This window comes from Cimex lectularius, unplaced genomic scaffold (assembly GCF_000648675.2).
Source record: "Cimex lectularius strain Harlan isolate CLEC.00 unplaced genomic scaffold, Clec_2.1 scaffold193, whole genome shotgun sequence".
NCBI lineage: Eukaryota > Metazoa > Arthropoda > Insecta > Hemiptera > Cimicidae > Cimex > Cimex lectularius.
This window is the reverse complement of record NW_019392759.1, coordinates 333,894-478,072: the sequence shown is the minus strand read 5'-3', so window position 1 is coordinate 478,072 and position 144,179 is coordinate 333,894. Positions and strand designations below refer to the sequence as shown.

At 33.2% G+C, this 144,179-nt stretch overlaps 5 protein-coding genes across 7 annotated transcripts; 2 read left to right on the top strand and 3 right to left on the bottom strand.

Moving 5' to 3' along the window:
* The first annotated feature begins 31,584 nt into the window (after positions 1 to 31,584).
* LOC106662662 lies at positions 31,585 to 37,839 on the top strand. The gene is made up of 9 exons (XM_024227369.1): positions 31,585 to 31,683; positions 31,761 to 31,908; positions 31,979 to 32,056; positions 36,322 to 36,458; positions 36,533 to 36,663; positions 36,788 to 36,932; positions 36,998 to 37,165; positions 37,242 to 37,358; positions 37,566 to 37,839. Exons 1-9 carry the CDS (start codon positions 31,585 to 31,587, stop codon positions 37,731 to 37,733), a joined length of 1,191 nt encoding a protein of 396 aa, XP_024083137.1. The 3' UTR covers positions 37,734 to 37,839.
* A 5,744-nt stretch (positions 37,840 to 43,583) lies between these two features.
* On the bottom strand, positions 43,584 to 86,386 carry LOC106662511 (hydrocephalus-inducing protein homolog). Its single transcript, XM_014386663.1, has 82 exons — positions 86,352 to 86,386; positions 86,065 to 86,291; positions 85,748 to 85,987; positions 85,563 to 85,690; positions 82,733 to 82,919; positions 82,419 to 82,675; positions 82,241 to 82,363; positions 82,059 to 82,142; positions 81,806 to 81,993; positions 81,515 to 81,747; positions 81,278 to 81,454; positions 81,071 to 81,212; positions 76,581 to 76,676; positions 76,276 to 76,508; positions 76,164 to 76,217; positions 75,954 to 76,100; positions 75,679 to 75,888; positions 75,386 to 75,616; positions 74,973 to 75,085; positions 74,751 to 74,916; positions 74,532 to 74,691; positions 74,334 to 74,472; positions 74,153 to 74,273; positions 73,956 to 74,092; positions 73,709 to 73,892; positions 73,430 to 73,650; positions 73,056 to 73,273; positions 72,875 to 72,988; positions 72,696 to 72,815; positions 72,373 to 72,573; positions 72,203 to 72,314; positions 71,809 to 72,141; positions 71,543 to 71,736; positions 71,313 to 71,464; positions 70,984 to 71,254; positions 70,796 to 70,917; positions 69,514 to 69,591; positions 65,751 to 65,856; positions 65,379 to 65,683; positions 65,223 to 65,303; positions 65,042 to 65,135; positions 64,765 to 64,985; positions 64,601 to 64,707; positions 62,062 to 62,191; positions 61,883 to 61,996; positions 61,542 to 61,820; positions 61,380 to 61,474; positions 61,198 to 61,323; positions 60,953 to 61,061; positions 60,686 to 60,843; positions 60,440 to 60,602; positions 57,863 to 58,347; positions 57,692 to 57,809; positions 57,475 to 57,636; positions 57,127 to 57,399; positions 56,817 to 57,059; positions 56,674 to 56,752; positions 56,338 to 56,556; positions 56,025 to 56,272; positions 55,603 to 55,896; positions 55,401 to 55,511; positions 54,925 to 55,342; positions 51,876 to 52,113; positions 51,629 to 51,817; positions 50,845 to 51,176; positions 50,252 to 50,411; positions 49,818 to 50,010; positions 49,525 to 49,752; positions 47,569 to 47,741; positions 47,298 to 47,502; positions 46,976 to 47,233; positions 46,358 to 46,527; positions 46,165 to 46,300; positions 45,970 to 46,112; positions 45,753 to 45,903; positions 45,522 to 45,685; positions 45,301 to 45,451; positions 45,000 to 45,227; positions 44,710 to 44,937; positions 44,504 to 44,655; positions 44,016 to 44,196; positions 43,584 to 43,932 (listed from the first exon to the last, which is right to left on the bottom strand). The coding sequence occupies exons 2-82, from the start codon at positions 86,266 to 86,268 to the stop codon at positions 43,774 to 43,776; spliced, it is 14,667 nt and encodes a 4,888-aa protein (XP_014242149.1). The 5' UTR covers positions 86,269 to 86,291; positions 86,352 to 86,386; the 3' UTR covers positions 43,584 to 43,773.
* Positions 86,387 to 86,480: 94 nt separating this feature from the next.
* Positions 86,481 to 95,916, bottom strand: LOC106662405. Its single transcript, XM_024227368.1, has 9 exons — positions 95,902 to 95,916; positions 93,431 to 93,604; positions 93,182 to 93,369; positions 92,923 to 93,065; positions 92,725 to 92,863; positions 92,329 to 92,453; positions 88,040 to 88,241; positions 87,787 to 87,967; positions 86,481 to 86,708 (listed from the first exon to the last, which is right to left on the bottom strand). The coding sequence occupies exons 1-9, from the start codon at positions 95,914 to 95,916 to the stop codon at positions 86,481 to 86,483; spliced, it is 1,395 nt and encodes a 464-aa protein (XP_024083136.1).
* A 3,992-nt stretch (positions 95,917 to 99,908) lies between these two features.
* LOC106662492 (trifunctional purine biosynthetic protein adenosine-3) lies at positions 99,909 to 109,987 on the top strand. Of its 3 annotated transcripts, XM_014386631.2 has the most exons (17): positions 99,983 to 100,011; positions 100,782 to 100,818; positions 105,833 to 105,913; positions 105,981 to 106,070; positions 106,139 to 106,386; positions 106,448 to 106,628; positions 106,683 to 106,896; positions 107,000 to 107,130; positions 107,192 to 107,315; positions 107,379 to 107,598; positions 107,660 to 107,882; positions 108,008 to 108,452; positions 108,520 to 108,723; positions 108,780 to 108,923; positions 108,989 to 109,128; positions 109,188 to 109,304; positions 109,370 to 109,987. In XM_014386631.2, exons 3-17 carry the CDS (start codon positions 105,839 to 105,841, stop codon positions 109,811 to 109,813), a joined length of 3,000 nt encoding a protein of 999 aa, XP_014242117.1. In that variant the 5' UTR covers positions 99,983 to 100,011; positions 100,782 to 100,818; positions 105,833 to 105,838; the 3' UTR covers positions 109,814 to 109,987. The 3 variants fall into 3 exon arrangements, with proteins under 3 accessions (XP_014242115.1, XP_014242117.1, XP_014242116.1); XM_014386629.2 differs by lacking the exon at positions 100,782 to 100,818 and having other exon boundaries at positions 99,909 to 100,011; XM_014386630.2 differs by lacking the exons at positions 99,983 to 100,011; positions 100,782 to 100,818 and adding an exon at positions 105,646 to 105,777.
* A 57-nt stretch (positions 109,988 to 110,044) lies between these two features.
* On the bottom strand, positions 110,045 to 133,341 carry LOC106662493 (arf-GAP with coiled-coil, ANK repeat and PH domain-containing protein 2). Its single transcript, XM_014386632.2, has 17 exons — positions 133,109 to 133,341; positions 125,225 to 125,282; positions 124,933 to 125,165; positions 121,434 to 121,589; positions 119,111 to 119,183; positions 118,879 to 118,974; positions 115,828 to 116,029; positions 115,664 to 115,769; positions 115,426 to 115,608; positions 115,247 to 115,353; positions 115,088 to 115,176; positions 114,924 to 115,015; positions 114,585 to 114,868; positions 114,364 to 114,530; positions 114,191 to 114,290; positions 111,014 to 111,134; positions 110,045 to 110,958 (listed from the first exon to the last, which is right to left on the bottom strand). Exons 1-17 carry the CDS (start codon positions 133,159 to 133,161, stop codon positions 110,790 to 110,792), a joined length of 2,289 nt encoding a protein of 762 aa, XP_014242118.1. The 5' UTR covers positions 133,162 to 133,341; the 3' UTR covers positions 110,045 to 110,789.
* Positions 133,342 to 144,179: the final 10,838 nt, after the last annotated feature.

The following is a 144,179-nucleotide window of genomic DNA, read 5'->3' as shown; positions in this document are numbered from 1 at the left end:
TATTAAGAAAGACCAATTACCGCTGCTTTAATAAAGGAGGTATTTTTTAATATTAACTCTTTTTCGGTAGGAAAAAAGTCGTAATTTTCCCTCGGCTTAATCTTCTTATTTCTCGTCACTACTGAAACCTATTTTATTCTCCTGACGCTTATAAAAATTTACAAAAAAAAAAAGATTAAAAGTATAAAACCCCTTCTTATGAACGATACAGGTTATAACCTAAGTTGAGATGTTGAATTTATATTATGATCATGGTTTAAAGTCGCTTTATGCCAAGTTTCACTTCCAGACGCAAAAGTTTCTTCAGTTTTGAAGTAGTGTAAAAACACTATGTTCAATTATCTAATTGAAATTTCAATAATAATAATCTCCATAATATTGCTAAAGTACCCACAGAACTACAACTAAATATCCAACTAGTAAGCAACAAAAACCTATTAAAATAAACAACTATTTCTTTCCGTCAAATTACCTAAATTACCTTTTTATCATCAAATAAATAGTTTTCATTTCATGTTAACTGTTTTTCTTTTCAAATTAACCGTTTTAATTTCAAAATAACATTTTTGCATTTCCAATTAACCGTTTCTCTAAAACACCAAAAAACCGAGGAGAGTAAGCACATAAAGTAAAATTCGTGCATTTGAAAAAAATATTTTGCCTTTTACAAAATCTCATGGAAACTAATTACAATTTAAATGAAATATTATATAAAATTAAATATGAACACAAAATATTTTCCTTTTAAGTTTTTTTACTATAGCGTAATTAGGCTCTTAAAAGCCACATTTTCTCACATTTCTTAAATTAAAAGAAGTATCCTTTAATTTCATATATTATTTCATATAATGTTACATTTTAATTTTGATTGATTTTCATTATGGCCTTCTAAAAGCGAAGTTATTTTAATTATTTTTAAATTAATTTAAAATCGAAAGGCTTAATTTGGTGCAAAAAAGGATTGATTAACTGTTTCTAACGGCAAATTAACAGTTTCTTCAAAGCAACAAATACCCTAAGACAAGGAATAAAACGTAAGCACGTAAATTAAAATTCCTGCATTTGAAAAAAAATATTTGGGCTCTTAGGCCACATGAAAATAATGTACCGTTAAAATTGAAAATTACATAAATTTAAATATAAACACAAATCATGGGTTTAATGTGATTTTAATTAATTTATTAATTAATTTAATTAATGTGTTTTTAATACAAAATAATTTGGCTCTTAAAAATCAAAATTTCTTACATTTCTTAAATGGAATGAAAAATCCTTTATTTTTAAATTTTATAAGATATAATTTTAAATTTTACTTGTAATTATTTTCATTTGGTATTCTACAGAGCCCAATGTTTTTATGTAAATTTTTTTTAAAATATAAGTTATTTTACTTATTGTCTTAAGTAAGTGTTTATCACCCAAACTTAAGTGCATTTTATTTTACATGCTTATGTTATATACTAGCCTTTTAATTTTATTAATGCTTCAAAAAAGGGGTAGTTTGAAATAAAAAGGTATAAAAGTATTTAATTAAAGGATTTATTTGAAATTTTATTTGAAAAGGGAATGGTTTATTTAAAATTAAAAATGGTTACTTTGACGGAAAATGATATGTTTTTATATTTTTTAACTAATGTCCGCATAGGTACACAAAATGTAATATTTTGTCTGCGGCTTGTAGTATATGTAAAAAAAAACGTCGGCGTGCGTGTTTTCACAATATTTATATTTGGATTTATTATAATCGATGTACATATAAATTAAATTGAAATATATTATATGAAGCCTCATAAATTTTGTAACAGGTGCGCACCGCACCGTTAGCGTAGATTGATAATGAATCGGTTCGTTCTATAAGGCAAATGAGATTTATTTATTCCACAGTATAAATATAATTAATAAAAGCATTGCTCGAACTAGAAAGTAATGTCATCTAATTTTTTCTCATATCCAAATCCAAAGACTTTTTTATAATGTTTCAAATCCAAAATCATTATTCTTACCAACCCGGCTTTAGTCCCTACTGTTTAACGAAACAGGAAGGTTTTACAATTTGTGACACAAGCTCATTCTAAAGTAGCTTTTTTTCTTACAGTGACAACAGAACAAAATGAAGAAGTGTGACTGGACAACATCCCGATCACAGTTCATTCAATATCAATTGTGAACAACTGTTTCCCCATGAGGAGATTAAATGAAAGCCTAAAGTAAGGGACAGCAGAGAATTTGTATTGAAAGGGCTCTTCCTTTCAGAGCGAGGTGACCGAGAAAACCACACCAAACTAAGGAAAAAGCTCCCTCTATACCCCCCCCCCAACAAGCACCTAGGAACATATTGTACTCACCTTGTTTTGAATTTCAATCAGGCCGTTTTAATCTGCTGCAACGTGTTTTTGCTTTTAATTACAAAAAAGTCGTCAGATAGCGAAATGAGTATCTAGAACATGTTCTTACCCAGAAGGGTGAAAACCTATCTCCATGAGATGAAAAATTGCTTGAAGCTTAAATTTTTTACAAACGAAAGCAAGAAAATTATAAGAAACAGTGCGTAATTCCCGAGAAAAAAACACTTAAGCCTGAAGTCATGTATTGATAATTTCAGCCAGCACAACAGGTATAAATGTATTTTTAGTAATAATGAAAAATAGTAAATTGATGATGTTTTGTTGCTGTTGTTGTTGAAATTCCAATTATCTGAGGGTTTACTATTACATGGAGTTTTTCCAGGCGAAGGTGAGAAAATATGACGGCTTATTTGACATATATTTTTATTTAATTACAGATATTTCCTAGTAACACTTGCTAGCAAAAATATAAAATGTTACTTCCCGACACATGTAAAATTAAATAAAAATATATGCAGTATCAAATGTATTATTTTTCAAAAAATGTATTGATTTTTAAATCTTTGCCTGGAAACTATGGCAGTGTAACGATATGATTGAAAATATTATATTACTTTCTACTTTAAAAATACGTTGCAATTGGTTTGTAGGATTTTATGATCGAATAGCCGATTATTAAATACAACCTAGTAATCTCTGAAAAATTGGCAATTATATTATGATCTTTATTATTTAAAACACCCCCTGAGAAGAAATCATTCTTGTCAAACTTCAATAGAAAATGTTCAACTGAGGAATCTGGTCATTCTTTTTCGATAATCGAGTCGCAAGGGAAGGTGAGAAAGAAAGGGGTTGTTCTCGTAGAATGGTCTCCAGAGGACGATTATCCGGCGAAGACTAAGGTGAACAACGATCGATTAGATAAAGCCATCGTTTCCTTGACAGGCCGGTGATACTGTCAACATCCTTCTACCCGGCCTGTCATACTTGCCCAACAACTCCAGTCTCCCATTAATGAACCCGTAATCGAAAATTAGCGGTTAAATGCTTTTCGCTAAAAACTTTCCGTTGAACTTACTCCGACTTTATTTAAGCTGAGAAAAGCAGCAAAGATTGAAATATGATTTCAGGAACAGTTGAAAACTATTTTGTCAGTATCAGAATCCGAGTTTTATCTTCGGTTATCTTCTAATGATTCATGTGTGAGTTTGGCGTGTGCTCTCCCTACGTTTTCCCTGGGTTGTTGATCCACCGAAATTTGGGCTCATTAAGGATCAATCGTTTCTCATTGTTTTATGGCGAACTGTTAAGCCACAGTAGGGTTCAGGGGAGAGCTTCTGGAGGAACTTGAGGCTGAGATGGTCCAGGGGAGGCTTGTTACGCCGTGATGCCAATATTCAGATTTTATAAGAAATTGCAAATTAAAATACCCGATAGACCAGATTCCAGTTAATGGTCAATTATGACTGCTAAACATATATGGATTAATATTTCAGTTAATCGTTTATCTAGTATGTTATGGCTCTAAGACGAGTATGAGTCAGGACCTGATATCGATGGAAAGAAACCAAGGATTAGAACCATATATGCCAATATGCTACTGTGTTTCGAGCTAAGAATGTCGCTATTGAACACTGTGCCAGGAGATTAAAAGGTTGGGAATTACAACATAAAACTAACCTGCTCGGATAGCCAGGCGGCACTAGCAGTGCTACTTTAGTAGCAGCTAAAGGCAACTAGTTCACCCAAACTTTACTACCGATGAACTGGTAGTAAAGTTTGGGATTGCACCAAGGCCTTGTCAGACAATGGCAACAGCAAATACTTGTTTGTTTACCAGGGCAACTGGGAAGAGGTAGCGAGGAGGGAAGATGATAAATTGGCCAAGGCAAGTCCGATGAGGATACCTATTGGCGCAGAACCCTCTTGCGTCATACCGAATCGCCAAAAACGTAGATCCATGAGACAATGATTTAAAAATAAGTACTTCGTTCAATGGGAACGTAGCCTAAAACTGAATGCTCTCCCATCAATGCACCATCGCAGAAACTAACGGCGGAACTAGTAAATCTAGGACTTGTTGGGACTAGAATAATAGTTAGTCTGCTGACTGGACACTGCAGACTCGGGAAGCATATGTATAGGCACGGAGCGGCAGAACCAAGCCTATGCAGATATTGCCAGGAAGAAGGACAGACAGCTCTTTGTTAATGCCCGGGCCTGAAGGATATACGCGGGAGTCCTTGAAAGGGTTTTGGGATCTGGTTAAAAGCTTTAGACTTAACTACTAGCTCTAGGTAATACTGGAGATGGCACAATAGATCTCTATTGGTCGCAGTGCGCAAGTTTGTAAAGAGGCTTAATTCTTTTAATCTTAACCTTAAGATTCAGGATAGATGTATTTACATGTGCTCTTCTCCTGGCAAGTCAGCCTGCTCATTACCTATATGTGGTGAGTGCCTGGGAACCAGGTGGTCAAGACACAATTGTTACCAATATTGATCCATCCAATTTCAGAAACATTTAGACTTCACCTCACATGTGGCTAAAACTTTGAGTTCGTATCAATGTTTTTTTTATTTCTCAGGCGTAGAGTTTAACTTTACAATTGTTTTATCTGTGTGACATCAGTCGGCAAACCTAGTCAGCTTGTAATTCTTCCCTCAGCTTAGCTATTCATTAACACGAGTCAGCCTTGCATACTTTTCTTTGTGGGTTAAATAGGTTAAATAACACGCAGTTTGCGTTGTGCTCACGGATCCAGGCGACAGTAGATTTTACCATTTTCTCACTAAAATGTAGTTATTATCGTTTGGTCTCCGGATAACTTTGGTGGCCCTCCAGGATGTAAAGGCGGCGACCAACCCCACCAGAGAGCCAGTGGATAAAATGCACCCAAGTCCTGAGGGTTAGGGGAATTTAAAAATTGATCCTTATATTTATAATGAATATAGGTGACCGCTATCATGGGTTTGAACCAGATCCCACTTCTGGAATATCTTAATAAATATCAATAATGGTAGACAAGACGGTAGTTAAAACATAATATCGTTGATGGTCGTAATATTCCGATATAATCAATTTGGTAGGAGTGAGAACATTGGTGAGCAGGAAGATTTGGGCCGCCCTGATGCTCTCGTAGAAAGTTTTAAATAATGTAATTAATTCCCAAGAGATATTATCTGAAAACGGTCTTAAAGTCCTTCAAGCTTTGCTCTCATAAATTAATCCATTGCCGCCCTCTGGACTAAATATGGTTCCGAATCTCGTTCATATGGATCAATTTTTAAATTTAAAGCTGACCCATCTTGTTTTCTTTCTGTTTTTAATAAGAAAGTCTAATCATTCTGAGAGCTAATTGCAGTGTGTAACATCTTTATAGTTAGTGGCGTTGGTCGTTCATACTGCTGAATTGATCGCCACCTTATTTGGTCCGTCTCCTCTCGCTGGTTTACGTTTCACACATATGCGCTTCGGCTTTACGCAGTCAATTATAATAATAGACATACCCATCACTATTGATCTGTTCAAGTTATCTAAATAATTGTGGATATAAAGAATCACCGATTATTATCGTCGATGTAAATTTTTTCAACTCATAAAATGAATGAAAACATAAATAAGTTCTGTCTTTTGTTTCCCATTGTTAGTTTATTTTATGAATAAAGTGAAATACTTACGAATAAATCAATAATTCGGATTCATCCCGTTCGGGAAATATTCACCGATCCGTAAATATGCGATGCCTACAGGGTAAACCACTCAACCGGGATGTTTTAGGAATAAAAGGACACCCAGTGCCAATGCTGTAAGAGGAAAGGAAGTGGGTCAAATTTCAACATTTGGCATGAGAGAATGACAACCGGTCCAACACGTTTCAGACGTTACTAAATGGAACTTAATTTTTAGAGTTAACCTGAACATAATTGACAGTACATGCTGGACGATCGTGTTTTAACGTGATCGAGAATTGACAGGAAAAAGGTGTAATGCGTTTACAAATTGAATAATAATGAAACATTTTAACTGAACCAAATTAAAATATTGCTGAAAACCTACAGGTGTCACACTTTCAATTGAATCTGTACAGTCCTTACATATTTTTTTCTAGTTTGAGCTTTTAAGCACCATTTACGCTCTACGTAATCTAACACGCCTTCACTGCGCCATTTCTTCTAACTCGTAGTACATTTTTTATACTTACCCAATAATGGAAAAATAAGCGTTGACAAAAATATATCTTTGGTGTATATATCGAGACCCCCACAATGAATGTAATTAATGTTTCAATACGTTTTATGTGTCCGAATGTTAATTGTATAGTCGAAATACCATTGGAAACACATAGTGCCCCTACAAGTGATTTTCTTTCAGTTACCTCATGCACAGTGCATACCTTTTTTCTAGTTTGGATCTACACAGCATTACCTGCAAAATCTAACACGCCAGTTTTTTGCTTTTAGCGAATACTAGGAGCTTTTGTTTATTATTAGGGACAATCGGCATAAGGCTCTTTCTTCCAATTCGTGGACTCTTTGCCTTATTTTACTAAAAATAGATAAAAATATGTTGGTCAAAATTATATTTGTTGTATGTTCGTATGATGAATATAAATAGTGTTTCATTACGTTTTATGTGTCCACATGTTAATAACATAGCCAAAATACTAATGGAAACACATGGTGCCACTTGTAAGGTCGGTAAGTATATATTTTTTAAGTGTAAAGCTAATCAGCTTTACGAAATCTATCTATCAAGCCTATTTCTTAAATAAAACTACCTCTACGCGTCTTTATTTATTATAAGTGACATTCGGCGTAAGGCTTATCCCACCATCTCTTCCAACTTATTATTTTCACACAAATAACAAAAAAGCTTTAGTAAAAATTATTTTTGTAAGTATTCATGTATAATTAATGTAATTGGTGTTTAAACGTATTTTTAAGTGTTTACGTATTAATTAAGTAGGCAAAATACTAATGGAAACACATGCTGTCACGTTCAGTTGCGTGTGTACACTACTATTGTTTTAGCTTGGAGCTGTCTGGTCTTTGGAATTTAATAAGAATATTCGTTACATTTTCTACAAGGAAGAGAGTTAATTTATTATTAGTGACATTTGACATTATTTTACCAAAAATGGATAGAAAAGAATTGGTAAAATTTATACTTTTCGTACTTATCGATGAGGAATGAATTTCACTAGAGTTTCCAATCGTAACTATGTAACTATCTAAAATAATAATGAAAACACCACATGACAACTACTGCCTACAGTAACTTTTGTGAAATTGTTATCACGATTTTAACATAAGCAAGGATATTATTTTCATAAAGTGAAATGATTAATATTACAATTAGATATACCAAATCAGGGATTAGATCTCAATCAGGGAGGGATCTCTCTTGTAAAAGAAAGAAAACTCACAGTTCGTAACAATTATACATCAGAATGGACAGGCTGTAAATCTCATCCCCCCTTCTAAACTCATAAATTATGGTTGAAGCTATAATTGCAAATATCGTAAGTAGACGTTTATATTTTGATAAACATTTAAACGATTAGAAATACGTAATTCCCAAGTCCTTGTGAAAAGGACGTGTCTTCGAAAAACAGACAATGGAACTGAATCTTTATCTTTCTTTCAAATTCGCTTTATTCCTGCGCTTTATTTCTTGATTTTTTATATTTGAAAAGAATGTAATTTATATACTTGTAATTGTTCTTCCAAGGTTCCACACCAGGAAGTGTTAGTTCTTTTAGACGATATAGAGAGAAAATTTTATTTCTGGAAAGAACGCGTAGACCAATATATTATATATATAGTATATTTATGTATATTTAGTATTATATCGTATATAGTATATTTATGATAGCTTTACATAATAATTTAATACAAATTTAATCAATACATTCTCTGAATGTCCATGAAAGGAAGACAGTAGTAATAATAGTATTGATCATGATTGTCGAAATGCGTGGGTGTTGAGAACGTAAACTGAAAGTACCTGTAAAAGTGTAGTTGTTCATACGAGTATGGTATAATTTTTTTTCTTTAAAATTGCACATTTTCTAAAAATAAGTTGAAATGAAGAATTAATTTTAATAAAAAATACCTAGTTCAGAAAATTTATCTCTGTTCATTCTTTTTCCCGATATCAAAATACCGAGGTACGATTTAAATGGCAGAGTTTTGCTTATAGCTAGATTACTTGGCGATTTTTTAAAATTACTTTCTTTAAAGTCTTGCGTGCAATTACAATGTTTTCACACCAATAGTTTTGTTTAACCATTGTACCTCAGAAGATTATATCTCGCGGGCTTGAAAATCACGTTATTGTCCGACAATATTTTATCAAAAATTAGGGATGCGACGTGAACAAATGGGTTGATTAACTGGGAAAATTACTGACACCAGCTTGGGGAAAAATAACCCTTCATTTTATCTCACAATACATCAGCCGTTCTGTATACCACCATTGTTAACAACCGATTCGTCAAGTTCTCCAGATCGTGACGTTGGTGACCGCAACAGTTTAAGCGTTTATACAGAGCTCATCACTAGAAGGTTACGATACGGGGTTTGAATCCAGCGGCCCTTCATTCGAATACTCAAAAGTGGGCTTTTTTTTTTAAAACACCAGCACCTCGAGGGTTGACATAACCTTGTAGTTGAAATACCTTTAAAAAAATATTCAGGCCAAATTGAAAATGTTTATAAAATTTAATGTTTTGTTTTTGCAAAGTTTGAAAACAGTTTTAACGTACGTAGCATCTCTTAAGTGCTTGCAGTTGGTGCTTTCTAGAAATCAGGTTCCATGGATTTCCTGTTGGACGGCATCGTAAATCCTAACACTTCCTAATTTACCATAGAGAAAAAAGATAGATCGTTCAGCTCTAACCCTGCTAAACAAAGAAATAAAGCACTTCAAAGAAGTTAAGTACGTAGGAGTATTTCTTGACCGAATGTTAATATGGGATTATTCCTACAACAAAGCATTAATGGCACATGGCTATACCAAAGACCCGCTGGTTGGACTTAGTGGGTTAAATCCTAAAAATGACCTTATGGTCATATGTCCCATGATGATATATGCAAGCTGCATATGGTGTCCAAAATTAGAACAAAGAAATACAACATACACTATTCCCTAGTAGTCTAGAGCATAATTGTGCAAAAACTAAAAAAAAAAAAACTGTTCCCATTATCGCCCCTGGAATATGGGACCCTGATCCCCCCAAAAATATTCCCATCATTGTTCATGTTCTCGCTTATATGGAAAATCACATAGACTTTAAAAAAACTACTTTTTTAATCTTGGTTTTTCAAAATTTATTAATGATAGTTTTATGGGGGAGGTTTTTAATTGTTTTCTTTTTAAAAATAATTGTATTTTATTGAAACCCTTAAAGTTGTCTTAATAAGGCGAGTAAAGTTCCTCTTTTGAGCTAGCACTTTTATTATTTAATTAGCAAACATTTACCTTTTAATAATGACTTTTACTCGCCCGGAATATTCTCGGTGTTGATGACTCTGCGTTCAAACCGGTAAAATTGACCTTAACCTTTGTTGATAAATTTTCCGCCAGTTCTTATCAACAATGGTAAAACAGTCATGTTCACAACAATTGACCTGATCAGACGTCTTTCGCAATTTGAAAATTTTCATGATAGATGTACGGTATATCAAGAATGTATATTAACGTCCAAATTGTCATTTGTTGTCTCGGTGAGGGATTAGAACAGTTAACTCTACAATGTCTTTTTTTCATACTAGTCTTCATTAAAATTCCATGGTCTGTGCCGGGATTCGAACCCAGAACCGCAAGCTTAGGAAATACAAGTCGGACACCGCGGTCCCCATACAATTCAAATAATAAATTATGCCTACATTAATCGGTTAATGATGATAGGAGATGGAATAAAGCGGGCAGAAATGGCCAATCAAGGTGGGGTCGTTTTCACCAAGATATATCTTCATTTCTAATTACTCAACACACATTATGTAAATTCGGCTGGGGTTTCCTTCCTAATCTAGCCTATTCATCTAACGTTGAACTATCAGATTCTTCCCTGTTTATGATTGTAAACCCTTCCTTAGTGGGACGTCCTTTTATTCTAGGTAAACCTCCCCGTTAAGATAAAAACAGTTTTGTTTTTGTTTTTTACAGGCGGTTATCATGAAATTGTAAATTTTGTTTTGATGAAGGAAACTTTTAAATTGTTAAAGGTTGTTAGGGTATTGAAAATTCTAAAGGTGAACATAAAACAGAGGTACAATTTGGTAATAAATGAAGCGTATTACATAAAATGTGGTCCGGTCTCTCATCAATTGAATACGAATGGGACCAGAAAATATTTACATATGAAACCAACTTTATGCTGCCTTCTATATGAAATGTATGCTAACATTTACAAAATCAAATGAGTCACTTGTGATGTCACTGTTCACAGAAACGTTTGTGGGAACGGATATCTCTAACAACAATCAGCATTGCAATTAAACTTACAGATGGCCAGACATTGACACATGCAATAAAATTATAATAACCAATAAATATTTGACATATTTTTCATTTACTATCAATTCTTGGATGTTATTAAACATAAACAAAACTAGTTTATTTGATAAATGTAATTTAATTTTTTTTCTAAAAACATATTTTATTAAGAGTTTGTTCGTTTGTAGGCAATTTGGATAAAACGTTTCAGGTGTAAATTTGAAACGAAGTTTAAAATCCCTTAATTACTTCTTGCCGGTGGCAATGTCAATACCATTGGGGGGGGACAGTTAATTATGCAAGTTCAATTAATTAGTTTCCGAAAAGTGTCAGTGAAAATTTCGCATTTGTTCTTATCCGGCTGCCTGTTTTTCTGGGCCATTTATTTAAACCGACGGAGACGGCCGGCCGTGTGTTTTGTTAACTTTTGAATAACCATGAAACTGGGAGGGTAGGTGCAATAAAAGAAATCGTCGGAAATGGATTAGAGCTATCCGTTTATTTGCCGTCGTCAGCTTATTGTGGGAAAATCCAATATTGATTCTGTTTTCCATTTTTTATTCTCACTCTGTTCTTCGCACCGAATCCGGCAAATTGTCACCGGTGCCACGTACCCGAAGGGGATATTCAACACAAAAGTCGAAACAATATGAAAAAAATATCGGTTTGGAAGTCCCTCGGAAAGATTCTGTTTGTTCGCAAACACTTCAGAATATTCTGCCACATTACTTTTTGCAATATTACGCATTACTAATAAATAAGGTGGTGATTTGGCATGCATATTTTCTGTTAAAAGATTTCTTCAATTTTTTGCGAGGTGATGAACCTTGGCCCTTTCTTATCTTTTAAACATCGATCAATTTCGCTACGTACACATTTTTGTGATCATTTTCGCTTCATCGATTTTGCGTTAGCGTGTATGCCTTTTGTTAGGCTAGATTAGAAATAGTTGTTAGGTTACGTTAGGTTGGGTTAGAGTCATTTTAAGTTGGCAGAATTAGGGTTAGTAAAGGTTTAGATAGGTTATACTTTGGATAAATTAACTTAGGTAGGGTTAGGACTAGGGCTTGGATTAGTGGCCGTTTATGTTAAGTTACGTTATGTTGAGTTTGGGACCGGTTAATTTAGGAACGGTAGTACTAGAGTTATGGTTAGTGGCGGTTTAGGTTAAGTTAGGTAGGGTAAGGACCTTCGGTATGTGTGTTAAATATATATATATATATACAGAGAGAGAGAGAGAGAGAGAGAGAGAGAGAGAGAGAGAGAGAGAGAGATTAGATTACATATGTATGTATGTATACGTATATGTATGCAATATGTTTCAAAGAGGAATAATAGTTCAATATTTTGAACTATTATTGTACAGGGATAATACAAAAGTCTGAAGGGCTTTCAAGACTTAATGACCAACATTTAATAGTTCTATAGTTACTTAATGGTTCCATCGGCTATTCATCCATGCAATATTTTTTACATGGTGTTGTTTCAGAGGATAAGCATGGGAAAGGTTTATTTTATCCTGCATGTCATTTTCGCTGCTTATAGCCTTCAAGCTCATTTTAGCCAGTATATTTTTTTCCACGACAATGAAAACGGGAAAATATATTCAAACCGACTTTGATTGCTTGCACTGCGGTTGAAAAGCCTTTAAGAACGCTCGACTGTCCAAAAATAAAACAAAATGTGTACAGTTTAATTTTTAGCGTTTCTTAAAGGATGAAAATGAACAGACCTTTTCACCCGAACTTCGCATTGAAAGAAAGACATAGATGTTGGTAAGAGATCTTTTGTCCGAGATGCTTGGGGTGTGCGTTTCTTGAGGCATGGGCAACGTTTGTAGTGAAAGTCTGCTTTGTCGTACTGCCACTTCCTGTTCATGCAGACGGTTAACCATTGTTCTTTATTTCAGTAATTTTATTTTACGGATTTCTAAATGTACATCGTCTCTTTTAAGGCATATTCTAGTGATTTTAATACCAAGAAGCAATAGTAAATATTTTTTCCTACTTTACCAGTTAGGTATTAGCCATAGAGAGTGCTCCCAGAGGGGATGACGATTTTCGGGAACCATAGACCCAGCCGCAACGGACTAGCAGAGGAGACAACAGGGTTTATCTTCTGTAAAACAACTATTTTTTATTTACCAAAACGTTTACGAAGGTCATAACGGAGACGCAGATAAAAACTATTCACATCGCAATAACTATGGAATAGTCTGCTTCCCACGACCTCCGGAGGTATACATGCTCAGAGAGAACTCCGTTCCCCCTGCCGCGCCAGGAGCAACCGCTAATAAATACTATGTTAAATTTGTAAAAGAATAAAGGTGATATTTTTTCGTCCTGATGAATGATTCTTTTTGTACTCTTCTTTTTTGATCATAGCAGGAATTTCTGACAACAGATTGACCTGACGCAATACTCATCAATCAATTTACTTTCAGCTGGCCACACAATGTAAAGCATTTTCGGAAACATGGTGGCTCTCAGAATGGAAACTCGTTTGTTCTAAATTAAAATTTTAAAAAGTACTCCTTTTTTCGGTAGAAATATTAGGTACATTTCATATTCAAAGGTGAAAAATATAAATTTATAATTCAAGAAATACTAGGTTGCTACAAAACAAAAAAGATTGACTTTGTTTTTACGATGAGATACAACGTTCTTTAGCTAATATGCAAAGTACACAAGGCTATTAAAAAAATGATATGCGAGATTTTTGGGTTTTGAAAGTGAAACTGTGGAGTCTTAAGATACAAATATTTTGGTTTCCAAATAGGTATAAANTTTTAGCATGAAATCGTCCAAACACTTACTATATTTTTTGACTATCTTACTTGTGATTTCTTCTGTGGCAATGTTTTCTCGATGAAATAAACCTTTATAACTTGTTGAAGTCGTGAATGAGTTTGATGTTAAAAGTTAAGTTAAAATACCTTTTTATTTTTATTTGTTTCTTTCCGACGTTTCGATCTTTATTCGGGTCATCTTCAGGCATAAAATGTGGTGCTATTATTGTGATGTCATATTGGTTTTGTGTGAAAGTGTTGTCCTCACGTCTTCAACAAATTATGAAACAACAGGCCACTAACAAACACACATAACGCTTTATTTCAGCGCGGGAGGGTAGCTTGATCCCTAAAAATTATAGATAATCTTGAGTTTTATTTCTGAGCAACCCGATATCAGAGAATTTTCTCGTTTGATCGATGGCTTTCCCGTCTGCTTGGCATCAGATACAGAACATTTTTCGTGAAAAAATAACGCTCTTAAGAATCTCTATACACAAGGGAGTTGAGGCTTTTCTCTTACGGTTGTAAATTTTATGCGACAACTAATCCCGATAATTCCGGCGAGTATGAGTGGTACAAAACAAATAATTTACATCAAATAATTATACCATATAGCATTAAAAATGTAATTTTCTGTTTGAATAAATTATTTCTTGTCTTTAAATAAGTAATATTCAATCGCATTGATAAACAAATTAATTGATAAAATAGTTAATTAATGTAGTACATGAATTTGTCTTAAGCTAAATTGGTGAATCAAAACATTTTTTCAGACAAATTCACCATTTTAATTTCAAATTGACCTTTTTTTAATTTAAAATTGATCCATTTAAACCATACTTTAAAGCAGTGAAATAAGGATATGGTATGAAATATAAGCATTTGAAGTAAAATTCCTGTTTATTTGAGCTTTTTTAAAAATGTAATATAAATTGGCTTTCGTAGAATTCTTAGAACACCATGCGAAAATTAATTAAAATTAAAAGGTACATAAAATTAAATATAAAAACAAATTTGTTCTATAAAAACAAATAGAAAAATCATTTGTTTTTATATTTTATTTTATATAACTTTTAATTTTAGTTGTAATTAAATTTCATCTGGCCTTCGAAGGGCTAGTACAAAGGTTAGGGTTAGTGGTGGTTCAGGATAGATAAGATTAGAGACGGGGTAGATTAGGTTCGGTTAAGGAGAGGTTAATTTATGTAGGGTTAGGGTAGGTGGCGGTTTAGATTAGATTAAGTTAGGTTGGGTTAGGGAATGGTTAAGTTACGTAGGCCTAGGGTTGGTGGTGGCTTAGGTTAACTTAGATTAGATTAGAAACCAGGAAGAAAACTCCTTATTTTTAGATAGGTACTCTCACATATCCGCTATTTATAAAGGAAACAGCAGGGGACTCAAGATTTCTCTTTGAATAATCCCCTTGGTCACTGGAATTTCTTTAACAATTTCGTCTCTCTCTCTCTCTCTCTCTCTCTCTCTCTCTCTCTCTCTCCCCTCTATTATCCACCATTTTCTTTACCCGGCATCACTAAACGCAGCTACGGCGCGAGCAGGTTTTGGATTCGGACCCGAATTTCTTCATGCAGCCCCAGCGTCGAACGCTCCCGAGCGCCAGAAGGGTAAGTTCTCTCACATTCTTTCTAACTATCCGGTTGTTTTTCCGCATTTAATCACATTCATTCATTTTTTTTATTTTCGTTTTAATTTCAATCTTTCCTTTTTAATATATTTTTATCATTCATTTTCATTTATTTTATTTTTTTAATCACAATTATTCAGCACCTCGCCGAAGCAATAAGTTGTTCATCGGAAAATAGATACTTTTAAGTAAGAAAAAAAGCGACATAAAGCTCATTTAACCCATATCCCGGTTTGACGAGAGAAATTCTGTTCATTATTTTCCCATCAAATTAGTACAATTAACTTGCAATTAGCATACCACTTAAAGTAAACACGTTGGCCGGCATCAGGATGAAACATTGATTAGCGGCTTATACTGAAAGTTCCAGTTTAGATGAATGTACAAAATGAATTGCGAATCGAAGTAATTTATTGAGAATTCTGGTAAAATCAACGTTTACATTACCCAAATTAACACTTGCAAGATTAGCGCGATAACAAATGTTACAGTGTAGATCGAATCATCGTTTAATTAATTAATTTACTGTAATCGTTCAAAGAGAGGCAAAAAGTAGCCATTTTCGGTATATTTCTCTCAAAATGTATTTGTTCTTTTACATTTTATCTTTGCCGTTTTATTTTAGTATACTACGAAATCATATGTAGGGCGTCTTTTAAGACAACAAACTAGACAAAAGTTGTGACAAAAGTTTGCACAGTAGTTTTCTTATCTTGTTTTTTAATTCTTATTATGGCTCCTGGGAGTTTTTTTAAAAGAATTGCTCTCTGTGATGACAAAATTTTTTCATTATTATGAAAAGCTTTGGAGAAAGGAGTACTGAGTATTGTCCTTGAAGTAGGAATGTGATAGTTTAGCCGAAAAGGTGGTTTCCGACACAAAATATTCGAAAAATACGAGATTTCTCAACAGAATAAGGAATGTCTGCTTCAACCGCGGCTGCAATTCATCATGTCGAGACACAACAAGTCATTGCATTCGAAAAAAAAGCACTTCTAAAGATTTGTCGAAACCCTTTTTTTGGTTTTTCGTCATATTTCTTAAAATCAAAATGTCCATGTGAAAAATTAGGTCACCATTTAAAAAATTAGTTTGAAAAACTGGAAGTTTATTATTTGAAAGTAGAGCTTATGCTAAAAATAAAACCTATTTTTAAAAACTATACTATCATAAGTTGATAATATTGCTATTTTTATTTTTATTCTATAGATAGTTATTAAAAGTTTATTTTTTATCTTATTACCTTTTATCATATTACTTTTTTGTTCTCTCGGTCTATGCAATAGAGTGGGTAATAAGATAAAACGGATTTTGATGTGTTTTTTCTATATTGAGTAGTTTTTGAGAAAACCATAATAGTAAGTTGACCCCCTTATAGACATATTTCAATTTAATAAACTTCAAAATTAATTTTTGCCAACTGGGAAAAAGATAATCCCTGTAGTTATCCATATTTGATTCTGAACTGATGAAAAAGAAACAGCCACAAAGAACAGTTTTTAAAATGACAGTATATCGATTTTGAATACGTATTCAACCGTTATAATCTGTAGTGTATGAAAGGCGAAAATGAAAAAGAGTGCCAACATTGTAATTTATCATTCGTAAAACATTCATCAAGTATCAATCCAAAAGATCTGTCGGAGTAATCAGGCCAACTGAATAAGTAAAACAATTTTATCTATTTTGCGACGGAAATTTTACCCCAGTGATATACTACTGCATTAATTCTACGATTTTCATTTTTTTTTTTTTAATAATTTAAGTTGGCGAGATTAATGTTTTGGGCCTACCAGTAAAGAATGTGAATGAATCTATTGTAATTTCGAATAAATGAGGAACTAATAAATAATAAATATACAGTATTCTTAAATTTCACCATCAATCGTAATATTGGAAAATGTATTTTAAGAAGATTAAATGGTGCGCAGGGTAAAGAAATGTACCTACCAATAAATATAAAAACTATTGCCACTGTTTATATTTCGTTAGAATACACACGGATTACAATTCAATAAATAATTCGCCGAGTTGTTGAAAATTCGTATTAAACCGGGGTACAAATGTACAATCGTTTAAACAGTAATGTTGGAATTAATATATTACAATTAATTAAGGTTTTTAGTTGAGATAAAAAAGTCAATGGCACGAGCGGGATTCGAACCCACGATGTTCGGCTAGATACGCCGCTACTCTACCACTTGAGCTATCGTGACCTCGATCCACTCGGACACTAACTTCTCATCTCAACCCCATCTTTTAAATTTTCCCTCCTTTTTGCCATTTTTTTTTTCATCTCAACTAAAAGCCTTAATTAGTTATAAATAATATTTCCGTAATCAAACAAGTGAGTCCCCATTTCTAAGAATGGGTGTCTGAACCGTAAATGACCTTTTGTTAGCTTCTCCTGGCATGAATGTTTCCAGTGGAGGTAGGTTTAGCAGAGTTGTAGTGAACTTGTAGTGGTTGTTCTCATTGCCTCTGAGATGCATAGGTTTGCTTATGGTCGTAGGCTGCCTAGTGTTTGGGTAGCTAGTTTTTGTTGAGCTTTGATCCACCAGATCTGTGATCATAACTAGAGGGAAAACAGGAAAATCATGTCCAATCATCTCATTTGTGGCATTCGGAGAAAACTTGCCGGACGTTTGTATTTAAACGTTCCCCGGAGGAACAATAAGTCAATAAGGTTACGAGGAGATGAAGTCCCTTCGTCTCATAATTATGCTCCGAGGGGAAAAAATCATGAAAAGTCCTATTGAACAAAACAAATACAGGTTCGACAGGATTTCAAGAATATCGTGACTGAAAGCGAAAACAGCAGGACCAAAGATCGCATTGATGACAGGATCTAGTAATTCGTGAAGAACCGTCTTGTCGGGTCAGGACTTGCGGTACTTACAAGGCGTCCTATTTTCTTCCGACTTATGTGCTGATTCACTGACTGAGATAGGCTACTTCACCGATTGACGTTTACAAATCGGACCTGAAGATTATAATGATTTAAATACGTTTCTTTTTCCTGTGAATAATTTCATAAACATCCATGCCAAGAGCCGAAAATCTTTTAATTATAATAACGATAATGATGTTAAAATTTGATCTGTTTGAAAACTTTCCAAAAATGTAATAAATCTTTTTATTATCTTTTCTACTGATTTTTGTAAATAAAAATGAGTTCATTAATGAAAAAATTATTACGCCGATTTACATTTTTCTTAAAAAACTTAAAGCTATCTTCTAAATAAGACCAATGAGGGCAAATCAATATGGTATATTGAAAAAACCATTATCAAAGGTCTAAAAGAATTTTATAACATAAAAATACTGCAAGTGAGGCTTAGCTGCTCCATTTCATTTCCCAACCAAAGCATTTTGTTTATTAAAATAAAAAAGCACAAAAAGCTCGCATGGCTGTAAAAAGGTTGATTATCTTTTATCCAGAATATGTCGGTGTTATATAAATATAGCATTTATTTCTGAGTCTCCAATATTCAAACTTCTGCCCCATTTAAACAAAATGTTAACTTTTATTTGAATAAATTCTTAATTATATTGCCAAATTTTAAAAAGATTCGTTCCTCAATTAGCTATAAATTGAAAGAAACCTGTTCTGGAAGTTAGCCACTTTTTGTTTCAAATAAAGTATTTGGACTTTTCCTATATGTACAAAATTTAAACGTTATATTGGGAAACGCTTATGTATTGTAACAAATATATCAAGTTATCATTAAATATTTTTCAATATATAAACGAATAATATCAAGGAGTCTTCTTTCAATGGCCACTGGTTTATTAAACACATCCTACCTATGTTTAGTTATTTCTTTAGAGTAAAAAAACTTGTTTATTGTTTAAGTGTATATTTAAATCAATTTTTTAAATCATTTTGTTATGTCTTATAGATGTTGATAGTTGATCAGCTAGCGATGTATTGTTTTGGAGCGTTCATTAACAAAGATTTACATATACAGGCCGCGTAAAGCAATTCCTCATATCAGATTATTACAAAAATTAAACCCGAGTAGCAAAGTGTGCGTACATGCATACTAATGTAGTCTGGAAGATGAATGAGTAAAATTGGATTATATCTACGTTAATTTAAGGGAACGCAATATTCTCTAATCGATATTCAGTATATAAGCAATCAATATTAATATTCCATCCTATCTATTTACAAATAAATCAATGAGACAATCATATTTTCAAAAGAAATAATGATGTAAATGAGAAAATTTGTGTGATAGTCAATTACGCTGCATCCAACATCAATAAACGCGTGTAACCCCAGGGTCAGTCCTGGATCCTACTCTATTTATACAACAATAATCTCCAATTTATTATACTTTCAATATTATTAAATATTCTTCTTAATACTTGTTTTAATATGGAATTCTGGGGCGTCGGTGGCCGCAACGGTTTAGGCGTTGACACGGCGCTCTTTGCTGTAAGGTGAAGGTCCCGGGTTCGAATCCAGCGGCCCTGCATTCGAACCCGACATTTTACAAAAACACCGGTACCCCGAGGGTTTATATAATATCTATCTATCTACCTGTCTATTTATCTATCTACCTCTCGTTTTGTTGAATTCCATTTTTATTTATTTAATTATTCAGAAATCGTGAGATGCGGTCTGGTGTGATGTAGGTTGCAGAAAAACACCAAGGCACTCTTAACACGATACGCAAGAATGGCACAATAACACAGAAGACAAACACTTTGAGCCCTGAAGATGATCTCAATAAAGATCGAAACGTTGGCACGATAAAGAAAATGTTTTTCTGAAACCTACATCACACCAGACCGCATCTCACGATTTCTGAATAATTAAATAAATAAAAATGGAATTCAACAAAACGAGAGGTAGATAGATAAATAGACAGGTAGGTAGATAGATAGATAGATAGATAGATAGATAGATAGATAGAGAGAGAGAGAGAGAGAGAGAGAGAGAGAGAGAGAGAGTATTTTCAGACCATAATTGTTCAAGAACTCTTCATAAATTTATAAAGATTGGCTGAATCTTCTCAAGCGACTTCTATGTTCCAGTACAAAAAAATCAGTTAAAACTCAATGGTCTGTCCTGGGTCCCATTCCATTTGTACAATAATGATCTCCGTTTAAGTTGTTTTCTTAGATATACTTTTTTATAGATGTTATACATTGTTTATTCGGAAATCGTGAGATGCGGTCTGGTGTGATGTAGGTTTCAGAAAAACATTTTCTTTATCGTGCCGACGTTTCGATCTTGATTGAATATAAAAATATTTTTTGCATTGGATAAATTCATTTTTTCACATCCTATATGTATTTCTAAAATTTAAACAATGTTTATAAATCCCAGGCACTGAAGATGATCTCAATAAAGATCGAAACGTTGGCACGATAAAGAAAATGTTTTTCTGAAATCTACATCACACCAGACCGCATCTCACGATTTCCGAATAATCATCGACTAACGGTCACTAATCACCACACACGTTATACATCGTATGTATGTATACATTGTGATATATTATTAGATATACTGTTAATAATAGAGATAGTGAGAGAGAGAGAGAGTGAGAGGGGGGAGAGAGAGAACAGCTAGACAAAGAATAGATACTTGTATGGCCCCTTTGGTAGATTTCCAGCTTTCATATATTTTCAGAGCATATTTGAGCATTTGTTCAAAATCCATTCATAATTTCATAAAGATTGGCGAATTCTCTATGTTCATCCAGCATCAAGAAACAGGTTTGTCCCGAGGGTCAGTCCTGGGTAATGATCTCCAGTTCAGGCTGTAATATAAACTTCTTAATAGTTGCTTTAATGTGGAATTTAACACCGGAGAGATTTCAATTTTCATATATTTTCATGTAATTGTTCAAGTACCCTGCGTAATTTCATAACGATTGGTTGATAACTTGGAATGTATTGTCGAGAGTCGTTTTTCAAGCGAAAAAATTTTCAATAATTCTGTCTAATTTTCTAAATATTATGACACAGTTGATATAAGAAATGTATAAACATAAAAATTCATTGTAGGGACAATCGACAACCTGGTAAATAACTTAAAAGCATTAAAAGCCTTCGATCATAAGCCCTTCTTCCTTTTATCATTTTTGATTATACCTGTTGAAATTTTTGGTTATCCACATAAAAAAGGTTAACTGACAAAACACTTTTCAAGTTTTTTATTTGATATTTAAATTTTCATGACTCAGAAATGGCTGGAGCTGAAATATTTTATTATTGTATAAATGGAAAGACCTCAGCAAGAGTTGAGGCTAAATCGATTTTTTGAAATTCGGAAAACCGTTTATTTTCGATTAAATCAACTTTCCTTGCTAAAACCTGATGTCGAAGTGTATGTAACGATCGGAAAAATTGTTCCTTTTTTTTTGCCCGTTGGCGTTATTGTGTTTCATGGCTTGTCGAATATCCTTCGCCCTTTAATATGGAAAGCGAAACGTAACGCACCTAACTCGAAAAATGAATCGCCCACTTTGTATTCAACGATTTTTTTTAAACTCCGAAGATCACCGACAGTATAACAAGCCGGTACAAAGCGGTTGATAGGCTAAACCGGCCCGAGGATGGAGATAAATTACAAATCGGTAGCGTTTGTAATCTCGTTTCCTCAGGTTCGGATATGACTGACGGCCGGTCAAAAGAGAAAATGGATGAATCATGATCCTTTTACAACGGATTTGCTTTTCTCCGTACACGATCTGACAGACGGAACGAGGATTAGCCCGCCCTAAAAAGCCCACAAAGCGTCGGGGTGAAAAGTGTGATATGTACCGAAGGTGTGTACGACTGAAGGATATTTGACGATGTGCGGCCTTTTCGGACGTGCGAAACGGAATCCTGTGACAGCTACCGTTTTCAAAGGCGACGTGACAAAATTCCAGGGAAACTTCTCAAAAACGTTGATTTATCGTTGGTCTTTTAACCTAGTTCGCGTTAAATCGATTGATTTATAAGTATAGCAGTCCGTCTAGAATAGATAAACTGTTGTAAAGACGTTGATTTACTGATCACGAGGCTGTGATGGACAGAAAGCTAGTCTCTCTCTCTCTCTCTCTCTCTCTCTCTCTCTCTCTCTCTCTCTCTCTCTCTCTCTCTCTCTTCCTCTCTCTTTCCCCCCTCTCTCCACCCTCTTTCTCTCTCCCTCTCACCCTCTCTCTCTCTTTTTCTCTTCTCTCTTCTGTGTACGTGTGTATGTGCATGTTGTGTTGAATTCCATATGAAGCATTTATAAAAAAATTTATCTATAATAAATAAAGCAGCCTAAATTGTAGACGTTGTTGTGCAAGTGGATGGACTGCGGAATGACCCTTGGGATAAACTGATTCTTGATTCTTCATGAAGCGTCGGATGAAGCGTAATAAACTGTCACAAAGTTTGCATTTTCTTGAATATTTCTTTTGTTTTTTAATATGATTCTCCACTTATTTTAAAATAGATAGAAGGGAATATTAACACTGACCGAACTCTACGTTCGTTTATACTGACCATATTGTATTTTTTTTAATTAACCGAAAAACGATCAAGTTTTATTCGCCACCTCTTCCAAACTACATTAGTGGTAAGAGAAGAACGCATCACATGAACTTTGTTTAAATAAGTTTTGCAAGTTACTGGAATAGTTAAATAGCTACAGTTTTTAGGTACAGTTGGTTTTTTATACAGATGTTTATTTAAATAGCTTTTTCTAAATTGCTCGGTTTTTTTTAATATCTGTTTTTAAACAGCGGAGGTTTTTGTTAATGGCTGGGCGTTTTAGAGAGATGTTTTTAAATGGCTGGTTTTTATAGCTAGGATTTTTTTAATATATGTTTTTTATATGAGATTTTCAAAAATAGCTGGCTATTTATTATTTAAAAAGCTGTTTTTAAACTTTCACTTTAAAAAAAAACTTAGTTTTTGAATGTTTTTTTTTAATACCTCGATATTTTAAATTTTCTTAAATTCCTCTTTTTGTTAGTGTTTATGTTTTTTCAATAGTTGAGGATCTTTAAACTATATCGCATTTTAGATTTTTTTTTTAAACGGCTCAGTTTTTAAATAGGCGAAGTTTTTGTAAATGGCTTGGCTTGTAGATGGATATAATTAAAATAGCTTTTTTTCTATGGCTTAGTTGTTTAAATATCTGTTTTTTAAATATTTGTGTCTTTTAAATAGCTGGGTTTTTGTAAATGGCTTGGTTTTTAGATAGATATTTGTTAAGATGCTGTTTTTTCTATATCAAAGATTTTTTTCATCAAGTGTATTTTAGACAGTTGGGGTTTTTATTTATTTATTTATTTTTTTAATAGCTAGTTTTTTAAATAGCTGAGGTTTTTTAGTGTAAAAAGTTGCTTTGTTAATGGCTTGGTTTGTGAGATAGTTTTTCCTTAAAGAGCTGTATTTTTAATTAGCGGAAGATTTGGATAAAACTTTTTTTTTTTAATAGCTTGGTTTTCAAATGCGTGAGGTGTTTTTTAGGTTGTTTAAATAGCTGTTTTTGTAAAAAGCTCGGTTTTTTACACAGTTTTTTCTTAAATAGCGGAGATTTTTGATAATTTTTTTTTAATATCTTAGTTTTCAAATACATGAGGTTTTTCAGGAAAATGTTGGTTTAAACAGCTGTTTTTTGTAAAAAGTTGTTTTTGTTTATGGCTTGGTTTTTAATATCTGAGGCTTTTTAGGAATATGTTTGTTTATATAGCTGTTTTTAAATAGATGAGGTTATTGTAAATAGCTCGGTTTATGAGATATTTTTTCTTAAATATCTGTATTACTACATAGAGAGATTTTTGATCAAAAGTAGTTTTTTTTAATAGCAGGGTTTTTCAGGGGAGAAAAATATTCGTATTAATCCTTTCGTTCAGAGAGAAATCATTCTCCGAAGCAAATCATTCTCATATGATCATTATATATCATTATGATTTGCGGCTTTGCTGAAATGATAAAAACTAATTACTGTTTATCGTATTTTCATTGTACTTTTTTTATGACATTCCAAGAAAGTATTAAAGGTTGAAGAATTGTGAGAAAAAAAGCGTCAGAAATCCCTTTCACACTACTTTCTTTCATTCTGTGAAAGACTAATCAGCGGAGAATTTCAAGATCAAAGTCACGAAAGTGATATTAAAAGAAATAATAACAATAAAGAGCAATTGTCGTCGCTCGTTAGTGATTATGTGTAATTTAGACCTTTTCCTCAACCGAGGAAGATGAAAGGAGGTGAATTTACACTTTTGCGCTGTAGTGAGGCAGAGGGTCAAATTATAAATAATTGTTTTTTAGCGCTGTCCAAGAAGCCGATGCGTGACCGCGGAAGAACGACGCTCATAATTGATGTAATGCCTTCACGCTGTAATGATTTTGAATTAGACTCGCCCGAATGTAATTATAGTGAATAGGCAAAAAAAGAAATTCCACTTGATTTTTTAATGTCACTTTTAAGACAAAAAAATGCCAAACTGTGGAAGGTTAGGAAAGACGTCGATCCCTGCTCCACGGAAATCGGTTCGAAAAGGAAAAAGGCCATACTGACAAGACTACGCATAGGTCATACAAGAATAACGCACGGGCACCTTCTGGCCGGAAAGCGTCCGCGTAGGCGCCCTTTTTGCAAGGATAGAATAACGGTCGAACGCCTCTTCAATTGTAGAAGTCTTGATGTATGTAGACGATATTTTGGCATCATCGGACATGTGCGTAGTCTTGGGGGACGGCAGCTGGCACAGATCGCAGAGGGGTACCTCAGGGCCATAGGTATTTTTAAATGTATACAGTTTGTTTTTTTATGCGTGTTTGTGTTGTGTCTGTGTTGACTTTATGTTAATTTATTGGTATGAATGTAATTTATTTAGCATAAAAGGAAGGGGTGATTTAACCGTTGAGGAATATCGAGTACGCTGGGGTGAGTGTGTGACGTCTGGAGAGTAAAAGTAAGTTATTAGCGAGAGTGGGGTGGGTTCAACCCCGGCCCGAGGAATATCGAATACTGTGGGGCAGTGAATGTGACCAGAATTCTATGTTTCTATCGAGTGTTGTGTTTGAGTTAATAATTGTAATGAATGTAATTTATTAGCGTGAAAGGAAGGGGTTGCTTATAACCCCGCCCCCAGGAATATCGAATACTAAATAATTAAAAATGACTTTAATGCCTGGTAAGAAAAAATTAGTGAGAAAGATATGAAATAGTGACAATAAGAATGATCCTATGTGATGACCTCAGCTGTTTTTCGGCCCATAAACTTCCCAATTTATATATTTAAGACAAAAAAGGGAAAATAGGGATGGATAAGTGACATAATCCACTAAATAATTAAAAATGACTTTAATGCCTGGTAAGAAAAAATTAGTGAGAAAGATATGAAATAGTGACAATAAGAATGATCCTATGTGATGACCTCAGCTGTTTTTCGGCCCATAAACTTACCACTTTATATATTTATGACAGAAAAGGGAAATAGGGATGCCTAAATGATATAATCTACTAGATAATTAAAAATAACTTTAATGCCTGCGTAAGAAAAAATAAGTGAGAAGCTATGAAATAGTGACAATAAGAATTATCCTATCTGAAGATATAAATTTACCTATTTTTTTTTTCCTCGGTGAATAAACTGGCAAAAGTATGGAAAAGATAGTCGATATCCTGATCTTCTGAATAAAAATAACATTGGAATTCAATAGAAACGTGCTTGTTTAAAATTCTCCCAGGATTCAATTTCGATCAAACTGCTTTCATGTCCGTTGTTGTTAATAAACAAGACGATTACAGGTTGAATATCAAATGGCAATCATGTAAAAAAGGTCGGAATAACGCCGAACGATCTCCCGACTCATAGATATCAATTGAAGAATAATTATGTCCGGGATAACGGGGCCTTTGGAACCCTCAGGGCTATGAATATGCTAATTCGAAAGTTACTTGAGTACGTCGTTTAAATAATTTGATCGTTTGAAGTAAATAAGTACCGAGAATAACTTGGCCCGATGTGTACAGGGCAATTTTGCAACTGATGGCTCTTAGATTGAACTAAATTTTGCAGGGTAAACAGAAAACCATAAATTACGGAAATAATTTAAGAATTTTCTTTATATATATTTTTTTAAAAAGACACATCTAACGTGATATACTTGAAGGAAGCAATGAAAAATCCCCTGCCAAATTTAAGTTTTTGCCTAGATCAAAATATTCCGGTAAAGAGACTTGAGCCATGAAAGCGGAGGTAGATAAGACATCCATGGGAAGTTGTTTTTGTTAATGGCTTAGTTTTTAATGTCTGAGGCTTTTTAGGAATATGTTTGTTTAAATCGCTGAGGCTATTGTAAATAGCTCGGTTTTTGAGATATTTTTTTCTTAAATATCTGTATTTTTAAATACCGGAGGTATTTGATAAAAAGTTTTTTTTAATAGCAGGGTTTTCAAATACATTAGGTTTTTTAGGAAGATGTTTGTTTAAATAGCTGTTTTTGTAAAAAGCTCGGTTTTTGACAGTTTTTTTCTTAAATAGCTGTATTTTTAAATAGCTGAGATTTTTGATAATTCTTTTTTTAATATCCTACTTTTTAGATACCTGAGGTTTTTCAAGAAAATGTTGGTTTAAATAGCTGTTTTTTTTAAATAGCTGAATTTTTTTTGTTGTTGTAAAAAGTTGTTTTTGTTAATGGCTCTGTTTTTAATATCTGAGGAGTTTTAGGAATATGTTTGTTTAAATAGCTGTTTTTAAAATAGCTGAAGTTATTGTAAATAGCTCTTTTTTGGAGATATTTTTTCTTAAATATCTGTTTTTAAATAGCGGAGATTTTTGATTTTTTTTTAATAGCAGGGTTTTCAAATACATTAGGTTTTTTTATGAAGATGTTTGTTTAAATAGATGTTTTTGTAAACATCTTGGTTTTTTACACATTTTTGCTTAAATAGCTGTATTTTTAAATAGCTGAGATTTTTGATAATTCTTTTTTCAATATCTTACTTTTTAGATACCTGAGGTTTTCAAGAAAATGTTGGTTTAAATAGATGTTTTTTTAAATAGCTGAAGTTATTTTTTTTTGTAAAAAGTTGTTTTTGTTAATGGCTCGGTTTTTAATATCTGAGGCGTTTTACGAATATGTTTGTTTATATAACTGTTTTTCATATAGCTAAAGTTATTGTAAATCCCTCTTTTTTGAGATATTTTTTTCTTAAATATCTGTATTTTTAAATACCGGAGGTATTTGATAAAAAGGTTTTTTTAATAGCAGGGTTTTCAAAAACCTGAGGTTTTTTTGGGAAGATGTTTGTTTAAATAGCTGAGGTTTTTCGTAAAAAGTTGTCTTTGTTAATTGACCAAAATTTTTCCTCCTGCTCCTTGTGTCTGTTTTAAATTACTGAAGCACTCTAATATTTTAAAAAAAGCATTCATCACGAGGAATGTTGCTCTAGACAAATATGAATGACCATACATCTATCTTCAATAGTCATCAATGAACAATAATAACATTAGTTTTTGAACATATTTTAACTTAATGAGGAAAAAATTTAAAAAGTAAAAAACATTGTTATATGTATTCACATAATAGATTGAATATTATCGACATCATCGTGTCTTTAAATTATCCAAATGATGCAGATTTTAATTTTTACTGCTTTACCTTACTAACAGCTTCATTTGACGAAAAAGAGTTTTTCTTAAAATTTAATTCTAAAAAAAATATTCAAGTCCTATAAGGTTTCGTTTAAGAGAAATCTACCATAAGTTTCACCATTTTTCGTTCCTTTTATCTCAAAGTTACTCCACTATTTTGCCTCGTTTCACATCGATAAGGAGAATTCACAACGTCTACCGTAGCGGGAGAAAACAACAATGCCCAATCATTATTGTTAATATCGTCATTTTCCCTTTTCTTGAAGAAAGAACGTCACTGGGCGGATTCGAAAACAATGTTTCTCACTGTACCCTGGCGGTATCATCGTTGATCACTGGTATCAAGATCTGCATATTCTCGCTGTTCCATCTTACTCCTTTACTCTTTCGATACAATTGATATCTGCTTTCAATATTATAATTTTGTTTAAAAAAACCAGGGATAAGTACCATTTAAAAGAAAATATAAACACTCAGTCCCTTCGTTAAGTTTTTAATGATATCTTGTTTATGAGGACGTTGAAAGCGTTATTAATAATTCACAAGGTTAACAAATATGAACATCTATTTACAACATACTGGGGCGTCGGTTGCCGCAACGGTTTAGGCGTTGGCACGGCGCTCATCACTGTAAGGTAAAGGTCCCTGGTTCGAATCCAGCGGCCCTGCATTCGAACCCGGCATACTTACAAATGGGCTTTTTTTCAAAAACACCGGCACCCTGAGGGTTAATATGACCTCTGTGTTGCCAATCCTCGTAAAAAAATATTTAAAAAATATAAAAATTTACAACTTACTGCTCCAATCATTTCAAATTGTATTGATTTTTATTGTTTAAAAACATCAAAGTTAAACTATCTCTTGGATTAAATTAATTTTCAGTCGTACCTTTGGAATACCTGAACGGCTCTTCCGTATGTAACTGTATATGTGTAGAGCATAGAATGAATCAATTGGACATCCACGGTGTCCACAGTCACGTCCCAATCGGAAACCGGTTCCAGGCGATGGTTTATTTCTTAATTCGGGCCGGAACAGATCCTTCTGATTGTTTGTGTTTCTTTCCCAGGTCGAATTCTTAAAAACTAAATTATTCCAATTGAAAAACGAAAAGTCATCGATAGAAAAAATGGTAATGATAGCTTAAATATACAGCCTTTGTGATCGATAACTCTCAAATAAATCAGGTTCTTCCAGAAGTCGTGATAAGGTTAAATAGTTTACGGACACTCTGCTTGGCTTACAAGTCACATTTGAATAGATAATTTACAATACAGGTTTTCAGTTTAGTTGCAACCCCATGATTTACTCAAAAACTACTCAACTTAGAAAAAAATAGCATAAGGACTAATTCCAAACAATGCAATAATATAGTTTTTATAAATTTGCTAAAAAAGTTTCAAAAAATGAAATTTTTGTTTTCTAAATGGTAACCTACATTTTCATTTGAGGGTACCAATTTAATTCGATTTTATTATGGAAAACAATTTGAAAATTGACACGCAGGGTTTTCAACTTTCTAGAGTCCCCCGCCCTGGTTCCCTTAAAAGTACCAAGTAACCAAAGTTTGTGTTTTTCATTTGTTATTGATTTAATATCGTTAATCAACATTTATATTTACTTACGAAGTTTAGGTGTTTACAAGAGGATAGGAGTGTCTTGAAAAGTTCACGTAAATTGTACATTTTTTTCTCATTCAAAACCCGTAATTCGTGCGTGCTTATAGTTGGAATTTAAGCTCGGTACTAGGGCAGTCTAGGCACTGCGTTCGGTTTGAAAAAATAAGTGAGTGCAATTCCCAAAATTGGTTCAAGGCATCACTGTTTGTTGGTGAATATTCAATTAATTAAGGTTTTCAGTTGAGATAAAAAAGTCAGTGTCACAGCGGGATTCGAACCCACGATCTTCGGCTAGATATGCCGCTGCTCTACCACTTGAGCTATCGTGACCTCGATCCACTCGGACACTATCTTCCCATCTCAACCCCACCTTTTGAATTTTCCCTCCTTTTTGCCATTTTTCGGGTTTTTGAGGAGAATATTCAATTTTCGCGTCAACGGAAGGTTATTTGGCGATAGCCAACGATACGACTTCCTGATACTTGTGCAGGATCCATTCTTCGTCGCATGTGACAAAGTGAAATTCATGAGTAATAATAAAAATTATTTAATTATGACCAAAACACCCAATTTTTTGAGAAAACCAGGTACACTAATATTTTGAAACCCCAGTGCATCTAACGTTAGTGTAATAATAATTTGTCATCAACCAGCATAGTTGTCTACACCTTAAACCTATTTCTGCCATAGTTGTCTTCACGTGCTCTTTCCACCTCAGCTTGTCATCTAAGATCATTTCCACATATTTATCTGTATCGCTGTATCGTATACATAATCGTTCCATCGATTGTTGGAGACGGAACATGGTCGACTTTTTTGTTTGTAAAATTTATATGTATAGATTTATGCTGATTGAGCCAGATTCTCCATTTTTTGTCCATTCAATTATCTCTCTACATGTCTTTTGAAGGATTTTGTATGAATGGTTGATGGTCAGTCCTGCTGATTCACCGCTGTCATCTGGAAACGTTGCAATTTTTACTATTTTCGGAAAAGCACTTGGGTATATCATGTAAATTAGTGGGCGTAATATACTACCTTGAGGCACTCCTGCATTTATTGTTTTTAATTCTGAATATTGGTCTTCTTGTTTGCTTGTAATATTTACATGGTAATATTCTCATGAAAATCACTTATTATCAACTTTCCTACGTGAGCTTAGATATCATCTTGGGATCCCAAATGGGAGAGTGTGGGGTGGCCAAGTGGATTGTGGCGTCGGACTAGTATCTCACACGCTAGCGGTTCTGGGTTCGAATCCTGGCATCCCTGTAGGATTTCAGTTGAAATTAATTTGGAAAAAGTATCGTAAAGTGGTTGGAACACCCAACGGGTAATAGGACAAACCCTCATGTGTGGCAGGGTTTTACTTACTTTACATAAATTCTAACACACCAATGTGACGATTTGATAGCAATAGTCGTTCATGAGAGTTTATAAATTAGATAAAAAGTCGTCAGAACTCTTTAAATTGAAACTTTCATCGTTGTGTAGTATTTTCCTCTAACTAACAAGATCCTGTGCAACCTTTTAGCACCATGTTATATTTTCATGTTCATTATGTTCTTAACGCCTAGCTTTCATGGCATTCCTTAATTACATACTTAGAAACGTAAAAATCAAGTTAAAAGTGCATACCAATTCAAGAATGTGAGCTGTAGGAAAAAAAGGACAAAATCTGCTAATGGTTGAAAAATGATAAAGTAAACAAAAAAAAAGATTTATGAACAGAATAAACAATGACTTTAGATGTTTATTCGTTACCTGGTGGCCTATAATTTTCAGATTTCAGTTATAATGCCAAAAAAGGACAGAAAGGAATTTTTTGTATTTATTAAAATCTCGATTTGATACGGCGTTCTACTGCAATTCCGCTGGATCTTAAGAGTCCTTCGTCTCTAACCATTTCAATCTGGCGATTCTCACCGAAGATGTAATTTTAATAATAACGACGTTACATCCTCTGGGAAAAGATGAGAATAATAATTCCCTTGACATTAAGCGTGGTCCAATCACGATTTTTCTACGTGTACACGGGCGTAAATACGCTATCCTTCTGGATAATTCAAGAATCGGAATGTCAAATTACGCACAGGAGCTTCCTTTTTTAAACTCTCAGGGTAAAATCTCAAGAACAAAGGACACCGGGGTCACCAACCTGTGCAATTTCCCGTGGGTGTGAAAACCTGCCAGATTTGTACCATGGATTGCGGAGGAACAAATTTTGTTTAAACAAAATTTTTTTGTTCACAGGTACTCGAGTTGATGAAAGAGGTCGGTGATGATGAAGACTCCAGCGATATATCAGGTTACCATTCGGATTCAGATAGTGCCATTATGATGTCGGGTAACTCACCATATGTCACAAAACGTGCCAGGCATAATTTCCTTACCAGATCAGGTAATATTACACTTTTTTTTCTCTTCTCATACTTTCACTTATTTAAATTTTATTATTGTCTCTGTTTTAGTTCGATCGAGTAGTAATAGAAGCGGAAGAACGTGTCTAGGATTGAGCACTTCTTCGACCGACAGCCCACCAGATAAAGGTAACTTCACGACAAAAATTGCAAAAATCTCGATCGCTTCAGATCACGATTTTCCACCCCGAGGCGGAGTTCGAGAACCACTCGGGCGTAAAAGAACTATGAGAGGAAGTTGGCAAATCCATTTTCTATCATATCCGGCCCCGGATCGAACATGATGCTCGGGATTCTGGGCGAAATCCCTTTGCCTTGAAACAATAGAATTGGAAAGTAAAAGTACAACTCTTGCCTTTCATATTTCAGAACTGATTTTGGTTTTGTTGTCTCAACCGTTGAATCGATGTTAATACACCGCTTTTCCTTTTTTGACTTGTGCTCATCGCTTTCCAATCACGAGGCCCGATCATCCCCGAACATATCTAAATCACGATTTATTACTTCTGCGTGAATTATCTTTTTTATGGTTTTTTTATATAATTTTATTGTTGCGCTTTAAGCATACAGCAATAGTACACTAATATACACATTATATAATAAATACACATCATAATTAATTAAAACAAGTAACACAGAACAATGAAATAAATAGTTTTACATAAGTAAATAATTACAGTATCACATATCTCACATTTTTTTCATACAGCACATCAATCTCAGCATACATCAATTTATACATGTCCACATTTCCAGCAAAACGGTTGCTCGAAATTTCTCAGTGTATACACCCCATCGAAAAATTCCTGTCTTCGTATTCTGTTCATGTCCACTGGGAGGCTGTTTGTCACCTCTTTTATGGCTAATTACAATAAAACAGCTTAATAGAACTTCTGAATAAGTCAGGTTTCTACAGTCAATTATTTTCAGATGATGGTACCATAATGCTCACAGGTAGGGATCCCTTGACTCTTTCACTACTGATGGAAAACGCCATGGGATTGCTTTATAGGTGGTGTTGTGACAAAGGTTTATTAATTAATCCTGCTAAACTAGAATTGATAATGTTTAGCAGGAGAAGAACATTAGGTAATTTTAAAAACCCTAAATTTCAGGGCATAGAATTAAAGTTAGTGGATTCCATCAAATTCCTTGGTGTGACACTTGACGGGAAACTTGATTGGAAAGGTCATATTAATAACATATACAGGAAAGGCACTATATCAATGGTACAATGTAGAAGAATTGTCGGTAAAACATGGGGCATCCAAACCATGGGTAGCCAAATGGCTATATACTGCAATTATTCTACCTAGATTCTTTTTCGCAGCTTTAGTGTGGTGGAAAGGTCTAGAAAATAAAGGGAATAGTAATAAATTAAGGTCATTTCAAAGACTAGGTTGTTTGATGATGACAGGAGCATTTTCAACTACACCCACCCTAGCACTTGAAATCATAACCAATACCACACCCCTTCACATTGAGGTTAAGGTCAGAGCACTAATCAGCTGCTACAGATTAATTAGCGAGGGCAGCTGGAATCATAAGTGCAATAACATAGGTCACTCGAAAATCTCACAACTATTGAGTAAGGTTAACGGTCAATTATTAAGCGTTAGTGATAAAAAGATTAAAACCCCTTCGGGGAAAAAGCACTTTCAGGTAGTCACCCCTTGTGATTATAATTATAGTCTGGATGATGACCATCGTAACATAGACTGCTACACAAATGGATCACTTATCAAAGGTAGAGGGAGTGGTGCAGGAATCTACATACCAAAATTAGGAATCAGCAACTCCTCCCCTCTTGGCAATAACATCTCCGTTTTTCAGGCGGAAATCTGGGCCATCAATGTGTGTTGTAGAACACTTATGGAAAATAAAATTAAGGGAAAAGATATTAAAATCTTTTCTGATAGTCAGGCTGGTCTTAGGGCATTACAAAAAGATTTGTCAACCTCACGACTGGTGGAGGAAACTATAGGTCTTATCAATAGGATCTCTTTCAGGTTTGAGAATAAGGTGACCCTTATTTGGATACCAGCACATAAAGGACACAATGACAATGAAAAGGCGGATGGCCTAGCCAAAGAAGGTTCAATACTGCGTTTGTCGGGCCACAACCGGTATTACCTCACTCTATGAGCACAGCGAAGAGAGTATCAATAACTGGGGCATGAAACAATTCCTTAGGGAGTGGAATTTATCCCCCGGATACAGGCAATCGAAAGAGTTTGTTAAGGCGATCAAACCAGCAGAATCGAAATGGCTATTCTCTACCTCAAGGAAGGGAATTAGGAGACTGATTCTGACGGGCCACTGCCCACTGAGAAGACACCTCTTCGTAATGGGTATCCTACCAGATCCCTTTGGCCGCTTCTGCGAAATAAAAGAAGACACGGCAAGGCACTACCTCGCAGAGTGTGATAGGTATGCTAGGTCTAGATTTGAAACCTTTGAAGGAGAGGACATCACCAAATCACTCACTGAGATTATATGGTCCAAAATCTTGGGGTTTGAGAACAACTCCAAGAGGTTTGTGCAGGACACGTGAGCCGACCAAGTCCCGGATCTTTTAGGGTTGGGGTACAAGTCTACCCAGGCATTTAACCCCTCGGGTCTTGGTTGCTCACCCTGCATAATAATATATATTCTGTTCACGTAAAAATTATATGCTTTATCCTTTACGGTTCAATGCACCTCTCATTGTTTGGAGTAGCTCTACGGCCTATTGCATGCACCGCAAATGCAGTGGTTTGACCGAATCTGGGATATCGATAACATTCTTTTGTGTCATTAATTCCAGAGAACCATGGTTTTGATCCTATTTCCGGGAATATGGATTTATCTAGCATAGTCGCAGTTCCCTGGGTGTACCAAGTGCTCCATTCTTGCATTAACCGTTTGGTAGAATAGGCGTTTTGCGTCCGTCTTCGGCAGCTTGGTATTGTGATATTCTCCGTACTTCGTCCCTTCTTTGGCCAATCACCTCATTACCACGGATGGTACAATGTCCTCGACTCCAGAAAAACTATCTCTTTCTGCAGAGACTGTGGCATTAATGATTTCCGCTAGTACATAATCACACCTTGAGTTTGAGTGAAATTGCTCGATCTGCTTTATGGAACTCATAATATCCGAGACTATTCAAAATTAGCAAAAGAGCATACATTTCGGTAGTAAAAATGATCAATAAAGGAAAACAGCTAAAATGACATGATTCACTTAAAGACTCATCAAATTATACACATATTAATTACAATTAAAATAATTGTACTATCTTTTCAAAAAAATTTTGTTTGATTTATACAAGCTCATCTCTGCACACCAATGAACTTACATACCCACGTGTGCATAATCGAGCTTATGACCTCGGGTTTTGGTATTCCGGCATCAGACATCGATCTTATTTGTCCGGCCATCGAAGTTAAGCCTCAGGACATCAGTTGGTAGGTCATTTCTGTCAGCAATGAATGTAATTTTTAAAACTAAATACGGGGGCGTCGGCGGCCGCAACGGTTTACATTGACACGACGCTCATCATCACTATACGATAAAGATCCCGAGTTAGGATCCACCACCCAAGCGTTAGTTTCTGCGATGGTCGTTTGATGAACTTTTTTTCCATGCCTCTCTCCTTGGCTACAGTTCCATTTAACGGGGGACTTATTCTTAACCCATAGTCTGATGGAGCCTCGTTTTTGGCAGTTTGGTATGCCACAAAAAGGTTCAGGGCCAATTGAATTTTGCTTGGCCATTTTATCAGCCTCTTCGTTGTCTATTTTCCCTGCGTGCCCTGATACCTAGACAGGGGTAATATTGTTGTTGTCCCCAATGGCTGACAGGACATATAGCCTAAAAGTAGGTGTTCATGAGCCAACCTCGCATGGTCTATTCTTAATCGTGAAAGGATGCCCTCTCTTCTACTATTGAGAGCTTCCTTTTTGCTTCCTCGTTATTACTATTACTGATCGTCAAAAAACTTTATTATATTATAAAAAATATTTATATTTCAATTTAAAAAATAAATATTTCCCAAATGGGGGGGAGGTGTGAATTCAATTTCTATGTATAAATGATGACAAAATTGTTGTACATTTATTGCAAAATGTGTCCCACGTGGAAGAGTATGCCTTGGTTATATATAGGGTCTATGTTAGATACTTTCTTGAGCTGTAATTAAAAAAACTTCATTGATAAATTTAGCTGCCAAAAATTAATAAAAACCTCAGAACAACCAAAATTTTATAATAATGCAAACATTTCCAGGAATTAAACTTAATATTTTTACTGTGTAGATTTAAGATCAAAATGTAAAAAATATAATTTAATTTCTCATGTACAATAGGGAAATATATAATTTTTCAAACAAGCCAATTTTGCTTTTTTTCTAGAAACAACCACAGATTGGGAATGGTCTGGCACAAAGAGCAACAGTTGCAGGTCTGTAATTTCAACTGAAAGGGAACACAAAAAAACTCCATTGGTCAAACCCTGGTGCTCATCCTGTGAGGACAGAGCCGTCCTTCAGGTAACAACGGTAAAAACCATCATAGCACTTAATTAAAAAACACTCAGACCATATTAAAAGTCAAACCATTTCAGATCACAGTACCCGACACAACCACCCACCAAAACGAAGTAACAGCACTTCAGTCTGAACTTGAGAGGACGAGGATGGAACTTGATCAAACAAAAGCAAGGCTTGCAGTCTTAGATGCTCATGCACAAGCCAAGTATTTGCATTTTTGTTTTTTTAAACTTGAAAATCTCTATAACTTGTGTAGTCTATGAGTCTTATTGAATCCTCTTCCTCATCATAATAATCTTGAGAATGTTTAACAACCTCTGATTTTTTAGGGAACTGAGTGGTCCAAGATTGGTACGCTGCTACGGAAATCTTTACTCGCAAGGAAGAGTTGAAGCTCTCAATGCTTTGGATACACTCCCTCCTTTTAAAGACGCCCCAGAGCTTAAGTCAAAAATATTATTTTCAGTTGTTGTTGTACGTTTCATTATTTAAAAATTATAGTATATGCATTGTTATATATAATTTTTTTTTTTTTATAGTTGGCATTTAGAGCAACAAGCAGCCAGCTGACGACAAAGAAAGAACAATTGAGGAGAATCCTACTCGCTCCCGCTCCACAAACAAATGCTCATAAAGAGTTGGAGGAAGCCGTTGCGATGTTTCTTCGCAGGACAGTCGACACCTTCGATCTGACACACTGTATCGAAGTTAGTTTTTGGTTTTAATTTAAGCTCTCACAGATTGTTCAATGATGTGAATTTAAAATTTTAAAACTTGTTCCAGGAGGTGAGCTCACAGCTTTGGGCGACGCTTTATGACTATCCTTGTTTGAAAAACTGCCCCGGACTAACCCAATACATCAAAGATTCTGTTCGACTTGCTTGGGCACTTGTTAATCAGGTAAAGGGAATTTTTAAGAATGAAACTTGAATTACTTTGAAACCAATGTTTAAGCTATTTTCAACCTAAGTTTTCAGTAAAGTATATCTCAAGTATATAAATTTGGTAGTAAACCAACAATCAAAAACTTACACTACTGAACATTTCATTTATCCATCAAAACTACATTTTCCCTTACTTAATCAAATTTATTGTTATTTTCTCCAGGGAGCCGGTTACTGCCTCGAGTACGAAGACAGAGTTTTCAGGCGTGAAATGCATGTCAGATTCCACTCAGCGGATCCGGAGAGCAACTCGATACGAACGTATCTTTGGCCAGCCCTTCTTGAATCACCATCAGGGCCCTGTGTCTATAAAGCTGTTGTTCTTACATAAAAACCGCCTTCATAACCACCTTATTATAACACTTAGTGGGTTCTCACCTATCTCTTTTAACTAATTCATTTACATTTTATTCATTTACTAACTTATTGTAATTTTTCTTGTTTTCTTTTTTTCAAATATGGTTTTTTTTCAACTTACGAAAAAAAGACAATCATCCTTCTTTTTTCTTCATTTTCTCTATTTCTTATTTTTTTAAATTTATTTTTATATTTTTGGTGTTTCTCTATTTTTTTTTCTTAAACCAAAAGAAAATCTTATATACTAGTGTACCATTTAAAAAAAAATGTCTGCTAAGTAAAATAAGATTATTAATTCTTGAGGCTAATACGTCACACAATAAAACAGCAGACGTGGCACGAAAATTCAATAAAGGTAAAAACAAAACACAATACTCTTATTTTGCACTCTTTTCAAATATAGTGAGCAAGTTAAACAACAAAAAGAAAGCTGAAAGGAGAATGAAAATCTCAACTGTAGCACTTTTTACGCTTAGGCATTTCCTGTTCATGGCTTTCGATTAAAATCTATCAAACTTGTTCTTACATAGTCTTTCTTTTTAGTATTTTTTAAAAGAAAGTCACTTCAAGAGTTCAATGATCTCCAAAGAAAATAAAACTTCTGTATATAATCTTTTTTTCTGCAAAAATCTTACGGCATTTTGTCACTGCTTTGACATGAAAGCATGGAATCTTCAGTTTTCATACATCTCGTTTTACCCAGTGCCTCTTAATTAACAGGAGCATGAACTTCTTATTCTGTATTATTCTACATTTTCTCAATTTGATTGGAACGAAACACGAATATGAATTAGGTGTTGGATGTCCACTTCAAATATTGTTTAACTTTTTAAATGGTTGTCTTTTTTAACTTTCACGTTTTTTATTAATTTCATCTTCAACTTTACATATCAAATAATTTCTCTCTTTTTTTTTTTTTTTTCGTTTATATCAAAGTAAGTAAGTAGATTTTCTTTTAGTTTTAAAAAGGTTTTACACGTAATTATATAAAATTACAAATTTTCAATTGTCGAAAGTTAAGTTTATCTATTTGTCCGTTTTATATAAGGGAAGCCTAATTTTTTGACATTTTTGTGTTTTACAGGGTCTACCCATAAAGTGAGTTGTGCTACTCAGGAGATTTTGTTTGCAGTGCCATAAAAATCTACTCTTCACAATACATCATATTCCCTCTTTTCAATTTTGTACGTCAAAACCAGTACTTTATTATGTTTGTTATTAATTTTTATCAGTATTATCCCGGTGAAATTAAAACATAAAACACTTTATAGAAACATACAAAAACAACTTTGTATATATTTTTTTTATCAATGGTATAAATATGTAATTAAGGACAAGAGGAAAGCATGTTTAATTTTCCAGTTTCACATATTATTTTTATATTCAAAAATAAGAAATTTGTGAAATGATTTTGTACAATTCATTTTTTTATAATGTAAAATACTCATGATGTCTATTTAGTATAATAGAGAAATGAGTATTGTGTTGAAAATACTTGAAATTTTTTTTATTGAATATATTTATCTTAATGTAGGCTTTTTAACCCTTTTTACATAACAAAATGTATTTTCATGTTAAAATAAATATTGTTATGGTAACAGGATTAATTTGTGCTTCATATTTTGTATATACAGAAACAAATGAAAAAATATATATCTTTTTAAATTATATATCCTTCTATCATTGTACAAAATACATTAAGATGTTGACTCCTGATTTTTGTTAATTGCATTTAGCCTCCAACTTCTTATACATCAAATAAATCATATAATTGGTACACAAATAAATTATTTATTCTTATTTTCCATGTGAATTTACAAAAAACTTTTTTTAAATATGTTTTTGATTTACGTTAGGTACACTTTCCTTGGCGCCTTTTCACAGACATCCTTTGGTATGAGAAATGTACTACCAAAGTGGCTGTACTGTAACCGGGGTAATTCAAAAAGGAAATGTCTCTGGTTCCTCCTGGCAGGGCCGGATTGTTACTGTTTCTGCTTTGCCCACCTTTTTCAGATGATAGTGGGGGGGGGGGGCAGAGGCCTACAATTTTCCTCAAATCCTGTCTGCTGAGAGAGAGAAGTTCCTTTGCCTTCCTTTTTGAGAGAGTTATAAATCAATTAGATTGCCTCATACCTGCTGTGTCTGTCAAGTGAGTTTTTCTTTCTCAAGCCTTTTTTCCATTTCCAACTTAAGCACACACTCCGGTGTACCAGGTTGTGTAGTTGTGGTTCTGGTCCCATGGGAGAGAGGGCCACACCTTGCTGCTTGCGTAGATTTTTGTACAAAACAATACTGAATTCAAATAATTTTTCATATCTCTCCTTCATTGGGCTTTTGAGCTAGTTTATTTATTTATTTATTTACAGATCGAAATCCACTATAAAAAAAAGACATTTTACAATAACAAAAAAAATATATAAAAAGAATAAGGACGTATATACATGGTATACCATAAATGGTAAATATAAAAATACAATTAAAGAGTAAAAAACTGAACAACAAAAATGAAAGACATAATTACTAACCAAATAAGGCAGAGGAAACAAAATAAAGCTGAAAGACAATTGAAACTACAATAATTAGGTACATATTTAATGAAAATAATGCTCTTTGTAAATATACAATAAGACTAGAGTGCGAGAATTAGTTGAACCAGTAAATGAAATAAATTGTAATAATTTTGTACAGTATGAAATATAAAAGCATTCAACTAAGGTTGTAGGATATGGTTTTTCACAGATTGCACAGAACTATTGAAGAAGTCAATGCTATTGCAGATGTTGTTACTCTTGATCATCATTCTGTGTAGAGGAGAAGAGAGCATGTAGTTAGAGCTTTGGAATTCAATATAAAATAATTTATAGGTTTTAAGAGAGTGCGAATGGACATGTAGCTGTAGTTGAGAGAGGAGAGAAAGACTATCAATGAGATTGTTTAATAATTTAAATACAAAAACAATATCAAGATAATCCCTTCTTAGTGCCAGTTCGAAAAGTTTAAATTCAGAGCGGATTCCAGGGTAGGCAGAATTCGGAGGAAGGTTGAGTTTGTAGGAAAGTTTTTTTAAAAATTTGTTTTGTACAGATTGAAGAATTTTTTGATAATTTAGATAGACCAAACAGGTGTAGCATATTCTAGTATGGGTTGTGCAAAAGCTTTATAAAGATGGACAAAACATTATATTATTTTTACTCTTCTTGGTTGCACAAAATGGAAGAGCATCACAACAAGTCCAGAGGACATTTTCTGTTTCCTTGTGAGTTTAGATGAAAAGGAAGAAGCATGGGATTAGAGGATAAATAGTGGATAAAGGATGTTTCCCATAAGTGGCCTTATTCAATTTTTGAAAAAAGGCCATTTTTCTTGAAAAGATTTTTCTTTTGTGTATTTGATTAAGAAGTATTTTTTTATTTAGTTTAATATTTACATTAGTTGTTTTATTTTGATTGTTAATTGATGGTTGTCAAACTTTGACTTCACCTTAGTTCATTAACATTTTTATTTAGACTTTATCAGAGTCTGTGTTAGCTCTCTTCTGGGTATTAATGCATTCTTCAAAGTAGCTTTCGACTATCGCAATGTAGTCGACTTGCCTTACTTGGAACTTACAAAATGCGTCTTTACATGTTTGCACCTGTGATAAGTATTTGATACTTTTTAAATAAAAATATTTCTTACATAAGAACAAAAACCAAACTCAAAACATTGGGCTTCTCTCCTCTGGGGACCTTTTAGCGACACCCTCATACAGCAGTTTTGGTGCGGCGGTGCTGCTCTGTTGCGTATCCCTCTCCCCTGCAGAATCTTTCAGTGGCTGATACTGTAAAGTATCGCTGCCGAAGTCCTGCTCTTTAGAGCTTCTCTCTACTGCAGTTTCTTTCGGTGTCGTGCCATTAAACTGAAGAGAATCAGTGCAGCAGTCCTGGTCTTTTGGGTTTCTCTCTCCTGTGGACACTCATACTTCAGAGTATCGAAGCAGCAGTCCTGTTTTTTGAATCACGGCTCCACAAGTTTTAGGATATCCCCAACTCTAATGTATTTTTACCGGTTTTCCACGAATGACCCCCTCACACTGATGGGGGTATGATGTCTTCAAACAAACCGATTCCTGAAACGTATTAATATAATTTGCTAATTATATTAATATTAATATAATATTGATTCAAGCTAATAACGAGAGCAGTATTGAGTTTATAAAATGAGTTATAATGTTAATACAAATTGTAATTAAAAATATATAAACATATACGAACAAATACGATAAATTCACATGAGAACAATTAGTATTACATGCAATAAAACAGGTCAATTATGGTAATAAAATGAATAATGTAAAACTAAAAGAGGATATTAATATAACTAATAGATATACAGTAAAAAGGAATAATCTGACCGAGTGTTAGTGTCCAAGATGCTGCAGGCTGGATGGAAATGGAAAAGATGGAGCTGGGTGCTGGAATGAAGAGATGATCCACAAAGTTTGTAGATTCTTGACTCTCAGTTCCGCAGATAATAAATGGGTACGCGAAGAAACTCATAAAGTGAGTTGGCCCAGATGTACAAAGCCTCAAAGAAGCAATGGAGAGTAGATGCCAAAAATTGGGCAGAAGGAAAGGAACGCTTCTGCAGGCCAGCACACTCGTTGTCAACTCGTCGCACTGATTCGCACTTGTCTCCCCACTCTCCGCACCGATTTATCAAAACTCTGTATGCAACTAAGCCTACAGCCGATTGCACCTTCACACCTGCTTATACACTACTTAAAACTACCTTAATATTATTATACATAGATTATAAATCCACTCTAGTTTTTAGCAAATTGTTAAATGAAAAATAACCGTTTAAAAATAGACGAAAAATTAAATAATACCAGATTGACCACAGCACCTGTTCTATTTGGCTTCTCTCCTCAGCAGACTCTTTCAGCAACATGCTCTCATATTGCAGATTATCGGTACGGCAGTGAAAGTATGAACATAGTGGGTAGAGTCAGGGCCAGCAAACTATCTTCATCATCTTCTTTGTTGTACTTTTCTTTAACCCATCTAATTAGGCTAATTGACCCTTTCTTTTCTCTATTGTATGACCTGCTTCCTCTCTACTTCAGGCCCACATCAGTCAAAGATAAAAATATAAATATCATGGTGCTACTGTACAGTACTACCTCTTTTTTTCTTTTTTTCTACTATAGGAATTAGCCAGGCCTCCCTACAATTAATATTGTTAATTTTTGCTTTTAATTTTATTTATAAGTTTCTTTTCTTTATTTCTTCTTTCTTTCATTCTTTCTTTTTCTTTTTTTTCTTAATTTCTTTTTCTTTATTTTCTTTCTTATTTTTTTTAACTATGCTCTGTGCAAACTTTGTACAAAGGCTTATCTACAGTTAAAATATTATAGCTCTGAGGTATTAGAATAGTGATTTTTGCCCACTGCAGTAGCACAAAGAACATTCATAGGCCATGTGGAATGTCGAACTTGCTTTTACAAAGATATAAAAAACTAAGATAAATATTCCAAATAATTTAAAAGAGAAATTCTTCAAATAGGCAGAATTGTTTGCCTTTGAGCATATTTATATAGCACTTTTTTTTTTGTTTTGTACGTGTGAGTGTTAAATCATTATTAAGAAGTTTAAAAATTACATAATATGTACTATTTTTTAAATAAATTATAAAATTTGCTGTTTCATATTGATTACAGCTTGTGAATAGAATCAGTTTTAATAAACAAAAAGTAGTTTTAAACAAAAGAATAAAGACAAAAATTAATCAACATTAAACATGTGATTACATATTGTTTTAAAATCAAATCCAAAAGATCGTTAGTGTCAATTTCACTTTATTTCTGTGCATTATATACCAGGGAATTTTGAAGTTGATGTATAAAAGAATGTGTGTGAGCGCCCCTACATGAAAGACTTTCTGTCGTGGACGTGTGAAACTTGTGTGCGCTTTGGAAAAAGCACCATGGATCACACATGGATTACTCGTTCGAATGGGATCTACCTTCTTTATTGCGGTGCAGTGTAGATCCCCTTCAGGTAAAACGTCCAATATATGTGGTTGTAGTGCGTGTTGTCAGGGAAGATCGTGAGCTTAGCTGCCAACGGGACCTTCTTTTTCCCCTGGCCTACTTCCTTGTCGTTGAACTCAACTTTCAATTCGATTTCCTGCAAATTGTTAAACAATAAAAACACTTTTTGTACAGTTTAAGTTTTTCTTTTAAAAGTATAAGATTTATTTTATTTTTTACCTGGCCTGCTTCGAGTTCAAAACATTCCGGCTGAATTTCAAACTTAGAACTGGACGGTGAGCAAAAAAATTCTACTGTTTTCAAAAACGGATTCTTAAAGTGTATTGTTTTATGATGTTTTGTCTTTATGATAAAAGGCCCTAGTGGCCTAGGAGGCAAACAGTTCACAACTATTGGATACCTATAACAAAATAATTTTAAGCTTACACAACATAGTCACATGTATAAATTTCTGTTAACGTGTTTTTCATTTACAAAAACAAAACACTTTTTTAATAATAGGCATTTTATTTGAAGTACCTACGTGTTAACATTACAAAAATTAATTTAAGTAATACATGGAAAAACCATGAAATGGCAAATTGCCACTATGGCCCAGAAAAAAGAAAAATCAAACCATCCATAAAAAGAAAAAAATGTCAAAAGTTAAATATATAGTAATAGTACTGACCTAGTGAGATAAATTATATATTGAAAATTTTTGTTACCAGTATCTTCCAGCGTCGTGTGAAACGAGCTCAACTTGCGTGCTAAACTTCCCAACATCCATGGGTTCAAAACATAGCTTTATATCCACACTATCTGTTGTGTCATCTTTCTTTACTGTACCATTTGGTACTTTAATGTACTCATCATTGCACTGAAATATTCATTTTTAAAAGACCTGTTTAGAAAATAATGTATTAAGTTTTACATATGCATTGAAGCTGCAGGCCATTTTGTTCATCAGCTTTGGCCTGAGGACGAACGGTATCACCTCGCCGATAGCCCCTGTTAAATAAGTCGTTGGCTCCGGCAACGGCCCATTGGCAGTCAGAAGGACCAAGAAAGGAAACTTGCCTAATTCTGGGCTGTTGAATTCTATCTTCAATAGATCTCCTTCCATTTTAAATAAAGGCGAAAACTCAACTTGCATAAATCCCTGATAACAGTTACAATTTTATTTACAATTTCGTTTTTCAATTTAAGTTTTTTTTTTATTACTTCGCTGTTAGGCCCTAGAAATAGTGGATTGGCTTGAAGACACTTAATTGGTGATTTTAAAGTGATCAAGACTTCCCTATCAAGTGGATTTGCAAAGGGAACCGACTTGAATATTGGTTTTCTCACATCTGTGATAAATTCCAGCACTTTGCTTTTATCGAAGCCTTTTGTCATTAAATTAATTTTAAAGTACATGTACTCTTGTGTCACTTCATTTGTAAAAGTCACCTAAGTCAGTATTAAAATTGTTTAAACTGATTATTTACTCTTATAGAATATATAGAATATTCAACAAGCTTACTCTCCATTTGCTTTGGCCTTCTTTATAAATAAAAAATTTAATTTGATATTCCCTTGTCCCTGCAGATGGAAGGTCTATGTGAGAAAGCCCTTCGACTTTACATGCAGTAACTTCTTGGTCCTTATCTTTTTTACTGATAATCACCCTCATCCTTTTCATTACAAATAATTCATTTTGTAGTAAGATAAACTAAATACAATTATAATCATAAAAAAAAATACTTTTGCGGTTCTTGAAGCCAGTTTTTCACATTTATACAACCAACAAATGATTTTTTTGCCAAACAATTCCAGTTTAACGTCGCCTCGGCTAATGGGGGATCAGTTGTTCCAATTAAATTGTACATAATTACATTTCCATCTGGGAATGACAGAAATAGTGATCCCTGAAATATATACATTTTTAATCGCATGCTTACAACTAATATTAATTTTTTTAGGGTTAATATTTACGGAATGTTTTTGTTCTAGTTTTGTACTGAAGATTGGGTGATATGTCACGTCAATTTTACATTCACTTTCTGGAAAAATTTCCAACTTTTCTGGGCAGTTAAAGTAAAGTCCACTCACTACTGGTTTTAAAACTATTGTGTCATATGAAGAGCTAGCGTACATTAAAAAAAAAATTAGTACTTAATTTTAACTAAAGTCAATAGAACAGGGGACTTACTTGAAACAGACTGTTATGGATTTAGTTTCTGGTTTTCTAACATTGGACTTGAAAGTTATAGTTCCTTTTGGAGACGGAAGTTCAATGCTTGTTCCTGAGAGGGTCAGTTTAACTATACTCCCATTTCCAAGTTGGCATTGCACCTAAAACATTAATACACAATATTTGCCAATTTATCAAATAATTAAAACCAACCTCTCTTCTGCAAGTCTTCATTAGTTTTATAGGGAAAAAGCCCACTTCGAGGATCAAAGTTGTCCCAGGACTTGAATATCCTTCGCTTGGATGAATCGAAAAATATTCTCCAGCCGTGGAAAAATCCCATTTAAAACTAATGGAAAATCCCCAGTTAAAATGACCGCTTATTAAACAATACCTTATAATTTACCTTGTCCCCAAGTCACCATTATTTACAAGTGCAATTTTTTTAACAATATTGCATCCGATTGTGACTAAACCAAATGGCAATTGTTCACGATCAAGAGCAATGTCCCAACCAATGCCAACACCTTTCACTATAAAAAGATCCTTAACTATGCTTTGACAATAAGCATTAACCTGAAAATAAATTTAGCATGTATTCTGGTAATGTAATAAATTAATACATTACAATTAATTAAGGTTTTTTTTTAGTTGAGATAAAAAAGTCAATGGCACGAGCGGGATTCGAACCAACGATGTTCAGCTGGATATGCCGCTGCTCTACCACTTGAGCTGTCGTGACCTTGATCCACTCGGACACCAACTTCCTATCTCAACCCCACCTTTTGAATTTTTTAAAGGTGGGATTGAGATAGTAAGTTGGTGTCCGAGTGGATCAAGGTCACGATAGCTCAAGTGGTAGAGCAGCGGCGTATCTAGCCGAAGATCGTGGGTTCGAATCCCGCACGTGCCATTGACTTTTTTATCTCAACTAAAAAAAAACCTTAATTAATTGTAATAAATTGGTCAAGCAGACCACGAAATTAGTGAATTTAATAAATTAATAGTGTATTAATTAAAAAACCTTTTCAAAATAAGAAAGGCCTCTTGTCTTAGGAGAGAATGTTGCAAGAACATGCAATTTTTCTTTTGGCTTAAGCGTTATTGACTGAAAATTCACAACTTTTGTTCTGAAACTGAAAACTTCTGAAACCGGCCCAGCTATATTGAAATGGACAGCGGATAAACCGAGATTGATTATTTCAACTTCTCTTTCCACAACTTTGCCAATTTCCACTCCTCCGAAATCAATTATTCGGTCTCTACGGTTGGCCACAGAAACCTTTAAAAACAATTGCAAATAAAATAACTGAATTATACAAGGTATATGGATTTAAATAGATCACCTCGAAACTTGTTCCTTCACCATATAAAGTAATATATTCTCTATACACTCCATTCATGAGCAAAACCATTGTCGTTTGGTAATTTCTAATTTCAAAAGGTGTAAACTTGATGAGAATATTTGCACTAGCTCTTCCATGCACTTGTATGCTTGTTAAACAGAATTCAAAAGCAGAATCTACTGGAGAATTTGTGTACCGTTCAACTCTGCAAAATTCCACATAGTTATAGAACAATTTTTCTACAGGCTTGCAAATTTAAGCAATTACTCACGTTAAACATTCTTCATCGAGGTTTTTCAAAACCAAAATGACACTCTCAAAATTTGAGTCAAATTTTTCGTGAGCAATGCAAGGCCCAAAATCATGAGTGTAGAAACTAAATTCATAACTCGGTTTTACAGAAGAGCCAGATAATTGGATTTTATACTCTGGCCCTTTTGTAATCTAAAATAAAAAGTTGCTTAAGAATATCATTTATAATAATTAAATCTTCCAACACATTATTATAGGTATTACATAACATTAAAATGTTCAATGCCCTTCAGGGGTCAAAGTGTTCCGACCAGCCAGATGGCTGGTCATAATAATTAAGAAAATAATTTTTTTTTAATTTGACACCAGGGAGAGTAAAAATTTAAATTTTTGCACCATTGAACGTGTTATAATCAACATTAATACATTTTGTCAGAATTAATTAAAACAATCACTAATACTATTTATGTACATCTTGTGTTAAAAACTAATAATAAAACAAGAACAATGAAACAGAAAAAAAAGGAGGTGAGAGTTGGCCTTATGCCCCAGTATATGATTCCTCAGGTGGCATGCCATGCTGGGCCATTGATGTTCTGGGTGGCATTTCCTTGAACGCCTATATCGAATTGGTTCTTTGCGAGGAAGATCTCTAATTTCACAGTAGTATTACAAGACATAATCAAAGAACATGTAGTGCCGTTTGCACCCCACATCGGTAAGAGATTGGAGGCTAATGCAGGATAATGCCAGGTCCCATAGAGCACATATTGAGTCTAACCCGAATGAGGTTGGAATTGAGTGGTTGGCCAGCTTGAAGTCCAAATTTGAACCTAATCGAACACATTTGGGACCAACTTAAATCGTGAGTATGATGGCAAAACACAGGTCTTAACACCCTAGAAAAACTGAAAATGACTGTTCTTGATGAATGGGAAAGAATTCTTCAGGAATTTATCGGAAATCTTTTCCAAGTAATATAAAGGCGTTTAACGAACATGATTTGTGCCAGAGGTGGGCATACTCAGTATTAAAGAGGATAACATTTTGTTTTACATTTCTGTTTTGTAATTTTTTTTTTTGTTCTTTACTCTTTTTTAATTACGTAATAAGCATATTCTTTTTAAATGCTTTATTTTTTTACATCCAAACCTATTTTTGGTATGCAAAATACGAATAAACCTAAATTTCTCAATTAATTATACACAATTTTTTCTAAATGAAGTTTGTGTCACAGGCGGGATTCGAACCCACGACTTTCGGCTCAATACGCCGTTTCTCTACCACTTGAGCTACCATGACTTCAATCGCCCATGCCACAAACTTCTCATTTCGACTCTCTGTTTATACCAATTCGAAACGAAAAGTTTGTGGCATGGGCGATGGAAGTCACGGTAGCTCGAGTGGTAGAGCAGCGGCGTAGTGAGCCGAAAGACGTGGGTTCGAATCCCGCCTGTGACACAAATTTTTCATTTCAAAAAAATTGTCTATAATTAATAGAGTAATTATATAATTAAGCATAAGCTGATAAAAATAATTAAAAATTAGTATAAACCTATTTTTTTTTCATTTGTCCATCAGTGTATATCGAATCTTCTAACACATAATCCTCTGGACTCAAATGATTTTTTGATTTTGTTGATTTGATTATCAATACTCTTAGACTTCTACTATAATACAAGCACTCAAGCTCATTATGTAAAAAAAGTGGGATTGATGTTCATTCTTCCCTAGTAAACTTGTTAGTAATAATAATAAAATATAAAAAGACCATGGAGGAGTAGTATTTGCCATGTTAGTGGTTCTGGGTTTGAATCCCAACATAGCCCATGGCTTTTAAATTGTAAATAAAATGAAAAAAGTATTTTAAAGTGGTTTGAGCGCTCATCCGTGACACCCATCGAGAAATTAAATGTTAAATCCTATTATACAATGGAATTACATTACTAATTAATTTTTTTTTAAATCTACTTACAGTTAGTCCGACTGGCACTTTAGAAAAGTTACTTTTGGACTTAACTGTCACTGTTATAGTGACATTTTTTTCTGCTCCTTGGACCAATAATCCCGTCATCGAACTGCAAGTAATATGAAGACTTCCCAGTGTATAAACGTCAGTTGGCAGTTTCCATGAGTAGTACCATGGCAGTATGCCAAAGTTTTTCAGTTTGAAATAAATATGGTAGGGAATCATTTGCGTAAGCTAAAATCATTACATTGAATTCACATGTATTAAATGTAACTTAAATAATGCACAATGTTACTGACCCGACCGGTGTCTATGAAATTTGTTGACGTGTGATCGAGTGGAAAAGACTTTCCATTGACCATTTGAGCGACGCTGCAAACTGTCTTATAACAACGGGTCTTAACTTTGAACTCTAGAGGCGCGTACATCTTTTCAATTTTACATTTGGCAGTAAACCAAGTTTCACGAACTATCTTCGGTGTAAAATGTAAACTAAAATGTCAAAAAGTAAGTTATAAAAACATGCTTGGCTAAAAAGGAAAACAATTTTATTATATATGTAAATGTATATGTGCAAACATGTGGGAGGAAAAAAATTGGCAAGTTTATTCTTATATTTTCATAGAGTATTTACTTATAAAAAATTGTAAAAATGATGAACTTTTAAGGTAAATGAAAATTCAAGAATTGGCAATTATAGAAACATATTTTTAAAATACATAATTTAAATCACCTTATGATTGTTTCACTTTTGGGCGGAAGGACACCAGATGTAGGACTAACATCGATAGATTGAAGGCCATCAGGTGTATAGAATGATTCTTGACAGAAGTGATAATTCATTTCATAATCTTCATGATTTTTTAGTATAGTCTCACCCCTTGTTGAACAACCTTTATGCAAAAAGAAAAGAAAATCAGGTTTAAGTAGTAAGTCCAATATAATGAATGACCAATCTTTTTATGTAAGGTCTTGGTTCAAATGAAAAAGTTAGTGCCACAAGCGGGATTCGAACCCACGACCTTCAGCTCAATACGCCACTGCTCTAACCACTTGAGATATAAACCTACAACCTTTCAAATTTTCCCTCCTTTTTGCCATTGAGATGGTGAGTTTTTGTCCAAGTGGATCTAAGTCACGATAGCTCAAGTGGTAGAGCAGCGGTGTATTTAGCTGAAGGTTGTGGGTTCGAATCCCGCTCGTAACTCTAACTTTTTCATATCAACCAAGACCTTATATGAAAAGACTGATTAATTGAAAGAAGTAATTTGGTCTTTCGGACCACTAAATATAATGGATTTAATAATGAATAAAATTTATTCATACCTAATACTGATGGCTCTAGTTCAAATCGACTCGGTTCAAATGTCACATTTGGATTTGAGACGTTAATTACAAAAAGGATGTTATGATCCAAAAACAATTCAGGAATTGACAATTTCCATAAAGATTCGTACAATAGAGGTTTTATAGTTTTAAAAACGAATTCCATCTCCTCACTCATCCCTGGTTTGATTGTACCAAATGGCGTCGTACAGACAAAAAATTCACCACTCTTCGGCTCACTTCCTGGCTTGCCAGGTATAATTTCACAGCCACCTTCATCCTGCCATCGGTAGTAATATTCAATTTTGGTCGGATTCAAAATATTTAGTTTCCTAAAAAATTTATTTATTTTAAAGGAACAAATTGATATTTATAACAAATAAAGGTTTTTAGTTGAGATAAAAAAGTCAGTGTCATGAGTGGCATTCGAACCCACGATCATTGGCTAGATACGCTGCTGCTCTACCACTTGAGCTATCGTGACCTCGATCCACTCGGTCACTAACTTCCCATCTCAACCCCACCTTTTGAATTTTCCCTCTTTTTTGCCATTTTTTAAAATTCAAATTCAAAAGGTGCGGTTGAGATGGGAAGTTAGTGTCCGAGTGGATCGAGGTCACGATAGCTCAAGTGGTAGAGCAGCAGCGTATCTACCCAAAGATCATGGGTTTGAATCCCGCTCGTGACACTGACTTTTTTATCTCAAGTTAAAAACCTTAATGAATTGAAAGATATTAATTGGTCAAGCGGACCACAAAAATTAGTGAATTTATAACAAACTTACTTTCTAAATGTCTGACCAGTTCCAACAGTTTTGATTTCGATAACTGAGGTATCTTCAGCGTATTGTATTTGGTTCTGGTATTGAGGCCTTCTTTTTAAATAATCCGACTGTTCTGCTTCAATATGGCAATAAGACATTTGAGAGATACCTCTCAAAAAGACATGTTGCTCTTCATCAATTCCTTTTATTCTACAATATCAATATTTATTTAAATAAATGGTAATATTTTATTGTAAACAATACTCACTGAAGGCTTAGCTTGGCTAAAAAGTTGTCGATACACCTTGGAGCAAATGTCACTTCACATTCCAACTCTTTGAAACCCTTGACTGTCCCTTCTTCAGGGGTCACTGTAAAGGCGTTTGTAATTTTGGCGATTTCTTCAGTGCTCAACCAAGATTGCAATGAACTCACTCGCCTTAATTCAGTAGTTGAAGGAACTGTCGTCCAGGAAGTCTCAGTTTTGTCTAATTTACAATATTGATCTGCAAGAACAAAATTACATAAACTTTTCATTTGATTCTTGATCTCCTAATCCAAACAAATCAAGGGTATTTTTGCTGCAATTGTAATTTTTTGTTGACATTTATTGAATGTCAAACCCATATATCAGTTTCTTCATTTATCCAAAAATTATACTCATATAATAAAGAATCATAATTTATAGATTGATTTTGATAAGCCTAACTGCAGCACAAATGTGCAGAATTGAGCTTAAATTTTTCACAGCCTCACTTCTGGTTATGGCATCCAGGGCCACCTATGTATATATTATGCAGGGTGGGCGACCAAGACCCGAGGGTTAAATGCCTGGGTAGACTCGTACCCCATCCCTAAAAGGTCCGGGACTTGGTCGGTTCACGTGTCCTGCATAAACCTCTTGGACTTGTTCACAAACCCCAAGATTTTGGACAATTTTATCTCGGGGCCGGACCTAAAACTTGTCAGTCTTGCCAGCAAAGTTAGGCTCCAGAGGATGTCGACAGCTACTTCATATTGCCTCCCCCCCCCAACATATTATGTTTTTAAATATATAACCCATTCCATTCTTAAATACATTCTTTCACCACATCATCTCAGATCAACCCATACACTTGCCAAATTGCGTACAATGTAAACATCACAACAGGAGTGACCACAAGACACCCTCATAATACATGATGCATACAACCTCATCAGTCTAACCACCAAACCTATCTATTTATTTATTTACTTACAGATCAAAATCCACTATAAAAAAAGACATTTTACAATAACAAAAAATATAAATGATATATGTAAAAATACAAATAATATATATAAAAAGAATAAGGACGTATATACATGGTAATAATTGAGTTTGTAGGAAAGTTTTTTAAAAATTTGTTTTGTACAGATTGAAGAATTTTTTTTATAATTTAGATAAAATGGGTTCCAAACAGGTGTAGCATATTCTAGTAGTTGTTGTACAAAAGCTTTATAAAGATGGACAAAACATAGAGGAGTTTTAAATTCATAGGTGTTCCGGATGATGAAACCTAGCATCTTCATAGATCTATTTTTTATTGAAGAAATATGTTCTTTAAACTTGCGCTTTTGATCAAAAAGTACACCAAGATCCTTTACGACCTCAACTCGCGTTAAAAGAACATCATGGAGAGTATAGAGATAAATAAAAGGTTGTTTCTTATGAGAGAATGTAGCATTTGGAAACATTAAGAGCAAGTTTGTTATTAGAGCACCAGGTTAGCACATTATTGATAGAATTTTGTAATTGTAAGCAATCAGAAGGAGAAGTGATTATGGAATATATTTTCAGATCATCAGCAAATAATAAAAATTGAGCAGAAGGGAGAGCAAGATGGATATCATTAATAAATAAGAGAAACAAAACTGGTCCAATATGAGACCCTTGCGGGACTCCCGAGGAAGCCGCAAAGGGACATGATTTAAATGATTTTATTTTGACTATTTGTTTTCAGTCGGAGAGAAAGCTGGATAACCAATTCAAGATAGTTCCAGTGAAACCATAATCCAATAGTTTCCTTAACTGTATTGTGTGATTTACTTTATCAAAAGCTTAAGAAAAATCAGTGTACACTGAGTCTACTTGGTGTCCAGAGTTTATTGCATCTAAGATGTAATTTTGAAATGTGAGCAGGTTAGTAACAGTTGATCTATTAGAGCAGAAACCAAGTTTGGTGAGGTATAATAAAAGATTTAATGTCATTTTTAAGTTTATTACAAATAATAGAATCAAATATCTTGGAGAACATAGATTGAATAGATATTGGTCTGTAATTGAAAACATTAGATCTATCGCCAGCTTTATGTAGAGGAATGACAAAAGTGCTTTTTCAAGCATTGAGGAAAATACCTGTTTTTAACGACTGGTTCAGAATATAGTGTAAAGGAGCAATAAGAGCCGCAGAACAATTTTTAACTAATATAGGAGGTATGCAAATGGGACCAGAAGACTTTTTCACGTTGAGTAATGAGATAGAATTTAGTATTTCATTGTGTGAGATATAGTAATAAGAGAAAGTGTGAGAAGATGGCATAAGGAGAGAGGTTGTTTCAGGTAGGGAAGTGGGAAGATCAGAACAATGGTCATAGACTTGGGATCCTATCCATGTAGATAAGGCAAAAACCAGCTTATTTCAATCTAAGTTCCAAGAACTATTCTTATTTATAGTTTTTTTTAAGTATTTAATCAATTTTAAAACGTAGATTGTCTCTGATCATACTTTTTTCAGTATTAGAAATATTGACCACTTTTTCACTCATGTACAATCTGGATCAAGGTATCGTCTTGAAGAAGAAAGCAAATTCAGTTGATACTGCCAAGCTTTCGTCCTATTTTAAGGTCATCATCAGGGCAAAACAATCTTAAACATGTCTACAGATCGACTTATTTATGTTTTTTATAGGCGATCTCAAATATGTCAATGTGGTAGACATGCTCTGATGATGACCTTAAAATAGGTTGAAAGCTTGGTAGTAAAACTGAATTTGCTTTCTTCTTCAAGACCATACCTTGATCCAGTCTGGTCATACTGATATTTCTGCTATAATTATCGCTGTATACGTCTGCCTGACGAGTTCAGCATTTTGTCAACTTCAGTAATTATCTGTAGATATAAATGGCAAAATGCAAAGAAAATCAAGGTTCATCACCAACCAGATCTTAATACAATATTTCCCTACTTTATACAGCTAAACATTTAAACAATAAAGTAAACCCTCTTTGCACCTTTTTTTCTTGTAAATATCGAATACTAAATTCTACTGATGTTTGGAAAATATTCTAAAAGTACCTTCACTATTTGTAATATTTTTAGGCCGATTGATCCTATGTTTGTGTTTCTGTCTGAGGTAGTGTCTCACAGAAGTGGCGCCTTTCATTACAAAGTTGGACGAATGATGATCTTTCGGTGTACAAATTGGTATGAGCATTTGCTTCTTGTTTTTATCCAGTTGCTCTTCACTTTCAACCTCAGCAACCAGGTCATGTTGGCCTTTGGCGCTTTCATATTTATCCTTGATTAACAGTTTTTCATATTCATTGCCTTTAACTGTTTGGTCTTCGTCTTCAACAGATGACGATTCGTTCTCAAGCTCCAGTTTACAAGTCTCCCGCTTCTGCAATATCTCCATTATTTCATGCCTTTTCAAAAGAGTGACTGGTGGATAGAAATTCGGTCCCAGAGTTCCAATAGAGACAAACGGGAAGCCCTTGATTCAGATCATTTTTTGTTATTTATTATTGTGATCGTTTAATAATGTAAGTTACCTTTTTGGTACGCCAATCTGCAGGGGGGTCTACTTTTTTATAGCGAATTGACCAAGAAAATTCAGCCGGGTGCTCCTTTAGATTTTGCAGATAAATTTTTGCCGTTCTTTTCTGTTAATTATTAAAGAGCAAACGATCATTTTAACAATTAAAAGTGTTTAAAATAAATTATGACATTCAAAATTTATAATTCATTTAACACCTGGAAGAGATACGATATATCAAACTTGATTTCTGTTTCTGAAATATATATTTCAGGCAAATCTGACGTCCCTGTTACTAAAAATGGTATTTTGAAGCTGTTTCGTCCTGATGGTTCAGTGATTGTCCTATAATTAGGTTGCATTTCATGGTAAACATTGCCAGCGGCTAGATATTCTTTCAACTGATTAATTGTCACCACTCCTCCTGTGAGTAATGTCACTAACACTTTCTCCTTGCTCCAATCCACGATTGGGCTCTCCATCTCAATTTTGACAAATTTGCATTGTATTACCTAAAATATTTAAAAAAATATATATTTTGTATTTTTTCATTTTGCGTTGAACATGAGTTCTTTCTACATATTCATTTTACCAAGAATTTCTAAACTTAAAAAATTGTAAGTAAATTAGATTTAATTACTTCCATAATTGTAATACATTCAGTCGGTATAAAAACGGCAAATATTTTCTTTTGCCCATTTGCCAAAATAAATCCACAGCTTGGAAAAAGAAGAATGCTATTAGGTAGGTGAGACCACTCAAACAAGTACATAATATTTGACAAATTCACTAGTGTAAAAGATATTATCTTCAAGTCATTAGCATTACAATTTCCCAAGGCAATGTTGTACAGATGAGTTGCCCAGTCTGTATTCTCAAATATCATTTCTGAAAAAAAAGGAAAAAAGTCCATTTGACAAGATACAATTTGTTTTGATAAATAGCTGAAATACCTAAGTCTTCTGGTTTTATTATGAAATCAAGTCCATTTATGCTTATATCATTTGAATAACCATATCCCCTGACGATAATTTCATTGGGTTCGTAAGGATTCTCCAAAACATGAAGTAGTATCCTCATTTCTGAAGTTTCTGCGGCCTCAGGAGCATACTGAACTGACAGGTTGGCATCTTCTTTGGGTCGAAGATTAAATTTTATGTTTTCAGAAATACCTAGAATACAAACAAACAATTCAGAATTTTCAACTTTTTAAAATTTTAATTTGAAATCAACCTAATGTAATTAAGCAAAATGAAACAGCAATGTGAAAATGTTCACTTCTTACTTACAAGCATCCATTTTTTGAGTGACATTTTGTGAAGGAAGTAAACTCATATGTTTGTCAACTTTTAAAATATCAACTAGCACCTTAAATTTTTTTTAAATTAATAAAACAAGCAATATAGGCAAATTCCAAACAGAAATTATTTACAGTTGTTACAACAGGCCCAACATTGCGGAAAGTAATTGTTTCTGTATGTTTTAATCCCATAATACGATTCCCAAAGTTCAATATTGTCTTTACAGTTTCATCAAGTTCATCTTCTTCTATAGTCTTTGGTTCAATTATCCGAATCAACGGTAGGACAGCTCTACCTTCAGCGTATAACCGAGTACAGACGTTTTTACTATTATTCTGCATTTTTGTTTTTATTTCTAATTTTATTCGCAATTTCTACATTAAGGGAAATAACAGATTAGCATTTGTATCTGGCATGCAATTTATTTACCGTATTACTTACGTCAAGGCACTTGGGCTTGAATTTCAAATGTACAGTTCTTGTGCTGTATGCTGGAATGTACACGACGTATTTGTGACTGTTGCCAGTCAATGAGAAACATCTTTTCGCTTGATTACAACTGTCTTTTCCTACGTCCAAAATTTTAAATTTCACACAAGACGCTATGGCGCTTTCATTGTTGATAAAAATGGACACTGCGCTCATTCCACCAAGGATGGTGTTGAAGAACATTATCGAGTTTGTCCTTTTATTATACACTTCAACTCTGTCACCCTATGGGAACGGTGGATCAAATTACAAAAAACAATGCATGTAATAATCTGTTTATGCTGTTAAAAAAAATTTTACCGAGCTCAGGTCGACTTCATCTTCAAATTCAATTTGGTCAAGACCTTGTAGAAGTTTTCCAATGTTAAAATTTACCTTTGGCACACAGCCTGCTACTACAAAATTTACTGGAATTCCTGCTTTGTACTCTGGTCCTGATTCACTTATGAAAAGTAAATAGTTCTAAAATGGTTTTTAATATTAGAAAAAAAAAATTTAAATTAACAAATCTGCATACTTCATTATACACAAGTTCTTGCTGGGGTGAACAAGTAACAATTATCTCAACCGAAGATCCAGGAAGAACCGTCCCTGATGATTTAGATACATAAAATATAGGTGCAAATCGCCCCAACCTAAAATATTATTGATTTTATGTTTAAAAAAATTTGTTGTTTTATAAACTTGCATTGATTTCCTGATTGCAGACATGGATATTTTCTTTTTTCCTCTAGTAGAAGTAGTTTCATCACTGTGTTTTTTAAACAGCCTCTTTTTAGAATCAAAAGCAGTACTTTTCCTTCCTTTATGTGATATTGCTGAATTCCCTTTTCTTCTGCTTACTACTGATTGTTGATGTTTTTTGTTGTGACCCGCCAAAACACTTTGGCTTTTCTCATACACTTGAATTATACTTTTCTTCCCTTTTTTAACTTGACTATTACTTCTTTTTATTGAATCTTGACTTTTTTTTAAACTATCCACAAAACTCTTTTCTTTTAACGTAGTAGAGGATACTACATGCTTTTCACTGTCAACAGATCCTCTCTTTTTCCCTTTTTTGTTCATCATTCTACTCAACCGTTTCATAACACTTACAATACTTTTATTCACTTTGTACTTTTCACCAGCAACATCATCCCCTTTGGTTTTTGTCCGAAATGCATCAGAAGACTGCAATAATTGGACTATTTAATAATTAATACTTTCCTAATTATTTATCATTTTATTTAATCTATTTAAAAACTTCTTTTTAAAGTGTTTTATTCACAAATAACCTGGATCTTGGTATGATCAGCATGGAAAAAAAATTCAATTGTTATCTGCCAAGCTTTCAAACTATTTTAAAGTCGTCAGTGTAAAACAATCTTAAAGATGTTAGTTTTAATGCTAACACCGAAAAAAAAAAAAAAAAAGTGGACAAAAGTGGCTCTACCCTTATTCCTGTAAGAAAAATGTCTTTCAATATTAAAAAACAAAAAATATCTAGTCCGTTGTCCAGTCAAAAATTTAAAATTTAATAAACCTGTAAATTCAATTTCACATTGCTCACGTAGTATTAAAAAATTGGTATTAAGAAATTAAAATCTATAAAAATGATGTAAAAACAAATGTAATATATGTAAAATAAAATAATTAAATTAATAATAAATTATATGTAAAATATAAAAAAATCATATTCCAGGCATTGCCTTGAAAAAGAATTTTAAAAAAACATTCGAAATGTTGGCAAATTAAAGAATTGAGCACTATGCTGTGTTTTGTGTATGACAGCACATCCTACAACCCAACATCGTTGAATATAACAATCATAAATAAAAGAAAATCTTAAAGATGTCTATAAATTGACTTAATTAAGTTTTTAATATACGGTTGCAAATTTCTTTGAAGACGTAGACCCAACATTGCCAAGGACTGTAACACTCAAGACTTTCAAAGAAATTTGAAATCATCAATTAAAAATTTAATTCGTTTTGCTCTAATATGACCTTAAAATAGGTCAAAACTCTGTGGAAACCCGGTAACGGTGAGACACATATTAGAGGAATGTAATAAGTTAAGAGAGTACCGAGAATGGTGTGACCTACCCTCTAATCTGGAAATTGTTCTTAAGCATAACAAGTCAAAGATAATCTTATTAGGTACTTAAAATTGATAAATGTGTATGGATACATATAACCAACCACACGTGGTATATCTTCATTTTGCAGTGTGAATGTATTTATTAGCATGGATGTTGAGGTATGTCTGGGTGTGAATGTCGAGTAGATCACAGGTCCGCCAAATTAGTTTAGGTAATTATATATTTGTTGTGTGATGTGAGGGACAGTTCACCGCAATCAAGGTTGTAGTAATACTACTGAGATGCTGCGACCTCTCCAATATGAATGTATTTATTAGCATGAATGTTTTGTGTAAATGGACGTGGATGTTGAGGAATATCAAGTACTCTACAAGCCCGTCAAAAGGAAATTAGTCGAATGAATGAATGAAATTTTGTACATACTGTATTAATGTATTTATTAGCACGAATGGAAGTCGGTAGGATGATGACTATCCTACTGACTTTTTATTTAGTTGTAAGGGCAGGACCTCAGTCATGCACTTGTTCTCTGAGCTAAGCCCTGCTAACTGTAGATTAGGTAATCATTTTCTTAGCATGAGTGGGTATTGTTAGTGAGTCTGTAAATATTGAAGTGTTTTTAACAAACCACGTGGGGGATGGTAGGAACGAGCAACAAGCCTCCTCTGTTTGGTCGGTAGGAAACAAAATTAAAAAAAGAGATATAGTGAATGATAGAGATAAATAAAATTGGTGTCCGAGTGGATCGAGGTCACGATAGCTCAAGTGGTAGAGCAGCGGCCTATCAAGCCGAAGATTGTGGGTTCGTATCCCGCTCGTGCCATTGACTTTTTTATCTCAACTAAAAACCTTAATTAATTGTAATATATTAATTGGTCAAGTGGACCACGAAATTAGTGAATTATAGAGATAAAGTTGAAATGAAACAAAGAAAAATGCGAGAAGCTTATATACGTTAGGTGCCGGCAAGACCCTAGTAGTTAGCCAGCCGAAAAAAAAAAAGTCAAAAGTGGCAGATAATTGAATTTTTTTTTTTTTTCATCCAGACCATATTGAGATTCAAACTATTTCAAAACTACACAAGTATATTTTATTATAGCAACCTTCTAACTGCAAAGTTGAAGTTTTACAGTGTGTACACTTATAATACTATATTTTATTTTTAAAAAATAATTTCTATACCTTCTTTTGTACCAGTCCTACATCACTTTTCACAAAGTGTTCTTTCACTAAAGCGTACACAAACTCAAATGGCCCTGTGTTTTCTAACACAATCGGCAAATTCATCACAGCATCGACTTCCATCATACCAAAATTCAATTCATGCGAAGGCTGTATGACAAACCTAAAATCACAGTAATAACATTGATCCGTGGAAATATTAATTTTTCAAATATCAAATTTTAAGCTTTTTTTCTTTCTATTTACATTGAATATAATACTTTAATCGACACTGGGATTGGTATTGAAGCGACATGATCACGTATTGATCTTGAATTCAATGTGCCTTTCTTAAGAACAAATACTTGCAAGCTGAACATATGCTCCTTATTCAATTCCAGGGCAATCTGACTGCATGCAAGAACCTGACAATTTTCAAAATTAAAAATATAATTAAATACTGTTATTTACAACAATCTGAAGTGACAATTTTTAAAATTTTATTACAGATTTTTTAAAATATATTTTGCCTACCTCAATTTTTAGTTTTGAACCACTTTTCACCTTCATGAGATTGTCCTTCAATGAAAAAATCATAGATGGGTCAAAAAACTGTTGTTTCTCTCTCACAGGAAATGAAACCCTGAATTCAAAATTTTAATTCTTATTAAGTTTATCATACAAAATCATTCTTTAATCGAATTTAAGCTTTGTGTTATTTATAGCAATATTATCAGTGTTTCTTTTGTAAGATAATTATTTATAAAAGATGCACTTACTTCAAATATATGTCTGAGTTTCCTTGATTATATACATAAAAGAATCTAGTAGTCTCTCTATTGACTTTTACAGTTCCGAAGTTTAGATAATTCATGTCCAAATCTTCTGTGCCATCTTTTAATTTCCTATAAAGTTTATTAGTAACATTTTGTCAGTAAAGTCTTATGATAAAGTCACATACGTGTAGCTAATGTCAATAATGATGTCTTCAATTTTCAGTTCGAAAGGTATTACTTCCTCAGCGATGCGTTCACCCTCTTTTGGTACATGGTACAGCTGAAGTTAAAGTAAAAATTTATTTTAAAAAAATAATTAGCCATATTTTATGAGTGCTTTTGTTTACCTCAAAATGCATGTCTTCCCTGATCACATGTGGTTTATCGGCATAGACAGAAATAGTAATATCATCTACACCGTTGTGCCCAACAATGCCAGTAGTCTTTGATATTACAATCCCATTCATCCTCAGTTGTTGAGCATTTTTGAGGATCCAACATAAAGGGACTCCGCTGTCATTTTTCATCCTCAGCTGCTCTGTAGCAGTCCTGTAGAGAAACTCGTGGCGTTTGAGCAATTGACAAGGTATAAACTCAAGTGTTGGCTTGCAAGCTGTCATTGAAATCTAAAATGGAAAAAAAATGTGCTTAGTTTTACAATTTATAACAGAGACATTCAGCAATTAACCTGAATTACTCCTGGCTCTGGATTGTTTTTAATAGAATAGATTAAATTTTGAGTAATAAAGCCGACTGACTCCAATGGATGGGCCCTTACTGTTAAATACGCAAATGATCTTGACTATAAAAAATAAAAATAAGTCATCAATTTATTATCTGCTATCAATAAACATCATTTTGAATTACTTTGATAGACAATGTGGGAGGGTCTAACGAGAAATTTTCTTCCGGCTGTTTGTAAAAGCTAAAATGTATTTCTTCAATGTCTACATGAGAAATATTGACTATTTTGAAGATGGCCTCAACTTGAAATAGTCTGAAAGCACAATACATTTGTATACAATAATTTGTTAGACAAAAATTACTAATCTTGCAAGATTCAATTCCTTTTATTTATTAATTATGCTGTTTTTCCTTTGTACACTTTCATAATAAATTGAATTATTATTGCTTTTTTTCTAGTTTTAGTTGTTTTTAAGTTTTCTCATGTTTTAATCCTTTTGTATATAGTTAACTTTCTTTCAAGTGCACAAAAAAACTATTAAATGTAGTAAAAGAATGAATAAAACAGTACAAAATAGCATTAAACTGTAGGTTGAGATCATCTCTTACCATCCTGATCTGCCGATTTTGATATTTGGTATGTCAGAATCAGGATCTATCATACCACACCACCAAGCTACAGGACAATATAATCACAAATAACCAAACATGTTTACCACCTTGTAGTCCTCAATAAACATTCTTATAATTTAAAAGAAATTGTCAGGGGTGTTAGTGCCGCAACGCACTGACACGGCGCTCATCACTATAAGGTAAAAGTTTTTTTTTTCCCCACCGGTGCCCTGAGGGTTTATATGACCTCTCTGCTGTTGTGAACCCTCGTAAAAAAAAAAAAAAAAAAAAAACAGACCAGCCAATGAAGTCGCTAAATGGCAAAACAATCAATAATCTTCAAATAAAAGGTATCAGACTCATCGATGCTCTTGTTTGAGAGATACTCTGTACTGTAGTGCCTAGTGCCTTGGGAAAATGATTTTCTGGGTCATTAATGAAAGACTGATGAGGCACCTCAGGCCGGGATGTCTCAATCCATGAAGCTGACCACCACAATCTAGCCCACTAATGCTTAAAATACAATTGATAGATGTATTAGTCAGAATATGTATAGTACTGCGTCCTTCATGAGCTGTATCCCCCGTTCTGTGCTTAAAGCCCACCAGTGGTAAGTCCTAGTTCATTAGGGAACTTGATAATTAGGCCCAGTTTCAGTAGTTGAATCCCTTCTACAGTTATGTTGTACATCCCAAAACATTTCTTCATGCGGGCAAATGTGGTGCCACAGTTTGTTAGTAGGTGTGTTTGTGTCCCCTCTGCTTCTTTGCAGAATCTGCACAAGCCGTGTTGGATTATACCAATGTTCTTCAGATACCCATTCAGTCTTCAATGCCTTTCAAAAATCCTGGGAGGATTCAAAGTTTTTCTTGCTTCCTGTAATGCACTTTGTTGTTTCTTTCCTTCTGAAATTTGCTAGAAGGTCCTTGGATTGCTTATGCTTAATGAGTGAATTCCACTGTTCCCTCATTTTCTTTTTATACTTAGGTCTGAGGTGCTCATTGACAATTTGCATTCCTATGCCACAGAAGGACGGCTCAGTCCTATCAGCAAAGGTATTCGCTTTCTCGTTGCCTTCTACTCCCACATGTCCTAGGACCACCACTTTGTTTTGCATACCTATTTTGTTTAGTTTGGTTGTGCAATTCAGCATTATCTTTGAGCTAATGGTGTTTGAACTTAGTGCTTTGATGGCTGCTTGGCTATCTGACATGATAGCTATATTCCTGTTTTTGTACTCTTTTTCTGATTGAATAAGGTACATCTCTCGATTCCGTGGACCTCAGCTTGGAAGATAATGGTGTATTTTCCCATGGGTTTCGAATATTGAGTTCCAGGAGTAAATACTCCTGCTCTATGATCCATCTTTGTACCAGTTGTTTTTCTCTCTTCCCCATTCCTTTTTGGTACCTAAGTTTATTTGGAAATTTTGGTTAAACTCAAACATCCTGTTCATGTCGTCTACTGGAGCCATAATATTGGATGATTTTTATTAGAATACAGTGAAAACTACTAAAAGGAAACAAGCATCGGTAGGTCGGGAAAACAGATAGGTTTCCAGGTCAAGAGAGTTGTTAGGTTGAGGATTTAAAGAGGAATCAACCTCATTTGATAAAGAATAGGCCATGCGAGGTTGACACATGGAAACTTACTTTTAGAGCAAAGCTTACATGTGTGACCAGGATGTAGAGAAAAGTCGCTGATATGTACCACTTTATTAAGGTATCATTTCATTCGTTCCACATACAATTGGAATACCTAGAGGATGACAGTGGATATTTGGGTCCCTTGTTCCAATTTTTGGAGGAAATAGGCTGTTTTATTATATACAGTAGTGATAGATAGATCTTTTTTTGTGTTTATTGAGATTAAATGTATTTACTAGAGTGAATGTGTAGTGGTGGATGGTGGAATATTGAGAAACCAATCAACTCTCAATTATATTAGGTTTCGTTGGAGCTGAAGTGACCTAGCTGTTGACAGCCCTTAGAGCCTACTTCAGCAGTGGTACAGATAATATCAGTTAGTCTGACCCTAGACTGCCCAAATTCTCCAGCAAGAGCTAAATAAGTTTAACAAAATGTCAAAAATAACAATGAAATGTTTTTACCTTTTATTGGTTATCTGAGTGCTTGATGGTAAAATATGCCCAAAATAAAATTGCCCTTTGTTCAATATATAAACTGGGCTGTTTGTAATAGGTTCTTCTTCAATTACCTTTAAAAAATATATATATTTAACAAAACTGTCCAACTGTCCACCTTGTCTTCCTACTTCTCTGAATAGTGTGTATGGGCTGTTGTCAATGTTTGGTATATCTGAGTTTCCGATAATTTTAATAACATGGTTCGAATAGTTCCAGCCGGCTACCTTCATAACCAGAGATAGTTTATAACTGTCGAAGCCTTTGGGTGTGAAGATTACAGGCCACGTAGCTTCTTCACCTGGCTGTAGAGTGACCCTCGCACCAGGTAGAGTAAAAGGATACATTGCCTCTGTAATATTACTTAATGCATTTTTTTTAAATCATAGTTTTTCTTTTAAACTTTACCTTCCGGTTTTGGACAAGTAATACCATATACTTCAAATGGATTTCCAGAGAATTTGTCCATTTCGTAATCATCATATTCCCATTTTGGAAGAAACTATTTTTTTGTGAATTATTAGTCAATTTAAACATAATCATCTTGTTAAGATGTAAGTAAAAATTATATAATAATTGTTATATCTACCGTGTGACTTTTCTTCCTTTTTTTCATTAGTGAGGTTTTTGAGATGTTGCGTGATGATGGTGCTGAAAGAGGTTTCTCAACCTAAAATGTTTGATTAATTATTCAGCAACAATAAACCACCAGAAACTATAAATAATTTTTTGTTGAAAAAATTACAGTTTTAGTCGTTTTTATCTTTGGAATCGGAAAGTGTTCTTTGCCCAGATGATTCATAATTGATGATTCAGAGTATGTCCTCGTTCTTATAATGGAAGAATGCAATCTGTCTTGAATTGATCCCAGGGTAACTGTCTGTTCGCTGGGTTGTGATTCATATTGGACGCCGGCGTTGACCTTGTTTTTATCTACATACCTGTCAAAAGACAAAGCTCGTGTTTCCTTCCGTAAATCCTCAGCAATCAACCAATAGTATAATGATGGTTTTGGAGGATTCAAATCGTACATTAAGTCTTTTTGGATTTCTAAATGAAAACAGTAATTAAATATATTATATATTTATTTTTTTTTTTTAAATAAAACAAAACTCACTGCTGGGAACAAGAAATTCCTCATGCGAGGACAAACCGATGATAATTTGTTCCATTGCTCCATGAGAAAATAATATATAATGCGGTATTCCTTGAGTATACTTTTTCTGAAAAATAAAACAGAATGAAAATTAATAACAGTCTGTTTTTCAAAATGTAGGAAAGTTCAAATAGTGCAGTTATTTCGATTTACATTATGCATATCATATATAAAACAAAACATTCAAAGTGTAATTGTGAACAAATATAAAAAATAAAGTAATCTGTAGTAGTAATCTGTAAGTACGCTTAACATCCATTACATTTTGGGTGTCATGGATGAGAGGAGCCTGATCGCTGAACAATACTTCCTTGCAAATAATTTTCCCAGGATATGAACCGCTAGCATGATTGGATGTAATGATTCGGCCACCATGGCCCACTGTTCACATATATAATATATATTGAAACTGAGGGAGACCTATTAATAAGTTAAATAACTACGAATAATAGGATTGTTTATAATAGTAATTAATTTAGTGATGGTAGACCACCGGTGTTGGGTCTTCCCAAGGGAGGTGGATGGGAAAAAATCAACTTGTTTAGACAATTAATATTATCTTTTTTTTAATTACTTTCATAATTTTCAGGTATGATCAATACCATAAACCTGAATCAAAATAACCATTATAAAAAATGTATAAAGAAAAGAACTGAGGGCTTGAACCTACTGAAATTAATCTTGATTAAAGAAAAGATAGATGTCCTAACTTTCTATTTTGTCTAATGTAACTGTAAAACTTTGTGTTTTATGGTGTGAATAATGAAGTAAAACTCTTAACAAAGCGTTATATATTTTCTTTAATCTTACATCAACACCGGTTTTTTACAATCTCCCAAAAATCCCCAATAACTCCCCCACAGGTGCCACCTTACCATATACAACATCCTCACTCAAGATGCTTTAACGTTGAAGCATCTTTGTACTTTCAATCCTATTGGTATCTGAGGGGTTTGGTTATGGTTCTCCCAGAGCATATAGTCATCTGACCTCCGAATCTCCGGTTGTCCTCCTTTTGCTCCAATAGTCTGGGCCATGTAGATTGTTTGGCAGGTTTATCGTTTTGTGCTGGATGATCAGGATCAGTAATGGTGGGCTGCTTTCAGTTGATTTGCGACCTCAGATGGAATTGGTTTACGAGACAAAGCATCCACAACGAAAAGATTTTTTCCGGGAGTATAGACGATATTATAGTCATAACGCATCATTTGCATCCTGAAGCTTATGGTCAGTTTCAATGGTGTATTTTTTCCTAACAGGAAGTTTTTCAGACGGTCGCTAGCCTAGGTTGCTAACGCCTCTCGCTCAATATTTGCATTATTTTTTTCAGCGTCCTTGAAATATAGGCCACAGGTTTTTTGACTCCGGCTTCTTCTTGGAGTAATACGGCGCCCAGTCCTTTGGTTGATGAGTCACAAGACATGATTGTTGGTTTGTTTAGATCGATTTTGTTAGACAAGGGATGAACTATGCTAAAATGGTTGTCATCCCCATGAAGCGTTGGACTTCCTTTACATCCTTGGGTAGTTCTATTTCTGTAATTGCTTTCACTTTGTTTGGATCAGGTGCTACGCCTTCTTTCAAAACCACGAATCCTAGTAATTCAACCTTTTGTTCAACCTCTGTTTTCCCTTTATTTAGAGTTACCCCAGCTTTCTTGATTTTTTCTAGAACCCTCCTCAGATATTTATTAAGTGTTTTAGTGATTCTTTATTCTTAATTCTAAGTGTTGATGATTGACTGTTACATATTTTTTACTTTAATTAATACAAGATATCTTTTTGATCAATCCTCAACATTATGATTCAGCCTTTAATGGATCGTTTAAGTGGTCTTTCCCCTCTACTTTATTTTGCATTTTTATTTTAACAAATGAAACAAGCAAAGAATTGTGTGTACAAAACAAACAAACAACAACTTCTGTCCAAAAAGTAAAATGAAAGAATCATAAACTGAAGTGTATGAGAGTTTTGTATAAAACAAATGGTGGCTATTTTACAAAAAAAACCTTAGAAACCAAATTGAATTGGTCAAAGCCAGTGAATTACAGAAACTATGCAATGAAGTGGTTAAGTTAACTGGAGTCTACCAGCATGAACCAGCAGTAGGGCCCGTACGTTTCCGAAGAAGAATTGAAACAGCTTTTTATCCAGAAAACCTTATAAATAAATTAAACCAAAAATTCAAGAGGATGAGGATCCTCCCTCAATCTTGGAAGTAACATACCAACGGATAAAGCATTAGGATTAGCCAGTTAGTGAATCTGTCGGAGGAAGGCCAAAGAAGAAAACTGATTGCTGTGAAACAAGTTCAACGGAAAAAGAAAAAAACCTCAAGTTACAACAAGTTGCAAATTTAGAAAGCTGAGTCCGATGAAGATCATATTTTGCATCATCCAAAATCTTTATCAAGCCTTCCAAAACAAGAACTACGATTTCAATTCTATCCTCAAACGATGGCCAAAAGTCACAAGCATCTCCCTGCAATTGATTACAGCTTCTGGATCAACCTCCAAATTGACATTATGTACAATCACCGATGCAGTTATGTGGAATATGAGAGAGAAAATGAACTGTATAAACGCATGGCTCATCTCCAACAAACAAGTCATTCCCCTGACTTGTACATTCTCCATTTGGTACCTTAGATAGAAATGTTTCAGCGCAAAAACTACAATTACAGAAAACAGAATACCATCAACTTTACCAAGAAATGTGAATATTTGCCATTCCAACAGTGTTACTTCTGAATAAGACATATCAGCAAAAGGTCCCATGAAGAGAAAGTTTCTACAAAGCCTAGACTATTTTAAGCAAGATTAAGAAAGCTTGGAAAAGTAGCAGTTGCTCTTAAAAAAGATCCATTAAAAGCTGAAGCAACATGTAAAATATAAATGCAAAGTATATTTTGGGCACATTCAGTCAAATGTAGCCCCCGATAATTCAACAACGATTATACAAACTGTTGTTCAAGTTGATACACCAAATCTATGTTGTTCAATACCACAGATGTTTAACGATGAAGATGCCCTTGTTAATGCAATGTACTTTTACATCAACAGTTTCCGCCTTAGTAGCATTTTGTGATTTCCTTGTCCCTAACCAACCGTCACATCCAGTAGAAAATTTCCTAATGTATGTAGTTGCTTTTTCTTTAGGTATTTTGTTTTGTTGGTTTCTTTGTAGAAAATATTTTTCCTTGGAATATTCTGTTGTGTGTTTAATGCAAAATAATTTTGTGGACGGTGTTCAAGTGGTAAGGGCATCCAATTCTTATTTGCCAAGCTAGCAATTCTGGGTTTGAATCCTGGCATAGCACTTGGCTTTTTAATTGAAAATAATATGAAAAAAACTTTAAAACAATATTTCCTAATAATAAAAGTAAATTTGTAGATCCTTAGTAAAAACCGTAAATATTAAGTACTCCAATACTCAAATTTGAGTGAATGGTATGCAATAGGAAAAAATGTATCTAAGATGAGTGAGAGTGTTTAGATAAAACAAAATCATTGGCAGCTGAAATGACCAAGTTGATAACCTTGGAGCCTAAATTCAATAAGCAGGATGGGCACGACCCCGGACCGAGAACAAAATTGACTAAAGAAATTTAATTCCTATTCCAATTCCAAAATCATAGATAATATGTAAAATTACTATTTAAAACTTAATAAAATAAATTAATGTTGCTGTTATTATTATTGCAATAAGTGAGTTGTGTACATTACCGATCTTAAGAATTTGACTTTTTTCGATACTGAATCTCCATGTTCACCTTCATTAATAATATTTTCTTCACTTTCCTCCTACAAGTAAGTTCAGCTTTAGTTATAATGTTTTATTGCTTTATTATTTACTCGAATGATTTTTTAATAAGTTAGTTATAACAGTGTATGGTACAATCTTTCAAATAATTAATCTTTATGTAAGGTATTGGTTGAGATAAAAAAGTCAGTGTCATGAGCAGGATTCGAACCCACGACCTTCAGCTAAATACGCCGCTACTCTGCCACTTGAGCTATTGTGACTTCGATCCACTCGGACACCAACTTCCCATCTCAACCCCAAATTGAATAATGAGGACAGCAAAAAAGCTATACTAACATAAAGAAGAATCTTTAAAGGGACAAAATGTAAATGGATCATAATGAGAGAAAATATGATATTCATTGCTCTTAGGAACAACATGTACAGTATATTTGATTTTAAACAAAACTTCCAAACAAAGCTCCAAGAAAGAGTGATTAAAGGGGAAAAAGACCCTCTGGAAGACACTATCTGTCTATAGTTCTAGGTTGCAAGAAGGTACAGAATATTTCACCCCAAAACTAAATATTCAGAACCCATGGGCTTGTACGCCAGTATCTTTCAAGGTTAAATCAAAGAGATGTACTCAATTTAAATTAAACAGAGGATCTAAAAGCTGGATAGTTCGGCAGCCATCAGAGTATTAAACCCGAATGTCATTAGCTTGAGAATGCTGAATTTAAAAAACAAAATAGGTCTATTAGGTCCCAGGACATGCAGGTGTATAGTACGCTGATAGGTCCTGAACCTTTTTGTGGTACAGAGATTTATACTTTCAACTAGCATTCTAGGAAAGAAATCTGCATGAAAATGTGAAAACACTGGAATTCTGGACACAAACAATCCATAAACCTTCTGGTGGCTAGATTTGTTAAGAAAGAAACAACAGCATTTATCAGAGGAAGCAGGAGTTTTAAGTTTTTACTGAAAACTGGATGGGCCCTTGAAAAAGTTAAGCATTAACAAACACGGTATGTGCAGATTCTGCAATGAGGCCAAAAAGACCCCAACGCACCTGCGCCTATTAACTGTGGTGCTACACTTACTTATACATAGACATAAAGTAGCAATAGAAAAAATTCAACCACTAAAACTGCCTGCACCTAATAAACAAATCAATTGATGAATTGGGACTCACCAATCAATTTAATTATCATTGTTAAAAATTTAAAAAAAAAAATCATTGAAGTTGCTTATTTTCACCTTTCTAGGGGGATCCATTTTATCAAGAAATTCTATCATCTCTTTTGCATCCCTTTCATATCTCCAGTACATTTCTTCTAAAATTGTGTCGTTGATTTCTTTCCTTATTTTTTCAATTATTTCTGTTGATGAATTTTGATTAAATTGATGAAACCCGCTTTAACTTATAACTATATTATTGCATTTACTTTTGTCTATTGTAGAAGTTTCTTTTGCTTTTCTTTCTTTAGCACTTCGAGATAATAATTTTGATCCACGAGAGCTCATTGAAGCTCTTCTAGCAGATGGGTGTTTTGAAAGTCTTCGTTTTGTAGATTGAGAGTCCTTTCCTGCAGTTTTTTCATCGTTACTTATCGATTTAGATGACTGGCGTCTATTCTGTTTATCCCCAGTTGCCAAATATTTTGCCTTTTTTTCAGCTTTTATAGAATGGAGTCGTTTTGTAGTTTCTTTCTCTATCTGCATTTTAATTTGATTTTATAGAACAACACAAATTAATTAATTTATAAGTGCTAACCATCAAAGCTTCTTCAACTTCCAATGTTCTTTTGTGTGCAAGTTTGAAAAATTCCTGTTGCTCATCCAGTGCTAAGTTATTTATAAATTCTTTTCCATCCATTTTTTCAATAAAATTCACAAAATCCATTTTTCTTTTAAAAACAAATTGTTCTGAAACAAATAGTTTACTTTTTTTAATATTGTTTTCATTATAAGAAACTAAATATATAAAAAAAACAGTTTGCAGACCTTCTTTAATTTTTATAATAGTCTGCTCTCTTAGATATTTATCAAAACTTGAATGCAACGTTACAGCATAAATATCATGATTTGAATTTTCAAAACATTTCCAAATGAGTCGTAAAATGTCCATAGGATTTTTTATTATTTCATTTTGCATGAAATCCAACACTACACCCTGCTCTACCATTAAACTGCAAAGTCTAAAAATCATGTACCAGCATTAATAAAGTTCAAAAATGTAACTTTTAATTTTATGTGTTACATAAAATCACCTGGGACATATAAGCTCTTTGATTATTTCATGCGATAAGTCTTCAAAAACTCTGGTATCAGTAATCCAACTAGGTTTGCTTATTGTCCCACTTGTGCCCCTTGTTTTTTTGGCCACGCTTCCTTTTTTAGCAACACTTTTCCTTGATACACTTTTTCTAGACACACTTTTTCTAGATACACTTTTTCTTGACACACTTTTCCTCGCTATGCTCTTTTTTGATTCCTTTCTAGCCATACTTTTTCTTGTCATGCTTTTTCTATTGCTCTGCGATTTTCTCTGGCCTATAGAACGTATGCTACTATGATGTCTCAGCGGAGGGTTGTCACTATAACTGATAAACATATTTAATTAGTGCAATATAACAAACTTTTAAGTTCAAATTTAGACAATACATTGTTAAAAACATTTTATCAATTGCATCTTGCATTTTCTTTTCTTTTCTTTTCTTGTTAATAGCTTCAAATTTAACGGTCAAGTTCAGTTGTAAATCGTGAATGTCTTTTTCTATAATAAATAATTAAAAATTTAATATAGAAAAATTACACTTATGTATATAACATACGTAAATCCATTTTCTCCGGGTCTCCATAATGATACGGGCTTATTCGCAGTATCTCCAAACAATAAACCTTGTTTATAGCAGTTCTGACATATTTTGCAGCATCGGTTATTTGATCTGTAGCTTGTTCGAGAATGATATCATCAAGTGTCATATACTTGTAATTGTTCTGAGTTGCAAATAATTTTGCATAGTATTTATAGTCTGTAAGAAAATTTTGCACTTTAAACTTTGATTTACTTTAAAATAATCTGTACAATTTATCGCATAGACTTGATATTTAATTGAGATTTTTACAAAAAAAAATATATTGAGAAAATATTTACCTGTTCTAGGTCCACCACTGAACAATATTAACTTTCCTTTTCCTTTATTATTTTCTTTTTTTATATAGAACAAATCCTCTCTTGGAATTGAAGGATGATCTTCCAAATACTTTAAATATTCTAAAAGAAGAATTATGATTAAAACTGGTTACATACTTGCAAAATATTTTCAATCGTACGGTTTATAACTTCATCAACAGTTGGCGCATCTGAAGCTTCTTTAAAAGTTTTCAAAATCTCTTTCTCGCTTTCCTGTTTTGCAATTTTTTTAATATCCTTATTCGACTTGGGCCCTTTTAAATAATGAAATCATTTATATTAAATATTAATTTTAGGTTGTTTAAATAAAACTCTATTTACTAATTATTGTTTTTGAATGTTGAGACATTTTCCTTTGTATTTTTGGCTGGTTTTTCAAATTCTCAAAAAAATTGACAGCGGCCACGCCCAACTTGTTATAATAAATGTCAGTTAATTTGCTATTCAAAGAACTGTCGAAGCATTCTAGTGGAATAAACAGACTGGGTACTTGGTAATATCTACTCAAAGCATTGAATACTTTTTTCTCTTCTGTTGGCCTGCAAATTATGAAATAAGAAATTATAGACATTTTGATTGATAATTAATAAAAGAACCATTAAATTGACCAATTTGTAAGAATTCAGTGAGAACAAGTTTTTGTTTTTATTATTTTACACGATTACAAATACTACCAGGATTTAAATTATTCTTACTCAGCATAATCTGGAAAATACACTTCCATTGGATAAGGGGTGTTGTTGACAGCTTTAATGAATTTTTCCCTGACGTCCAAAAATGGTATTGTATTCCCAAAGTCGATGACTTCAGACTCGACAAATGGCAATGGGTCGACAGCTTTCCCAACGACCCTCAATTTTTGATAACTGCCTTGGTTGTGAACACAATAAAATTCAAATATTCGCTCATATGAACCCTGTATGTACATGTAAATTTAGATTAATTGAGCTTGTAATTGTACCATACAATCATACCTCAGATAAAGGGATGAAATCGATAGATATCAGCTGCAGAGAGTCAGGCTGTATCAATCCGTAATAGGGGAAAACTTCAAACGGAGAATCCATAAAATCTGTAAACCATTTTGGATCAAAACTTTTGGCAGGATTCCGCTTTACTGGCCTCTGAATGCAGGACCATTCGACAACACTTGCAGTACTGAAAAAAAAGCAAATTTAAAAATTAAAAACAAAATAATAAAGTTTGATGTTTTTAACCTACTCATTGCGCAGAACAAATTTTATAACTTTCTTCTGGCTGCACTTTATAATTCCAAAATTCAATTTCTTTTTAAAAGTCAACTTCGGTATCGTTAAAACTGCTTTAATTGTTATAGGTATAACCACACCACATTGTATCTGAAATATTGTTGAAAATATCTTTACAGCCACAACAATCATTGACTTTAGAACAATTACCTTCATTTTGAAATGAAAATGAAAAGGAGTTTCCACTCTTTTTTGATACTTAGTCCCAGGTGAAAATATCATGGGGATTTTCTTTGTCGCTCCAGGTTGTATACAGAATTCTCTCGTAGTCCTGGAAATAAATATGAAAATATACTATGCAACAATATAATAATAATAAAAACATATCTACTTTATTTCTAATCCCACTGTCTGGCGTAAATCATGGACTCCAAGAGGAAAAATAAGGCGAACGCTGACAGGCAACACTCCTTGGTTGTGCAACGGTATTGTTTTAACTACTGTTGTTCCAAAGCATATTCCTCCAAAATCTTTAAGGTTAAAACAAATTTTAAAAATTTATAATTTCAAAAGATATGTTTGAACAAACCTATTTTATAGCCAGGGACGTAGAAAAAAGAGAAATTAGTTGTATTGTCATCATGAAATAAAGCATGGCTTTGTATGTAGTTAGGAAGAATATCATTATAATTATGAGTAAGTTCCCTTTCACATGCCAATGATATTTCCTCAGTACTTGGCACAAAATCCTGCATAAAAATATTAATTAAAATTATTAGAAAAAAAGTAAAAGTTGTCTGTAACATACTTTATCAGTTATGAAAACCCAATCTTCTTCAAATACTTCTGGAATAAATGGATCTTTTGGCATGAGAAGACACACATTTTCTTCTTTGTCATTCTCAACCTTTTCAGGCTTTTTGATCAAAGATTTATCAAAATATTCACAACATAGAGCACCAATTCCTTTATAACTGAAACACAAAGGCATGTAAACAAATTTACTTCCACAAAAAATTCACACATTTACCAAAGAACAATTGGAATTTCTGCACTACTTGTATCTTTTGTGGTTAGAACTGCTACTTGAGGCATTGTTGCATAACCAGAAATCCTTAAGTTATAGGGCAAAAGGCAGGAAATCTAATGGCCAAAAACAAAGATCATAATTACGAAAAAACAATATACAAGAAAATTGGTTAACTTTTTAATTTCTAAATAAATTAATCATCTTTTGTGAAAGGGAATCATGGTAGCTGAGTGGTTAAAGCGTCAGACTCAGCTCATACTCTGTCATACAGTCATGGGTTTGATCATTACCGTCGCCCCTAGAATTTTTTACTCATCCCCAACACAAGAAATTTAGTTAAAAATACAAACTGTGGCTTAGTAAAAAAAATTACATTAATCTTCATTTTATACTATTTTTGTTTACTAACTTACATGAAATGTTAAAAATTTTTCAATTGGGCCACAAACTCCTGGGTAAAGGGTGATTTCAATATCCATACTAGATTTTCCTACGATAGTTCCATTTGTTGGAACGACGGTGTATGTCCTTGGTTTCATTTCCTCTGTTAATGCATCTCCTACTGGCATAAGGACTTCAAAATCAAACGTGCCAGAGCCAAGGTTGTGAAGCGTAATTTTTTCCCTCCATATTGTGCAAAATTTCTAATTTTAAAAAAAAGTTGAAATTGATAACTTTTCAAAATATGTGTCCTATTAACTCATACCCTTATGCCGAAGTCAAGTTCATGGGGTGTGATTTCATACTGCACTTTCCCACAAGCGCCGACAAGTGAAACATATTCAGAAGGGCCTCCTTTTACTTCAATGACAGCTTTTCCTTTTGCAAACCCAAATTCGTCAGGCTTAAAAAACGCCGATATTGGCAAGCAAGTCATAGCTGGCAAAGTACCAAAACTAGGTGTCAAATCTAACTCCTGTTAAATTCATACCAGATTAGAGTATTATGAGTAAAAATGCCTGAAATAAAAATTGCCTATACCCAAGCCATGTCTTTTTTATAATATGGTAGTTGCAGCATTATTTTTCTGTTATGCAATTCAATCCCTTGATTGATGTACTTAGCAAGTACTGGACAAAGAATTTCAGTTATTGCAAAACAATTGTGATCATCCACATTTAATATCTGCTACAGAACAGAAAACATTAATTAATTTTCTTTTAATGCAAATATGTTAATTTTAAAATATACTTCATTTGCATCCACTTCTTCTTCATCTTTAAAATTCTCCACTGGTTTTACAACCTTAAATAGATTAATAAAAAAAGTAATATTGTAAAAAAAATTAAAATTATAAACTAACCGTTTGGTGGGTTGGTTGTTTTTTTGGTGCGGAAAATTGTGAGAGTTTTTTATTTGAAGGAACATTTTTCATGGCTGCTTTTATAATACCTCCTTTTCGGACATGTTCTGGGACTCTAATCGGGTCAAACGGCGCTGACGCATTAGCAATTAATCCTTTATGATATGAAAGAAAATGCATCATTTTCATAACTTTTCTATGGACCCGAAGTTGTATGGCATCTGGATTTGTTTCTGTTTAAAACACGCAGAATATTATTAATTTTTATTTGTGTCATACTGGGTTTTAAGCGGTATGAAGCTCACCGGACTCATTGATAAGTGCAGTTATTATATCGACTAGATAGGTTAAAGTAGCTCCACTAAATGGTCTGGATGATCGTTTACGATAACTGTCATCTTCTGCAAATAAATTTTTATAATTTTTAAATTTGTCATTTTGTTATTTCACTGTAAATATTTCAACTGTCTTGTACTCAGAATTAAAATCCCTCTCAAATTGTTAACCAATGCTATTAACTAATTCAGCAAAGTATATTAAATAAAAATAGATTAAAACTTCTAAAATTTTGTTTCTGCAGAAAGCCTCATTTTGAAAAGTCGTGTAAAAAAACTAGAAGTAACCAAAGCATTGTTAGGCCAAAAGTAATAAAAATTAAATTCCTGAATTAGCACATATATTTACATCCAAGTATGTTGGATAAAGGATGCTAATCGAACCAATTAAGTATGAAATTAAGTTTCTCTTTCCCAGGCAAAACAGCCCAGATACAAACCGAATATCTCCAATATGCACTCTGCCAAAAAGTGTCGTTCTGACTCAACAGTGCATAAATTACAGAGAGCATCCCAGAGACCCCACATCCAAAGAGTGTACAAATACAGTAATTATTTTTATCCAATTCATCACTGAAGATAGTGCAAAGCCGAAACACGTTTGTGTAAAATCAAAACCAGCGAGTGTAGATGAACCCAGTAAATGAACAAGTGCCAGTCCAACAAGAATATTTATGTTAACTCCGGTGAAGAGTTACCTGCATAGACTTAGGCACTTTTTTCATTACGTCTATCAAAGGAGATAAAATTCCTTTTTTCCCTAGATACCATATGTTAGATATCAAGGCTTGGGTGTCCCCACAGATGTAGCATTTTCTTATAAAGTTTCGCATAAAGTTTCGGTCTGACTGGGACTTTGAATGCCACATTACTTTTATTGGAATAATAAGCACAATAAGCCTACAGGAGCCTATAGTCCTTCAATCAAATGTCAGGGTCATAAAATAAGTCTATATCATTTTTTGATGGTAAATTGAATTAAATTTCAGGTATTTGTAAACAAAGTTAATCACCTATGCATAAATTATGTTGTTCCACTACCTGTTGCCTTCTTCCATGTCATTTTATAATTCCATCCACCCAAAACCTCTGTGGTATTTGAGAGATGAACTCCTCGATGTGCTTGAAGTGAAGTTAAGTTTTAATGGGGTTTTACAGAGCTCGGAATAAGTAAAAATCCCAGGGGTAATGTCAGGTAAATACACTGAGTGTAGGTAGCACAGCCCAGCCAAGCTCCAGCTATTTCTAGCTTGTCTGTAAAGATGCTTGAGGCAAGAGTTGCCCTAGTAGAAAACAATCTCCTTGCAATTAGCAATGCCAGTCGTTTTTGGTCAATTACTGACTTTAATTGCTGCTACTTTGGTTGGAAGAAACTCATAAAAAGCACCCCATTTGAGTCACACCGAATGCACAATTTGGGATCAAATCTGGCTTTTGGAGTTGTTAACTGTAGGTTACTTTTTCTCTAGGATTTTTCTGTCTGAGCCTTGTTGTAAAGGACCCACTTTTCATTGGCAGTTATCTTTTGAAAAATGGGTCATAGGGGACCGCGGTAGCCGAGTGGTTAGCATGAGAGACTCTCACACCGCGGTCGTGGGTTCGATTCCCACCATCGCCTCTGGCCCTTTTTTCACAATAACCCCCCCAAATTTGAACACACAAATATGAATTGTCACATGGCCAATATGCATAGTTCATAATGCAAAATAAAAAATAAAAAAAAATGGGTCATTTAGATTGTGTTTTAAATGGGAAATCACAGATGGAAATACGATTGAATAAATTTTTCTCATTCAAAATCTGAGGAACCCATATCCATATCCCCAACTGCTCTCAGATGAGTTGAAATGCATATATGGGATGTATCTCTGCAATGCCTAGTATCCTGAGTTTTGTGAATTTGGTCATCAACAGTTGAAGAATGATTAAAACGCTCTGCATTTTCCAAATTAAAATACGTGCTTTTTTCTATCATCAGTCATCACCATACACATCAAAAATTTTTTGGCAGTCGTGAACTGCAGTTTTCTCTTGGTTTTCTCTATTAAAAAAACCATTAAATGATAAAAAAAAATTCACTATTCTTCCTGAATTTTAAATTAACAAAAAAAAAAAAAACACCTTGTAAAAAATGTCCTCCCTCATGCTTGCAACGATTTCGCCAAATTTTGAAATTGGATTTTCCCTATGGCGGTGTTATTATCCATTTTTTTGGGAATTGTCTCACCCTGAGAAAGGGTTTGAGGTGCGATTTGGGGCCGGAGGCGGTGTGGAAGAAAGAGGGGAAATGCAGGATAAACAAACTCCTCAGCCCACGGAGTGAAGCATTTTGAAATATATGCCAATCAGAGGTCGAGCTAATAAGTGGTAACAACTGTCCAGCAAGAAGACATTTTCCAGCCATCTTGGAACGGCAAACCTGGGATCCTGGAAATTCAAGTCTACACGAGGTGCCTTTTGAACGATGCATATTAACCTTGATTTTTGTCAAAGCCAGTAATTTCAAAATTATAATTTTTCGCTGAAGTTAAAAATTTTGTTTTAAAAAATAAATACTTTTTTTTTCTTTTACTTAAAGGAGTAAATTTTTAATTTCATTTCTAATTCCGTTTTATTTTATTATACATTCCCCTTTCTTTTAGTTTATAAATAAAAAGTTATAACGAAATTAGAAGTGAAATAAAAAAATAAAAATGTACACCTTCAAGTAAAGAGAAAAAAAATGTATTTATTTTTTAAAACAAAATTTTTTAATTTTGATGAAAAATTATAATTTTGGAATTACTGGCTTTGACAAAAAAAAAAAAAAAGGATTAAAATGTATCTTCCAAAAAGGTCACTCGAAAATCTCAAAACTAATGAGTAAGTTTAACGGTCAATTATTAAGCATTAGTGATAAAAAGATTAAAACCCCTTCGGGGAAAAAGCACTTTCAGGTAGTCACCCCTTGTGATTATAATTATAGTCTGGATGATGACCATCGTAACATAGACTGCTACACAGATGGATTACTTATCAAAGGTAGAGGGAATGGTGCAGGAATCTACATACCAAAATTAGGAATCAGCATTTCCTCCCCTCTTGGCAATAACATCTCCGTTTTTCAGGCGGAAATCTGGGCCATCAATGTGTGTTGTACAACACTTATGGAAAATAAAATTAAGGGAAAAGATATTAGAATTTTTTCTGACAGTCAGGTCTTAGGTCATAACAAAAAGATTTGTCAACCTCACGACTGGTGGAGGAAACTATAGATCAATAGGATCTCTTTCAGGTTTGAGAACAAGGTAACCCTTGTTTGGATACCAGCACATAAAGGACACCATGGCAATGAAGAGGCGGATGGCCTAGCCAGAGTTTGTCGGGCCACAACCGGTATTACCTCACTCTGTGAGCACAGCGAAAGAGAGTATTAATAACTGGGGTATGAAACAATTCCTTAGGGAGTGGAATTTATCCCCCGGACACAGGCAATCGAAAGAGTTTGTTAAGGCAATCAAACCAGCAGAATCGAAATGGCTATTCTCTACCTCAGGAGACTGATTCTGACGGGCCACTGCCCACTGAGAAGACACCTCTCCGTAATGGGTACCCTACCAGATCCCTTTTGCCGTTTTTGCGAAACAAAANTATATATATTCCAAAAAGGCATCTCGTGTAGACTTGAATTTTGCGGGATCACAGGTTTGCTGTTCCAAGATGGCCGCAAAATTTCTTCTTGGTGGACAGTTGTCACTACTCTTCTTCACTGGGAACTAACGATAATAACAGCCCCACACCAGTTGTTTGTCCAGGGGCCGCGGTAGCCGAGTGGTTAAGGCATCAGACTCTTGGCTAGTAGATCCCGCAGTCGTGGGTTCGATCCCCACCGTTGCCTCTGGACTTTTTCTGACGCCTAAGGGGACTGGTGGCCGCAATTGAAAGAAATTGACATGACACTCATCAATGGAAGGGGCGGGATCGGATCTCAGCAACCCTGAATTTAGTCCCAACCCCCTTCAAAAATGAATTTCTTCGATGGAAGAACACCGGTACAACGGGGGCTCAAGTTTTGTGTTGCAAGCCCTCCCCCAAAATATGGAGCCAGGGATAAAGTACAATAAGCTGTATAGCTCAGCTGCAGTGCTCAGGAGGGAACTCCTCCAGTCCCTGGTATCCATTGTAAAAAAAGAAAAGAAAAAAAAAAGAAAAAAAAATTGTTTGTCCACTATATCCCCTCTTTCTTCCACACCGCCTCCGGCTCCACATCGCACCTCAAACCCTTTCTCAGGGTGAGATGTGAGATGATTCCCAAAAAATGGATAATAACAATAAAATCCAACTTCAAAATTTGGCGAAATCGTCGCAGATATCTCAAACAAAACTTACAAATACTGACAGAGTTATTTTACAGCATTTTAAAATAGATTAGGCATTATTATTATTATAAATATATATCATTTTAACATAATTGTTCTCACCATAATCATCATCTGGTAAATCATCATTAAACCTCACAAGACTTCCAAAAAGGTTTTCAAAGAAATTGCAAGGCGTCTTATGCCAAGCTGCTACGTGGCGAAAAGGTCGTTTTATTGTGACCATTTGTTCATCGTCACTATGCTGAAAATGGATTTTATTGCCAAATTAACAATTAAAAGAATAATTTTATAAATCAATTAACACACCCATTCAAATGTTTCTGGTAGTATTTTCCATTCAAAACGGATCGCAAAACAAGTCTTATTACAAATAGTAAATAATTTAACATTATCCATACAAGGCTGACATATTCCAAAGTCAATATTGAATGTGCTTAGATTAACATTTGGATACATGATTTCACCTATTAAAGGTACTTTTGTCTGAAATTGAAATTTCAATTGATTAAAAGTTATAATTAAGTATTATGAATTATTAAATACCTTGTATTTATTATCAATCGTGACAATAACATTTCTTTTGATAACTTTGTTATGCCGATCTGGCAAAAAGGCATTATACACTACAGTGAATTTTACATCTTCTAAGCCTTTTTTGTAATATGACATTTTATGCTTTAAACTCTTTTTGTCGCCTAGAAGATAAAACGGCCTTGGAACACTCACTTGAACTTCAGAATTTGGGAAAACCATTTCGGATGTGATAACAAATGTAGCTGAAAAGATGAAGCATTAATAAATCAATTTTCATAAGTTACAATCGTGACTGTATACCAGTAAGAGGTTTGTTTGGTGGTTGATTAGGTGGTATAATTGTCATAAAAAAATGATATCTATCGGGATCAATAGTGATTATCGGCTCAATGAAATTTACACTCAGTCTAGTTTTGCTTAGTTTCATCCTTTTCCCCTTGCCACCAATAATGGCATACAAAACATAATCAACTTCGTAATAACCAGGGCTAAATATTTTAATAATAATATATAAATAAATGAAACTGAAGAACAAGAATTAAATTTTACTCACGTGTTACTGTACATCTCTACGTCAAGACTTTTTGTCTCTCCTCCTTGCAATGCCATACGGAAGGGATTAATTCTTATGCTAGGTCTATTAAAAAGAAAAAATAATCAATAAAAATCAAACATATGTCGCATGCGTCATAATCTTATGTGTAAACATATATAAAATATTAAAAATTAGTTTACCCATCAGCCAGTGTATTTCTTATTCCTCTGAGAAATCCCCCTTCAACCTGAGCTGCCCATACCAAGTGATGACGCCGTGTGCCTTTATTCTCAACCAAAACGGAAAACATAAATAATTCAGACCTATAAAAAATTACCAAATTATTACACATAACATATACACATTTTCTAAACTTACCTGAAAACGCTCCCAAAGTGAATATTTTTAGTGATATCAGGAGTGTAAAGGACAGATGAGCCTATGCCAGCACCGAACAGAAAGACTTCACATGTCTTTCCATATTCAATTTCAAATGCCATAATTGCCCTAAACGATCCGGCATCGACCATGTGAGCGGTGACGTCCAATGTCATTGTCTCTTCTGGCATTAATACGCCTGATGTGACTGATGTTCTCCAAGGGATTTTAGCGCATTTTTTCCTGTTTATTGTTAACTAAAATGCAACGGATTAAAGAAAATTATTGTTTTATTTTTTTAACCTTATAAGTACCATTTCTACTTTCCAATTTGCTGGTATTGGGGAAATGTTTGTCAATGTCACTGTCTTTGTCGAATCTGTTAATAAATCAATTGGCTCCCAATGGACCATGCAGGGTTGAACTGCAACACATGGGCCAATGCTGGATATGCATAATTTGCATAATGTGATTGGTGCATCCAATCCAAATATTAAAATCCTAAAAAGTATTTTTTTTATTATTTTTATCTAATAACAATTTCATTAAACAATCAAAATGATCAGCAATGACTGATTTATAAATAAAATATACTAAATGATCTTTCTTCTTGGATAATTAATGAAAATTGGCATTATTTTAAATTCAAGTTCAAGTCCTTTCATTTCAAAATTGTTTTTGAAATTCTGGTCACAAAGATCATTTTGGTCTGCTCATCCCTGCTGGCTTAGTCTGTCAGAAGCGTTTTGGCATTTTGCAAAGTGAGTTTGTGTGGTTCTGTGAAGTCAGGTGAACAAACATAGATTATGCCAACACATGCACACCATCCTCATGACTTTATAATAGAGACTTGATTTCAAAGAATCACATAGATACACTGAATGAAATGGCAAAATTTGTCTGACCATCCCAGCAACGATAGATCAAACTGATCATTAACAAAAAATATAAAACTAATCACTTTCCTGGGTTTGTCTTCTTTCATTGTCTGTATTTAAATTATTCAGAAATCGTGAGATGCAGTCTGGTGATGTAGGTTTCAGAAAAACATTTTCTTTATCGTGCCAACGTTTCGATCTTTATTGAAATCATCTTCAGGGCCTGGGATTTACGAACATTGTTTACATATAACAAATACAGGTAGGATGTGGAAAAAAGTGAATTTATACAATGCAAAAAAAACATATTTTTTATATTCAATCTAAGTATTTCTACTCACTCAAAGTATTTGTTTTCTGCGTAACAAAAAACACGTACACAGAAAACAAATACTTTGAGTGAGTAGAAATTCTTTGATTGAATATAAAAAATATTACAATTAATTAAGGTTTTTAGTTGAGATAAAAAAAGTCAATGGCACGAGCGGGATTCGAACCCACGATCTTTGGCTAGATACGCCACTGCTCTACCACTTGAGCTATCGTGACCTCAGGACCTCTTCTTCGCTACCGCACGTGTTCGAGGCAGTTCACGCAAGCCGCAAGCTTAAAGACTTTGTGTACAAGTACATCCGCAATTTATTCGCGACCGTTTTTTCATAAGTGTCGATTTCTCCGCATTTGTTTGTGACTCGCCGCTCCACTCGCTGACCTCACCCGTGAGTTTTCGCTTTAGACAATTTATGTTTTTTTCTTTTTTTTCTCTCTTTGTTTTTATTAAAACTGTATACTTATTTTATGTTTGATTTATTTCGTTTGTATAAAATCTAAATTTAATTCCTCCTATTCTTGTACAATTATAATTAATTTCAAAATATTGCCTTATTGTCATTTATTTAAACATATACATTAATTGAATTGTAATTGACTTACAAGTATTGTGGGCTGGTAAGTGGTAAGTGTTAAGGAATTATAAAGATTGAATTTTACTTTTTTTTTTAATATGTGAGATGTTGATGGACAGCAATCTGGGAAAAATTTATATTTAGCGGATTCTAGAGAAAATTTAGAGTTTTTGAGAGTGAGGGATAATCCTCAATTGAGTTGGATCGCCCTTGCTCGCACATTTAATGATCCTTGAGGTCACGATAGCTCAGTGGTAGAGCAGCAGCGTATCAAGCTGAAGATTGTGGGTTCGAATCCCGCTCGTGCCATTGACTTTTTTATCTCAACTAAAAACCTTAATTAATTGTAATATATTAATTGGTTAAGCGGACCACGAAATTAGTGAATATAAAAAATATATTTTTTTGCATTGTAAAAATTCACTTTTTTCCACATGCTACATGTATTTGTTAAATTTAAACAATGTTTGTAAATCCCAGGCCCTGAAGTTGAACTCAATAAAGATTGAAACGTTGGCACGATAAAGAAAATGTGAAAACTAACAGCCACTAATCACCACACATTTGTTTGGTTAGGGATGGTATTTGTATTTAAAATTTAAAAAATATATATTTATTTCACCATCAAGAAGAGTAGACAATCCAATAAACATCAGGCATATAAAGCAGGTTCCTCAATATGTCCAGCATGATTGAAGGGTGCCTCTTACATAGACATTCACACTCATAAATTCAGTAAAATCAGCAAAAAATCAGCATTGAGTAACCAGGCTATAGTTCAAAATGAAAATTATCAAAAAAAAAATCATTTCCTCTCCTCTGATGTCTTGAAAGAGTTGTCACACTCTTACATATTTTGAAACAAGCATATATAAACGGAATATAAAAAATATATCTACAATTATGTTATTATTATCAGTAATGACATAAAATTAAAAATGTACATTCTTTTACAAAGAAAAATTCTGCTGTAAAATAATGTGAAATTATTGTTCATAATATTTGTTTACCTTTCTAGTTTATAACAAATTCATAATTAAACGTTGTTTTGGCATTGAAAAATACAAATCTGGCTTTTGTGGTAGGGTGTGTAACTTTTGAGCATTCATAGCTAGCCCTAACCATGAAATTTATACTCATTATCTTGGTATAATTATAAAGTACAAAGTTTATTCGTTTCCTACTGACCTCACTGCTTTGAAATTTATTAATCAATAATAAATTCAAATAAAAAAGAACATACAAACTTACCACTGCCCACCAGTATGATCAGAAACAAATTTTAGATGAAATTAAGATACTTCTTAATATCTATTCCTAAGATATGGTATCAAAATGTGTCAACAACAATTGTAACTTACATTACATCTTTTTCAAAACGACCCAATTTGGTGGGTATAACAGTTATTTGGACATCGGAACAATGGTGAGGTTTTAATATACCATTGACCACATTTGTATGGTAAATAAGTGGATCATCTTGATTTGCCTGGAGAAAAATTAATAAAAAATTATATGCATACAAAATTTAAAATGTTATTATTACTTGTTGTGGAATAATAACAAAAAATGATGACGTTTCTGACTGATTTTCTAAGCTGACTGTGAACGTTTTTGGATAGTCAATAAATGCAAATCTGTGGTGTATTTCTTTTGGCCTGAAAACGATCTTCGGTGGTTCTGCTATGTATCGGATTTTAATTTCCATATCAGGGTACTCTTCATCCCAAAGGAATACTTTCAAAGGTTTAACACAAATCCTTGAAACATTTGCTAATACAGTAACCTAGAGTTATTTAAAAAATAAATAAATAAATAGAGAAATCCATTATGCTGTACACCTTTGTGGTTTAAAATATTTACATAAACTTCTGTGGATGCATTTGGAGCCAAAGTACCCTGTTCCTCCTTGACAGTTATTTCTTTTGGGTCTATGTTAAAACATGGTTTGCCGATAAATTGCAACACATTTTGGTGGGCATAATCCCAGCAGAGCATAGCAGGCTCTATTCCATCCTCAACTTCAAATCTGTAGTGGATTGCAACAGGTGAATGGTTGGTCATCATCAAACTCGAAGTCACGGGAAATCCTTTTGTTTCAATCAGTTAGTAACTTTAATTCGACTTAAACTCTATTTATTATCGCTTACCAAACGGGACATAGCCAAAATTCAAAATCTTATGATCAAATGTTAATTTTGGACAAACAATTTTTCCCCTTTAGAAAAACAAGAAAAAAACTATTAAATTACAAACAATTGATTGTTAATGTACTTGGCTCACTTTATGACAATTTTCAATTTTTTTTCTGTCTCTGCTACAACAAAAGTCAGCGTTTCATAAAATGTCCCAACGACTTTGCTGTCCAACTTAACACACATGAGGGAAATTTCATTCGAAGAGACAAACACTGATTCAGGTACAGTGGTAATTGTCCCTCCAAAAAAAGATTTCTCTTTCATATACCTCACTTCTCCCCCAATCGGGCCGATGTTTTTAAAAACAACCTGTACAACAAAAATCAATGAAAAGTTACCAAGAAACGCGAATAATTATTAAATATAAACATTGCACAAAACCTAAAGTATAAAAGGAGGATGGGATGAAGGAGGTAGTCAGAAGTTAGATGGTGAAAGATTCAACAATTGATGCTGTTGATGCTGAATTTGAAAAAATATTCCAGTCTATGTAATATTTTTTATATTCAAGTATTTATCATCGGTTAAAGGTGGTTCTCTGCCCATTGAAAGACATGGGATTTATTGGTCTGGTTTACTCTTTCAGATCTGGAAGCAACTAAGGACTGCCAGCTATCAGACCTTCAGGACCTGCCAGATTTTATTGCGTTTCCTTTGAAATACAAAAGGATGCTAAGAAGAAGCAATAGGCAGTAAGTCAGTGGTATAAAACTATAAATAGAGTGGCTCAACACACTTTAACACCCTCAAAGTAAAACAATGTAGTTGTTGATGGTGATACTGACTATAATAAAGTTAGTGGACCACATAGCCAAGTGTTTGGGTGTCTAATTTGCCATGTTATAGGTTCTGTGTCAAGCCACTCTCCAGGATTTTTACAGGAATTACTTTTATAATAAAAAGTATTTATTATCAATAATCTGCATTATGTATTGTTTAAAAAAAACTGTTTAAGGTTGGTTTAAGCATACTGAATTTCCAAAATTATATAATTTTTGTTTATTCAATATTCAAAATTTACAAATTAGCTACATCATTGTTTAATTAAATATTATAGATAAACAATCAAACTTTTCATTACGCTTCATAATAAAATTAAAACGAACCTCACAGCAGTGTTCTAGGCCGAGAAAGATAATACCAAAGTCAATTATGTCATTCTCGGAGATTATCATAGCTCCCATTCCAATCCCATTGAGATGAAGTAAGTGCCTTTGTTCTACACCTTCAACATCGCAATACGCCACTGCAGAAATTGAACCGATGATCTGCGGTTTGAAGGTCAGTATAATATCGTGTTTCGAATGCGGTAAAATTTGGCCTTCCTGTAATAAATGGGGCTTGTAGAACAGTACAGATTTGAAGCAATTATTTTAAAAATTGTTACCAATGGTGATATCTCAAATGTGGGATGGCTGAAGCTCATGTTGACCAAATTCATATGGTTCATCTCATCCAAAGCAATTCTATCAGCTATTATATCATGCTGATGAACTCCGGTGTAGTAGCTGTTAATCGCCGAAACAGGGGCCTTGGTTTCAACAAAATCTTTGGAGATACGTTCCATACTAAAAACAACCAATAAAAGTTTAACCAATATGATAAAGATTTAAAAAAAATGAAAATATAAAAGGGCTTACGCTAATAATTCTTTCATCTCATCAGTATAATCTAAATATTTGTGAAATGAAAATTTCAATATGTGGTCAGTATTATTTATCAAATTTGTTACTCCAGAAGAAACCATCCCGACGTATGTCTCGTCAAAATGGTATATGTCTGTTTCCAGGGAGACATTTATATTCTCTGCTAAGCTCATCAACTTTATGCAAAGGCAGTCACCTATTTAAAAAAAAAAAAAAAGATCACGTTAAAAGGAATTAAGACAATTATTGAGCTGAAAATGAGGTTTCTAGATTCAATAATGTGAAGATTCCATGTTGGGAATCTTAAACATAATTCTATAGAAATTAAGTATATTGTAAATATAAGATTATACGTAAGAAAGATGTTAGCTAATTATTGGGAAAGCGTATTGTGCTGGGTTGAGTAGCCGGAAGTGGCCTAGAATCACGGGAACCGACCTCATCTTTCTCGAAAATTCCAGACGCAGCTAAACAAAGCTGGCGAAATAACAACAGCTGGATGTTTTCGATTAAGAAATGTGGGCCAATCCCGGGGCAATCGCCCTAGAAAGATTGGCTGTCGTGCTGACGAGTGGCCTTATTGCTCAACCCTCAGGGTTAGCTAATGCCCGGACTCATCGGAATAGTTCAATGACCTGAGAAGACAAGGGCAGTCGGGTCACCCGGAAGCATAGCAGTATTTTCAAAATGCAACTGTTCCCCACCTCCTCCCTGAACGGATTGATAAAAGAGGGACAATCTGGGGAGTGAGAAGTAGAGAGTAGAATCGAGGAGAACCCGGGTTGAGTCCGAGTAGAGTTCGGGGTAGACTGCAGTCCGAGTCTGGGAGTCCGCAGTTGAGAGAATTCCATGGAGACAGCCAGGAATTGAAGAGAGAGGCGGTAAGCGGAGTGCTGTCACGGGGCGGCCCCGGCGGACCGTAGGACTAGTGTCGAGAGAGACGCCGGGAGGAACGTCGAGAGAGACGTCCAGAGGAACGTCGAAAGAGACGCCTGGAGGAACGTCGAGAGAGACGCCCAGAGGAATATCAAGAGAGACACCGGGAGAAACGTTGAAGCAACATAGTTCGTAGAATCCGTGCCGACTATCCGTCAGGATCCTGTGAGTACAAACTTTTGTCAATTGTTTGGCGGGAGATTTTGAGAACAGTTGGGCGGTTTCGGCTACTTTTAGTACAGCTATCCCAATAATTAAGTCCCTAGTAGTAAGAGTTAGTTATAGAAAATAAGAGCACTAGTTATAAGTATCTAGAAATAATTGTCCAGTAATAGGGTTGTCTCTGAATTATAGACTATTTTTGTTTGTACATATTGGGAATTGTTTAGTCACAACAATAAAGGGACTTGATTGTTTGGTCCGAATTCTTGTGTCTTTTCCCCAAACCTCCTTGGCCTGAACTAGCAGCAAATAAGAAAAAGGTGTTCACCCGTCAAGCCCAGGCAACCTGACACATCTTACCCCAAAACGGCTTGACAGGCTTAGAGTGGAGTGGCTCGCTACCCCCTCGGAACGCCCTAGCGAGCGACGGTATCCGAACCGCAAGCCGCGCTCGGGGAAACCGCTTGTCACAAATAAAATACACATTTCTGAGAGCACTTGTATTTAAACCAAGATGACTATACAAAATTTAAAAAAAAAAAGCCAAACTTGCAATCCAGAACTGGTTGATCTTTGGTACTAGATAAGAAAGAACCAAACAAGCCTCAAAAAAAAACAAAAAAAAACAGTAAAATATAGATGTAATAAGAGTTAGTTTTTTAATGCTAAACACAGATAACTGAGGGAATAAAACTAATACAGAAAGATAGAACCACATTAATGAGTGAATATACAATGCTAAAGCTCCAAGACCTGAGCAATCATCCAAATTAAAACTTTTAGAACAACTTACATGGTAAACAATTATAGATGAGAAAACTAAATAAATAAAATAATAAAATGTTAGTAGTTAGTAGTAGTAAATTAAAGTTGTCATGTCGGATAGACAAGAAGTTCAAATGTATTAAAATATCAAGTTAATCCATATTTGCTTAGTGGTCATAATTGACCATATTAATTATTACCATTATTTTTTTTGTCTAAGGTTTTTGGTTAGATGAAAAAAAGAATAATTAATTAAAATATTAAGTTAAATTCATGCATTATGAGCTAAAAGTTAAAAAAAAAAAACCATGAAAATGAGGTAAAAGCAAAAAGGTAGTAGAAGTAATTTGGTCGTCATACTCAGGTGGATTCATATTTAACTCATATCTTTTTTTTTTTTTTTTTTCCTAGGGCATATATTATAATTTGATTTATTTCATAAAAGGAATCACTATTTTAAGTTAACTTTAACCTGCAGGTACATATATTTGTCTGCATGTTAGAGAACACGAATTTTTTTATTTATTTTTTATTTTATTTTATTTTTTTGTATTGTACAGGGAGAGTTTCTCCATTCAATTTCCCTTTTCTCTTTGTTGATTGTTTCTTGTCAAGATCATTTCTTCAATAAATTCGTAGTTTTTCTAATATTTAAATTTACGTCGTTTCTATATTTTTTACCGCTTTCCTTTCCCCCCCCCCTTTTCTTCAGCGACTGTGAATGGCATTGTTGAAATGGAGGGGTGGCTGTGCTACAAATACGAGCACCCCCCTCTCCAACAATTGGTAATGACCAAATGTTTATCACTTCACTGATGATGCAGAGAAATCTCACAATTTAAAAGTTCTTAATTGAAATTACAAACTCGGAATGTAAAATAGCGCAATTCTCTAGTAATCCACAATTGAGAGGAATGACCATGCGTTCTCACACCAAAAGGATTTTCACAGTGCTCATCAGCCCTAAGCACAAGATCTCTCACACTCCCAGACATATGAAATCCAAGAAATTTGGGGAAAATGTCTTAGGCTGCATAAAAGGAGAAGGTATGATGATTTAAAATCAAAACAGTATTTTTTTCTGAATTTATCCAAAGCTTTTACCAGATTCCTCATAATATTATAATCAGTAATGTGGAGGTGAATGAATAATGACGAGGTGTATAGAGACTAATATCTCTCAGGGAAGACATTTGACAGTATATATTAAAGTTGGCTTGGTAGGTTCCCAAAAAGATTTATAAAATGGGAGTGCCTCAAGGGAGCATACTCGGCCTACTACTGCTTTTGCTCTATGCTGCAACCTGCTCTCCTACTTAGTGCCCCTGATTTGTAATTAGCTATGGTGATGACTCCAACTTTGTGGTTTGAGTTCATTCACTGTATGCTGCTTTATGAAAAACTGCTGAAATATTTGATAGGGCAAGCCATGGTTTGCCATTGACAATCTTTAGTTGACTCATTTTAAATCTTCACAGATCTTCTGCTGAATAAGAACTCATAGCATTGAAATATCCTGTTAGCTTAATATTTCTGGTGGGCAATTGAGCAGTGTAGATAATAATATTGATCTTCAATGTAGCCTTTGTTTTGTCACATAATATTGAAACCAGTCTCAACTGCTGTGCCCTTTTTATGCCACTTGTAAGATGTCACTTTGGGGAAGTAATGTGGACCTGCTTCCAAGGTTTTCTTACTTCAAAAGATAGCTTTGAGATTACTGGGCTGGGACATAGAGACGGCCGTTTTTCAAAGTTTAAAAAGCTCAATTGAATTTATATCCTAACAAAGAATAAATAATGTTTGCAACCACCGAGGCAAGTTTAAAAGTTTTATCACATCTCAGGACTAGAGCACCAGACACAAGAACGAATTTGTTCTAACCAAGCACCACACTACATTTTTTGAGGATTCCAGTTTATTGTTTTTTACTCAATAGGCATAATTTACTATAAATTGTGTGAACCAATTAAAAAAAAAAAAAAAAACCATGATTTTAAAAGAAAATGTCATAACTTGTTTGTTGAACTAGAGTTTTATTTGATAACATTTATGAAGGAATAATTTTTAAATATTATGTATTTATACGTACTATATATTCTCTACAATAATTTATTATGACACTTTTATGCAAAATGTAAACTGTTTTTGTCTTTAAATCAAGTATTTGTATTTGATAGAGTTGTTAATATATCACAAAAATTTATATCAATGAATTATATTCTCTAAAAATAGAGATAACCTTATACTTTTAACAAACTGATGAATTATTTTCCTGTATAGGAGAAAATCTTTTGGAAAAATCTTATAATTCAGCTAAACAGAAAACAATACTGCAAAATCCAGGCGAAATACTAAATTTATCAGGATTAAATGGTGTAAAGTATACACCCAGAACTTTACATTCTAAAAGGACTCACCTGTATCGAACAAAACTCTCAGTTTGCCCATAAATATTCCTACCACAAGAGAAGCAAATGATACAGTTGTAGCACAAGTTTTGCCTGGCTCGAGACTAATTTTATTAGGTCGTACAGCAAAAGGGCTGAAATTAAAATTAAGTTTATGCTAATTGTTAAAAGTAATAGTAATAATAAAGATTAGGTATGTCGATTCACTTTTTGTAAATGATGGTTCTACTCGCAGATTTTTTTTAATCTTTACAACCGTCCATTACAAATTGTTATTGTTTAGGAATTCTTCAACATTAGAAATGTATTTTTGGTGTTCAGTGAAAAAACATAAATCTGTGAGTAGAAGCATCATTTACAAAAAGTATTAAAAGTTATTTGAAATGGTTTTAATTTGATATTTACGTCATAGTAGACAAGCTTGCTACGGCAGTGACTTGGCCTATGTTTTTCAGTGTGATGATCCTCTGCGAAAGAAACTTTACAGGTACATCACCGAAATTAATGATGTCAGGAAAGTCAATCATAGGCCTTGGTCCGATAGCTTATACAAAAAAATATACGTTACATTTATAAAATATATTTATTTAAAAATTTACTCACCATAAATGGGAATATCAAAATCATGAAATGATGACGATACGCAAATACGATGTTCATAATCGTTCAATCTGTTGGGCCTGAAAACGACAGTAAACGATGCAGTTATGCCATGAGCGATTTTCTTGAATATCTGGTTATGCTGGCTGAGCAATTTAAAATAAGGCGATGGTTCACATTTAATTTTCAAATGTAACAAATTCTAAGAATAGAAAAAATATGTTAATATTGCATATTTTTTCCTAAGAAATTGATTGTAAACTTTACTCTTAGCTTGTTGGTTATTGTGAATCTATAAGTGTATGTGCCTTCACCACTCCATCCCTGAAATACAATCACATTTGGAACAACTTCAACCCCTTCTGAATTTTGATAGTTCAAAGCCTTCAATTGAGCCTGTCTCTCCGTGTGGGATCGTTGAAACTCCTGATTATATACTGATGGTGCTACCTAAAAAGGAAAAAAAATATTAACGACAAATTGCCAAAATATACATGAAATGAAAAATTACTTCTTCATATGTGTTGTACGGGCCAAGAAAAGTTTTGTACAATTTTTCTGCTTTATGGAAAACTATGTTGAAATGTCTCATATCCTCGAGTAGGACATCCTTGTCCATACCCATGTCCTGAATAATTGAAAAGTTCTCCTTGGTCCTTTCCTCATTTAAATCTGAAGAATTTATCTACAATAAAATTATGTAGCAAATTAGAACCGGTCATTCGCATCTGAGAAAACATCTATATAAGGTTCAATGATGACCAATTGGTAGGTTATGCAATGAGGAGGAAGAAAATCTATATCTTCTTCAAATATGAAGCAATCGGTCAATAGAAGCATAATCTGGGATACAAAGAAATCCCAGGGAGAGGAATTGAAGGAACAACAGTCAATGACCTAGAACTCCTTGGGGAAAGGATCAGGTCAAATGTACTGAACTAAGGAAAGTTCAATGAGTCAGAAGGCTGAATTACTTGGGAAACAAAGATCCTGACTTCCTAGTATCCACATTCATCATCATCAAGTGGCAAATTATTGCATGCTGTTTGACCATACAAATCAAGTCAAACTGCTGAAAAAATTCAGAAAAATTTGCAAACAGATGTAATATCTCATCCCCTGCTCTATCTACCCTAAGATACCTTAACCTTTACTCTCACTATCAACAATCAAACCAGACAATAGATCAACCAGAATCACCATATTATTGGCTGCATCAAGAGCAATTGATATTGCATGTAATATATATAAATTATGAAAGCTTTACAGATGGAAGTTGTATGAATGGAAGGGTTAGGATGTGGAGTTGTTTATCAACAGGAAAATACCCAACCCATTCACACTGAAGGCATCACGTTAGCAGAATAATGTAGTAATAATCAGGCTGAACTCCTGGCTATTACAAAAGCTAAAGGGTACAATAGAACACACCTCACAAAAAATACCGAACAAAAAAGCAAGAATTTGAACAGACAGCCAAATATCTCTGACAAAACTCAAAGATAGTCGAAATCATCACCGACTGTTGAGTTATAAATGAAGGAATACGATCTACAAAACATTGTCGGATGGACAGTAGGAATCATTGGGTGAAAGCGCACGCGCATATCCTAAGAAACGAAATTGCTGGTTCTTGTGCAAAGGAAGCAACCCGTAATTTTAACTTGAATTTGATAGTATACCAATTGCCAATTGTGATACAAGTAGAGAGGTTTTCCACATATATGGCCATCTAGCCATGGGAACCACACAAAACTTTCCCCCCTCAATTTATGACTAGAAAATTTCAAATAGAATTACCAACTATTTACAATACTACAATGGTGTAAACTAATCATGGTAAGCGCAAAGAATATTTTTACCGATTTAACCTGGCAGAAGATGACAAATGCACGTGTAACATGGAATGCACTCAATCATGGAGGCACCTAATATTCCAATGCCCATTACATGAAGATAGAAGATACCAATTATTGAAGAAAGTGTCATTGGCACATAGTGGCCATTCATTACCTTTTAATGAGCTTGTTTCAAAATTTGGAGATTTTTTAAATTCTTAAATTCTTTAGATTTTAATTTAATCTGCTAAATTAATGATAAAAAACTAATCTTGATGTAACAATAAATAGTTATAGTTAGTTAAATAGTAATATTATAAATAATTCCATTAAGTTTAGTGGTCTGATTAACCAAATTACTTTTTTTTTAAATATGTAATGTCTTGGTTGAGATGAAAAAGTTAGTTTCATGAGCCAGATTCGAACCCATGACTTTTGGCTCAATACGCCACAGTTCTGATCACTTGAGCTATCATGACTTCAATCCACTTGGACACCAAAAATAAACAAATTGACATGAGCAGTTAGTCTAAGTACTTTCTTCCTTTTTACCTTTGCCTCTGTTCTTTCACTACTTTGACCAAATAAAAGACCAGTGTTATTTTTTATTGACCCCCCCCCCGTCACAGCCCAAATCCTGAACTTGGTCATCCCACCCAGCAAGACTTCACAACTTATTTTTTAATATAAAAAAATCATGATTCTTTCCATCAGGTTTGATCCATTAAATAGAATGATTAATAAATAAAAGTTGACCCAATGTAACTCTCATATAAAGATTTTTAAATGACAAATTTTTAAAAACCATTAACTTTCAAAAGAATTCCTGATTAAAAATTATTTTGTCTGACAACGAATTGACTATTTAATTAATATAAGCGTCGTTAACCCTAAGAAGCATCGTACATGGCCATCATAAAATAGTTAGCCATGTTATACTTGTATATTTTTACTTTTTAAGGGCAAAATACGAGTTATTATATTTTAAAATCGTACATTAGGACGATTTTAACTCGATTGTAGAATTTGTTGTTCCACATGATTTCTTTAGAGTGAGCTAGTGGTATAAAATAACAACTCAACCCTTCAGGAGGGATCGAGAAGGGCATCAAATGCTAATCGGAAGTTAAAGGGCCTTCCTTACCTTCTCATCCGACATCTTTCTTTTTCAAACACAATCTTGGACGACTAATATGCCTAGAATAGTGGTTATTTTTCTTTCCTTTATCCACTCTCTTTCCTTTTGAGTCGCTCAGTTTGTTTTAAACAAAGGCACTACGCGCTAATATAAAACTTAACGTCTTCTTTAAAAAAAAAAACTACAGAAAAAAGGCCATGAAAGATTCTAATAAAAAGGCTAATAGACTACACATGTTTTTAAATGACGTTGTCAAATTTCAACCGACAATTCTAGACTTTGCTGGACAAGTGTAATTTAGAATTGGCCGTTTTATTATTGGCCGAATGGGGGAAAAAATACTAATTTCATAGGGAAATCTGGCAAGAACTGAGCAAACAAAATTTGACGCTTTATATTTTTTTTAAATCAACAGTTATGGCTCGACAGTCAGCAAAGACATAAACTGACAAACTGGCCGAATTAAAATCACATTATAACTAGAACTAGAATCAAGAATAATACAAAACTGGACGGTCTGATAAAACTCGTAAAGGAAAAACATGAAGTTTTTCCAAATGGTTGGAAAAAAGGCGGTGTAAAATAAAGATGGAAAAAATTTGGATTATTAATTATTAATTAAATTATTTTATAAACTTATTTTATCCAAAATAAAAAATCTTATTGAGCCAACATCCCGCCCACCAATTTTTTTATTTAATAAATTTATTCCAGCTTTGGCTGACTTACATGACCGTTCTGGCCACCCTGACCAGTTCTAGGCTTATTTTCTTCTGATGTGGGAGGCAAAAATCAAGGGGCTAAACTAGCGATAACCCGGATAGAGTGGACGTGAATGAGAACGACTTTGATCCTCATAGAAATAGTACATAATTCTTCAAAAGTGAACCAAAGTCCTATCATATCCCTACATAAATGATGTGGATTTAACACCAGCTTCCCATAAATCTCCCATTTTGGAGACCGAGCATACCGCCCTACAGAGTCATAAACTGACAAACTGGACAAATTAAAATTATAATATATAAACGATAGTAAAAAACCTGCCAAATTGCATTACAAACAACACAATTTCTGATAAATACAATAAAATATAACAATCTAACAGCCATAACTGGAAAAAAAAAACATAGTTTAAACAAAATAAGTGTACAAAACTATTAATAGTCCTAGGTAGAAATGTGTGGTGATTAGTGACCGTTAGTCGATGATTATTCGGAGATGATGAGATGCGGTCTGGTGTGACGTAGGCTTTAGAAAAACATTTTCTTTATCGTGCCAACGTTTCGACTTTTATTGAGATCATCTTCAGGGCTCAAAGTGTTTGTTTTCTGCGTAATTGGGCCATTCTTGTGTGCCGTGTACTCTCAAAACGACACACAAGAATGGCATAATTACACAGAAAGCACTTTGAGCTCTGAAGATGATCTCAATAAAAGACCGAAACGTTGGCACGAAAAGAAAATGTTTTTCTAAATCCTACGTCACACCAGACCGCATCTCACGATCTCCGAATAATCAATAGTCCTAGGATTAAGGATAATACAAAACTGGATAGTCTGGTAAAACTGACAAAGGGCAGTACTCGAAGTTTTTCTTGACCCAGATGTTCGAAAAGAAGATACACAACACCCCGCCGGCCAATTTGTTATTTATGAAATTTATTCCAGCTTTGGCTAACTTACATGACTATCTGGCCACCCTGATCGGTCCTTGGTTTATTTTCCTCTCCTGTGGGAAACAAAGGAGCTAAACTAGCAATAACACGGATAGAATGGACTTGAATGAGAACGACTTTGATCCTCATAAAAATAGTACATAATTCTTCAAAAGTGAACCAACGTCCTATCATATCTCTATATAAATTATGTGGATTTAAGTTCCCCATAAACCTACAAAATGGGGTGCTTAAATTCAATTTTATGTCAACGTGGTCCTTTATTTGGTTTTGAGTTTCCTTTGACCTTATCCAGGTATTCTTATATTTCTTTCAATTCTCTATCTGTTCCAATGATTTCACATTATCTTGGCAGGAGAAATTTTAGCTTCCAAATTTGCTAAAAATGTTTCTGTGATTATATCAATTCTAAATGGGCGTCGGTGACCGCAACAGTTAAGGCGTTAACACGGCGCTCGTCACAGTGAGGTAAAGGTCTCGGGTTCGAATCCAGCGGCCCTGCATTCGAAACCGACATACAAATGGGCATTTTTTTAAAAACATCCGCACGACGACCGAGGGTTTAGTCGATGGCGCACCAAAGGGTAAATCTGATAGAGTGAGCTCCCTCTACTATTGCACCAAGACTGCCCGGTTTCATAATGAAATAATAAAACTTTTGGATTAAAATTACTTTAATTAGTTTAGGAAAGCTAAAAAATTGAAAGGAAAGGATATCATAAACTCAAAGACAAAATTTGCCGAAATATCTGCTTCCTTGAAAACAAAACAAAAAATCATCATGATCAATCATAAAACACGTTACCAAATCTCGAAAATCTCATCTTCTTCCTATGCCATATCTCCCTATTATTTGACAAAAATCCTTTTAAAAACCCCACAAATTTCTCATCCTCAAAAGCTCCAATTTCATCCCATTCCAACAATCGGGGTTCACCCATTACTCTACCATTATTAAAGAGAATGGTGCTCTGGTGCTTTTTTAGCATGAGGCAAGCCTTTGATTGCTGGCAACTGGGCTTGCTCTAAAAACTCAACGGCATCATACGCATATTCAAATCGAACCGTATCCTTCTCCAACATCTACTCTGCCATAGCTGGAGTTCTGCAAGGCAGCATCCTTGGTCTCATCCACTATTTAGTATACACTGTAAATTCCTATTAATCCCTATACAGTATTACTCACAGTAGCAGCAAACCCAGATGTATCAGTATTCAGAATCCTCCAGGATCATTTTCTCAGGCTTGACAAAACTAAATCTGAGTATATAACCTTCCTCCTTCAATCTACTACAACTCCATTCCTCTCCCAGCGACCCATGTCACCCACTATTTAGGACTTTACATCAAAAAAAGACTTACATGGAGCCAACACACTCGACTCAAACAAAAGAACTAAACCAGCGATGTAAACTACTACATTTACACACTACTACAACCAATCTGGGTGTATATAATGTTACTAAGGGGTTCATAGGCATTCCAACATCCAAAGAATCCAGTCACTCCAGTCCAAAATCTTTCAAACCATTGTCCAAGCTCCCTACTTCATATCCAACCTTACTATCCTTTAACCTTTAAATCCCAGTTGACATCAAAACTTCAAAAAGTCAATACAGGCCTTTAATAAAAACCTTAACCATCATCCAGCCCCCTAGTCCAACACCTTTCATTATCAAACTATTGCCGACAATCTTCCAAGAAGCTTAAGCACCAATGTCTTTGCGATTTCCCCCCACTAAGGAAAGTGTGTAGTGCTGTGATAGGAGTGTAACCACTCCAATCTTGTAATATAAATTTGAATTTACACTTTTAGCACTCTAAAGCTGTTGTAATTATATAATAAAAATGCAAGATGTTCTTAATGCTAATTTTTCTTTGGATGACCAATTAGTCAATAGTGTCCCGATAAGAAACTTGTTATGATTTTGTTTCTTCTTGCTTCTTATGAAAATCCAAGTAGACTCTTGAATTGTATATGTCTGGTGAGATATCTTTTGCTTATGAATGAACAGTAGTTCTAAATAAGTACGTGCTTTTGTGCTAATGAATGGATCAGGTGAGTGATTGGCAGGCTCTTTTTGAGTAAGTGCATTTATTTGTTTGTCTATGTGTACTGGGATCTGTGATGCATTGCAAGCCTCTATATTTTTCCCAATTCTTTTTCTTTAATTATTTCTTTGATGCTACTACCATTTTAGAAATCATTTCACAGTCTAAAAAAAGAATTATCATATATCAAGTATGGCCTTTTTTCTATTACAATATCACGTTTTATAAGGATTAGATAAAGCTGTGAACGATGTAAAAAGTAGTCAACAATATTACTCAATAGAGGGGCCCCGACCTTTTATCAGATTATCTTAGGGTCCTTCGCCGGCAGATTCAGTAGCCTGTTAGTTTTATATAGATTGAAACGACAGTTAAAACGTCAGCAGGTAAATTTTTCACTTTCTCTTATTTGGAACTATTGGAAAGTTGTAAAACTTAGCCTACTTTGGAAATTAGATTTTGACACGTTTATCTTCCAGTGTGCTATTACACAAAGGATAATACTTAAAAAAGACCAAAAGTTTTGAACAAATTAAATTTAGAAAAAAAAATGCATCTAGTGTACAATTTACGTAAGGGTAAAAATATTATAATTTAAAAACCGCATAAAATCGTCCTAATTTGTAAGAAAAATTAACTCTTAAGCTATATAATAATATAATTGAGAAATAAGTTCAGTTAAATTATGTTAAATTTTTCCCGAATTCGTTGATTTACACACACATTTTACAACCAATAAAAAAATTACATAATTAACTATTTATTTATGCATTATGTATGATGTTGCATATATTTATCAATGCATTTAAAATCCAGGAGAAAAAAAAATACTTCCCTCTCCCAACATTTATCGCTTTTTGAGCAAGGCCAATTTTTTTCTAACTACGATTTGAACAGCAACCAATTTACAAACCTTTCAGTTATTTATTTTTATTCAAATTTCTTATAGAAACAAATACATTTGGGATGTTTTACAAATTTAAAAATTATCCAGAAACTACAAGCAAAATTTCTACAAATCTGTCTTTATAACTGCACATTTTATAATATTTGGCATGTAACAATAACATAACAGCAAAACTTAAATTTTAAATAACTAATATATTAAATTTTCAATAATTTCAAAATCATATTTCATTAATGAAATTTTTTTTAGACATATCCAAGAAGAAGACTAGGGGAGTAAAACAGAGGTACAATTTTTGCAAATCAATGACGAACATTCTTCGCCACCTGTCTCTTCTATAAATGATTATTATTCAAAATCTATAATAATTTATTGAATGCAAATACATGTTTGTTATGTATCCATCATGTAGCATATATTGTGGTATCAATGCATTTAAAACTTGGAGAAAAAACTACTTTTTTAACAACAAATTTGATCAATAATCAACTTATAAACTTTCATTTATTTATTTGATTCAATTAATGATAATATTAATTAAAATAAATACATTTGATTTATTTTATAAAAAGTTAAAAATTATCCTGCAACCCCAATGAAAAGAACATGACCAAATTTTTGCAAATCTGTCATTATTTTTAGCTGCACATTTTACCATAAGTTTTAACATAATTGACATGGTACTATAACTAAAAAGTTTTTTTTTCCTGGGTTTACGCTGGCATCTTACCCATGAAGTTTTCTATTTTCATTTTACTGTCGAGTGTGATCGGCCGACCAGGGCCAGGTCCCCGCCGCGCACCCGCACCACTCATTCAGCTCCATTATCTTCTCATCTTCTAAATTTTCATGGTTGAAGATAATCAAAAAGAAACATTTATCGACTTTAGAAATCCATAGATTTTGTTGAAAGCTGATGGATTGTTGCTTATTAGGACAGATTCTAAGTTTATTGGTTTGGAAATTTTTGGGACTTTGCTCAGATTTTTTAGCAGTTTGTCTCTTTCATTTTCATATTCTGGACATTCAAAAATTATGTGGGAAGTATTTGAAGGGCAATCGCAAGTGGGACAGTTAATTAAAGTTAATTCAAATATTAAACGCCTACAAAATTATTTCATTTCTTTCATTAATAAAACTGTTTCTAATACATCTGAAAAGAGAAGAAAACAGATGGTACACTATCATAAAACAATTACAAACATTTTTTGCCTCCTATCTCTTTTATACACTTTGATTTTTCAAAATATATTACAATTAAAAGAATATGAATACATTTTAAGATTTTTCTGACATTATACATTAATTTATAAATAACAGTAAAAACGTGTCACCTTGGAGTTCACTGAATGTGGTCAAGGGATTTGCAAATATCTTGGTATCATCTGAAAAAATGCTAATTTCACAGTGAATTTTGATCACTGATATAAAGATTACAATTATTTAAGGTTTTTAGTTGAGATGAAAAAAAGTTAATGGCACGAGAGGGATTCGAACCCACGACCTTCGGCTAGATACGCCGCTGCTCTACCACCTGAGCTATCGTGACCTTGATCCACTCGGACATCAACTCCCCATCTCAAAAACTCATAAGGTGGGGTTGAGGTGGGGAGTTGATGTCCGAGTGGATCGAGGTCACGATTGCTCAGGTGGTAGAGCAGCGGCATATCTAGCCGAAGGTTGTGGGTTCGAATCCCTCTTGTGCCATTAACTTTTTTTCATCTCAACTAAAAACCTTAAATAATTGTAATGTTTAATTGGTCAAACGGACCACGAAATTAGTGAATTTACTGATATAAAGGTTGAACGGAATTGGGCCCAAGACTGATCCTTGTGAAACTCTGCTAAGCACTGCATAGAAATTAGTATTTTTTTAGTAATATACTTGAGCACCCTTGACTTTAAAACTCATGTCAGAGTAGTAACAATTTAGGCAACTACTGTGGATCCCAAGCCCCTCCAATTTGTAAATTAAGAGTCTGTGATACACACGATCAAATGCTTGAGATATAAAAGTAGATGATATCAGTTGGAATGGTTGAGTCCAAGTATTATGTCCAGAGGTTGACATTTTGCATCTTATTTGTAAAAAAAAAAAAGTTTAGAGACAGCTGTGCTGACTGGGAGGAATAATTTTATTTCAGTTGTCACATTTAAGTAATGCTTAGACTATTAGTTTTTTAAAGAATTTTAAAAATATTGACAGAATAGATCGATACTGAAATTTTGAAATTGAAATAGGTCGACAATTGATAATATGTCAATAATGTTTGTACTCATCATGTAGAATCTCTTTTGGTGTCAATTCACACACAAAAAGCAATAAATAAAATAAAAAATTGGAAAATTCCAAGATTCAAGCCTTCATTCTCTTTTTTTTTTTACTTATGAACTTTTACATGAAGCATCTTAACTATAATTTCATTTATTTGTTGATAAAGACATGTAATACATTGAAAGAATTTTTTTTAAATAAATCACAAAAGTTTTATTTATGCAACCAGAATCACTGTCAAAATAAGAATTTTAATAAACTGCCACTAAAATTTATAATATCAATATGTTTTTATTTATTTTAATTAGCATTTTACAATTTTTAAATGATTTACAAGTTTATTATTCTTTTAGATCATTAACATTAACTATTAATAAAGGGGAGGATTTAGGAATACGAGAGATCTCATGTCTAAATTTTTGCCCATTTCCTATATCATTTGATGCAGTATATTAACATTAAAAAAATGTTTTACATATTAGCATTAAAAAATAACTTTATATCCTTATAGAAAAGATAATATGAAATCTCTTATTCTAAAATCCCACTTGTTTTGAAGGGATCCAATGAGAATTAATTAATCCTACATCTAAATTGGTTTAAACATCTAAAACAGCCAATGTAAATGATTAAATTATGTAAGATTATTGAAAACAAAATAAAAAATCATAAGAATAAAAAGGAATATATTTTATTTACTAAAAAAAATTTTTTTTAAATTAATTAATTTAAAAAAATTTAAAAACTGAGGAAACTTGAATAGCTGATACCTGTTTTTTACCTTTTTCTACCTGTTGATCCGATGGGCCGGGGTCGTTAATTATTTTTCTGAACCTTCTAAATCTAGGTTCGACCATGCCTTTTTAAAATAAAAACATGACCTGGCTTGAAAATAATTAAGGCAAACAAGTTTCACCGGCCAGAAAAAAGCATGGTTGAAGTGCTATCGTGCATAGGTGGTATTTTGTTGAATAGACAGTTTATTCTCTGATAGGATCAAATCTTTTAGTTGTCCACTAGTTGATTTTGAACACTGAATTTTAAGTTGTGGCCCATTGAACAGTATTGAAGGTAGTTTAGTTCATTTTTATTTTATTTTATTTATTCTAAGTTCAATAGGCCTATACTCTTTTATTTATTTATTCTTTTATGGAGAAAAACCCCCAGCTACAAAATGCTTATAAATTTTCTAATTTAAAAGAAAAGTTAAACATAAATTTAAAGTGTAAACACTGTCCATTAGTTCTAGGTATGCTGGAGTACTTAACGTAATTTGAAGGAAACATTTTCAAGGTGACTTTCTGGTATTACAAAAGGTATGCGAAAGTTAAGAAAAGAAAGATCAGATTGATATGATTATAGTTGATGGTGGTCTGCGAGTTTATGAACACATATTTGGGCTGTAAACACTCACGGGTTTAATGTTACTCAAACGCATTTTGACTTTGCACCATCTTCAGTGAGGAACTGACTGAAAATACTGAACATGTTAGAGTAGAATGTAGATGGATCGAGCTCTGACCCAGTGTAGGTTCAACAATATGACGATGAGATATAAGTGTAATTTGTTCGTTACTGATCATCTTGGTCTGCCTATCCTTGCTGGGTTGGTGATGAATCAAAGAAGGCAGATTATTTTCACCCATCTAAGAAAACGCCATGATAGGTTGATACACGGACACTTAATTTTGGGCATTTTTCCGGCTTGTAGAAAAAGGTTGCTTGATGTGCCCCACATAATTGAATGCTTGATTCCTTGGCTCATTATAGATAGTGTGTAGGAATGCCAGCTGATATGATGCTTGAGCACGGCAGCTAGTAGAACCCAGATTTTTGGAGGAAACAGGGATGTTTTATTATATAAACTATTTGATTGATATCTTGTGTTTCTTTTTGTGAATATTATGAGTGAATGTATTTATTAGTGTGAATGAGTGGAGTGAGAGGCTGATGGTGGAATATTGAGTACCCCATGGATCCTCAGTTAGATTAGTTATGCAGTATGTGTAAAGGATGTTGGAAGAATATCGAGTACTCTACCCTCTAATTAAATGATGGGTATGATATTAGGGAAATAATTCATATAAGAATAAACGAGAATGTGAGCAGATTTAGGCTTAAAAACTGCATGCTTCAGGGGCTGAAATAGCTCGAATTGACAGCCCCTGGAACCTAACTTCAACGGCAGAACGGATAAATGAGCGCTCTGACCTGAGCTTAGTCAATCTGAAGAAGAAAGTTGCAAGATTTTGAAAATTTATTAAACATCTGGTTGTTTTCATTCATTAACACTACACAACTGCCTATTATTTCACCAAGAAAACTAATTTGTATATGAAAATACACCAAAATAACAATTGATTAAGCATCAGTCTTATTTGAATTATTTTAATACTTTGAACTATATATTAGAATTTACAACAAGAACAAAATCCTACTATTTTGTTATTTAGCTATGATAAAACATAACATTTACCTAATAAAATTTAAGAATTTATTTATTCAAAAGTAAAATTTTTTCTTATTATGAAGAATTTGTTCTTGTCTTTAAACAATATAAATTTTCTCCCATGTTTTCTTTAAAAAAAAGTTCTTAAAAGAGCATAAAGCACTTTTCTCATTTTAGCTTTTTTGATTTTTAAATAATGAACTTTTTTATTGATAAGTACCATTGATTTTTAAAAAACATTTCTTATGATTATTTGAGGATTTTGATTTTTAATTCAAACCTTCGAAGGATTGACTTTTATTTCTAATCCTATAAACAGTAGATTCAATTTTGTTTTTATTTACGATGTAGGTATCTCGACTTTAAGACTATATTCAAATAGAAATTGGAACCATTTCTGGAGTCCATATTTTGTTAATTTCTTCATCTATGAAATTTTTCCTTGTTAATAGATATCAATGAGTCAAAGGAGAAGAATGTTGTAATCAAATCATTATTGTTTAAACGGTTTAATTAATAATGTAAATAATATTTTTTTAATAAGATTAAAAATTAATTCTCGATCAAATGTTCTAGCTGATAATGGAAAATGTACTTGTTATTGGGACTGGGGGCCGGGCGCATGCTATCTGTTGGAAACTTGCACAATGTCCAGAGGTAATTTGATTCCTATATTTGAAAACCAAATAAAACGATTGATTTTACACATATTTGTTAATTACAGGTAAAGCATATTTTCTCAGCGCCAGGCAGTCATGGGATAGCGTTGACAGACAAGGTTGAAAGTGTATCCGTTGATACTAACAACTTCAAAGTAAGTAGAAGAATATAAAAAATAAATAATATAAAACGAGATTTAATATAAACATTAAATTATGACAGCTTCTTGGAGAATGGGCAAAGACACAGAATGTCAAAATGGTTGTTGTTGGTCCGGAAGTGCCTTTGGCAAATGGAATCGCCGATGCTTTGACAGCTTCAGGGATTTTATGTTTTGGGCCAAAAGCCAATGCTGCACGAATTGAATCTGATAAAGAGTGGGCTAAGAAGCTAATGACTCGATTTGATATCCCAACAGCCAAATTTGGATCGTTTACAGATGCAGAAAAGGCCAAACAATTTATAAAAACGTATGTGTCTTATAAAAAAAAATTGTGAACTATAGAAATGTAATTTTTAAATTTCTTTCAGAGCTAATTTTAAAGCGCATGTTGTAAAAGCAAGTGGACTGGCTGCTGGGAAAGGAGTGGTCGTAGCTTCAAACAATGAAGAAGCATGCGCTGCAGTTGATATGATGCTCAAAGATCAAAAATTCGGTGATGCAGGAGCGACTGTTGTCATCGAGGAACTGTTAGAAGGAGAAGAAGTTTCTGTAAGTTGCTAATTTTATTCTCAGTTTCAGACCAAATGACATTTTATATTTTAGGTCCTTGCTTTTACCGACGGCACGACAGTTAGAACGATGCTCCCAGCACAGGACCATAAAAGAGCGTTGGACGGCGATAAAGGTGACAACACCGGAGGAATGGGAGCATATTGTCCATGCCCGCTGATAGATGAGGACGAACTAAACTGGGTAACAAAGAACGTTCTTCAGAAGACAGTTGATGGCATGAAAAAGGAAAATACACCTTTTGTTGGTTAGCATTGAAGTTCTATACAATTTACTTCATTATAATAGCATTAATAAAAAATTTCTTAGCAACTGTTTATTAATTTTACACATTTTATTGATTTTGACAGGGGTGCTCTATGCAGGGCTTATGCTGACAAAAGATGGTCCTAAAGTTTTAGAGTTTAACTGTAGATTTGGTGACCCTGAAACTGAAGTTATTCTACCACTTCTTGAAAGTAATTTGTACCAAGTTATGAAGGTTTGTAAAAATTTTATTCTTTTAAAACTAGTGAATTAGTTAAAAATATAAATATTTTTAGGCTTGTTGTGAAGGGAAACTTGAACAAGTTCAGCTCAAATGGAAAGAAAATATTTCAGCTGCTGGTGCCGTCATGTGCAGCCGTGGATATCCAGAGACTTCCAGCAAAGGAGACGTCATTACAGGTATTTCTCGCTTGGAAGTAAAATTTTATTTATTTATCTAATTAATTATAAATTTGTGTACAGGACTTGAAGTGGTCAATCACCTTCCTTCAATGACCGTATTTCATTGTGGTACGTTAAAAAAGGGCGATAAATGGGTAACAAATGGTGGGCGTGTTTTGATCAACGTCTCCTTAGCACCATCACTCATAACGGCTGCTGCAAAAGCAACACAAGCATGTTCAATGATCCAATTTGATGGGGCTCATTATAGAAAAGACATCGCATACAAGGGAATACCAAGGTTGGAAATCTAAAAATTAATTAATGCAAGGAATGTCGAATTTAATTAAATTTATTTAAAGATGGATTTTGAACCAAGGGCAGCTTAGCTACAAAGCAAGCGGGGTCGATATCTCTGCTGGCGATATGCTTGTCAATCAAATCAAACCAAGTGCTGGTTCAACCACTCGTTCTGGAGTCATTTCTACTCTAGGCGGATTTGGAGCATTTTTCGATACGTCTTTGGCTGGTTATAAAAATCATGTTCTCGTCTCAGGAACTGATGGTGCTGGAACTAAACTAAAGGTATGACTGGAGATCTAAGAAATGTATTTAAATTAATAATTAATTTTTATTCATGCCATTTATTGCATGTAAGGCTTTTGGATTTTAAATTCTTGAGTTTATTTACAAAATGATTTATATTTTAGATAGCACAAGCTTGTGGAATGCACAAATCGATTGGGATCGACCTTGTGGCTATGTGCGTAAATGATATCCTTTGCCACGGAGCAGAACCGCTATTTTTCCTCGATTACTTCGCCTGTGGGAAGCTGGAAGTTGGAGTTGCCAAGGATGTCGTTGCGGGAGTTGCTGAAGGGTGTAAAATGTCCGGTTGTGCTCTTGTAGGAGGTGAAACAGCAGAAATGCCCGGCCTGTATGCAGAAGGCGAATACGACCTTGCTGGGTTTTCTGTTGGTGCGGTCGAAAAAGGATTCGACTTGCCGAAGACAGGAGAAATCAAGCCTGGCGATGTAGTGTTGGCACTACCCAGTTCTGGGCCTCATAGCAATGGATACAGCCTTGTGAGGAAAGTTCTCGAAAAAGCTGGTGTTGACTATAAAGACAAATGCCCATTTTCAGATAAGACAATTGGTACTTATTAAATTTTAAAAAAAATATTGAAAACAAACATGAACTCATTATTTTATTTCACTTAAAGGTGAAGAACTTTTAACACCTACTCGAATATACATAGCAGAGGTTTTGCCAGTTCTTAAGGAAGGTATTATCAAAGCAGTAGCACATATAACAGGCGGAGGGTTAGTAGAAAATGTGCCCAGGGTATTGACTGAAAAGTTGAAAATTGAGGTTGATGCTAAACGTTGGACTGTTCCAAAAGTATTTCCCTGGCTGGCCGCGCTAGGTAAGAATTTCTAATAATCTATAAGTTGATGATTGCATCTTAAAATAATTTTTCAGGAGGCATTAATCAAAAAGAAATGCTTCGTACCTTCAACTGTGGTGTCGGCTTGGTACTTGTTGTGAATAAAGAAGCAAAAAGCAAAGTAATGTCTAAATTACCTGACTGTTGTGAAATTGGACTTGTAAAAGCAAGATTACCTGGTCTGTTAATATTGTATTTTTATATTTTTTCTAAATTAAACTAATATATTTTACTCATTTTTTAGGTGAGGCACAAGTGGATGTTAAGAATTTTTCAGAAGTCTTTACACCATTAATGAAACCTTACATAGAAAAAATTGTCCACAAAGCTAGGAAAACCAAAAGGATCGGTGTTCTTATTTCTGGAACTGGGACCAACCTCCAAGTAAATGAACATTTTACTTAATGAAAATGGACAAATTTAATTTAATAAAATGTTTATAGTCTATAATAGATAACATCACAGCTGGCAATATCAACGGGGAAATTGTAGTTGTTGTATCAAACAAAGAAGGTGTTCTTGGTTTAGAAAGGGCAAAGAAAGCTGGAATTCCAACAGTCGTTAGTATTGAAAAATCATTAAAACCCACTCTTGCTTCTTTTTTTTACAATACAGTTAATTACAGGTAGTACCACATGGAAAATATGTTGCACGAGATGACTTTGAAATGGAGATTACAAGACATCTAGAAGCTTCGAACGTCGAGGTGGTCGTTTTGGCCGGTTTCATGAGGATACTCACCAAATGTTTTGTCTCGAGGTGGCGGGGTAAACTGATCAACATTCACCCTGCTCTCTTGCCTTCGTTCAAAGGGACAAACGGCTGGCAACAGGCGCTCGACGCTGGTGTCAGGGTATCAGGCTGTACAGTGCATTTTGTTGAAGTGGAAGTCGACGGAGGTGCCATCATCGCACAGGAAGTCGTCAGTGTCGAAGTCGGCGAGTCTATCGACAGCCTCAAGCAAAAGATAAGCTCAGCAGAGAAAAAAGCCTTGCCAAGGGCTGTCCAACTTCTCTGTAATGATTCTTGCACGTTGGACCTCAAAACAGGAAAAGCAATTTGGGTCTAGCCCACTTTAATTTTTTTTAAAATATTGCTTGACCATTTTTACCAACTTTTCTTTTATAATATAAAATTAGCCTTTTCAGTCATTATTTTGGAGAAAAAGAAGAAAAAACCAACTTTCAAGAACTTGTTTATTTTTTTCTGCAATTACATATTTTCTAATCGCTATATAATCTCAGTAATTACAATATCACTTTGTTGCAAGTTCATCTTTTTTTATTTCCTTTTTTTTTTATTACTTAAAAAAATTATATATTTCAGATCTGTTTTCCTAATAGAAAATGTTCAAATATCTTGGGTGTTTGTATTATTTCATTCAATAATATCTATCTACAATAAAGTTTCATATGTCAACAATAATATTCTCTGGAGAAATATTTGGTTTAAAATACAACTCAATTGTTCACTTAAAAATTATTTTAAATGGCTCATTTATCACATTTACACGGGCAAGATCTTTTTCAATATCGAGTAAAAAAATATATAGGTACAAATTTTTAAAAACATTCAATATAATTCAACACCGGCTTTTCGTTGATTATTTTAACAATAAATATTTCTTTAAAAACAGGCAAGACATTTTTGGTAAATTTGGTTTCGAAGGAAATTAATCCTCCTGTTCCTAGTTGCTATCGTTAACCTTTAAGCAGGTTACTTCAGTGCCCTTACATATAAGTTGTGTTTTTTAATTTGTTAAAAATTATTTGTTCACAAATTGCTTAAAATTAATTTTACAAGTGCATGATACAATTAGGATTTTGCCATTAATACAAGTACTTACTGAAAGCTGGTCTTATACCTACAAAAATTTCAAAGCAGTACTGAATAAATCAAGCAACTTTTAAAATAAGAGTACAGAAGAAAAAATGCCATCAGGAATGATATGATGAACCAAATGTTCAATTGATTCCATGTGAACCCATTTGAAAATAGAAATTTCAGTTAATTTGGCACTTGGATCTTGCCAGCATCGACTGCTGCTATACCAGTTTGTCACTGTCTTTACAATTATTATCATCGGGTCTGATCACCTTACCCGAACTTGTGAAAGTAAGTTGAGAAAAGTCACGGACGACGTCGTTAAAAGTATCATCGCCAGTGCCAGCCTCTGAGTCCTTCATTTCCTCGTTCAGCCTGCCCAGTCTCAGTCTACGGAATTTCTCATTATAAAATTACCATTTAAAAGACAAAACTTAAAACATACAAAGTCACAATATCAGCGTGTGCCATATTCACTGCCACATCCAAAGGCTCTTTATCGTCTTTGTCTTTTAAATGCTGGTCAGCTCGATGCTTAAGTAAAAGACATACTTGCTGTGTATGACCTGGAAGAAAAGACTGTCACTTTCCATGCAAAAAATATGAAAACAGAAATTATGCCATAGAAAGAGAAAAATTCATTAGTTTGAACTTTTTTCTTCTAAAAATCAACCATTCTGGGTAAAAACTGCCTAAAGTGGATATCTTAACTAGGATTTTATTTTTCTGGTGGATTCCTAGGAGGTGGAATCCCCTAGGTACAACCTATGCCATTGTCGTTGTACCTAGGTCCATTTTGGAGGCTCAGCGATCTTCCACTGAAGAAACACATTTTCAAAGGAGTCAAGGTATCTAAGACTCAAAAGTGCCCAGGACCTTCCATTCATGAATGCCTACTTTTTTTTATCATTTCAGCCACCGCTATCTTTATGGGTCTGAAAATCCAGAGGTACAAGTGTTTTTCAAAATTCAATTTTATCCCTCTTGTGATTTGAAGAAATTTAGTCATTATTGTTTACACATTCTTAAAAGTTAAGTTGACATGATTCTATCCATCAGTTTCGTTCAAAATCTCATATTTCCACAAGAAGTTTTGCTAATTTAAAATGTATATTAATATCCTACACTCATCGACACAAGACATTTAACATATCTCATACAACGTTTCAAACACATCAGAGAACAGCTGGATATGTTTGATATACGGGTCAATCACATGATGACCATGTCTCCATTGGTGATTCCTTTTTAAAAATCAATGCAAACATCCTTTTTTTTTTTTTTTTTTTTTTTTTTTTTTTTTTTTTTTTTTTTTTTTTTTTTTTTTTTTTTTTTTTTTTAAGATTGATAACTGGTGATGAAAAGTAGGTTCTTTACAACAACCAATCAAAGAAGAAAATCCTGAGGAAAATGCAGCGACTCATTAATAACTCCAAAAGTCAGATTAAATCACAAGAAGGCTATGTGCATTTAGAGGGATTGGAGGGGTAATTCATTATACGCTTCTTCCGCCCAACCCAACCACATTAATTCTAGTGTATATTGCAAAAGATCGGAGCAAATAGTCAACAATTGACCAAAAGCGACTGGCACGCCAGACATTGGTGGAGATTGTATAGAATGTGCGCAACCCATGATATTCACCTGATAGCCCTTTCAGATTTTCACTTATTCTGGGCTCAGCAAAATTCTATTAATGCGAAAAACTACTTGAGGTCTACTGAAAAAACATGAGAGTTCATCACTCAAATACCTGAGACATTCTTGGAGGAGTTAAATTAAATTTGTTTACAAGCACCTCAAATTGTCATTGAATTTACCATCATGTGTTGAATTTACCCACTAGTTAGGATATTAGTTTCTGTTAGCAAAAATTCAACACAATAATTTTTTAAAAAGTCTTGTTATTGCATAAATACAGTTTGATTAGAATGTTCTAATAGATTCACTAATTTCGTGGTCCGCTTGACCAATTAATACATTACAATTAATTAAGGTTTTTAGTTGAGATCAAAAAGTCAATGGCACAAGCGGGATTCGAACCCACGATCTTTGGCTAGACACACCGCTGCTCTACCACCTGAGCTATCGTGACCTCGATCCACTCAGACACCATCTCCCTATCTCAACCTACTTTTTGCCATTTTTAAAAATACAAAAAGTAGGTTGAGATGGAAAGTTAGTTACCTCAAGCCCAGTTCAACTTCAAAACTTCGAATACGACTCTATACATCCTGATACATTTTAACAGATTTTTTTCGAGGAAAACAATGGTGCAATCGGATTTCAAATTTGTCAAAAAATGATAAAGTTATGGCAAAAAGTTGAAAAACACACATTTGATTTGCTGTTTATTAGTATAGTCTTATTTGAAATTTTATAGTTGAACTGGGCCTGAGGTACCCTGTATAATTTTTCTTCGAAAAAAAATAAAAATTTGAAACTAGACTAAACAATATTAAACACGGTTTTTTTATATCGACATTGGTTCAAGAAAAATTCATGTAGTTCCTCTAAAAAGGACACCATGTATTAGTAATACAACTGTATTTGGATATAATATTTGAAAAAAAAAGTTATGCTTTTATAACAGGGCTTAAAAGGAAAGAAAGTAAACTTTGCCAATCATGTATCAATCATAATAGTAAACTTGTGAAATTTTATCTTGCATATTTGCTTTATAATATTCAGGTAGACGTGGTAGAGCAACACATGGTAATGTCAACATACATATAAATTTATTTAGTTTTTTAGTGGTCAATTGACCAAGTTACTTCTTTCAATTAATTATTCTTTTTATGTAATGGCTTGGTTGAGATAAAAAATGATGAGGATCGATGTTACGATAGCTCAAGTGGTAGAGCAGTGGTGTATCAAGACGAAGATCGTGGGTTCGAATCCTGCTCGTGCCATTGACTTTTTTATCTCAACTAAAAACCTTAATTAATTCTAATAGAATTTACAAGACTACGATTTTCAGTGTTTGTTCATCCAATTAAGTAAGATCATGTTTCAATTTGATTGTTTCTTTTTTTCTGGACTTGCTTTTTCCAATTGTTTAATACTTATTTTATTTATGTTTGTTTCATTATGTCACAATTTATTTGTCAGAGATCCCAAGTGATAATAAAAACAAATATCTATGGTGTTTACGCCAAAAAATATTACACCCCTTTTATTTCCAAAGGTGCATCCTGACCTTGTAACCAACAACATAAAAATGGCTTCTCGTCAAATTTTGGCGAGATTTGCTCTGTAATGAATTGTAGATCATCATTTCTAATCATCTCAGATAGGCCAACTTCTGAAGATGGCGAAATATTGAAATGCGACTGACAGACAAAACTTAACAAGCAGATTAGAATGACCGAGGACCAAAAAGGTATAATTTTATTATATTTTATAGTGTATCATAGATTACAAAAAACTTCTTTTTGTTTTTTTTTCTAAAAAATCTCAGAAATAATTTGATTATAATTTTTTAAACAATTTGAAACGTCATTTTAACTGAAAAAAGGGACCATATATTTTGTGAACAACTAAGTTCCGAATTACGATCTGCTTTACTCTTTTATTTTATTTTATTATTATTATTATTATTTTTTAATAAAATAATTCTTACCTAGCTCTGTAGCATGATGTAAAGCAGTTTTCCCATTATTGTCTTGAAAATTGATTTTAACACCATTCAATAGTAGATACTCACAAGCCATCACAGAACCCTACATATATAATTTTACGTTAAAAAAAGTAGGAAAAAAAAGGATAGTTTTCTTTGGGGAAATTCATCCTTACACTGAAAACTGCTTGATGAAGATGAGTCATTCCGTTTTGTTCAGGGTTGACCCAATGCTTGTCAGCACCAAGAGCTAGTGCATGACACATAACAGGAATGTTATGAGCGGTTGAAGCTTTATGAAGTAGACTGGTCGGACTTAACTTACTTATATCTTCTTCACTCACTAAAATATTAAAACTGTCAAGTTAAGTTTGTAAAGTTGTAAGACTTTACTTACCAGTGTTGTCCTCGCCATCTGTAGAATCGTTGTCACTGTCAAGTTGTTCGAGATGAGGTGCTTCTGACTCGACGTTCAGATTTTCCCCGACAACAGCAACGTCTTCCTTGGTTTCAGAAAGGGCTTTGGTGTTTTTCTTTTTGTTGTTGCTTTCCATACTTCTTGCCCTACGTCTTAATTTCCTCACAGACCATTTTCTTTTGGGACGCATCGGCGATAAAGATAATGGGCTAACAAAATCCTTATTGACCCATTTTCTTTTAATATAACTTTCTCTCACAACACTGAAAGAAATATTTTAATTTATAATCTTTTAGAAAACAATTTAAAAAATAATACCTTGAGCACACTGGGGTGGCAACTGCAACTGTTGAATCTAATTTTGCTTCATAAACGTTATTTACTATTTGGTTTCCTAATTCAGCCATAACCTTTTTAAAAAAATTGATACTTGTACATTTGATACAATCTTATTTTCAAAATTATAATTTTAATAAAGTTACCTTTAAAATCTCAGGTTCCCAAGCATCGAGTGTCAGAGATCGGACTTTAGAATAATGAACGCCAAGACTCCTGTGCACTCCTGAACAATCTGGCAATAAAAATTTCTTTAAGAATGCCCCAAAAGTCAATTTTTTTATTTTTCAAAGAAAATTAATTACCGATGCAAAGTGTAATCCCGAGATTTATGCTAGCCCACCTAGGATCAGGAGATTTACAATCACAGCACAGTTCATTTCCTGGAATTCTTGCAAGTTGATCCCAAATCCTGAAATACAATCAATACAAATTAGGACTGAAATTGTTCGCGTATATTTTAAAAATTTGAAAAAATATTTACTTCGTCTTCCGATTGTTATTGCTGGAGTCTTCAATAAGTACTGCACTATTACCGTTTGATCCTGATAGCATCCTTGGGTCTGGGTTATTAAGGACAAGCTGAAGAGCAGCGCCTATCCCTTTTTGCAGGGCTAAAACCCAACGATTGAACATCTCTTCTGAATCCGCTTGAAGCATGTGGCTCCTACAATTTTTTTTTTTAATGTTTGTACATTAACTTGTATGTTTGAACAAATTACCTTGTTGGGGAGATTACTTCAAAACAGAACCTTCTTTCTGAATCGACTGCAGGTTTGACAGAGCAAAGTCTAAGATCTTCTTCCATAACTGTGTAATTTTCTTCACCTGTAAACACCCAAAGGTGATTTCTTACATCTCGGAATGATTTAAAGGTATAAATTACCGGTCCTTTTCCTGTAGACAAGCTGGCTGTCCTTCAGACAAAACCATCTCCGATGCCAGGTCTTGAACGCATTTGATGTCCGTTTGAATAAATAACCTTGCATCGGCTCAGACGACTCGAGTTCATCAACATTGATAACCATCGTGTGCCGGTTGCCTAAAGTTTTGTCCAGCTTACCTGAATCCACTCTCATGCCTACAATCTAAATGCCCGGGAAAAGGACACAGCAGAATTAGAGAATTTCTTGAGTTAATAAAACTATAAATTTATCTTAATTCTTTTAGTGTATTATGGGTTTTTTTTAAAATCTAGTTTGTTGGTTTTGTTGAGCTAAACCACCAATTTTTTCTTGCCATATATTTCATTTGCTTATGCATTTTGGGTTTTCATCAAACATCTAGGGACTAGGGCCTGAAATGCTTAAGCAAATATATGGCAAGAAAAAATTGGTGTTTTAGTTCAACAAAACCACAACCGAGATCAAAATAATTTATCTTTTAAATAAACAAGAATTGACAAGTTTAAAATGTTGCTGTTATCATTTTGCTGATATTTCTTGAAGTAAAAATAGCCTTCAATCATTCGTAAATAATTCAAAATAATATAATAATTTAAAATGACTTGAATATTGGGTTACCTTTAACCTTGGATTTTAGGCATCAGGTTGAATAAATAATTAAATAATATGTTTATTTAAAGACAAGGGTTCTTCTACATACTGAATGTCCTTCAAGTCTTTGTACTTACAAAATACTACTTATGTGTACACTACAGTATATTCTTTTTTATTTACTCTTTTCTGTTAATTCCCAATTTATATGTATTACCTTTTAAAACCTTTTTTTCCACATTTCCATATTTAGAAAGTTGACGAAATGCACCGTAGACAAACAAAAACAGTTAAAACATCCTGCTTGATTCTTTTTTATCTTTCTCAATGAGAACAAATAAGATGGAAATGGATAGAATGACATTGAACACCGGGGGTTCAAGTCGAAAATGGTAAATTGGAACATTTTAATTTTAAAGTCCATACCCTGCGAATTAACGCACTCCAGTATTTAAAACCTGACGGCATCTTCACATCAACCGGGTTGACACCTTGAAACACCCCGCCCCCCTTTGCCCACTGAGACATTTTCACAAGGTGCTGATAATGTCGAGTTGACACACATAACAATGATCGCTAAACTTGTAAATGATAACAAGCTGTGAGTCACAACAAAGGCAAACCACTATTGGAGGATTATAATTGTTTACAGTTTGGCCATTCAAATTATATTACTCGTACAGATAAAAGAAATTTAAATTTTAAAAATATATTCGGTTTATGTGTGAATACAGGATGTATACAAGTTGGGTTTTTTTTCTTTGGTTCTCGAGTTTTTACAGTGTTTTACTGTTTTTTTGGACTATTCCATTGTCTGAGGGTTTTTTTTCTGGGCAGTGTTGTGGTTTTTTTTTTTGTGTTGTTTGCAGCATTTGTTTTTTACTTTTTTGTTGAGTGTTTTATTCTTTAGTTATTGAATGCGAGTGGTGGGTTTGTATGCAACAAGTTGGATTGTCCTTTGTAGTTTTTCTTTGTTTGTTAAGTTTTTACAGGGTTTGTTCTGTTTTTTCTTTGGTGTTGTGATTATTTCATCATTTATGGGATTTTTTTGTGTATGTGCAATGTTTGTAATATTTTTCTTTAGTTGTTGTGGATTATTCTATCATTTGTGGCATTTTTTTGTGTGTAATGTTTGTGACATTTTTTCTTTGGTTGTTACGATTTTTTACTTTTTGTCAACCATTTATTCTTTAGTTGTTGAATGTGAGTAAGTCTTATTTTTGTTTACTGTACATTTTGTCTTTACTGGCTTTACTTGTTGAGTTTATATGATTTTTAATGGTGTTTTTCAGTTTTCCCACAACTAATCAATTATTATCAAAACGTTTATATCCTAGTAAAATTCACGATTATTTCCTACTTTAAATTCACTAATTTCGTGGTCTGCTTGACAATTAATATATTACAATTAATTAAAGCTTTTAGTTGAGATAACAAAGTCAATGGCACGAGCGGGATTCGAACCCACGATCTTCGGCTAGATACGCCGCTGCTCTTCCACTTGAGCTATTGTGACCTCAATCTAGCCGAAGATCGTGGGTTCAAATCCCGCTCATGCCATTAACTTTTTTTTCATCTCAACTAAAAACCTTAATTAACTGTAATGTATTAATTGGTCAAGCGGACCACTAAATTAGTGAATTTAATGATTAAAATGAAGTATACTTCACTAAAGCTCTCCGTGGCCATTTCATTTGTTGTCGAGAATCCAATCCGATTACACATTTGAAAAACGGCAAAAAGGAGGGAAAATTCAAAAGGTGTGGTTGAGATGGGAGGTTGGTGTCCGAGTGGATCGAGGTCATGATAGCTCAAGTGGTAGAGCAGCGGCGTATCAAGCCGAAGATCATGGGTTCGAATCCTGCTAGTACCACTGACTTTTTTATTTCATACACTGAACAACATGTTGGTTTTATTATTTTAAAACATTTCACATAAGAATAATAGTAATAATTACCATCCAATGGTGTGAATGTATTTATATGCGTGAGTGGTAAAGCTTGTATGAACACAGTCTGTGTGGAATATCAAGTACCCATAGTACCTGTAGAACCAGTTAGGTAACTTAGGATAAGAAATGTGTTATTTTTACTCTGTGAGAATGCATTAATTGGCGTGAATGGAGGGAAGGCATCAAGGCGAAAAACGCATTTCCAACCTCCCAACCATAGGTTTCGGCTTTACATAATTTTCACATAGTTGCAAGAGTACGGTCTCAGCAGCATATCTCGAAAAATTCAGTCCCACCAAATTTAGATTATGTAATAGTTTTAATAGTATGAATTTTTATTTATATTATTTTTTAATTTGTATTTTAATTAACTTAGAACATTTTAATCAAATGTAGAAGGTCAAAAAAATGGGAGATAGATAAAACATTGGCAATGGCCCTAGCAGCTTCCAGGCTGAAAAATAATAATTATTATTACTATTATTATTACCTCTTCATCTAGAGATCTCAAGAAAGGCTGAAGTCCTTCGCACAGATCATGACCCTGATGAAAGTATGTGACGTTGGCCTGGATGTATGACAAAAGCTTAAAAAAAAGAAGTTTATATTTACTACATATATAGAGAAGTAATAATATAATGTATACATATATAAAGCTACATATTATAATTTTATAAGTGTTTAAAGTAAACATTGCAAAAAGGAAAACTTATTATACTTACAGTTCCTAAAATTTCTGGCTTTTTTCTTGACTGAAGCATACTAATACAGTAGACATGATCTAAGACTGTGTGCCTAAAAATAAATAAATAAAATGTTTATCAAGAATATCAAAGTACAGAAAATAAGACTTGGAACTTATAGGATTTTTCCAAAATATGCTTAATACATTAACTTATGTAAATCATACTTAATATGTCATACGAGGCTAATGCTACAGATTAATAAAAATAATTTATATTAATAATCGATTAATGTCGCTGCCACTGTGAATAAACCTTTTTACAAAAGAAGTGTACCCATTGAATTGGGATTTTTCGTTGAGTAGTTATTGTTGTTAAACATGTCAGCAGTTTGTTACCCCCCCTTTCACAAAGTTATTAATTTAAATCTTCAATCCTTTTCATATATATTATGTTAACTTTAACACATAAAAAATCCATTATTTTCATATTGTCAATAATGGAACCTAAAAATAAATTTACATAAATAAAAAATTGTGGTTAGGAAAGGGGGTAAAAAATTATACCTTATAATGTAATTGTGGAAGTTGTGAACCCGTACGAGTGGGAATCAAACGTACCAATAGGTTATCTCTAGTAAAACATTTTCATGGCAGAATTAAAGACCAAATTTGCCCTTAACTCCTTTAACAAAATATCTTTCCCATCGAAGATGCAATTAGTTCAATTCATTAAGTAGAATCTTTTTAATTTCAGCCTATGTCAATACTTTGATTTTGTTACATTTATAAGTTAGAAAATAAGGACAAAATCAGTCTAATTTATTTACAAAAACTACATTTGTGCCCTTATGCGTAATATATAGGGATCTCAAGCCTGGTAAAAAATTACCTTAGTATTTTAACTATTTTTGTGATTTTTGCAAAATAAATCAAAACCATTTGGTAGGCATAATTAGCAAAAATCCCAAAAAAATTGTATTCAAGGGTTTTTTGTGATGCAGCCAAATATCAACTTTGTTTCTTGATAAAAAAAAATATTTTAACTTACTGTGCTATATCACTCCCTAACAAACTGTGTATTTCTATATCTATGATACATATATTATACTGTAACTATCTGCCAAATACAATTTGATGTAGTCTCTGATTTTTTTTGGCTATTTTTTGTTTTGAATTAAAATTTTAAAAAAATTTTAAAAAAGTTTTAAAAATTTGACTGATGTAAAATATCCTTGAAATACATGCTTAACAAAGGCAGAAAAAAATTGAAAAATGTGTAGGTTAGTTATTTTTATTTCTCAGCTAAAGCAAGAACACTCTTGTTGTCTTGTGGTCTTGGACACTGCCTAACAATCCTTTTTTCTTTTTTTCTTTTTTTAAGAGTTCTTACTCACATTATGTTGTTTTCCAACCAGCCAACATCCAAGTTGGAAAACAACTTAATGTGAGTAAGAACTATTTTTTTTTTTAAAGGACTGAACACCGCACTCACTCCATCATTCACCATTTCCATGCCTAACAATGTTCAACCTAGTATTCCCAAAAAAACAACGTTTAATTGAAATCAGTGATCCCCCATCTGTGCCAACCCCTTGTAAGTTAATAAATAGCCTTGTGTTACCACTATTTAAGTAATTTAAATTATTGTGTTTTTTCAAAGGTTAATTAATGTCATTTTGTCATGATTTACTTTTCACTATTAAGTTTCATATTATATTTAAACTTTTTATTTTAAAGTGATGACTATTATGCACATTTCTATTTTTGTTTGATTTTTTTGCCTATGCAATTTATTTTATATTAGTTATGAAGTAAAAATTCATCAGAATTGAACATTTTCAATCTAATCTTGTGTAGTGATTAATTTTAATTGATAAACTTTCAGAGAAAATTATTTTCTGTAAAATGTGTGTTACATAATGGAGATAATATATGCCTGTTATTCCTAGTTATTTTTCCTTTCTTACACAAAAAATAATATATATTTTTTTTAATCCATTAGTTACCTTGCTTTATTCAAAACACTTACTTTTTTTCTTTTCCTATACAATTTACAACCTTCAAGTAAAATCAGGTCATATGAGCCGAACAATTGGACAAAAAATGTGCGAATTGAAAAGAAAAATAAAGTGTATAGCAACCGGCAAACAAGAATGTATTGAACCGTGAAATCCTTTCAAGGCCCTTTAAGACCTACCACAACACGCCTTGACACTTTTCTTGCTTTGTTCTATAACGATAAAGATGAAAGTGTTAGAAACTGATTAACCAATAAATCAAAAATAGATTTACCCAAAAAATTATCTCCGATACAATTTTTTAAAAGAACTTTACATGGGTTTTTATTTTTTATTAATTACCTGAAACAGGCTATGGTAGCCTGGAGGATGCCATGCGTCTGCTCAATTTCGACCGGTTTAGATTTAGGCACCTGGGAATGTCTAGAGAGGGCTATATCCAAATCGTTTGATATTTTGTCAAAATGTTGTCTCGAGTCCCATCCTCCTTTTATATCGCTATAAGAAAAAAAAAATTGCCATCAGTACATACAATTACAAACATTAGAATACCATTGGTAACAGGATATTTCTTGCTTTAGAGTATGAATTATCATAGTTAAACAATGGATAACATTTGCTTAAAAAATGATAAACATTATCTTCAACCATGTCAAAATTTGTTGATATAGTATCCTAACTCCAAAACAATACATTCTACACGCACACATATGATGAAGTAAATTTAAGGTGAGTGATAAGCGCAAAAATTACTCGAACTGAAAAGAAAACATTGAATAAGGATTGAAATTTCACACCTTTTTATGTTCTTTATGCACCAATCACCTCACCAGCCATACAGGTTTGCAAATCCTGGGCACTAAAAGAAAATCCGTATGTCATAGCCAAATGCAGGATTCAACATTTAAAACAGAACTATCTCATCGGAATATACATACACAATAAGCAGAACAATTCTATCTTAATATCGCAGATAAGCTAATCCCGAAGTTTCATTTGTATGAATGTCTACAACAATGTTGACATCATAGTAAGTTTGGGCAATTTGTGTAGATGACATAACAATTCTAAGAAAAGTTTTTCATGCAGTTGCAGTATACCTAGAGTTTGATACTGCTGACATTAAAGAATAGTGCAACAAGTAGTGCTTTTATCGATCATGAGAAACAACACCATAATTTCTTTAGATTTTCACAGTAAATACTCCTAGAACTCCAAATTTACATATATGAACGACATGATTCGCATTTTTTTTTTTTTTTAACTATTGTTCATCTTGTTCTCACATATTTAAATGTTATATTTACTTATTATTAATTTGACCAATTCTTGTAGGCTAAGAGGATCAGAAAATTTCAAAATATCCTTTTTACCGATATTATATTATTTTCATATTTAAGCCCATTAAAATCATTTCATAACTAAAACATTAGTACAACACCTATAGAATAAATAGAATAAATTGATTGATCCAAATGAACTAGATTTATGCAAAAAAAATTGATAAAATTAAATTTTACTTTTACAAGAAACACAAAGACAGAAAAACCAACACTTGTATTTGTTTATTTTTCATAATATTAGTTATTAATAATTACCTAAAATGTAAACACAATAACTTGTTTTTTACCTTTACAGAGGGATCCTTTCACACTGTAGATTAAAAATAAAGAAAATCAGTTCCATGTCATTCTTATCAGAGCCAACTCATCCAGTGTGTTAATTGGTTTTTTAAATTGTTTTCTTTGATGAAACAATAAATTTGAGTAAAACAATCTTATTCTTAAAAGCATGGTTTTAAGTAGAGAAGATCTCGCCCGGAGAGATGCTTTGGTCAACAAACGTAGCGTCCCTTACATGGCAAGCTCCTTGGAGTGCCGTGCTATACCATCCACGATGGTCTGTAGCGGGTTAAGGCCACTGGAAGTCTCGATTGACAAGAAGTTAGTGGTCAACCATGATATACAACTGACATTTAATGGCTTCCTTAAAAGGTTCTAAAATTCCAAAAAGTCTATAATGTAAGGGCGAGCTCTAAAATATCTGATGGATCTATGAGAATAATCGGAGACCTAGACTCCCAGCAACATCAGGCTTTCTACTACCTGAGAGGTATAGAGTAGAAACGCGATTATTCGCAGCAAATCAGCACCTCGTGTGTATATATTTTTATATATTACATTTACATATTTTTATTCAAACTACTTGTATCATCATTGTTATATTAATTACAACGTACTTATTTTAATATAAACAAAATTAACCGAGATCAAAAATTCATTAGTTTTTTTAAAATTAATTTTAATAGTTTGGTAGAAAATTGTTCAAAACACCGGAATACCATTTTTGATGTAATGAATTTAACTAACAATTTATTACACGGTTTTGCTCATAAAATTTAACTACAATTTTTTATTACATTGTCTTGTTCATAAAATTTAACTAACAATTTATTACACGGTTTTGCTCATAAAATTTAATTAACAATTTATTTCATGGTTTTGCTCTTACAATTACACCATTTTGGTCGAGTAGCGTCAGAACAGGACACTCATATTTTTTGTAGTTTATTTCAAACTATATAAATGTAATTTTGTCGTTATATTAATTGCAACATTCTTAATTTAATATAAACCAAATTAAATGAGATCAAAAATCCATGAGTTTTTATAAAAATTATTTAATTATGATAGTTAGGCAGAAATTTATCAAAACACTGGAACAACTTTATTAAAAACAATTAAATTTAACTAACAATTAATTTCATAGTTTTGCTCATAAAATTACACTATTTTGGTCGAGTAGCGTCAGAACAGGACACTCATATTTTTTGTAGTTTATTTCAAACTACATAAATGTTATTTTGTCATTATATTAATTGCAACATTCTTATTTTAATATAAACCAAATTACACGAGATCAAAAATACATGAGTTTTTATAAAAATTATTTAATTATGATAGGAAGAAATTTATCAAAACACTGGAACAACTTTATTTAAAACAAATTTAACTAACAATTTATTACAAGGTTTTGCTCAAAATAACGCATTAAGAATAATAAGAGGTGTTGTGACTGTGGTAGTGATTTATGATACACACTGTGTGACTGTACGTGATGTGCACTTGACATCGTATAGATGTGCTCACCCTACTAAAATATGGCAAGATGTCGGGCAGCGTTGCATAGCATTTCATCGGGTAAGTGTGTTCCCGGCTTTATGTGCCAAGTGTGTCCATCTTTTCAAAAGCAGTTATGGGCTGAAATCAACGTCCATGCCCTTACCAAACTGATTATCATACAGAATGGATCTTTCACTGCTTTCAGGCACATTGAGAAAATTCTTCTGGGAGCAGTGGTCCCATTCGCTGCATTTATTGGCAACAACTCTTAATTAATGCAAGATAATGCTCGACAGCATGTAGCTTGAGTTGTCACTTATTACTTGGAGGATGTAGGGATTACCAAAATGAATTGGCCAGCAGGTTCTCCTGACATGAATCCTGCCGAACACTTATGGGACATGATAGTGACGGGTCCAAAAATCGTTAAACAGCTTCAAACTGTACTTGTTGCTTATTTACTGAATGCCTAGGAGGCTTAAGGCCCCTGAAGAGGTAATACGCTTTATTTAATTTGCTTTATTTAAAATCAGTATTTTTTAATTAATATAACAATAAAAATACATATAGTTTCAATTAAACAACAAACTATGAGAGTCCAATATTTTTTTTTTTTTTTTTTTTTGGTGTATCACTTCTAAATTAGTTCTTGTTTCATCCAGTATAAAGTTTCTAGAACAATAGTTTTATTTCCATTATATTTTAGTAATAAAACTTACTCTTTTACAAAATTGGACATGTTTTTAAGAATCGTCCTCGAGGCTTGGTCCAGAAGTATGCTCTGGTATTTCGTCATCTCTTGAAGCGTTTGTATAAGTCTGTTGAACCTGGATGTCGCTTCGGGATCATCTTTGAAGCAGACCAACAGCTCCCAAAGGCTGTTAGTAAACTGTGTCTGTTGGGACACATAAGTCTTACCAGCATCCACCATAGACCCGCATGACTTCAAAACCTGGAAGAGTTGTTTTATAGATTTTTTTTTTTAAATTTTAAATGAAGTTGAAAGTATACCTTTTCCAATTTCTGTTCCAAAAGTTCAATCTGGGCCTCCTCCTCGGCAAGCTGGGCTCTAAAACAATTGAAAACATGTGTAACGTTTAAATTTATCTTTCATTCATAAAAGATTTTGGACGAAAGCCAAATCTATAAATAATTCAGACAGATAAATAACATCTTTTAATGAGTATTGTCTTAAGATATTTTTTATCTTATAATAAGCTCACCCTGAACAGGAAATAAAAAGACGTTTAGTTGTTTAGAGCAAACATTTATTTACATTCATTAAAATCTCACAAATTAATGAAGCAGAATTGTATCTTCAACTTAAATGATAAATAGAAATGTTTCAACGACACTTCAAAAGTGTTCCACGAGCGAAAGTTCAACCACTTCAATTATCCAATTAGCATAATTAACCCAATTTAAAAAGATAGTCCAAGCATAAAAGAAAGGGTACTTTTTTTAAGAAGTAGACAGATACAGAGTTGAATGTATTGAAAATGGTATATTTTACAATTCTGGCTCTCATTCAACTAAATTGCTAACAAGGAAAATTGGTTGAATACAAGTAATTATCTTCAATTTAACTATTTGAGATTTTTCCTTCAACTTTTGTACTAATCTTTCTCACTTTTGTTAGTATATAAGTTACATAATCAATTAACAATTTTTTAAATTTCTTTTTAAACAAATATTTATAAAAACATAATACAATTTAATTGTAGTAAGCTAATGTTATTTTCATTTAACTTTTTCCTGATTATTTTTTAATGTATGTACATTCTGTACATATGTTCAAATCGTTTATGATGTCTGGAAAAACAAATTCTTCCTATGATCTGAGGGGTCATTAAATCACAACAGTGATTTATTAGCAGTAATTTTGAAGTCTAAATACAAAGTGATACTTTGTCTTTTTCTTAAACATTCTGTTATCTATCTGGCAAAATCTATCACCAAGAACTTAAGAAGAAAACTGATTATTGGAAGAAAACCACTATTTACGACTGGCAATAGTATAGTTTTAATTTTTATACTTTTCCATGCAGTTTTTTTTAATTAAATTAATTTTATAATTATTATTACTATTTTTATTTTTCGACCTTTTGGTAATTAGAATAATCATCATTTTACAGGAAAAGCTACTCAGTAATTTCTTTAAAAACCTAACCACTATGTGTTTTACTTTTTGTGCAGTCAGACAATACTTGCATATTCCAAATTTTGGCTCAATCCAGGAATAGTATTTACTTCCTAATAAACTTTATTACTGACGCTTTATTCAACAGAGGCGGTTGTTTCCTCCTTGTCCCACTTTGACGCCCAGCTAAACTTTTAGAATTTTTAAACAGCATGGCAAAGCTCATCGCCCTACTTTTTCTTTAATTTGTCAACAACAAAAAATCCTGTTCCACTTGTTCTCACGGCATGTATTAGTCTACAACTTTCAGCCAGGGCGAAACAGAATTTTCAACAATCCTTAGTCTAAATATTTTCCATGTATAAATGTTTTCAGGCCGGCATGCATTCAGAGAGATAAAAAGTACATGTATCTACACGAGATAAATTTCCAACAACCCTTCAAATGATTCAATTACTTGTAAATGTACCAAAAAAAAAACAGTCTAATTAAGTTGATAAAAGATTATGATGGCTTGATAATGGTTACAAGGGTACATAAATATGGGAATAATTAATTTTTCACTTTTCCAAATCATGGTGAGACTTAAAATTTGAAAATATGATGATTACAACACTATAAAACTATTTTGTTATTATTATAACACAGATCCTGTAAAATCTTTCTTACACACACAATAAGGCAGTATTGTGTTTGTAAAATGAAATAGTTAATCCAATAATGGTAAGTTGAAACATATAAAACCAATGTGTTTGGTTATTTAGGACCACATAATTTTTATTTTTAGAAAAGCAAAATGGGACATAGTACATTGTCTATAAGGTTGTTCCCTGAATATGAACTTGGACTTGAACTTACTTCACCTGAGTTAAATTATCTAAAATGTCACCATATTTCCCTTCTTTAAAAGAATGACTGTGCAAACTTTTTAATTCATTCTGGCTAACAACCATGAAATTTGGCCTTTTTTTAATACAAAATATTCTTTATATTTGTATATTCCATATTATTGCTTTATAGTACCTAATCAAATAATGTAAACCCTTGAAAATCATACCATTAAAAAATAAATAAATAAAGTCAGACTGTTTTTGTAAAAAAATTTCATATTTGAAGTCTGGATGGACCTAAAACTGCTTAATAACAAACTGAATTATCGTTTAAAGCAGATGAAAAGAAAAATCACTGGCATACAGACGTAAGATGATTTCTAAAGAGGGGTTCATTACATGACTAGATGATCTTAGACCTGAGATAACCCTTAAAATTATTAAAATCCCTACAACCCTTAAAATAAAATTAAAAGCTCTAATTTATCAGTTAAAACCATTTGGTTCACCAGTAAAAATAAATAAATAAATAAAAAATAAAAAACCTGTAAGAAAATAACTTCCAGTACACCCCAACAATAACTATTATAAAACAGGGATATAAAATTGAAAAGCAGATGGCTGGAATACAAATTTTATCTCAGTACGTTTTTTCACAAGGACAAATCCTGCACCTGGAAGACACATGCCATGAAAAATGGGTCATTGCTGGCCCTCAGGGTGAGAGATTAAAGAACAATGAGATCTCAAAGCAATGTCGATTAAGGCGATGTGGAGGGTTCTTGAGATAGGAATGTGTTGAAAAAGCTCGAGCAGTATGGTTAGGATGGATCGAGTGGTAGGTGTTAAGCTTTTGGAATCAGGAACAGATCTGTTCGTTGACAAAAGGAATATTGGCATTATTGTGGGCAGTGAGGTTAGTAATGTAGTAAGGTGCTTTGACGACTTGTCTGAAAAATTTTTATTGAAAGAATTTCGTCCATCGGACCATGAAATCTAATAGATTTATTGAAACAATTGGATGTGGGTGTTAGATGGGTTGGCAGAAGCCCACAGTTCCACTCCATGTGTCCAAAGTGGTCACAGTAATATCTTGTATACGGTTAATTCAGTGTTCACAGTCGAAACGGATTTCAGTCCCAGCAGTCTAGTAGTTGTTGTCTCTTAAGTCTTGTGTGGAGATTATATGTCAGTCAACTGTCCAAGTAGAGTCGTAAGTATGTGATTTGCATATAAATCAATATCTCTTTGTTGTTGATGTGCAGTGGAGGGCAAGACTGTTTTTTCAACGTGATTGTACATTTTTCTTCATTCAGTCTTGCACTCCACTTTTTGCACCCTTCTTGGATCAGCTTAAGGTGTTCTTTGATGCTGAAGGTAGCTTGGATAAGATTTGAGTTAGAGGGCAAAATTGCAGTATCTTCTGATGGTGATATGTTATTAGGATGGTAAATGATAGGTTTGTCAGCAGTAAAAATCGTATAAAGGATGGTACTAAGAATGTTCCCTTGCGGGACGCCAGTTTGTACCTGTGTGATTTCCAAGAATTCATTGCCACATGAGATAATTTGAGGAAACTCCACCTAAGGCACCAAAGGTTATCCTAGCTTCATGCTAAGGATGCTTAATCCTAGCTTATAATAAACTCCTCGAAGAACAATAGCTGGACAAGCCAGTTACTTTGGTTGGCTGTAAGAACCAATAGTTGATAAAGACTGTCAACTATTGGTTCTTTCAGACGTAAATTATTTACGTTGCCCTCTGGTACTTCAAACTATCTTTGGTATTTGGAAACAGCAACTGACTTGGTGCTTGTTTACATGCTTAAACTTCATTTATATTTCATAACAAAAGTGATGCTTTCTTCGACCACGAGGTTTTCAAAAAGCACAGCACTGGTAATAATTAAGTCTAATTCCCATTGGTTTGCTCACTGGAAATTTTTATCAAACAAATGCAATCTAGTCTTCTCATTGACTCTTGAAAACATATGTAATTGGCATGTTCATTTTTCAGTTCTTCTCTCAAGATTGCCTTTCAGCATCAGGTAGATTGCTTATTTTGGGTTCAAACATCTTCACATTGGGCTATTTACAAACAATTAAAAGCTTCATCCATGTTTGATTTTGACCATCTTTCCTTGCGTGAAGTAAGATGGGCTTTTAAGCTGAGATATGAGGTTTTACATGTAAATTCAGCAGTGTAAAATAGGGGTAGCTTTGAGCTATTGTTGTTCCTGAATGGCTCAAATTTTTGGTGCTCGATTTGGTATGCCAAACATGCTTGGAGATACAGATACGTATTGATTAAAGAATTTAAATTTTAAGTGTTATTTTTTCTTTTATTGTTATTAAACTATCAAAATTTTGGGTATAGTCCTCATATTTAATACTTGTACGCTCGTTTATTTTTATTGTATTGTTTGTATTTTGTAGTTTTATGCATATTTGTATTTTTTATGTTTTTTCTTTTCTTCTATCTCTCTAAGTTTAATAATATATTTAATAAAACTTATATATAAAACGTTATAATTTAATAAAACTTATTTTATATATATATTTGTAAAACAATGACCTCTTGGCAAAACAATCGATGCCCGTAATGCTTTTGTTCTTTAATTTAATGAAAAAAAGTTATAATTTTATTTTAATAAAGCAATTATTATTATTATGTCGATAAAGAAAAATTAAGAAATTGAAAATCAAACACAGAATCCATGCAAATATACATTATGACAAAAAATAATCAAAAATCTTCAGCAACATTTCTATGTCATATGAAGTGAATTCTCAACAATTAGTGGATCATTTATTAACAATGAGTTATTAGCAATTAAAACAATAGAGGATTGATGATTTTGTACATTTAACTCTCTTGGCTGGTTTTGTAGTCAACGCTTTTCGGACTTCAGGTCAAGAAAGCTGAATGAAGACAATGAAGGCCATTGATTCAACTTTTTGATAAGCTTTTAACAGTTTAAATGTCTTCCAGATTGCAGAGAGGGCACTAACACTTCGAATAATGATGAGATAAGATTAAAAATTGTTGATATTTACATAAAAAGGAGCAATTTTCAATATACCATAGGAAAAATAAAGCACCACCTGCTGAAATGGACTCTGGTGTAATTTTCTTAATTTACTAATTAAAAAGAATTTGTTGATAAGCACACAAAGAATTGAATTTCACTTTTACAATGTAAAGGAATTCTGTCACATAAAATATCTTTCTGTATTTAAGTAAATAAAACTCTAAAATCTACTGATCAATAATGAAAATGTATTAGGCATTTTTATAAATTAAATACTATGTTAAAAAATATTCTTAAAATTTGCAAAACAAACCTAATTGTTATTACTACAAAATATGGCATTTTGATGATTTTTTAAAAAAAATTTTATTTATTTATTTATTTTATTTATTTATTTATTTTTTTGTATACTGTCTTGACCTGGAATTACTCTTTATTTTAAGACATTTTGTGTTCTAAAAAGTAAAATTTCATTAATGGTTTTAAGTTTTTTATAGCATTTATCAGTTTTGTTGAAAAATGTTTTCTTACGATGTTTAAAAATGCACCATCTTGTATATATTGCTTTTGTCCTCTGTCTTGACCAGGAACTACTATTCTTTATCTTAACATTTTATGCTCTAAAAAATAAAAATTCATGAATGATTTTAGGTTTTTTTTAAAAAAAAAGCTTTTATCAGTGTTTTTGAAAATGTTTTCTTAGTACGTTAAACAAAAAATGTGCCACTCTGAGCATGTGTTTTTGAATGCTCTCTTGAAATGGAACTATTTTCTATCTTAAGACAGTTTATGTTTAAAAAGTAATATTTCATAAATGAATATTTAGGTTTGTTATATATTAATCAGTTTTGTTGAAAAATGTTTTCTCAGGACATCGAAAAATGTGCCACCATGTATATGTGCTTTTGTACACTGTCTTTTATGTCTTGACCTAGAACTAAACTTTATCTTGAGACATTTTATGTTCTAAATTATAAAAATTTGTTAATTATTTTAGATTTATTTCTGCTTTATCACTTTTGTTGACAAATGTTTTCTCAGGATGTCGAAAAATGCACCATCATGTATATGTGCTTTTGTACACTGTCTTTTAGGTCTTGACCTAGATCTACACTTTATCTTGAGACATTTTATGTTCTAAATTATAAAAATTTGTTAATTATTTTAGATTTATTTCTGCTTTATCACTTTTGTTGACAAATGTATTCTCAGGACATCGAAAAATGCACCACCATGTATATGTGCTTTTGTACACTGTCTTTTATGTCTTGACCTAGAACTACACTTTATCTTAAGACATTTTATGCTTAAAAAGTAATATTTCATACATGTTTTTAGCTTTTTTATACGTTTATCAGTTTGGTTGAAAAATGTTTTCTCAGGACGGCGAAAAATGCACCAAAATGTGTTTTTATACACTGTCTTTTATGTCTTGACCTCGAACTACACTTTATCTTAAGACATTCATGTTCCAAACAATAAAAATTCGTTAATTGTTTTAAGTTTTTTATAGCATTTATCAGTGTTTTTGAAAATGTCTTATTATGTTAAAAATGGACCACTTTATATGTGTTTCTGTATACTGACTTAATCAGGATCTACTCTTTATCTTGACATTCTATGCTGTAAAAAAATAAAAATTCATGAATGATTTTAGGTTTTTTTTAAAGCTTTTATTGGTATTTTTGAAAATGTTTTCTTAGTATGTTAAAAAAATGTGCCACTCTGAGAGTTTTTGTATATAAATGGAACTACTCATTATCTTAAGACATTTTATGTTTTAAACAATAAAAATTCGTTAATTGTTTTAGGTTTATTTTTGTCTTTTATCAGTGTTTTTAAAAATGTTGCCCTATTATGTTGAAAAATGAACCACTTTTTGTGTTTCTGTATACTGACGACCAGGATCTACTCTTTATCTTGACATTTTATGCTGTAAAAAATAAAAATTCACGATTTATTTTAGGTTTTGCAAAGCTTTTATCCGTGTTTTGAAAATGTTTTCTTAGTATGTTAAAAAAAAAAAAAAAAAGTGCCACTGAGCATGTGTTTCTGTCTCTGTCTAGATTTGGATCTATTCTACCACAAGACATTGTAAGTTCTAAAAAATAAAAATTCATTAATATTTTTAGGTTTTTTTATAGCTTTTTATCAGTATTATTGAAAATGTTTTCATAATGCCATCCTATATATGTTTTTGAATACTGCCTTGACCAGGAACTACAATAGATCTTGACATGTCATGCTCAAAACATAAAACGTCAGGAATGATGTTGTTTTTTGAATGATTTAATCAGTGTTTTTTAAATATGTTTTCTTAGTACGTTGAAAAAATGCGCCCACTGTGTATGTGTTTTTGTACTGTCTTGAAATGGAACAATTCTATCTAGCTATTCTTTTTTGTTCTAAAAAATAAAAATTCGTTTATGTTTTCAGGTTTATTATATCTTTTATCAGTTTTGTTGACGTTTTCTACGTTTATTCGAACAACTAAAAATTTATGGGAACGTTCTTTATGGTATTTTGAATGAGGTTGTTTTTTGTTTTGGATGACTTATTTCTGTTTTCTTTGCACATCCCACTTCAACAGGTGAATAAAGTGAGCTTTAACATTTTTCTTCTTCTAAAATGAGCTTTTGGTGCAAGATTCACCCTGCCAGCGTGGGAAGGAAGGCTGAAAATAACACTTGAAAAATATAATTACGACTCAACGGACTAAGCCAAGCATAAAGCTGCATCCTGTTCTGCTGTCCCGTTTTCAAGAAGATCCGGACGGATTCACAACTTTCCCCAAAACTTTTAAACCGTGTCGAACACGAAGAAATAAAACTGGTAGAAATTGTTGAATAATTGTTTATTTCTTAAAATGAAAGAAAAAAAATTCTGTTGTTTACCTGAATTTCGGGGAGTCCCTAAGGCATTCTGGCAAGAGATCCGCGGCAACCATCTCGGAACAAATGTTTCACTGATTTTTAATCTTTGCATAAAACCAATTTATTAAATCATCGTGAATTTGTCATTGTCTTTTTGTACGGTTTTCGGCGAGAACAGCTTCCAACTAGGAACTACTCATTTATCACAGACTATGACACATCCCGCAGGACCGTGTCAAATGGCGCTGTTGCTGGTAACCTGGCTTATGCTCATGGTGGAGGTGGTAATGGAATTAGGAGAAGGGATTCCCGGCTAATTTAGAATTTTACTTTGCCTTTCGTACCTATTTATTTTGAAAAAAGCCTAAAAAAGTTTGGAAATTGTGAAGTTGGAAAGTTTGGAAAGGTGTCCACCCAAGGAAAGAGTAACCTCTCTTGTCATGGAATCAAAGTTATTTAAAGTTAGATACTTATCAGTCACCATAGTGTCTATTAGTTCATCCATGGCATGAATTATTTCAAATTTGAAATACGACTATTGACAGAAGGAACCTCTCTTGTCATGGGTTCAAAGCTATTTAAAGGATACATTCTTATCAATCTCCATAGTGTCTACTAGTTCATCCTTGGCATGAATTATTTCAAATTTGAAATATAACTATTGGCAGAGGGTAACCTCTCTTGTCATGGATTCAAAGTTATTTAAAGATAGATACTTATCAATCACCATAGTGTCTATTAGTTCATTCTTGGCATGAATTATTTCAAATTTGAAATACAACTATTGACAGAGGACAACCTCTCATGTCATGGATTCAAAGTTATTTAAAGATAGATACTACTGATTAAGATACAGTTAAGGAAAGTAATGGATTATGGTTTCACCGGAACTATCTTGAATTGGTTATCCAGCTTTCTCTCTGACAGAAAACAAATAGTCAAAATAAAATCATTTAAATCATGTCCCTTCCTCGAGAGTCCCGCAAGGGTCTCCTCTTGGACCAGTTTTGTTTCTCTTATTTATTAATATCCATCTTGCTCTCCCTTCTGCTCAATTTTTATTATTTGCTGATGATCTGAAAATCTATTCCATAATCACTTCTCCTTCTGATTGCTTACAATTACAAAATTCTATCAATAATGTGCTAAACTGGTGCTCTAATAACGAACTTGCTCTTAATGTTTCCAAATGCTACACAATTACATTCTCTCATAAGAAACAACCTTTTATTTATCTCTATACTCTCCATGATGCTCTTTTAACGCGAATTGAGGTCGGAAAGGATCTTGGTGTACTTTTTGATCAAAAGCTCAAGTTTAAAGAAGATATTTCTTCAATAAAAAATAGATCTATGAAGATGCTAGGTTTCATCATCCGGAACACCTATGAATTTAAAAATCCTCTATGTTTTGTCCATCTTTATAAAGCTTTTGTACAACAACTACTAGAATATGCTACACCTGTTTGGAACCCATTCTATCTAAATTATTAAAAAAATTCTTCAATCCGTACAAAACAAATTTTTAAAAAAACTTTCCTACAAACTCAATCTTCCTCCGAATTCTGCCTACCCTGGAATCCGCTCTGAATTTAAACTTTTCGAACTGGCACTAAGAAGGGATTACTTTGATATTGTTTTTGTATTTAAATTATTAAACAATCTCATTGATAGTCCTTATCTCCTCTCTCAACTACAGCTACATGTCCCTTCGTACTCTCTTAAAACCTATAAATTATTTTATATTGAATTCCAAAGCTCTAACTACATGCTCTCTTCTCCTCTACACAGAATGATGATCAAGAGTAACAACATCTGCAATAGCATTGACTTCTTCAATAGTTCTGTGCAATCTGTGAAAAACCTTATCCTACAACCTTAGTTGAATGCTTTTATATTTCATACTGTACAAAATTATTACAATTTATTTCATTTACTGGTTCAACTAATTCTCGCACTCTAGTCTTATTATATATTTAAAAAGAGCATTATTTTCATTAAATATGTACCTAATTATTGTAGTTTCAATTGTCTTTCAGCTTTATTTTGTTTCCTCTGCCTTATTTTGGTTAGTAATTATGTCTTTCATTTTTATTGTTCAGTTTTTTACTCTTTAATTGTATTTTTATATTTATCATTTATATTTACCATTTATATTATTACCATGTATGTACGTCCTTATTCTTTTTATATATATTATTTGTATTTTTACATATATCATTTATTACAATTAATTAAGGTTTTTAGTTGAGATGAAAAAAAGTTAATGGCACGAGAGGGATTCGAACCCACGACCTTCGGCTTGATACGCCGCTGCTCTAGCACTTGAGCTATCGTGCCCTGGATCCACTCGGACATCAACTCCCCATCTCAACCCCACCTTATGAGTTTTCCCTCCCTATATCATTTATATTTTTTGTTATTGTAAAATGTCTTTTTTTATAGTGGATTTCGATCTGTAAATAAATAAATACTTATCTGTCTCCATAGTGTCTATTAGTTCATCCATGCATGAATTATTTCAAATTTGAAATACAACTAATGACAGAGGGTAACCTCTCTTGTCATGGATTCAAAGTTATTTAAAGATAGATACTTATCAATCTCCATAGTGTCTTCTAGTTCATCCTTGGCATGAATTGTTTCAAATTTGAAATACAACTATTGACAGAGGGTAATTTTTCTTGTCATGGATTCAAAGTTATTTAACTGATAGATACTTATCAGTCTCCATCAACAATTCATGCTATAAACCAGGGCTCCCCGAACTGCGGTCTGCGGACCCCTTGGGGGTTCGCCAACCCAAACTATGGGGCCCATAGCAAGTTTTGAAAAATTAATATTTGCAAAAATAAATGTAGAATGAATAAATACAATTAAAAAACTAATTGCCCAATGTTTTCAATGGTAAAAAAAGCAATATATACTGTCGTATTTATCAGATATTTCCATTCAAATGAATAAAATGATTTTTTCTTTTCGAGGGAAGAGTATCATAATTTTCGATGCTAATGACAAAGATAGTGGCTTCAAAAGAAAAATCCAGTTTTGGTCTGAATCTGTTGAAATAAAAAAGGTGGAGTGCATTCCAGCATTTTTTTTTATTTTTTTATTTTTATTTTTTTTATTTTATTTATTTTTTTTTTAAGAAAAACTGGAGCTTGATGATTGATGAATGTTGATGTTGATGATGTTAAATGTTGATCGATGAAATTTTTGAAGTTTGGAGATGTCCTTTGAGCACTACTTCCCAATAGCTCGATATACTAGTCCATTTTCAAACCATTTTCTGTTTCGACAAAGCCAACCAGTCTATTTTCAAGTTAATACAAATTTTGACTGACATTACTTCAGACTCCACCTTGAAATCTACTTACGAGTCCAATACCCCCATTTTTGACTCTGACTGGACAACAAAAAATTTCACCTGCTCATTGAAAAAGCAAAACTTGTTCCATTTACCAAAACTTGCTTATGCAAATCCGGATTTTCTACCGACACAGCCACCATAATTAAATACCGAAGCTTTTCAGATGCTGAACCGAACATCTGTCTCAGCTATCAAAAATTAAAACCAACATATCAAAATTGTGCAAGCTAAAACATACTCTTCTAATTAAGTTATTAATCATTAATGTTCAAATTATTTCTTTTGAATTTGGCTCGATTTTTACATAACTACTGATTCCATTCTATCCAAGTAGTTCCGTATTTTGAACATAAAGGTAAGTATGTCAATTAAATTTTTGTTTTCATAGTGATATCCACCTTCATCACCTACTTAGGAATAGACTGGATAGTTTATAAAATTTTAATTTACTATATTCTATAAGTATCTAATTTTAAATACTTGAAAGAAAGGGGACCCCTGGATTTTATTTTGAGCAAGGGGTCCTCTGGCTAAAAAGTTTGGGAAGCTCTGCTCTAAACAATTTAAAGCTACCAGTGGTGTACCTCAAGGGTCGCACCTCGGTCCTTTATTTTTTGTTGTTTATGTAAATGATATTGTAGATGTTTTTTCTGATGTGAATTATTTTATTTTATTTCTTATTATTAGTCTTTATTTAATTTTTAATATACAATATACATAACTACATTTTTAAAATTAAAGAGAGGTTCTTTGGTTATCTTAACCTTCAAGAGGAATCTACCAATTAAATAAAATTCAAGTGTACATCTATTTTGTTTCAATTAAACATGCATTTATTTAATAGTAATTTACTAATTACTTTTATAAAGTTACGACAATGTTAACTGCATCGCATACATTCACTAATACATTATACAAAAAACTAACCCTAAACTGGAAAGAAAACAACTTATGACTAAAAATGAAACAATGAAATTAGCTTTATATTTATACGCCTCTCTATAATAGTTTGGCAGTTCCTTCCAGCCCTCCCCCTACCATTTAAATACAATATCATTCCCTCGCCAACTAACACCTCTGCATTCATCCACTTCAATCTAATTTCGGTTAGTCTAGGGCAAACACATAGATAATGGTACATGTCTTCATTTATATGGTTATTACAAAGAGACATGACTTTGTGGACTTACCATATGGAATTATGCTCAATTTGAACATTTCTCCTCTAACTTTCATTATCAGTCGTTTACTATCTAGACTTAGATTACTGCATATAATTTAATTTAAATCAAAGCTTATCTCTCTATACACCATGCTTATAATTTTTCCAAGAAAACAATTTTTTTATATGACTTTAGAGAATCAAGAATTAAATTGAAGATACTTTCCCAAGAGGTACATTTTCATAGCTAAAAGTAGCATTAATATTATGCAAATTTACCTGGTCTATTAATTTTTTAAACCAGTACAAGATTTCTTTCATAATTTGTTTAGCCAGTATTTTAAGGGTATCTTTCCTATGTTATGTTCATTACTTTTAATATGTAGTTACAATGTGAATTTTTTACTCCTCGCAGATGATATAAAAATCAATCGCTCAATTAAATCTATTAATGCACCTACTTCAAGAAAATTTAACTCTTTAGGCTGCGGCATGCTGAAAGTAGTTAAAATCAATGTAAATAAATGTTCATTTATTAGTTTTTTTCACTCAAAAAACCCTATTCCAACATCCATAAATTAAATGACAGTCATCAACATTACTGGTTGAGGTATGATCTTTAATGATCACCTTTCGAAATCATATAGATTTCATTCATAATAAAGCTATTAAGCAACTAGGTTTTATTATTAGAACTCGTAGAGATCTCAAAAATCAACTAATTATAATAATACTTTATACATCATTAGTCTGGCCACTTTTAGAATATTGCTCAGCTGTTTGGTCTCCTCATTTAATAATTCTAAAAAAATGCTCTGGGGCATCGGTGGCCGCAACAGTTTAATCGTTGACACAGCGCTCATCACTGTAATGTAAAGGTCCTGGGTTTTTCATCCAGCAGCCCTGCAATCAAACTAGACATACAAACGGGCTATTTTCAAAAATATCAGCACCCCCGAGGGTATAAATATATATAACCTCATGGTTGAAATACTTCCATTAATACATTAATTTTTTTATGCCCATAATTTTTTTTTACCTTTTTACCCCCATTGATTTTTAGCAATTTAGAAACATTAGCTTCTAGGGGAGATAAACTCGACGTTATTTTTTTATACAAATTATTACAGAATTTAATAGATTGCCCAAAATTATTTTGAAAATTATTTGTTTAATTTAATTTATTTATTAAAACTGGTCTTATTAAACCAGCCATTCATGTTGCAATGACATATAGAATAAATAAATGTTTACATTCTTATAAACCCATTGGTACAATAAAATTTACACACTATTCATAAAATTGTTCACTACACTAGTTCATATCGCTTTATTCTTTTTAACCTCCAGATAGTGTTCTGATTATGAAGGAGTTTGGTCGCTTCCACATTCCTGTAATGGCTGAGGAAAGACTGGTGTTTGACGACAAATTTTTGTATTTCCATCGTGACTTCAGGGATTTTAATAGAAAAATGAATTTCTATCACTACTTCCTTCTCCACTCCTTCAAAATCGAACATATATAATCTTTTTTTTTTTTTTTACCTTTTTACCCCCATTGATTTTTAGCAATTTATAAACATTAGCTTCTAGGGGGGAATGTCTAACACTCTCAACATGACACCAACAGTGACACATCTACACAGAAAACACACACTTTGAGTGATTACAAATACTTTGATTAAACCTTAAATTTCTATTGGGACATCATTGTATGAATTCATTTTCACATCTTACATGTATTTGTATAATCTAAGGAATGTTGGTAAATTTAATTATTTTCAATTAATTAATCTTTAATTATGGTTTTGGTTGAGATAAAAAAGTCAGTGTCACGAGCGGGATTCAAAAAATGGCTAAAAGGAGGGAAAATTCAAAAGGTGGGGTTTAGCTGGGAAGTTAGTGTCCGAGTGGATTGAAACCACGATAGCTCAAGTGGTAGAGCAGCGGCGTATTTAGCCGAAGGTCGTGAGTTCGAATCCTGCTTGTGACACTTGATTTTTTATCCCAACCAAAACCTTAATTAATTGTTTACAAAACCTTCAGTGATAAATCAATGCAGACTTCAACTAATGAGTAATGTATGGTGTTTTGTGATCATTAGCCAATGATTTTATGGAGATCGTGAGATGCGGTCTGGTGTGACGTAGGTTTAGAAAAAGATTTTCTTTACCGTACCAACGTTTCAACCTTTATTGAGATCATCTTCAGGATCTGGGATTTATAAACATTGTTTAAATTATACAAATACATGTAGGATGTGGAAAAAATGAATTTATACAATGCTTGAAATTTTACAAATACTTTGATTGAGTCTAAAATTTCTAGCATTGTATCAATTTGTATAATTTAAACAATGTTTATTAATCCCAGGTCCTAAGATGATCTTAATAAAGATCGACACGTTGGCACGATAAAGAAAATGTTTTTCTAAACCTATATCACACCAGATCACATCTCATGATTTCCAAATAATATTTAGCCTTAATGTAAATATTTGCATGCAATGATTAAAATGGTTTCTACGAACACTCTGGATCAAGGTATGTCATGAAGAAGAAACTAAATTCAGTTGTTACTGCCGAGCTTTCAACCTATTTTAAGATAATCATCAGGGCAAAACAATCTGAAATATGTCTACACCTTTATACATTTGTTTTTTACAGATCTTATATAAAAATATTGAAATTTTATATATTAGGTGATGGCAGTATAATATCTGAATAACAAATTAATAAATAATGTGTGGCTTTTTAGTGGCCATTAATTAATAATTATTTGGAGATCGTGAGATGTGGTCTGGTGTGACGTAGGTTTTAGAAAAACATTTTCTTTTGTGCCAACGTTTCAATCTTTAATGAGATAATCTTCAGGGCCTGGGATTTGTAAACATTGTTTAAATTATGCAAATAAATGTAGAATATGAAAAAATTTATGCAATGCTAGAAATTTTAGACTCAATCAAAGTATTTGTAATAATGACATCTACACAGAAAACAAACATTTTGAGTGAGAACAAATACTTTGAGTCTAAAATTGTTAGCATGTATAAATTCATTTTTTCACATCCTACATTTATTTGTATAATGTAAACAATGTTTACAAATCTCAGGCCCTGAAGATGATCTCATTAAAGATTGAAACGATGCACAAAAGAAAATGTTTTTCTAAAACCTACGTCACACCAGACCACATCTCACAATCTCCAAATAATCATTAATAAATAATAATAACTAAATAACAAGATAAATTAAAAACATAATTCATGTGTTCTCTTATAATATCTTAGTATGCAATATTATTTAAAATACAAATTTTTGGTGTAAAAAAAAAACTTTCTTTCAAGCACTTTCTCGCCATCTTATGTTCTGTTGAGTAGTTGTTCGTTGGTTCAACTTATACACGACAGATGGTGGCATTTGTTCTCGTGACAATGGTCCTTTAAATTTTATACTTGTTCCTTATGAGCATGACGTAAAGTTAATGGTAGATTAAATCCCAAACTTCATATTAAAATGTTATAGTCTTTTGACTTTTGAACGAGTGAAAAAAATTCTTATTTCAGACATATGTTGATCAGTGTTCCTATTAATTTTTGATTTAGTATATTTTCAAAATAAAATATTTTCGTCAGTTCCTATGGTGTACTCTAATATACCTTTACAGGTATTTTTCATTTTCAAAATATCTAACTTGTTCAGCTCTTTTCCAGCTTATCTTGCGCATTTTCGAAATTAACCGTATGTAATAAGCCTCATACCATAGATAATTCATGTTCACCAAGTTTATTTTTATTTTTTATTTGCATTATCTAAAGACCTAGTTTGTTATTTTAAAAATAAGGTTGGTATTTTATTTTACACTGTGTTGGAATTTATGCATATTTTTTTGTTTAAACTAACATTTTAAAAAGTCATTTTTTAAATATAGTTCTTATCCTTTTTTAAATATAACATATGCATAATGAATTCTTCGGATCTCGTGAGAAATCCTTGATGATCAAGTAAAAACCTGTTATTTTCGGTTAATCTTCCTTTCAAAACGTACGTCACTGTTTGTGTTCGACAGGACCATCTAGAAGTGCATAATGTATAAAATATTTATACTTTCATTAGTAGAATCAACGACAATATTTGTCTACTGCCAGCTTCTTATATTTAGACGGGCATCATTTCTCGTGTATTTCTGGCGACTCGTTATCTTCTTGTCGTAACTTTTAATAGTTTGTTCACACATTTTTCCATCGTTTATATAGGTGGATTTTTGAGGCATGTCCCTTTTTAATAAGGCCAATTTATAAAGTTGATGGCCCTGTCTAAAAGTATATCCTCAAAACTGAATTATTTCGCCAATTTACGTGTAAAACACGACAAAATTGTCGTTTTCAATGATGATATTTTTTTAAACATTTGTATATATTAGACCCTTAATTTATTATAACTTACACATTGTAATTTTTACAGTTTTAAATGTCTTAAAAGAGTGGAAGAAATAGATTCATAGTTAGATAGGAATAAAGATAAGTAGATAGATAAATAGATAGATAGAAAAATAGAGAGAGAGAGAGAGAGAGAGAGAGAGAGAGAGAGAGAGAGAGAGAGAGAGAGAGATTGGATTTATTTCTTTTTCATTTAGATTAAGGGTTGTAAGAGACATAAGCAGAAAAAAAAGAGAGAGTGGGAAGAAGAGAGAAACGGAGGGCGAGAAAGAGTGATTTAATTCATTTATTTTAAGAAAAAAAATAAGTGAAAAAGTAATATAATGAATATATAGACAAAGAAAGAAAAGGTAGAGAGAGAGAGAGAGAGAGAGAGAGAGAGAGAGAGAGAGAGAGAGAGAGAGAGAGAGAGAGAGAGCGAGTGAGAGGGAGAAAAGGGTGCATGGAAGCATAGAATCTGTTAGAAATAATCAGAAATAGTGACTTTAAAAACAACTGATAGAAGATAAACTCATAAGAGAGCAAAACAATTACAAGTTGAATTGAAAAAGGACGATAGAAAAACATATTTAAAAAAATCAAAAACCCGATAAATATACAATACATATAATATAAATTTAGGGACAATATCATAGAAATTTAGGTAGTGAAATAAATGGAATGACCTGAAAAGTAATGAAATAGACTTTATATTACATACGCACTAATAAAAAGGTAGAAGTTAAAAAAATAAATAAATAATAAAAATTAAAAAAAGTAAGAGGAAAGAAGGAAATAATCTAAAGATCAGATAAATCAGGTAAGAGAATAAATCTCTCTTTCTCTCACTCTCTCTCTCTCTCTCTCTCTCTCTCTTTCATTCATTCTTTTTTACTTCCTCTTTCACTCTCTTTCTCTATGCCATTTATTTTGTTTTTCTCTACTCTTTTTTAATTTTTTTAGCCATCTTTCCCAAAATCACTCTTATATTCTTTCTTTTTGTTCTCCTCTTTCACCTTATCTCTCAATCCCTCTTATTTTGTTATTCTGTTTTCCTTTATCCTTTTATTTTGTTTTCTCTAGTTTCTCTCTCTGTCTCTCTCTCTGTCTGTCTCTCTCTCTCTCTCTCTCTCTCTCTCTCTCTCTCTCTCTCTCTCTCACACACACACACACACACACACACACAACAATAATATGCTCTGTATAAAAATATAACTTGTAAGTTCAACTTACTCTCATTTTATTCATTTAGTTCAGTGTTGATTTTATAATAGTTTGTTATTTCTATTTTATTTCAGTTGCGACTTTAAACAAATATTATAATTTTAGTTACACGTTAAATGTAAGAAAGGTCCTAGAGACCTAACTTTTGCTTGAATTTTAACAAATAAAACGTAATAAATCTATCTATCTCTGTCTTTCTTTCTTACATTTTCCTTTTTACTATAAGTCTATTATATTGCCTTCTTTCTACTTATGTCTCTTGTAACCCTTAAACTAAATTTAAAATAAATAAATGAAGCAAATAAAACCTCTCTCTCTCTCTCTCTCTCTCTCTCTCTCTCTCTCTCTCTCTCTCTCTCTCTCTCTCTCTCTCACAGGTATCATGTATCTTTTAGGTCTTATTACTTCCTCAACAGTTGGACATTTGCTCTTTCTTTTTGTTGTTTTCAGGATGCTTTTCTGTTTTATTTGTCTTAGTAACAAATGTTGTGCTTATTTTGTAACGTTTATATGCCAAATTTTATAACAAAAACCATATTTCAGCCAGCCAACCAATATTTTTTTCTAGACCTCTTTCTCAATCTCTCTCACTTATTCTTTTTTCCTTTCCCTGCCCTTCTCGCGCTCTCTCTCTCCCTCTCTTCCTCTTAACGATATTTCTTTCTTTCCTCTTCTTTCAATATACCTCTATCCTTCTTATTTTCTTTTTTCTCCAAGCTTCTTTCTCACTCTCACTCTCTCTTATTATTTTTCAATTAAACTTTCTTTCTCCCTATAATATACTTCCTATGCTCTCTAACTTCTCTTCCCTATTGTATCTATATTATGCACCGTGTTATACTTGTTGCTATTATAACTTTTCATAGCATCTAAAATAAAAGTTATTAGCAAAAGAGTAGAAAGTATCCAGTTATGGTGAT

Excerpts from the sequence above, each read along its gene's own strand:
- LOC106662662 (XM_024227369.1), top strand. The coding sequence starts at position 31,585 with ATGTCAAATTACGCACAGGAGCTTCCTTTTTTAAACTCTCAGGGTAAA. Across the intron at positions 32,057-36,321 it reads CGACAGCCCACCAGATAAAG|AAACAACCACAGATTGGGAA; the intron begins GTAACTTCACGA and ends CTTTTTTTCTAG. Across the intron at positions 37,166-37,241 it reads ATCTGACACACTGTATCGAA|GAGGTGAGCTCACAGCTTTG; the intron begins GTTAGTTTTTGG and ends AACTTGTTCCAG.
- LOC106662511 (XM_014386663.1), bottom strand. The coding sequence starts at position 86,268 with ATGATGACCAACCATTCACCTGTTGCAATCCACTACAGATTTGAAGTT. Across the intron at positions 74,093-74,152 it reads ATTTTCATTTCAAAATGAAG|ATACAATGTGGTGTGGTTAT; the intron begins GTAATTGTTCTA and ends ACAATATTTCAG. Across the intron at positions 57,060-57,126 it reads TCAAGCCCAAGTGCCTTGAC|AAATTGCGAATAAAATTAGA; the intron begins GTAAGTAATACG and ends CCCTTAATGTAG.
- LOC106662405 (XM_024227368.1), bottom strand. Across the intron at positions 92,864-92,922 it reads TTTTGATATTCCCATTTATG|CTATCGGACCAAGGCCTATG; the intron begins GTGAGTAAATTT and ends TTTTTGTATAAG. Across the intron at positions 88,242-92,328 it reads GAGAGTTTTGTTCGATACAG|GTGACTGCCTTTGCATAAAG; the intron begins GTGAGTCCTTTT and ends TTTTTTAAATAG.
- LOC106662492 (XM_014386629.2), top strand. The coding sequence starts at position 105,839 with ATGGAAAATGTACTTGTTATTGGGACTGGGGGCCGGGCGCATGCTATC. Across the intron at positions 107,599-107,659 it reads GCATACAAGGGAATACCAAG|ATGGATTTTGAACCAAGGGC; the intron begins GTTGGAAATCTA and ends ATTTATTTAAAG. Across the intron at positions 109,305-109,369 it reads AAGCTGGAATTCCAACAGTC|GTAGTACCACATGGAAAATA; the intron begins GTTAGTATTGAA and ends AGTTAATTACAG.
- LOC106662493 (XM_014386632.2), bottom strand. The coding sequence starts at position 133,161 with ATGGTTGCCGCGGATCTCTTGCCAGAATGCCTTAGGGACTCCCCGAAA. Across the intron at positions 125,283-133,108 it reads AGGGACTCCCCGAAATTCAG|AGCCCAGCTTGCCGAGGAGG; the intron begins GTAAACAACAGA and ends CAATTGTTTTAG. Across the intron at positions 114,869-114,923 it reads GCCACCCCAGTGTGCTCAAG|TGTTGTGAGAGAAAGTTATA; the intron begins GTATTATTTTTT and ends TATTTCTTTCAG.